Source organism: Neofelis nebulosa, chromosome 1 (genome assembly GCF_028018385.1).
Source record: "Neofelis nebulosa isolate mNeoNeb1 chromosome 1, mNeoNeb1.pri, whole genome shotgun sequence".
In the NCBI taxonomy this organism is placed as follows: Eukaryota; Metazoa; Chordata; class Mammalia; order Carnivora; family Felidae; genus Neofelis; species Neofelis nebulosa.
The window spans coordinates 29,586,094-29,729,034 of record NC_080782.1 but is presented as its reverse complement, the minus strand read 5'-3'; the positions used below and the strand labels follow the sequence as shown (position 1 = coordinate 29,729,034).

Genomic DNA, 142,941 nt, shown 5'->3' with positions numbered 1-142,941 from the left:
TCCCACCACTCATTGTTCCAGATCTGTAAGCAGAGTCAGACACCAGCATGTCCCCAGAAAGATAAGTACAATGTCTATCTTATGAAGCAAAGGTTTACACAACTGAGGAATTGCAAGATTTTGCTCATTTATATAGGCAAAAACCTAGGGAACAGGTGTGGGGATGCATTATGAGAATCTAGGCCAGAGAGGAAGAAACTTAATTTTAAATCTGGCTTAATTTGTTGGTGTGGGTGCATTTCCCAAAGATCCTGGACTCATTGTTCTAGTTGGTGCAACCGGTAATGGTTGTAACTCTTGGCCTGGCTGAATGACTGGAAATGGGACTCAAAGGTGGCCTACATGGAAGGAAATTCAGGCGTCAAAAATCCATGGTATAATGTAGGGGGAGGAATCCTGAGAGAAAGAACTATTGAAGTAGGTATTTCACATATGACGTATGACCCAGTAACTAACTAAAGAGGTCCAGAGGATGCTCTTTTCACCAATGCACTGAGAAACAAAATTGTGAGAAATATATCCTTGGCAAATATTGCAGTGTAATCCTCTCTAGGTCAGGGCAGGGGTAAAGGTGAGAGATGCTGCTTTTGAAATGGGAATTTTGATTGCAGTGGGCTTGTTGAGATCCTGGAGTGGCAGAAGACAAGTAGCAATAGTTAAATGAACGATTCAAGGTGGAAGCTGCTTCTGGTAAGAGAGCTGGAATAGTTAATTGGGTAGTTGATTGATCATGAGTAGTTAAGGATCATGATGTTTCCAGGAATGGAATAGATGACTGGTCTGTCAGGATCCCACTTGACATACCTAATCAAAAATACTCCCTTTGGGAAATAGGCCTGGCTTGTTTTTCATGGAATACCAAGTGACCATGTGACCTGAGCTGTCCATGGGCTTGGTGTTATCTGATTAATCAAGCTATAAGAATGGGTCTTCTCATTCTTCATTCATCAACACTTCATCATTAAGTGGTCTTGAAGGCACAGGTACATTGCCTGAACAAAGGGCTCACACTCCCAGGGTATCGCCTAGTGTTGCATTGTCCTCTCCCTTAATCATTACCTATAGATCCTTGGGTGTGGGCCCAATGAATGTGTTAACTGGGTAAAAAAAAAAAAAAAAAAAAAAAATCAAGCCTGGTTTATAGATGTGTTACACATGACACACTTGTATCAGCTGGAAGTCAGCTTCTGTAGCATGATAGCCCCACTCGGTGGTAATTTTGAAGGACAGTAGGGAAAGAACAATCTCTTAGTGGGAAGAACTTGTCAATATTACCTGAAAGTAAAGATGTTCAGAGGTCCAGGCTGAATCACTGGTGATGGTTAATGGGCACTGGAATAGCTAGATGGTTAGACATACAGAGGGAAAAACAAAGGGGGACTGATGTCAAGGACTGAGGAAGAGGTATGTGAATGGAACTGTTAGGATGGTCACACATATCTTCATGTTCAGGATAGGGTGTGTTTTGAGGATTAGTTGCTAAGAAATAATTTGGACACAGTGACCTATTTTGTGGATATCTGTAAGCCTCTTTCCACGATCTGACAGTGTTTCCTCATAATTAGATTCAGGTTATGCATTTTTTGGCAGGAATATCATGTAACTAATATCGGGTCCTCAGTGAAAATACCAGGAGGCACATGATATCAGTTCATACCATTAAACTGAAATTTGAGATTGCCAGTCACCATTTGGGCACCTCATGCAAATGAACCAACAGACAGAAGAGGGGTCATCATTAGGTCAGCTGGGTGATTGAGCCCCGTTGTCAAGAGGAAATAGGATTGCCATTATACAATGGGAGCAGGGAGAAGTATTTTTGGAATGGAGGGGATTCTCTGGGGCATTTCATAGTAGTGCTGTGCCCAGTGGTAAAAGTTATATTAAATTATATTTTTAATGTGTATCTTAAATATATACCTTTAATGGAAGACTACAGAATATAATCAGGATCCCCTAGTGTTCAGATTCACTAGGAATAAAGATCTGGGTGACTCCATCAGCTAAATAAGTTGGCCCAGCCGTGATGCTGACTGAGGACAAAAGTAACCTACAATGGGCTGTGGAGGACAAGAGTTGTAAATACCAACTATAGACTTGCACTTGAAACTGGAACTATCATAACCACCAACGATTTCTTCCTTGCTCTGACATATATATTTTATATAACTAACCATTTCTCTTCCTCCCTTATCCCTTTCATCACAACTTTACATATGGTCTACTGATAGTGGTTAATTTTATAAGTGAATTTATATATAATAAATACCCTGGTGGAATTGAAACTGAACTAGAGAAGGAATGAATATCACTCAAAGATAGATGCAGACTCATGGAACTTTGAGTTTCTTTTGAGGGGAGGTGAGTACATGTTTTTTTAAGTACAGGGACAGTTATGTTATTATTGTTTGGAAGTTTAAATATGGAGAGAATGTAAGTATGGATGGATGTTGACCAGCCGGAGGAACAGTCTGGCATTTATGGTGGATCGGTGCTCAATATCCGTTCAGGATTTGTTCTGTGAACTTTCATGATCTGCACAAGTTAGAAAGTAAAATACTTGTTGGCTCTCTTGCAGCTAACATTTTGGGTGTCATTTAGGCTGGGCCAATCAAACACACTTGGGTAAGATTTGGAAGGTGGAAGTGGAGTGGAGGCTATACTCTGCTGTTCTTGCTTTTTTCTGAAAAGCAGAGTCATGGGGCGGGGAGCGGGGGGGATTTATTTTTTTCTGTGGCAGCTTCAAGATAGGTACCAGTGTCTAGTAACCTAGCTGGTTTGAGTACTAAGAGGCAGAGCGTTGGCTCCTCCCTTATGCTGATATGTATGTAGGCATGATACAACTTTCTGATGTGGCAGCCTTCCCATTGTAGCAGCTTCCTGATCACAGCAGTGCAGCGTGGCTCTGGAGCCAGCTGCTTCCTGCAGCACAGGCAGAAACTCCTCTGGTGACTTGTTTCTGCATTGTGGCTTTTTGTTCCTGAAAGCTTGAGTTGGAGGCTCTATCTTCAGCTTTCCCAATGATTCAGTAAGCCTTTACAGTGGCCTGTAATAAGTATTTTTCCTACTTAGCACAGCTACGATGGATTCTGTTCTTTGCACGTACAATCTGATCTCTATATATACGGGTTTAGGAGACCACTATTCCTATGCCCATACTTTACATGAGGAGCAAGCAAAGTTCAGGTGTGGCTTCTCCACTACTGCTGGTTATGTTCCCTACTTATTCTGGAGAGAAGTCTGTCAAAAATGACATGTTAGCTTATATCTTTTATTGCTTTTTATCTGCTTTTGATTCTAATAAGAAGCAGTGTGGTCTGAAGAATATGAGACCAAAAACTGCAGAGACACAGAGGGGTTAATGAGAACATATGTCACACCCTTTATGACAATGGTTCTCAAACTCACCTGCACATTAGAATCATGTGGGGAGTTTAAAAAATTCCTGACCTGGGCTGTCCCCAGATCAATTAAATCAGAATTTCTGGTGTGAGTCCCAGGATTCAGTATTTTGAAAGCTCCCCAGATGATTCCAATTGGTGTTTTCAAGGTTGAAGAATCAGTTAAGTCTGGGAAGAAAGAGAGAGGTGAATTTTGGGGTTGTGTAGGAGTTGCAGCTGGGGAGAAATAAAATACTAGTAAAGTAGCAAATTTACCATCTCACAGTCAAAAATCCAAAATGGGTCTCACTGGGCTAAAATTAAGGTGACTGTAGGGCTGGGTTCCTTCCTGAAGACACTAAGGGAGACTCTGCTTTCTTGCTTTTTCCGGATTCTAGATACTGTCTGCATTCCTTGGTTCTTGCCCCCCTTCTATCTTCAAAGCATGCAAAGGCTGGTTGAATCTTTCTCATGATGCCATTTTCCTAGTTCTGACTGTCTCCCTCTTCCACTTTTACAGACCCTGTGATTCCATTGGGCTCACTACAATAATCTAGGGTCATCCTCCCCTCTCAAGGTCAGTTAATTAGCAACTTAATTCCAACTCCAACCTTAATTCCTCCTTACTGTGTAACCTAACATATTCACAGGTTCTGCAGGTTAGGATGTGGATGTCTTTGGGGGAGCCATTCTGCTTATCATAGGAAATAATGGACAAGGATGTTGGAGAATAGACACCCATGGGATTCCTTCCTCATACTTTTGAATCAGAAAAGGTAATTGGAGGGGCCAAGTCACTCAAAAACTATTACAATAAAATAAGACAAAAACAGAGAGGGAGGCAAACCTTAAGAGATCTTAAATAGGGAGAACAGGGGCGCCTGGGTAGCTCAGTTGGTTGAGTGTCTGACTTTGGTTTAGGTCATGCTCTCATGGTTTGTGAGTTTGAGCCCTGCATCAGGCTGCTATCAGCCTGTCAGTGCCGAGCCTCCCCACCCCCTTTGGATCCTCTGTTCCACTGTCTCTCTGTCTCTCCCCCATGTGTGCTCTCTCTCTCTCTCTCTCTCTCTCTCTCTCAAAAACTAAATAAAACATTTTTAAAAAGTTTAAAAACAGAGAACAAACTGAGGGTTGCTGGAGGGAAGGTGTGTGGGGTGTTGGGCTACATGGGTGATGGGCACTAGGAGGGCACTTGTTGCGATGAGCACTGGGTGTTATAGGTAAGTGATGAATCACTAAATTCTACTCCTGAAACCATTATTACACTATATGTTAACGAACTTGGATTTAAATAAAATTTAGAAAAAGAAAAGATAAAAAAAACACAAAACTTATTGCAACTCAGTATGGGAGCTATCCATCTTAAAAAAACCCATTACAATATTAATTTGGATGTGATGGGAAGCCTGGTACACTGTATATTCATACTTCTGGAAGAAGCAGGGCTAGCCAGAATGGATTGTTAAGAAATTAGATAATAATTTGGGATTGTTTAGTTTGTCACTTTTCACCTATGTGCAAAATTATATTTCAATGATTTGAAACTTTTGTGCAATCACCTGGATACCTGGCTATAGATAATAGGATAATACAAACATGCAAACCTTCCAGTTTACTGATCTGTGCCCTCTTGTAAGGAACCAGGAGGGGTCTGCCACAAACAGGTGGTCCTGCTAGCTAATTGTTTTTCTCTTTTTAAGAGCCATTTGACATTAACTATTCTAAAATGATAATTATTCTTTTGGCAGATGTCCTCCAAAATTTATTGCTCTGTATCTAGTAACGACTGCTGCAGGCTAATTCGTGTAGTTCCTCTAGGGGCACGTTGTGCAGCTAATTTATCCAGGCAGGTTCACTGGGAAGCTTTTGCGCATGACAGCATTTCTGAGATTTTTTTTTTTTTTTTGACCTTGCTGAATGATTGGTAACACCTGTTTTAACTAGAGTCCATGCCAAGAGCATCAGAGCCAAGATCCATGGTATAGAATGCCACAACCTTAGCATTTACTTGTTGCCATGCTAGAGTAGACCATGTCTCTTGAGAAAATTCCTGCCTTTGTGGCAGGTATTCAACAGATGCTTACTTTACCACTTATTCATCTGATCTTAAAAGCATCTGGAAGCACCCTTAACCAGCATGTCGGACTATCTACACACTGGGTCTTTGGAAACTAGTGATCTGTGTTTCCCTGGGGCCATACTAGATGGAGAGGTGGGTGGGGTTGGGTTGAAATAATGGAAATAAAGTTGGATATTTCTGGCCCACTGGCTGTCCCCAGTCCAGACTTGCAAGATCTTCAGCCTCGCCCTGCAATCCCATTTTTGATTCCAGTGGCTCCTGCTGTTTCCTCCTCTCAAGGCTTGAGGTTGGCCTCACGGGCCCTGGCTCCTGGGTTGCTTCTCTGGTTTCCTGGAAACTACTCTCTGTAGCTGAATTTGAGGCACACTCTAGCCTCTCTATTAGCTGCCTTGGGCTTTCCTTAGGCTTGATTTTCTATTTTTGTTTATTTTATCCCTGCTGTTGATTCCTTATTCTAATTTATATTATGTCATAATATTATTGTACAGGTTCTTGCTGAAAAGCTCTTCAAGTTTCCTGAGGACTAATACAGGACACAAATAAATATTCAGAACAGTGACACTGATGTCCCTCTCCCCATTGAGAGACTGGTGATGAACGTCATCTATGTATTTTATTCCTGTACATCAAAAGAGCCTTGGGGATGATGAAATATCACCCATTTCACTGTGTTGATCAAGGGAGGTCTTGGTTGCCTGGGTCAGGAGAGGGGAGCTTTACCTTATCAGGCACATTTTCTAAGTATTCCAGATAGGCAAATGGCCCATGAAATGATCACATACCAGGATTTAGTCTTAGGACTGAGTAGGTAGAAAAAAATCACCTGGGTCTTTCATTTTTGTTAAAAAAAAAAAAAAAAAAGGGAAGGAAACTAAATATAGCTAACTGAATTTCCAATCTGGCATAAATTTAAAATATACAATTTTAGCTCAATTGGCAGCATCTAACAATCAGATTTTAAAAAATGTCATTTTGGACTGTGTGTCTAGGGTAGAAGTTATCCTGGGGAAAACTCGCAAAACTTATCTGTCCAATTCTTGGTCTCTCTTTTTCTCTCCTCTTTCTCCCCCGCCCCACCTCTTACTGTGCATTTCTCCTCATTTTTCCTCCTCCCTTTGCCTAATACCGTATGGAGTTTCCACACGGGCCCCACTGCTGTGCTTAATAATAGCGGTAGCTGCTATTTATCAAGCCTTTACCACTTGGCAGGCGTCATGCGAAGCACCCTGGATACATTACCTCACTCGGTCCTCCCCACAGCCCTCCAGAAGGATGGGCATATTTGTGTAATGAGCCCAGTCAGACGTGCTGGTTAATAGCTGCATTATGCCCGTCGTCAGCACTCCAAATAACAGTTATTGGTATTCTTGACTTTTTCATGCTTGGCTTAAAATTTATTGGTAAATATGATGCTGGCTAGAGAAAGGAACTAGCAGGTGGACTGTGGGGAATTGGAGTTATGCTTTGTATATACTTTTAATCCTTTCCCTGAGCAGTAATCACTGGTGGTAAATGAAAGTCCTGGGAGCTGTTGTTTTATGATGAAATGGCATTGCTTCTTTCCCTGGAGTGGTTTTAACACTGGTAGGAATGTGTCAGAGCCCACAAGGTAGGAAAGTGTTAAGTTTTGTACAATTTTTTTTTTAATGTTTATTTTTGAGAGAGAGAGAGAGAGACAGGGCACAAGTTGGGGAGGGGCAGAGAGAGAGGGAGACACAGAATCCAAAGCAGGCTCCAGGTTCTGAGCTGGCAGCACAGAGCCCGATGCAGGGCTCGAACCCACAAACTGTGAGATCATGACTTGAGCCCAAGTCGGATGCTTAACTGACTGAGCCACCCAGGCACCCTGAAAGTGTTAAGTTTTAAATTAGACTTTCCTAGTAGGCTCAATAGTAACCAACATTTTCAGTACTTAACCCTAAGAGAAAATAAAAGTACCAAGTCTTTGTGCTAGGTATTTCATAGGCAAGGTGTTCCAAGCTGTCTCTGGAAGGTTGGAGGCAATGAATCAGGAAAGTGTGGCAGGTCCATGCTGTGGATCCCCAGGCTGGGGTGTTTGTTTGTTTTCCCTTTTCTTGGCGTGTACATCACCTTCTTACCTTCCTGACTGTCATAGCGAACCCACCTGTGTGCAGAGTTCTCCAGAGTTCTTCTGCTTCGCATGTAAAGACCTAAGGTTGCTTTCAAAGTCAGAATCTGGAGCTCTGGGGACTGGCAGATGTTCCCCAGCCAGGCAGCCGGGTTCTCACACAGGGGACAGAGCCAGCTTGTTGGGTGAGAGGGCACCGAGGGAGCACTGTCTTGCATCAGACACTGTAGGTCTTTCATCATGCTGTTCTGACAATGACAATGAGGCTGGAACAACCACAGCTGGAAACTGATGCAACAGGACGGAAGGGGCTGGTAGCATGGGGAGTTAGGTGGCCCTTGCAGGGGGGAAGGTGGGAAGGGAAATTGAAAACAATGTCTTGAGGCACTGAACTTAAATTACTGGCTGCATACGACCTGTGACCATCCCACATCTTTTAAGATGAGCTTAAAGGGGGTACAGTTAAGTCCCTCACAGGGCAAGTGATAGGGATGTTAGAGATTCATCAGAAAATCAGCCTTTCGGGGCGCCTGGGTGGCGCAGTCGGTTAAGCGTCCGACTTCAGCCAGGTCACGATCTCGCGGTCCGTGAGTTCGAGCCCCGCGTCAGGCTCTGGGCTGATGGCTCAGAGCCTGGAGCCTGTTTCCGATTCTGTGTCTCCCTCTCTCTCTGCCCCTCCCCCGTTCATGCTCTGTCTCTCTCTGTCCCAAAAAATAAAAAAAAAATAAAAAAAAAAATAAAAAAAAAATTAAAAAAAAAAAAGAAAATCAGCCTTTCTTCGTTTTGTTAACATGAATAAGTTCTGGGCAACAGTTGGGTTCTAGATATCGTCATTAATTTGTGAAAGGAAGCTTTAATGTTAACCGATCCACAACTTACTGGAGCGGTCTGAACAAAAGCCCCCAAAGATGATTGGTCCTAATACTTGGAACCTTTATTTTTGGAAGATTGTCTTCACAAGTGTGATTCAGTTAGGGATCTGGAGAAGGAAAGATAGTCTTGCATAATCATACTGTAATCCTTTCAAGAAGGACACAAGGGGAGGTTTGACATACACAGAAGAGGAGAAAGTGATGTAACTATGAAGGCAGAGATTGGAGGGATGTGGCCACAAGCCATGGATTGCTGGTGGCCACCAGAAGCTGGAAGAGGTGAGGAGCAGAGTCTACCCTTGAGCCTATGGAGGGAGCTCAGCCCTGTTGACACATTGATGTGACCCAGTGATGACAGTGGTTTCAGATCTCTTGCCTCCAGAACTGTGAGGGAATAAGTTTTGTTGTTTTAAGACACCAAGTTTGTGGTCATTTATTATAGCAGTCATAGGAACCTAATACACTTACCTACCTTGAACCTCGTGAGTTAGAGTCTTAAGTCATAAATATAGTTCTCTCTACTGAAAAATATGTCAGAACCTGCATGTGCTTGTAGAGAAGGAGATACGAGAAATTGGCAGCCATGGTTGCTTCTGAGAAGGAGAACCAAGAGAATAGAATCTAAAATAAGAGGCAGACTTACTGTTACATTTTATATATTCTGGTTCTGTTTGAGACTTTTTTCAAATGCATGTATTCCTTTTTTTAAAACATCAACTTTTTATAGACATATAGATCAATGGAACAGAACAGAGAGCCCAGAAATAAACCCATGGTCTTATGGTCAATTAATCTTCCACAAAGGAGGCAGGAATATGCAATGGGAAAAAGACAGTCTTTTCAACAAATGGTGTTGAGTCAACTGTACAGCTACATGCAAAATGATGAAACTGGACCACTTTCTTACATCACACACAAAAGTAAACTCAAGATGGATTAAGGACCCAAATGTGAGGCCGAAACCATAAAAATCCTAGAAGAGAGCCCAGGCAATAATTGCTCTAACATTGGCTACAGCAGCATTTTTCTAGATATGCTTCCTGAGATTAGGCAAACAAAAGCAAAACAAAAACAAAAACAAACAGCCAAAAACAAATAAATAACCCCCAAAACAAAACTATTGGGATGACTACATCAAAACAAAAAGCTTCTGCACAGCAAAGGAAACAATCAATAAAACTAAAAGATAACCTACTAAATATGTCTGTAAATGACATATCCAATAAAGGGTTAGTATCCAAAATACACAAATAACTTCTACAGCTCAACACCAGAAAAACAAATAATCCAACTAGAAAAACCAGGCAGAAGACATGAATAGGCACTTCTCTAAAGAAGAGATCCAGATGGCCAACAGATACGTGAAAAAATGCTCAACATCACTCATCAGGGAAATGCAAATCAAAACCACAATGAGATATCACCTCACACCTGTCAGAATGGCTAAAACCAAAAACACAAGAAACAACAAGGGTTGGTGAGGAAGTGGAGAAAAAGGAACCCTATTGCACTGTTGGTGGGAATGCAAACCAGTGCAGCCACTGTGTAAAACAGTATGGAGCTTCCTCAAAAAGTTAAAAATAGAATTACCGTATGATCTAGGAAACGGCACTACTCGGTATTTACCCAGAGAATATGAAAACAGTAATTCAAAAGGATATATGCACCCCTATATTTATTGCAGCATTATTTATGATAGCCAAATTATGGAAGCAGCCTGAGTGTCCATCAGTAGATGAATGGATAAAGATGTGGTATATATACACAATGAAATATTACTCAGCCATAAAAATGAATGAAATCTTGCCATTTGCAACAGCGTGGTTGGATCTAGGGAATATAATGGTAGGTGAAATAAGTCAGTCAGAGAAAGACAAACACCAATATGATTTCACTCACATGTGAAATTTAAGAAACAAAACAAACAACTGGAAAAAAAGAGACAAACCAAAACCCAGTCTCTTAGCCATAGAGAACAAACAGATGGTTACCAGGGGGGTGGTGGGTGGGGGACGGGCGTATAGGTGAAGGGGATGAAGAGTAAACTTATGACGAGCACTGAGTGATGTACAGAACTGTTGAATCACTATATTGTAAACCTGGAACTAATATAACACTGTATGTTAACTATACTGGAATTATAAATAAATAAATAACTGAATAAAATATTAGAAAAACCTTTTAAATTTAGGATAGTTTTAGATTTACAGAAAAGTTACAAATATGGCTCAGAGGTTCCATATACCTACATCCACATCCTCCTATTACTACCATCTTATATTTTTAAAAAAAATTTTTTTTCCAACGTTTTTTATTTATTTTTGGGACAGAGAGAGACAGAGCGTGAACGGGGGAGGGGCAGAGAGAGAGGGAGACACAGAATCGGAAACAGGCTCCAGGCTCCGAGCCATCAGCCCAGAGCCTGACGCGGGGCTCGAACTCACGGACCGCGAGATCGTGACCTGGCTGAAGTCGGACGCTCAACCGACTGCGCCACCCAGGCGCCCCACTAGCATCTTATATTATTAATATGGTACATTTTTCACAATTTGTCACAATGAACCAATATTGATACAGTATTTACATACTTTATTTGAATTTCCTTCATTTTTACCTAATGTACTTTTTCTGTTCCAAGATCCCATCTAAGGTTTCACATTACATTTAGTTGTCCTGCCTTCTTAGGCTCCTCTTTGCTGTGATAGTTTCTCAGACTTTCCTTGTTTTTGATGACCTTGACAGTTTCAGTAAGTACTAGTCAGTATAATATCTCTGAATTGGGATTTATGATGTTTTTCTCATGATTAGATTGTGGCATGTTTTCCTTTTTCAATTAAAAACTAGTTAATAGAAAAGGGAATATATTATTAGTACAATGAAAATACTTGTGTAGATTATTGTCAGTATTAAAAGAGTACATATGTGTATGCAGATACAAATATTGTTTGGGACATTATTTAGCATTTAGTCTATACTGCATGGGTATTATGTATTACCGGAACTGCTATTTTATGAGGTAAAACGTTAAAAGCATACACTCAAATAAGTGTTTGGAGAAAAAGATGTTATGTAGGATAATGTGGTAAAGTCAGAAAGGTCGATATTACAATCTCAGCCCTATCACTTGGGCATGATCTGGGGCAAATAAGCTCCATGATCTGGGGCAAATAAGCTCTCTGAGCTTCAGTTTCAAAATCTATAAAATGGGGATAATAATACGTGCTTAATAGGGTGGTGGTAAATGTTAAGAAAAAAAATGTGCAAAACTTGAATGCAGCTACATTAATTTTGTGTTGTTCTTAAGTTTAATATTGGAAGATAAACTAGATACAGCGGGTTGTGACTAATTTGCTGGTAAGACAAGTAAAGTACAAATAAAGCAGCCAAGTTATTGCTTTAAGTTGGCTGTATTTATAAACATCGCAGCCCTTCTAATTGTGATTCATCCATCAAATACCTGTTGTCTATCAGAGGTGAAATTCCGAGCAGCACAAAGTTACAAAAGACAGGGTGCTTGCTTACAGTATAACAGGGCCAGGAATGAAATGACCCATGAGTGTGGAAGAGGAGGGGGTATTTCTGGCAGATGGGGCAGCTTTGTCTTGAAATACAGATGGCTAGAATTTTTATACCTTATCTTCTCTTGATTATCAACATATTGGATGCATACCGCAGAAAATTTGAAAAAGTATAGACAAGTAGAAGGAAAATATTCAAACATGAATCTATTTTGGCATAGTTCTTTCTGGTGTGTTTAACCATGAATTTGTTAAAGAATTGCTGAGATCATATTATATATACAATTTAGTATCCAGTGTTTTCCCATTTACTGTATCATAAACATTCTTTTGTGACATTCAGATAGCTCCTCAAAGCATCATTTAAAATAGTTGCATAATATTTCTGTGTGCTAATAGCAAACAGGTTTGGCTCTTGTGAAAGAGACACAGAATAAGAGCGGGCTCACCAGGGTAGAAATCTGTCTTTGTGGTGGCCCTCCAAGCCAGTGGCTCCGAGGCTCAGCTCCTTTATTGTATAGCTCTGCCATCCCCTGGGGTGGCCCTCATCTGCATGATCCAAGCTGTCTCACCACCCCGTTTGTGTGAACACAAGAAGGAGGGGAAAGCACATAGGGAAGACACACCCCTAATCTTTAAGGACACAACCCAGAATGTAGGCCTATCACTCCTGCTCACATCCCATTGACGAGACTGGTCATTTGGCTCTAACTAGCTGCAAGGTAGGACGGGAAATGTATTTATTCTAGGTGATTCTCTGCCCTGCTAAAAACCAGTGTTTCTACTTCTTTAGGTTCTCCTTCTGTAGAAGGAAAAGACTGACACTGAGGGTCGACTAGCAGTTTCTGCCACCCTTCGTGTGGCCACATACTGCTTCTAGACACCACGTGCTGTTGCTAGAGGTTTTTGCATTTTCTTTTGCTTTAATGATAACTCCTTAACATTTTTGTGTTTACCAAGTGTCAAGTGTTTCACATATTAGTTCATTTAAGCCTCACAGGAATCTTATGGATAATACTATTATCCCTATCTTCAAATGTGGCAAGTGACGTTCAGGAGTTTGCACAAGGCTATATTACTGGTAAGTAGAGTGGCCAGCATTTGAACCTAGACTCCATGTTCTATAACCGCCACTCTATGCTTCTCATCTTTGACCATTTACTGATGATTTCCTTGAAAAAGATTTCTAGCAGAGGAATTACTGAGTCAATGGCTATGGGCGTTTTTGAGGCTTTTGATATATCTTTCCCAGTTACTTTAACTTTTTTAATGTTTATTTATTTTTGAGAGAGAGACAGACAGACAGTGAGTGGGGGAGGGGCAGCGAGAGAGGGAGACACAGAATCGGAAGCAGGCTCCAGGCTCTGAGCTGCCAGCACAGGGCCTGACGCGGGGCTCGAACACACGAACCGTGAGATCATGACCTGAGCCGAAGTCGGACACTAAGTGGCTGAGCCGCCCAGGCGCCCCAGAAGTGCATTCTTGAGTAGAGAAATGAGAGCCGATGGAAAACTGTACAATTCATTTCCAGGCAAGTCATTGCTCACGCTTGTTCTTATCATGCAAGTAAGTTATCATGCAATCAATCCATGGTCTACACGTGTAGACACCACCTGTGGTATGTAGGGTGGCAGCTCCATGAAACTAACGCTCTTGTCTATAGGATAAAATGGGGGAGATGTCTGAGTGACCTCTCACTGAATTGCCCTAAAGTCTCTTCAAAGGCATTGAGACACTAACTGGAAAAAAATTCTTTCTTTTTTCCTCCTCTTCATTTCTGTCAAATTTAATTTTTTTGTTTTCTTTTCCTGGAACTCTAGTAGCGATCAAGCATGTATTGCTGGGAGCCAAATTGGCCATTTTATCTTCGTCCGTTGCAGAGCTTTGATTTTTCTTTCTAGGGGTAATGCATTTCCACTTAGAGGACAGCTAAGTGAAAATGCACTCCGGAAACAAGATTTGTTCTGTCGGCGTCTTTCAATTTGTCAGAAGGACAAAAATCTCCCCAGCCTCAGTCTGTAATGATGCCCTCAGATTACTTAGCATCATCTTCCACCTGCTTTTCTTATCTGGATTATCTACCACTTGTGGCAGGGAAGAAGAAAATGAACACGTTTAGAATGTAACGTTCTGTATATCCATGTATTGCCAAAGCTAATTGTTTTCAACAAGGTGTCTTATAGCTGATTAAAATGATCAGGGCCTATCAGTATAAAATAAACAATAGTAGAGTTTTACAAGCCTTTTACATAACTCTTTCATGTGCTGACACTGATTTCTAAAACACAAGTCCTGAGTTAAGCCATGATTATCCTTCAGAATAGAAAGATGAATGGCCCATTCATTAAGGAAACTTTTTGAGGTTCCTCCATGCTCTATCCAGTTAGTGAGAGGCATTTTTCCTCCCCAAATCCTCATTTGCAGAGGAGGAAACTGAGGCCACTAATCGCTTAAGGATTTTTGCTTTTTCAATCCAACTGGGTATGAGCAATGTTGAATATTCAACACAACTTTTAAGTCTCCTAAATCCCAGCACCGTCTCCAAAGCACATAAGGCTTTCCTCTTCAGGCTGGCCATTTGCTCTGACACAGACCTGATGTCTACTGCTTGTATATTTGATGTTAACCATGGATAATGGAAAAGCAGAAAGAGGTTTTTATTGTCTTCACAGAGTAGGTCTAGTAAAAAAAGAAGGATACTATCTCATGCTTGCCCTGGCCATGCAAGTAACATTTTCTTTTCTCTGGGTTCCTCCTCCTCACCTCACCCTCCATCCCTATCCTGGGCAGACCCATGGTGACAATACTATTGCTGGGTAGTTCCAGTTCACTACCATCTGAGAGGTTTCCTGGAGGTCGAAATCTGTGTCTCCCTCTCTCTCTGCCCCTCCCCCCCCCCCAATCGTGCTCTTTCTCTCTCAAAAATGAATAAACATTAACAAAAAGGTGTTATGAAGCTCTCAAAAATTTTTTATGTTTATTTTTGAGAGAGAGAGAGAACAAGCAGGAGAGGGGCAGAGAGAGACACAGAATCTGAAGTGGGCTCCAGGCTCTGAGCTGTCAGCACAGAACCCCACGTGGGGCTTGAACCCATAAACTGTGAGATTATGACCTGAGCCGAAGTTGGATGCTTAACTGACTGAGACACCCAGGTGCCTCTAAGTTCTCAATTTTTAAAAAAGTCATTGAATTGTTTTTGTGTTGTATATGTTTGTTTATATTACATATATACATATATATGTATACATATAATATATGTATGCAAATACATACACATCGTATCAACTGTGCTACTGAAAGTCCCAGAAGGTAGTGCAAAATTAAGTGAATTTTGTTGTTTTTTTTTAATTTCATAAAGGAAAACAGATGGAACATGGTGCCAGGCTGAAAGGAGCTTACCATGACAGGTAACTGACAAGCAAGGGTGTTAGAGATAGAATATCAAAATTCCAGAAACATTGTGAATGGCTGATTCAGGGAAATTATACTCCATCTAGAGTAAAACTACCTCTTAGCTACGTTGGTTCTTGACCCAGGGAAGGTTCTTCTTAGGGGACATTTAGAAAAGTGTGAGGGTATTTTTGGTTGCCACAGCAACAGGAAAGGGAGGGTGGGAAATGGGGAAGGGTAGTAGAGAAGGTAGAGGGGTGGGGGAACAAGCAACATTTGGTGTCAGCAATCCGGGATGCTCCACGCCTATAGTTCTCAGGGCAGTCGTTGATGGCTTGTCTCACCGAAATAATAGTAACCTGTCTACGAGAGACATCAAAAGGGAAGAGGATAGTACTCAAACAGATGCTAACATTGGTCATTTGGAATTCATCAAGTTAAAGATGCTGCCATTGAATTGAGAACTTGCTTAGTGTTCGTTCTACACTCCCCTTGCCTTCAGACACTGGACAGGAAACACACTGAGAGTCTCCTGGGCTTTCTCTGTTTATCTCTCTCCTGTGGTTGCACTGTGATGAGTCACACAGGCTGGAACAGCCTCCCTTACCCCCTTAGCCATGATCACCACCACCATCATCAACCACCTGGAGAGGGAGTAGGTCCTGCAGACAGAGACCGCTCTGCCTTTGAGATCACAAGCTAGTTTTGGAGGCTGGAATTGTATGAAAGTCTGAAGGAGAAGTGTGTTCAAGACCAAAGGCTCTAGGGGCGCCTGGGTGGCTCAGCAGGTTGAGCATCCGACTTCGGCTCAGGTCATGATCTCGAGGTTCGTGAGTTTGGGCCCCCCATCGGGCTCTGTGCTGACAGCTCAGAGCCTGGAGCCTGCTTCTGATTCTGTGTCTGCCACTCTCTCTCTGCCCCTCCCCCACATGCACTCTGTCTCTCTCTGCCTCTCAAAAATGAATAAAACTAAAAAAAAAAAAAAAAAAGACCAAAGGCTCTAGAATCAAATCATCTTAGTTGGAATTCCAACTTTACCATTTATTAGTTTTGTGACCCCAGGCAAGTTATTTAACCTAGTTTTCTCCTCTGTAGAATGGGGATAATGATAATAATTATCTTCAGAGTTTTCATAAAGATTAAATGAGACAATGTATATAAAGAGCCCAGCACATAATAAGCATTCACTGAGTGTTTGCTCTTTTTATAAGGGAGGTGAAGAGCTAAATTTGGCTGAAGGGTTAAGAGTGCACCTGCCGGACCCACACTGTTGAATTAAAAATGTTAGTCCCACAGCTTGTGGCCTTGGGAAACCTACTTAAACTCACCGTACCTCATTTTCCTCATCAGTAAAATGGGGGATTATAATAGTCTCCACTTCAAAGGGCTGGAGTGACTTGATTTTAACCATGTAGATCTCTTAGAACAATGCCTGGCACATAGTAAGCTGTCCAAGAATCTTTGCTATAATTTTAATGGAGTAAGGCAGGCAAGCAATGATAGGAATGAAATAGGGATCTAGATTTTAAAGGACAATTAGTGAGTGCTTTATATAAAATGATGAAAGGGACAAGAGAAGCAATTTTGTTTGAATGCTTAATAAGTACTTATAACTTAACATCAAAGGAGTTGTTTTGAGCATTGAATAAAATAAGATACCCCCATGCCCGCTGTCAGTGGTTGTTTTCTTATCCCAGTTTTGCAGCCGAGTCTTACAGAGTTTTACCCAGTGTCTCATGATGAGCGATGGGCCCTTGGTTATATTTGCCTGTAAGCCCTGTTGTTTTCCTCCTCCTTTCTGTCTCCAGCCACAGAAGGGAGGTGATGCAGGGGGTGTGGGGACATGAGGCATTAATTCAGCTGCAGTTAGAATTGGTACCTGGTTCCCAGGTTAATGCTTTTCAAGTTCAAGATACTGCAGTGCCAGCCTCTTGATGACCACCAGATGTCAGTGCTAACAAGGAATTTCTCCCCTTCCTTCTGTTTCTAGAGCTAAGTGCCAGAGTAGACTTAAATCTTCATTTGGCAAGAAGCACCATCAGATATGTCTCTCTAAGAGAAATTTAACCCTGCCATGGAATCCACCTTCAAATTTATCCATGCGTAGAGTGATTTTGGAGGGCTGGGTCAGAGGCACATTTATTAGCAGAGCCCAGAACTGAATTTGGAAAATGGGTAGTGGTTGAACACTTGGATCTTGAAGACAGAAGTCCAAATCATCACTTCCTAAGGAAAAACTTGTATTTCAAAGATAAAAGTTCCTTGAGGGTGGTCAGTTGTGGAAACCAAAAGGCATTTAAAACCTTGAATTCGTGAGTTACTGATTGGCTATTATTCAGCAAAGTCTTTGAAATGTAGCTTTAAACTTTTAAATCATGGAGTGTAATTTATTCAGGATGCAGGCCTATACACATACATACATGATTAGAATAAAAATTTCCTGAACCAATCCAACATGTAGGACACTCTGATATGTTCTATTCTATTCTACTCTTTTATTAAAAAATACTAGTGGGAATGCAAGCTGGTGCAGCCACTCTGGAAAACAGTATGGAGGTTCCTCAAAAAACTAAAAATAGAACTACCCTACAACCCAGCAATTGCACTACTAGGCATTTATCCAAGGGATACAGGTGTGCTGTTTCGAAGGGACACATGCACCCCCATGTTTATAGCAGCATTATCTACAATAGCCAAGGTATGGAAAGAGCCCAAATGTCCATCAATGGATGAATGGATAAAGAAGATGTGGTATATATATATATATACAATGGAGTATTACTCGGCAATCAAAAAGAATGAAATCTTGCCATTTGCAACTGCGTGGATGGAACTGGAGGGTATTATGCTAAGTTAAATTAGTCAGTCAGAGAAAGACAAAAACCATATGACTTCACTCATATAAGGACTTTAAGAGACAAAACAGATGAACATAAGGGAAGGGACACAAAAATAATATAAAAACTGGGAGAGGGACAAAACAGAAGAGAGTCATAAATATGGAGAACAAACAGAGGGTTACAGGAGGGCTTGTGGGAGGGTGGATGGGCTAAATGGGTAAGGGGCACTAAGGAATCTACTCCTGAAATCATTGTTGCACTATATGCTAACTAACTTGGATGTAAATTTTAAAAATAAAAAATAAAATTGGGGTGCCTGGATAGCTTAGTCAGTTAAGCATCTGACTTCGGCTCAAGTCATGATCCCACAGTTTGTGGGTTCGAGCCCCACATCAGGCTCTGTGCTGAGAGCTCAGAGCCTGGAGCCTGCTTCAGATTCTGAGTCTCCCTCTCACTCTGCCCTTCCCCTGCTCGCTCTCTTTCTCTCTTTCTCACACACACACACACACACAAATAAACATTAAAAATAATAATAATAATAATAATAAATAAAATTAAAAAAAATGTACATTTTTTGCATTGTTATATTGGCTAGACATCCAAGACAATGTTGAATAAAAGAAGTGAAAATAGGAAAAAAAAATGCTAGTGGGGGTGGCTGGGTGGCTCAGTTGGATTCTTGATTTTGGCTCAGGTCATGATCTCATAATTTGCGGGTTCAAGCTCTGCATCTGGCTCTGTGCTGACAGTATGGGGCCTGCTTGAGATGGTCTCTCTCTGCCCTTCCTGCCCCCTCTTTTTTCTCTCTCTCTTTTTCTAAATAAATAAATAAACATTTAAAAAATGCTAGTTGGGACCCACAAAACTTATGACCCATAGTTTGAAAAACAGTGACCTAGGAGATTATCCCACAGTGTGTTTCAGATGAAGTCCTGGGTTTGCAATGCTTGACCAGAATTAATTTCCAGGATTAGAGTATTCTAACGGAGAAAGCCACTGCTTGACCTGGACTCCAACTACAACTATTTTTAAGTTACTTATTCTCTGAAGCTCACCTTTCTTGTATATAAAATGGATGTAATAATGCCACCTCACAGAACTGTTGTGAGCTGCCTGGCACATAGCAGGTTTGAACATATGCCTTCCCCTTCTGTACTGGAAGGGTTTTATCTTCTACCTGGTTAGAATCCCTTACTGTTAAAGTAAATGAGGGCATTCTGAAGCGGAAGGGGATTATTGCTAAGAGCACTGATTTAGGACTAGAGTAATCCTGCACGTGGAGTTCAGGCACAATTGCATTCAGAGGCAGAGTGCAGGAAACCTCTCGGAGGTTTGGGGAGAGGAAGACGTGTCCAGTTTACAGTGATGCTTTCACTGGAATTCCTCTCTCTGACCTTCTCCTAGTGCTTATTGCATGCATGTTATTACTCGTTTAATGATTTTCCCTGCTAGGAACTGTGCTTGGCTGGTAAACGGTAGGTGCCCAAAATATTGCTGAATTAATGCAAATTATGGGTCAGACTTCTCATCTGAAGAATTTAGCCAAGAGCCCCTGTGAGGTACTGAGGGAGGAGCTAGAAAGACTGAATTTTTAATTTTCAAGGTAATGAATAGTAATCACTAGGATGCTGTGATTTGCTTTATAATGGAGCTACTTAGACAGGTTTGTTTTCTGTTTTGTTGTTGTTGTTGTTGTTGTTGTTGTTGTTGTTGTTTCAGTCTGTGAGAGCCTCCTACTTCTGTTACCTGAGGAATAGACCCAGAACATCTGGCATAAGAATCCATACCACCATTGGCATTGCTTTCTTGTGATGTATTTCTATCTCTCCTCCCCCATTAGACTGTAAATTCCTTGAATCTGTTTTATGATGATGCCTATTGTTGTGTGATTACCTGTTCTATGTATGCATGATCATTTACCTTCAAAGCTACCATAGCAACGTAGATGTTGTTATATCTCCATTTTACAGATGACAGGACTGACACACAGAGAGGGTATAACACTTCCTCAAGGTCACACAGTTAGGAAATAGCAGAGCCAGGATTCAAACTCATCCCTGTAAGGCCAGAGCTGGGCACATACCCACAGCACTCATGGCACCTCCCTTCTTCATGGCCTCCACATGCTTGCACTCGATAAATACAAATTGATGGTTGGTTATTGGAATTTGTGATCTGATTCCTTACAGACAAGCAGGAGACTAACTTGTCCAGCTCCGGGTTGGAATAGAGCATTTCAGGATCCTGAGCCTGGTCTGTGGGGGCATTGCTTCGGAGCATAGAGCCTGAGGAATGGTGGTGTGAGAGATGATGCTTTAGGGGGACTAGAAATGGAAAACCAGGAAGCCTTTTGAGGCTAGGTGAGAGGACTAGGCAGAGGGAGAGAAGATGAGAGACAGAGGAAAAGAAAGACAGTGATTACATGCAGTCACGGTGATGAGGTTTTGGGGTGATGGGGTTCAGAGCCGACGGCCAAGATTCTTGAAGTCATCTTTGGTGCAAAAAGGTGATTTTATTAAAGCACAGGGACAGGACCCGTGGGCAGAAAGAGCTGCCCTGGGACCATGAGGAGAGACTGGTTACATACTTGAGAGTTGAGGGAGATAAATCCCAGGGGAAGTTTCCAAAGTGAGTTTCATATGCTAAAGAAGACTCACAGGATCCAGGAGGCCTGGCTATTGTCAAACTAAGGTTGTTTTTCCCTCTAGCAAAGCATTAACATTAAGACAGGAGGGAGTTCCTGGAGAAACATTTTACTCTGCCAGCCTCAAGTATTTGTCAGTGGGCTGTAGGTTATAAGGAAATTTAATTTCATTTGCCATTTTCTTCTTGCTTTTGTTCCTCATATCACAGTGGAGGGGAAGGTGATGTTGGGGCTCCAGGAAACTGAGTCTATAGGCTTCTGGAGATTAGGCTATTGATAAGATTGACCTTTTCCTTGTAATTTACTAAGATATTGTAAACTGATGGAGACTCACGTCCTGCATGACTATGATCCCTATCAGTTAACCATTTGTTTCCTTTCCTTTGTCTTTGGGCAGCCAGGGGTGCCTGAGGAATATCACACATACTCCATGGAGGTGGGGGGTGGTATGCTAGCTTGTACTTTGCCCTCAGCCTGCCTTATGCTCCCTCATCAAAGGGAGAGCAGAGGATTAAAGAGAAGTAAGACAGGGAGGTGGAGAAATCCTCTGAGCCTCAGGAACAGAGCCCCAGACTCACTCAAAGACACCTGTGGATTCCTGCCTCGATGGGAAGGAGCAGAGACCAATGCTTCTGGCTCTGAGAACAGACTTGTGTTACAACCCAATCCTCTTTGGCCTGACTCCATTCCAGCTATAGAGAGAGCATTTTCACAGACCCATGAAACTTTAGAGCTGGAAAAGACAGCAAAGACTTTGGAGATTATTTGCTGCCATCATGTGGCAAGATTCTCTCTCTCTCTCTCTCTCTCTCTCTCTCTCTCTCTCTCTCTCTCCAGATAAAGCCACCCTACACACACTGTATGAAACAAAAGTAATAATAACATCAGTACTAACAGTAGCCAAGGGTGAAAGTAAAAATACTTTACAGTTGCTAAAGCATGGATGCTGACTAATCAGAAGTAAAAACAGCAGTAAATAGCTGGAGTGGCTGTCCTGGTGCACTGATTTTCTGCTGTATTTCAGCCCCAGAAATTGCTACAGTGTAGTAAGCACACGTATGTGCTGGGCATCAGCTAGGTATTACCTAATTAAATACCCATAAAACTCCATGATGCCGATGATTCTGATGAGTGAGCATGGGGCAAGCTGAAGGCAAAATACAGGCTAACAGCAACCCGCCCCCTCCCCCCTCCCCACCAGGTGGGATATGTGTGATATTCCTTGGATGCTCCTGGCTGCCCAAGAACAGAGGAAAGGAAAGGAAGCAAATGGTTGGCTGATAGAGATCACAGTCATGCAGGACAGGAGTCTCCTTCAGTTTACAGATAACTTAGTAAACTGCAAGAAAAAGGCAATCTTATCCATAGCCTAATCTCCAGAAACCCATAGACTCTGTTTCCTGGAGCCCTAATATCACCCTCATCAAGATGTAAGGGGATTTAAGTGCTTGCCATGGTGATGTGGGAAACAAAGACAAATGAAAACTTAAATTCCCTTACTGCCCACAGCCCATTGACGAGTCCTTGAAAGAGACAGAGTGACTTCCCTCTAGGAGCTCAGCTGCCTTGATGATGACACTTTGCTAGGGGCAAAAGGGAAACTTGGCTTAACATTATCCCAACCTCCAGGATCCCGTAAATCTACTTTAACATATAAAAATTCCTTTGGAAACTTCCATTATCTCAACTTCCCCAAGATATATGCTGGCAATCATACTCCAAGCTTATGGCCCCCTGATATACATCTGAAGGGTCTCATGACTGAGGCTTTTCTAAGCGGTAATAAATGGTGTTTTCCTAATAGCAGCTAGCCCCTTGAGGTCCTGGAAACCTTGCTTCCAAAATTCCTTAGAGATTTACACTGTCCCTGATCCCCTCCCAACCTGAGGGTATATAATCAGTTACATGTCACAACCCCAGTGCAGCTCTTTCTGCCCATGGGTCCTGTCCCTGTGCTTTAATAAAAATCACCTTTTTGTACCAAAGGCGTCTTCAAGAATTCTTTCTTGGTGGTCAGTGCCAGACCCCACCAGCACCCCAAAACCCCACAATACTTCACTAGAGGAGGAGAAGTTAGGCTTAGAGAAGTGACATTACTGTCCCAAGGGCACATGACACTTAGGTGAAGGAGTCTGGTTTGAATTGGCAGGTCATGGTCAGGCTCAACCACTCTGGGGTGGGGTGGGGGCAGGGGTGGGGGGTGGGGGAGGTGGTTTACTGTCTTATAAGCACAGAGCTGGGACAAGGCAGGAACAAGGGGGCATCTGCTTGGAGTCTGAGAGTTTGAGATGAGTGGGTAAGGGAGCCTTTTTTATTCTTGGAATGACTCCTTGATTTTTTCCAACAAGGGCCTCTGAGAGATGGTATTGCTCTCTTGGTCTCTGATTTCCATTAGCGCAGGAAACACATAGTAAATGGTGACTTCTTTCCTATGTCAAGGTTTTCCTTGATTTTGGTTGGGGGGGGGGGGGGTGGTGGATTAGATTTGAAAAACATTTCCATTATTTATACTTCAAGTCTTCTTTCCACCTCAAGAGGGCTCTTGCCTGAGGGAAATGTCTGGACTTGATCCAGGCCAACCCTGCAGGGGCCAGAAGGCATAAGGTGAGTTCCTTTACAGTGGCAGAGTCCTACAACTCCTCAGCTTTTCTCCAAGTGTGGGTCCTTAGTCTTTCTCCCATGGGACCTCAGGGGGCCTCTAAAGTGCAGTGAAGAGGTCCAGGGTGACCTGGGAGTGTGACCTGTGTCTCTCATGAGAGAGACAAATGGAGGAAATGAGGAGAAAATGGAAGAAAAACCAAGGCCAGACATAAGGGCCCAAACTAGTTTTCATTTCATAAGTGAATAAATCTCAGAGGGATAAAGGCTTCTTCTTAAATAGAAGTAAAAAAAATCAGTCTTTGAAAAGGCAGTGGAAAAATCCATCAAATGATAAAGAACCCCAGTGAAGATTTCCCTGCCCCTGCCTCATTTTTATAATAATAATAATAATAATAATAATAATAATGATTTATTATTATTACATAATATTTTGATGGGAAAAATTGACATGATTTTCTCTTTTGCTTTTCTAAGTATATTTCTGTCACTCCAGCCAAGGGCCCTTGTCTGCCTTAAGAAATTAGGGAAGTTACTGCAGAAAGAAATTGATAGTATTCAGATTCTGATTTCCAAAATAGGGTCTTATTTCAAGGTAATAGACTTGAGAACAGGCACCATGAAGAGAGATTTTCTAAATTCCCTCATTTCCTTCCTCATCTTATTGAGACCAGCGAACAAGGCCAGCAAACAAGACCATAGCATTTTCATTTGGGAGGTTCATGCAGGAAGAGAAGTGGGTGGCAGAAAACCCATCCTTTCCATCCATGGTGTGGCTGGAAAAAGAAGGGAGGCCATGAGGGCAGGTGTTCCATAAGCTGATGAGAACACCATGGGCAGAGAGCTCTGAGCCCCTCCTTCATTGTGCTGGGCTGCTCTGCACCAACAGAAGGTGTGGGCTGCACCTAAGACCTCTCTCATTTCCTGTGTGGTGTGCATGTCAGGTTGAGAGCCATTAGGTCTGATGGGGACCCTACCTTAGTGGGAATTACAGAATTGGGTGAAGAATGTGAAGAGGGGAGAGAATGGGAGGTCTAGAGGACTGCCCTGAAAGATACCAAGCATTTAAATTGAAGGTAGCCGAGTTACCCAAAGGAGACTATTTAGATGGGCAAGCACTAGGATTGTTAATCTGAGAGGACAAAGAAGGATCTCCTGCCTCTGAAACTCCCAGAGGCATCCCACCCCGCCTAGAATAAAATTTACAGTCCTCACATGGGCTGCAAGACCCAACCAGAGGGCTTTTCCTCAATCCCTCTCTGGCCCCTCCCCTTTGTCCAGCCCTCCTGGCCTCCTGGCTGTTTCTGCCACACAGCTTTGGAGTACACATTGGAGGTCTTTGGAGATCCCCAGTCTTGCTCTCTCACTCCATTCACGTCTTTCCTAAAACAGAGGCTCCTCAGGAAGCCTTCCCTAACCATCCTATTTAAATAGTGGTCCGATCCCTCTCCAGGCTCTTCCCAGCTTTTTCATTCTTCATAACAGTGATTGCAACTTGACCCAATGTCTTTTTTTTTTTTTAAGTTTATTCATTTTGAGAGAGAGAGAGAGAGAGAGAGACAGAGTATGTGAGCTGGGGAGGGAGAGAGGGAGAGAGAGGGAGAGAGGGAGAGAGAGATTCCCAAGCAGGCTCAGCACTATCAGCATGGAGCCTAATGTGGGGCTCAAACTCATGAACCACGAGATCATGACCTGAGCTTAAACCAAGCATTTGGAAGCTTAACCAACTGAGTCACCAAGACGCTCCAACTTGACCCTATGTCTTCGTCAGCTTGGGCTACCATAACAAAATACTACAGACTGGGCGGTTTAAACAATAGAGATTTATTTTATCACAGTTCTGGAGCCTGGAAGTCCAAGCTCAGGGTGCCCACATGGTTGGCTCTTTTCCTGGCTTAGACATGGCAGCCTTCTCCCTGTGTCTCCATGGGGCCTTTTCTTGGTGTATGTGCATGGAGAGAAAGGGCCACCAATCCTATCGAATTAAGTCCCTACTCTTATGACCTCATTTAACCTTAATTACCTCCTAAGAGCCCCATCTCCAAATATGTCATATTGGAAGTTAGGGTTTCAACACATGAATTTTGGAGGGTACACTCTTTAGTCCATAGTGCATGTTTATTGGAATATAACTCTATGAATGGAGGGACTTTATTTGTACATCCATGTGACTACATTACCCATTACTATGGCTGGTGCTCTATAAATATATGTTAAATAGAGGAAAGAACTTCATTTTCTCTGTGTATTCTAGTGGTACTGTGAATACATGTATTCCCATTATAATAACACCCCAAACTAGCACCATTTATCAAGCATGTGTATATGTCAGTGACTTTACCTTTGTTTCTTATCTAGCCTTCAACAATCCTAGAAAATAGGATTGATTATTGGGCAAATTGAAGCGTGGAGAGGTTAAGTAACTCGCCCAAGGTCACACAGCTCGTAGGCCCAGCCAGGATTAGGACAGTCTGTCAACGCCAAAGTCTGTTTCTTTTTGGACTCTAGACCAGTGGTTCTCAAACTTTGGTGCACAGCAGAACGACCTGGAGGGCTTATTAAGACCGATGGCAGGGCTCGGTCTTAAACCCTCTGAGTTTCTGATTAGGTAGGCCTAGGGTGGGAATCTGAGAATGTGCATTTCTAGTAAGTTCCCAAGGGATGTTGATACTTCTGGTGTGGGGACCACACCTTGGGCATCACTGCTGTAGACATAGAATGCTTCAATTTCCTTTTTTGCTTCAGCTTTCTGAACTATTTTCTGTCTCTGTGGCCCTTGCTTTCGTCACTGAGTAACGAGTTTCAGGCAAGTGCTGTTTCCACGTAGCCTGGTCTGGAGTGGCCACGAGGAGCCCGGAGAGAGACCTTTGCCACGGGGTGGCAGCAGCACCGCAGGTACAACGTCTGTCCTTGCTGGGGCCAGCTCATTAGCACAGCATCCCCTGGGTTCCCACAGAGCCAGGGCCTGACCGCCTCTCTGGTTCCCCTTGGCAGGGAGGCGGAGGATGGAAGGGGGCCTAGCAGAAGGGGAGGTCACTGGCACACAGAGGGGCAGTTTTGTTCTCTGAGAGACTCAGGAGGAAGCTGGGTGGTCTCCTCAGAGTGTCAAATTGTGCCATGCACAAAACCGCCATGCAGTGCGGTGCTCCCGGGAGCCCAGCCTAACAAAAGCCCTCGGAGGAGACTGGCAGGGCTGCTGGTCCGCCCGGGCGCAGAGTCCCTGGCCCCTCCGTGAGGAGGCCCGTGGGTTTCTCATGATGCCGGTTTCCAGGGGCGACAGCCCCCCTCCCAGAAGATGTAGGTCTGCGGCCTCCTGGCCTCCTGGCCTCCGTCCTGCCCACAGATGGAGCTGGGAAACACTCCCCCCTTCTGCAGCGTCACCCCCACTCTCTTCCTCCTTCACTGAGCCGGTTTAGTTCTAAACATCTTAAGAATCTTTCTAAGTGCCAGAAATTGTGCTGGGGGTTTTCTATTATCATCTGTTTCATTTTCCTTACATCCTCATGAAGACAGTATTCTTATATTCATTGAGGATGAGGAAGCTGAAGGTCAATCTCTCGTGCGTCAAGTTTAGTTGACCCCAGAAGCCCACTGTGACACCTCTGCCAACGTGCAGAAACTTGATACCAACCTTGCTTTGAAGACTGCAGGTTTCATCCAGTCCCCCACATGTACAGATGAGGGCGCTGGACGATCAGGTCAAGGAACCACAGGTGGTTAAAAGCAAGTGAGAGACTAAACCTCCTTTTCCCCTAAGTCTGCTTTCCACTTGACCTGTCCAGTGAAGCTGTTCTAGAACTGCCATTACCACGAAGTCAATGGATTACGTTCCAGGGTTGACGAAGATGATCCTGGGACCCTGGGGAAACTGCTCGAGGATTCAGGTGTAACAAGTGTGGATTCAGCCCAGTGCTGTGGACAAGTTTAGGTTCAACCACCACTCTGAAGCTGAAGGCCTTTGGGTTTTAGGACACGCGCAGCTAGTTTTAGTCTATTTGTGTTAGTTTTCTAATTCCCACGTGGACTTTCTCCAGTTTGTTTTCTACCTCTTTGGCAAATAGCTCATCATCAACTTAAATGAAACAATGCTTCACAGAGGCCCTGTGGTGCCAAGGCAGTGGGATTTGGTGACAGAATCTTTAAGTGCTAATTTCTCCCCAGGGCAGACTCATCATCAGTTCCTTTAGTGGCTTAGCTGACTTCCTGGATGGTCTTTATTTTCTCCTGCAGTGTCTGTAAACTCCAGGCTGGCTGCCTTCAGGCCTTCTTAGGATCCCCTGAACCTGCAGAGTTGAAAAAGTCATCTGACACCATCTTCTCTGAGACTCACTGCTATCTTTAACATGTGCATATGCAATTATTGGGAAACAGTTTATGATTTTTAGGGGCATATTTTGTCCTTCTGCAGTATCAGTTGGGCCCTGCTTTTCATATGCTTCAGCCTGGGTTTAAAGAAGGGCTTTTGTAGGAATGGTGCCCATCCACGGATGGGGAAGTTCCCTGAAAAAACCTTTGAGAAATGCCTCATTCCCAAGTTTACAATGACTGCAAAGTGATGGCCTTTGAATAGCTCAATATGAAAAAAATATGGGCGCTTTCCTAAAAGGAGCACCCCAAATGAAAAAAATGTGTTCACCAGTGGAAAACAGTATGTGGATGCCAAATTTTTCAGCCCTGTAATGGATTACAGAAAATATTTTGTTTGGGGGGGGTGGGGCGGGCGGTGGTCAGGAGGAAGGATTGAGAAAAAGAAAGGAGAGAAAAAAGGAATGAGAAGAAAAGAAAAACAGATGTGAATCTTAAAATATTTCAAGCATGGATAGCTGAAATACTGTTTAATTTATTTAAGACTATTCTTGGGGCGCCTGGGTGGCGCAGTCGGTTAAGCGTCCGACTTCAGCCAGGTCACGATCTCGCGGTCCGGTCCGTGAGTTCGAGCACCGCGTCAGGCTCTGGGCTGATGGCTCGGAGCCTGGAGCCTGTTTCCGATTCTGTGTCTCCCTCTCTCTCTGCCCCTCCCCCGTTCATGCTGTCTCTCTCTGTCCCAAAAATAAAAATTAAAAAAAAAAAAAAAAAAAAAGACTATTCTGTGAAGTCTAAAAGGTGATTGATCAGGCTTTTAAAATGCAGCCACAAGATTTACAATCACGTAATGAGTGATAATGTATCCCAGGTCTGGACTGCCTTTTAAAGCGTGTTGTTTGTAGAGAGAAATTAAAGTTAGGATGATTATTTTTAGTAATCACACAAACTTTTATCTGTAGTATCACTTCATTGAGGCAAACGTAAACTGTCTTGAATTCTTCATTTCATTTGTATGTAGGGTTATTAGATTCACAAATAAAATTACAGGTTACCCCATGCAATATTTGTGATGTACCCACACTAAAACATTGTTATTTAATACTTATACTAAGACATTGTTACTTATCTGAAATTCAAATTTAACTGGGCTTTTATTTTATCCGACCACCCTACTTGTGTGTGCAGATTCAGTAAACGTGACTTTCCAAATTGAAGATTGAGACAAAGAGTTCTGTGGTCATGATGAGGAAAGATCAGCTGGAAAATGTTACCATCACGCTTTCCGAGTTCCTTTCTGTGCCTGGGAAGCATAAGTGACGGAAAAGGAAGATGAGAATTCAGAACAGGATGGCAAAAAGGCGTTGGGAGGGGAGAGAGGCAGGACACACGGAGACCAAAAGAATACCCAGAAAGGAAGGGGTTCCTGGGGGAGAGGCTATTGGAGAAGCAGAAAGACTAGAGCGAAAACAGAAATGGGGGCATTGAAAACTTTTAAACAGCTGGATGACTTTCTTATACTTATCCTCCCTCTGCTCTGTAGACCTTGGAATTCCTTAGGTGCTTATCCAAGCAAGTTCTAAGAGGAAGTTCAGTCCTTACCCCCCACCCCCCCGCCGTCCCGCAAAGAGCTCCGGGCTCCCCCTGTTGGCTGTCTTGGGTATCGCTCCCCCAGCCCCGGCCTCTTATAACCCAGAGATTTCTCATCTCCCACTTTCTCTCTTAACAAGCTCCCCAGCAGCTTCCTTCGCTCTTCCTGCCTTGCTCTTTTTCCGTCGGTTTATTTATTCATTCGGAGCCTGCTTTCGACGTGACACCTCCCAACTGTTCTGGCGCCCGGGAACAGGCCACACAGAGCTGGTCATTGTTGCCCCAGCTCGGGGGACCACCCGGGTGGGAGCTGAGGCTTCGAGCCCGCGGCGGAGGCCGGATGATTGACAGCAGCCTCGGGTCAAGTGCCCAGAGGCGGCCCGGAAAGAGGGCTCCCGGCCCCCACCCCCCCCTTCCTCCACACACACCCCCCCACCCTCCCCACCGCCCCTCAGGACGCTCCTCACTCGGCTCCCAAGGAAATGAACCCTTCCTCTAAGCTCCCTTCAGACCCACACAATTAGCAGCACGAAAATCCCTGTTTTCGACGTGGTGCCTATGAATAAAGACAACAAAAAAGGATTTTACTTGGAGAGTGAGACTTTTTTAACTTGGGAAAGGGAATCCTGCTTGGGGCAAGACAGTGGTGGTGAAAGGATAAATAGGAGAAAGGGAACACACAGACCCCCCCCCCCCCCCCCCCCGGCCCAGCTTCTCAAAGCATAGGATTTAAAAACTTTGTTAGAAATGTATTTACTTATCAGGAACATTTTTAAGAAGTTCACCTGAAAAATGTTCAGTTATATTGTGAACAGATCTGTGATGACCACGCCTAACGATCTATGTTTTCCTTCCCCATCATCTTCTGCATCCCCCCAAAACAGGCCATACAGTCACACCTTGACCGAGCTGCTATGTCTCCACAGACCTCCCACAGGAGGATGACCAGCTTCTCAGGCTTGCACTCTGGAAAGGGTGCAAAACCCAGCTTAGACTGCAGAAGTGAGAAAAAGCCTGGTGATTGCAGGAGGAAGCATTTCCTAGTATTGGATTGATCTTTTGTGGCACTTCCCTGAATGCTTCTGTGCCCAGAATGTCCTCACACATGTCCAGATATGGGTCCCCTCAAGGTGGCCAGCGCTGGTTTGGTTCCCTTGGGCTGTGAACCTCCCCAATTAGCTATTTGAATACCACAGATACCTTGAAATAAGTTAGGTTGTATTATTGATCAAACGCTGATTTGTAAATTTTTTGGTCAAAAGAGGCTTCAGAGAAACAGATGGAAATTAAAGTTTCTACCCCAGAAAAAAGAAAATGCACAAAGCCTTCCCTACAATTTCAAGCGCCATGCAAACCCACTGAGGTCTTCACATGGAAACCCATGACCTAAGGGTTTCCAGACCCTACTTAAGAGCCTCTCCTCTGACTGTTACCTACAGGTAGAGGGTCACATTTAAGAGTCTCCAGACACAACCTCAACCTGGGCATTCCATAATACTGTCTGCCAATTTTTTTTTTTTTTTTATTAAAAAGCCCGAGGGGGAAAAAGCAGTAGTCCACAAGTTGTTCTTTATGAAAAGAAGGGTTTACTAGCACGGGGGCTGCTTCTGAAACATCCCTTGAGATCTTATTCAGCTCTTTTCACAAATGGCAGCAGTAATCACATAGATAAATCTACCTAATTTGAAGGCCAGGCAGGAAATTACTTTTTGGGGAGAATCAACGGTGGCATTACACTTTTCTAATCCCCACGTGGAAATGATTCAATTTCTCTGAGAAATTTATGTGGACAAGTAAGGGCGGGCTGTTACTGCAAAGTGCTTCCCTCACCAAGCCTAGTTCTAGGACTTGGGCGGGAGAGCAGGCGTCCTTCCTCATTTTCTTGTGACTGGCTCCCCCAGCTGGTCCTCCCAAGCTTTTGCCTAGTAAAAATCTACAGAGATCTGGAGGGGATCCCTTCCCGGCATTGCCCTGAGACTACTTCAATACTTCCACGAATGGGAACTTTATGGGAATAACAACAACATACAAAATTATAATGTAAAACTATTTTTTTTTCTTTATTGAAAATACATCTACAAAGTAATGCTTCTCAGTCCACACGGGGTGCATGTTATATGCAGAGCCTGTGATGGGCTGGCGAGAGGATCATCCTAGAGGATTTACTTTCCATAAGAAATGGTTAGTATTAAAAAAAAAAAAGATCACATGGCATAACAGAATTAATTTGACATGATTAATTTTTGCTCTACTGGTGTCGTGAGACGACAGCCACATACATTAACTTTCAGAGTGTATCTCCCAAATAAGGCCTCGGCATTAAATGGTTATTCCACCACAGCCTAACGTTAACTTTTATACACACGTGATGCTCACAATCTCTAGAAAAAAATGTCTCTAACTGTATATCAGAGGGCGTATGTCTAGATATCCAGTCTGTTAGCATAATTAAACCCATTCTTCACCATTTTCGGTCAGAGACTCAAACACAGCTGGTATTGTCTGACAGTTCCCACTTCATGTCTTTGACTGAATGAATACTCCTTAGGGGGTAAAAAATTAATCTCCTCTAAACCTGGGAGCTGCCTCGCCTGAAACTAATGCCCCTGCTGTTTTTTTCTTGGAACCCCATTGACCGTGTCTTTATACTGATTCATCTCCTACCATTTCTCTCAGGGACACAAACAAAATAAAACCAAACCCCACTCCGGCCGAAGGGTTTGAATGACTTGGTAAGTGGAATTCTTACACAAAGAAATATCTTGTTGCTCTTATTCTAAGAACTTCTGATTATAGGCAAAAACTTTTTTCAAATAAGAGACCACCCACCCAGCTCACGGACCTCTATTAGAGAGAGAGCTCATTCATTTGACTTCTTTATATATAAGAAGTGACCTCATATTTTCATATGCGGACCTCCTTGGGGGATGATTTTGAACTGAAGAGACAAAGTGTTTCAGGTTAAAAAAAAAAAAAAAAAGAACCTCTCCTTTTAAATTCTTCCTTAAAGATCATCTATAAATCTTGGTGTCTCAAAATCCCCTGTGTAACGTCAACCATGCTCCGTTCTTTCCTACCTGGCTCTTTAGTGTTCCGTAGTAAGACTATGAGCATGCCTGCTAGTTGCTAGTCTTACATTTTACTTCCTAAAAGTCCATAGTCAGTTGAGGAGTGGTGGGAGACATCCTGCCCAGAGAAGTCCCTTCGGTTTGGGAAGAATAGGAAAGAAGGGCCTATTTCCCGTACTGGGAAGGACCGAGCAGAGTTTCGTGAATAATTCCGCTCCCGAAATGGCCTCCAGCCTGGTGACTTGCATGACTGATATTCGGCCACAGGACCTGGTTAAACCGCACAGCCATCCGTCCCCTACTTAGAAATGTTCATTCCTAGTAAACGTCCTTTCTGAAAGTCCCATGGTCCATGGAATCATACCTGCTTGGGACAGGATGTTCCAAGGGAAAATAGAGGGGAGGCTCTTCGTGATGTCACAGGATGTTTGGGCTAGAAGAGACCATAAAGGCATCTGGGGAACTCGTTTGATTTTACGGATGAGAACACTGAGGCCTAGAGAGGAGATGTAACGTGCCCATGGCCACATGGAAATTTCACTTTTATGTGCCTCCTCACAGGTGCATTAGGTGAGTATTCATATTGTCTTGCTATTAATAAAATCAAAACACAAATCGGCAGAGAAAGGGGAACAAACCCTTCTACTGTCCCATTTGATAACCGATTGTGGTTTATCAAGTTGTTTTGATACTAAAACTGAATTGTATTCTGAAGGATTTTTAAACTTTGCAGGTTGATTTAAAAGCATGTTTTAGCCTACTATTTGTTTGACTCTCTACCTTATAAAAGAACCACATTTACAGTTTTGTATGTGCCACATAAACTTGTAAGATCTGATCCGACTCGCAAAATCCTCCCTTGTTTTTGGATAAACACTTCCCAATCCTATCAGTGTATTACGCAGGACAAGGGAGGTAAGGGGCTTACTGGACAGAATGAGTTGTAACGAGATGGAAACATTTTACAATGGTTTGCAAACACCTGCTGCTCAAGAAAGCATTTTGTGTGTTAGTCTACATCTTGGTTTCACTGTCCATGGGTTTCTCACTTTCGCTTTCCTGGGCAATCAGCTGATAGGGTTTCTTCATTTCATTCTCTTCGATGACCGAGTTACCCATTTCTACGTCTCGGTTCTTCAGTTCGTGTCTTGACAAGTGCTCCACAATGCCGGCTCCAAGAGAATCTCCCAGCACGTTGGTGGTGGTGCGTAGGCGGTCCCTGGGGGTGTGGGTGTGGGGGAGGAAAAACGGGGCTCCTGTGAACATCATGTGATCTCAGCTCATATTGTGAACCGGCTGCTAAGTCTTTAGAGGCATCTTTTAAAAATTCTGCTTGGTGTATCCACCAATTGCAACATCACATAATACACATAATATTTATAATAGTAGTTACTAAAAGTTATAAGGATATATAGATTACCAATCTTCAGTTACTAGTTCCAGTCCTAACAGTGGGTAATGACCCTTCCCTTTCTCCTTTTATTTAAAATTTCTCGTTGCCTCTCTTTCCTACAATTCACCTTCCTTTATATCCGCAGTTCTCAAAGTGTGATCCAGAGACCCCTGGGGGTGCCTGTGGTCAAAACTATTTTATTTTATTTTTTAATGTTTATTTATTTTTGAGAGAGACAGAGAGAGAGGAGAGCACGAACAGGGAGGGGCAGAGAGAGAGAGGGGAACAGAGGATCCGAAAATAGGCTCTGCGCTGACAGCAGTGAGCCCGATTTGGGGCTCGAACTCACCCACCATGAAATCATGACCTGAGCCCACCCAGATGCTTAACCAACTGAGCCACCCAGGTGCCCCAAAACTATTTTCGTGATAATGCTAGATGTTATTTGCCCTTTTTTGTTCTCATTTTTTCATGAAAGCCTAGTGGGGTTTTGTAAAGACTACAACATAACACAAAAGATACCACAACAGATTCAATGCAGAAGCAGTTAGGAGACCCCAGCTGTCTTGCATTAACCCAGACACTAAGGAGATTTCCAAAAATAAAATAAAAGGGTATCATTCTTTTCCCAAAATTTTTAGTTTGGTAAATGACATTTTTTTGCAAAAATATTATTTATGTTAGGATGTAATGAATTTATTATTATAACCTTTAAATGAATTTAGCACTTAAAAATGTCTGTTTTCGGGGCGCCTGGGGGGCTCAGTCAGTTAAGCATCCAACTTCAGCCCAGGTCATGATCTCATGGTCTATGACTTCAAGCCCCGAGTCACGCTCTGTGCGGACAGCTCAGGGCCTGGAGGCTGCTTTGGATTCTATGTCTCCCTCTCTCTCCGCCCCTCCTCCGCTAGCACTCTGTCTCTCTCTCAAAAATAAAAGCATAAAAAAATTAAAAAACTGTCTGTTTTCCTAATATGATAAATATTGATAGAATCCATATAGATAAAAACTTTTGGGGTCCTCAGTAGTTTTTAAATATAAAGGGGTCCTGAGGCTAAAAGCTTTGAGAATCCCAGTTTTACACTATAAAAGTCCTCAAGGAGCTGAGTGCCAACCGTGGGCCCAACAGTGGGCTGAATGCCTTCTGTGCATCATTGCAGTTAATCCTTGAAACCCCAGGGGGTGGTGGAGGCATTATCATCTCCATTTTACAGAGGCGGAAACTGGGGTGGCTGGTGAGGTTGCCCAATGTCACACCGGGCTGGGATGCAAACACAGATCCAAGTGACTGTGGGACTCATGCTCTCAACTGCCTACCCTGCTCCCACCTATCGTGCCTTGAGCACACCCGTCAGCTCCTCGTGACCCTTCTAGTGAAGACAACATACAGTTGACTCCAGCATCTACTGTGTCCTTCTAGGCATTCGCTTTGGGCAGCCTGTGAAAAGATGTTTTTGCAACGGAAAGGGAATTTATGAGAGAAAAGAGGCAGATATGTCAGCTGGAAGGGTGAGGGGAACATGGGAGAGGGCTGGGCCCCCCAAATTAGGGTCTGAGAGGATGGGGGGGTGCCTTTTCCCCAGAGCCAAAAGTCATTTCTGCTTCACTAGTTCTCCCACTGCACGGCTGCCCCTCTCCCCGCTGGGTTTGGATGTGCACATCTGTGCTGCATTACGCCATTGGAATGGGAAGCACAAGGAAAAGGGCCTGAGCCAGTGTGTGGGGCCTGTAGTTCTGTTCTCACCACCACGGGGACGTGTTGTGCAATTCAGAAAATGCCTTGCTGATTTATGTCGGCTTTCAGACAGCCGGTTTCCCAATCGTCGGATGGCTTTATGGAGTGAGAAGTGTAGTTGCCAGATGTGCCCCCTGGGCTGATAAGGGAGCGAGAGTGCTTGGCGTCTGGGACTTGGCCTCCAGATAAGGGCAGGGACCAGGCGGTGAGGACAATTCAATTACACGCCAAGCTGCCCCTGCTCCTGGAGCCCTTTTGGTGGGAGTGCCCAGCTGCCAGGTTCCTTAGGAAGACAGAGGGAGTCCCTGCGACAGCAAGCCGGGAGGCAGTCGGAGCATACTCACAGAAACCAGTCCACGGCGATGATGAGCGTGATGTCGTCGGTGGGCAGGCCCACGGATGTCAGCACGATGACCATGGTGACCAGTCCCGCCTGAGGAATCCCAGCTGCCCCAATACTGGCGGCTGTGGCTGTGATGCTGTTAAAAGAATTCCCCAAACGTAAAACATTTGTACACATCTCCCCAAATGATAGGCCCCGGAAAAACCATGCACAGCGGCGATGTCTGACTTGCCAAGTTAACAGAAGAGGACGTGCTTTAGAAACCTTTAGATGAGAGTGTAAAAAACCCGCGGAGCTAACAATAATGTTAACCAGTATTTATGAAGAGGTTCTTTTTTTTTAAATTTTATTTTATTTTTAACGTTATTTATTTTTGAGAGAGAGAGAGACAGAGCATGAACGGGGAGGGTCAGAGAGAGAGGGAGTCACAGAATCTGAAGTAGGCTCCAGGCTCCGAGCGGTCAGCACAGAGCCCGACGCGGGGCTTGAACTCACAGACGGTGAGATCATGACCTGAGCCGAAGTCGGACGCTTAACCGACTGAGCCACCCAGGCGCCCCAACTACAGCCATTTTTAAATGAAGAAATTGGTAGCTATGTATTTTTGCACATACCTGAAAATATTTTCCAAGGTCTAAAAGACTGCATAGTTACAATAACAATTTATTTCCAATAATTCTGTCCAAGTAGAGGATTGTAAAGTTACTGAACTTGTAAGGTTAATGTGGTCAGAAAAACAAATCAAAGTTATTAATGCAAAAGCAAATGATTTATGAACAAAGTTCTATATGACTATAAATATTTTTTATGGAGGCAGTGTAGACCTGATTTGTAAGGCATACAACCTGTCTAGGACTCTGTTAAATACCTATTTGATTCAGGCTGATGTGACACTGTGGAAAATGTTTTATAAATAGTAAAGTATTACCTAGATATAAAGTGGAATTAATGAAGCAGTATGTCTGTGGAGGAGACTATATGGTTCCCTCATATTGTCCCTCTTCTGTGGTACTAGAATATTTAGTTGGTAAATGGCTGTTCAGAATGAAGACTACGTTTCCCAGCCTCCCTTGGAGCTTAAGTTCTGGCCAATGAAATATGTATGAAAGTGACCAAGTACCTTGCACGCTATGCCCTCCTCCTCTTCCCAGTGGCTAAGATTTGGAGGTGGTGATAAGCCATCCTGGACCACTTGGATGAGGGTGACACCCCAGAGACGATGGAAACGACACCCCAGTCCCTTACACTGTAAAACACTACCAGCCTTGAGGGTTTTGTGGAACAGAGCTGTTCCACATGAGGAAAAAATGCAGTTCTGTCTTGAAGTCACTCTTATTGTTATTATTATTTTTTTACTCTGCCACATGCAACTGAACCTTTGTTTATAACTCAGGGATTTTCAACCATTATACCAGAGTATGCCCAAGAATAGGTTATGGTGAGCTGAGATACTGACCTCCCAGTCCCAGTGTGGTCAGACTGTGCTCAGGCCTCCCAGAACCCCCAGGACACTCACTTCTGGCCATGATCGGCCTCATTTTTTAATCATCACGCATCCTACGACTATTATTATTTTCCATTAACTCAAAACATATATATGGAGTCTAACATAACTTATTTCCAAATAGACATATGTGTGCACACACACAAAAGGTGGGGGAATTGAGAGATTGAAAACAGACTAAAATGACATGAAAACCAAATGCAAGCCATAGATATGGATTATATTGTGGTCTAGGGGAAAAAGCTACACAAGATATTTTTGGGGCAACTGGGGAAATTTGGATACAGAGTGGGTATTCTGGAAGTATTTTAAAGATTCCTACTATTGTGGTTATGTAGAAAATGACTCTTATTCTCAGGAGATCTATGTTGGACTCTGTACATGTGAAATGTAATGAAGGCAGAGAAAGAGGCAAAAAATGGTAAAATGTGAATCGGTGGATTTGGGTAGATGTCTGTCATCATTTTATTTCAACTTTCCCATTTGTAAGATAGTTTTTATAATGAAAAGTGAAAAAAACTATTTTGATATCCAAGACAAATTGCTGATAATAATTCACACACGCACGCGCGTGCACACACACACACACACACACACTGAAGAGGAGGGTCTGATCTGATTGTGAGTCTCTCTTGCAGTGACTTATTGGTCTGTTGTGCATAACTGACTGTCAATGAGTAAAAATGGGGGATTACAATCACATATGCAAGTGGATATGCATGGGCTAGTGCCAGAAGAATATAAAAGAAATTAGCAAGCCACAGTGGTTGCCTCTGGAGAAGGAAACTAAAAAATTAGGGGAAGGTGTGGAAAGGAAAATTACCTTTCACCAGATACCTCAAATGTAATAGTTAAAAAATAGTCCACGGAAATAAAATTCTCAATCTATTTGTCCATGTGGCCTCTCCTCTATTTTATAGTGCCTAAAAATTAACCCAAGAGAAAATGTTAATCCAGTTTTTCAAGTGTATTTTTTTTAATACTGTCAGTAAAAGCTAACGCATTTTAATGCTATTTAAAACTGCAGTATAATCTGCATTTTTAAAAAAGAAATATCCATGCTATGTATTCTGTAGATTTTAAAAGAGTTAGATGTTTTATCGATGGTACATTGATAAATAAATCAATCCAGTGGCAAGCAGTATGCATGGTATGATTCCATTAATTACAAAAAAGTGTGTGTGTGTGTGTGTGTGTGTGTGGGTCTAGGCACTAGAAATGGTTTTTGTACCCCAAACATTAACAGTGGTCACCTATGGAAAGATGGGGGGGTGATAGTGGCAGGTAAGTTACACTTCTTACTATCTACATTTCTATATTATTAGAATTTCATTATTAATAAATGTGTACATCTGTAATTTAAAAAAACTAATAAAAATATCTAAATATCAAAAGTAAAGCTATTGCCACAAATCCCAACCTCCGGTTTATGTATGATCTGCTTTCCAACAAGTTTCTTTATCCAATCCCTGATCACCGTCTCATCATGTAGAGTCATAAGCAAATGTTGTGTAGAACTTTCCTCATACCTGATTGTAATAATCTGTCCAAAGTTCAGCTCAAAGTTGTTAACTTGAGCGATGAAAATGGCAGCCAAAGCCTCATAGAGTGCAGTTCCATCCATGTTAATGGTTGCCCCCACTGGGAGCACAAATCTGGTGACTCGTTTGTCCACACCATTGTTCTCTTCCAAGCACTTGAAGGTGATGGGTAGGGTAGCAGAACTGAGAATGGTAAAAAAAAAAAAAAAAAAAAAAGGTGTGTCAGCTGATCGTCCAGATGGTTTAGACCATGACCCTGTGTTTGGTACTTTGGACAGAGTTCCTTCCTCTCCCATGTCCTAATTTAAAGGGAACTAAGTCAGCACTTGTATAAATAGGGGATTAGGGTTAGCAACAGTGTGGGTCCCCTCACTGGGTTATTTGCAGCTCTCCTGCTCCTGGGTTCTTCTGTGAGGCATCACTTGTGATTATCCCCTATCCTCATGGCCTGTGCCGAGTGACTCTGCCATCTTTCCCTCAGGCAAAGGTCAACTGGAGGAGAGAGATGACAGTGGGCAGGAAGGGAATAGCTGATATGTTTGTCTCCCCAAAGGAGAGCCAACCATTCCCTCAATCCCAACTAGGTCTGATTAGCACCTGAGTGAAAACGCCAATTCATATGCCTGGAAGTGTAAAACCCAGAACCGCACCCCCTGCCCACCCCCCCACCCCCCCCCCCCCTGCCCTCCAGGGTTCTGGATTAAAGTTAAGTTTGAGCTACATTTCTTGATAGGAATAAGCCACACATATATCCATACATACCTGGACGAGGTTCCTAGAGCTGTGATGAGTGCCTGCAGCAACCCTCCAATAAAAACCCAAGGGTTTTTCCGAGTTACCAAGAAGTAGAGGAGGGGCAGGACAATGACTGCGTGAATGAGCAGGCCGACGATGACCGTCACCGTGTACATGGCAAGCTGCCCCCCAATCACTCCCATGTCTTCCATCTCAACAATTTTCCCTGCAATCAGGAAGAGGATGCCCAGAGGGGCGTACCTATGTAGAAGCAACATACGCACAGTCGGAAGCCTGATCTCCAATGAGCTATTCCAAAGAAACTACCACATGACAAGAAAACGTGAGGGTTATTTCCACGCTTTTTGTGCCCAGGAGACTATTAGAACTTGCAGAAACTGTGAACTTCTTTTCTTTAAAATTTATTTATTTATTTTTGAGAGAGAGAGAGAGAGAGAAAGGGGGGGAGACATGGCATGAGTGGGGGAGAGGCAGAGAGAGAGACAGGGAGACATAGAATCAAAAGCAGGCTCCAGGCTCTGAGCTGTCAGCACGGAGCTGGATGTGGGGCTCCAACTCACGGACCGGGAGATCAGGACCTGAGCTGAAATTGGATGCTCAAATGACTGAGCCACCCAGGCGCCCCTTTTCTTTTCTTTTTTAAATATAAATTTAAATATAAATAGCGCATAATCAGGCTTTCCTTTCAGAATTTCGCTAGGCCACAATTTTTTTTTTCTCCTTAGCCTATGATAAAAGACAGGTACAGAGGTTTTGTGGGGTTTTTATTGTTTTTTGTTTTTTGGTTTTTTTCTCCCCTCTTTTTCTAGATCATTCTCCTTTCACCTCATCTAAGTCACTTTTGTGGTCCTCAGATGCCACCCAACTCCCCCTGCCTTTTGTTCTCTTTCTAAGAGAACACCTCACCCTGCACAGCCAGAATCCACTGAACCAATATCCAGACTTTGGGAGGGTTTCCCACATCAGAGCCTGCGTTCCAACTTAAAGCAAGACACACAATGACATTTCAGTGTTTTAGATTTGCAGTCATCTCTCTTAATCGAAGTCCGTTTTTATTACTGTTTCCCCATATTACATACCACTTACACTATCACTCAGTATTAGTCTTCAAATCAGCTTTTAAATAAATTTACTGAGTAAATTTCATGTTATAGTGGCAATGGAAAACTAGTACCATTTCCCACAGATCGAAGGCAACCATATAATCAATCCAAAGCTATTCAAATTAACAATGTGCATGCAGGTACCGCCACGATCAGGTTACAGATGTTCTAGTTAAGTAGTTGTCACCCACCCGCTGCTACTGACATTTGTGATCTTCCCCTGTAGCCTGGCAAGAATGAACAAACGAGACACAAAACAACTTGTATGTATAGCAACCCCTATTGCATCAAGATCCCTCTGCCCTGCTTTCAACTCCCTTTGATGTATGCAGTGAACTCCGCCCAAACTCACGTTACCAAAAACAGAGGGGCCAATCACCCTGAAGGAGAAGGGTCTGCTGGGAACTGTGGAGGTCTTATTTCAAGTTGAAAAATACAATGCTTCTTTTAAACGTCCTTTAAAAACACAGGCCAGGAAATTATAAGAGTACCTGTTTTCAGAAATGTAATAACTCAAGGCTGAATGTGCAGGCAAATGTACAGCTAGAAAAGCTACATGTGAGGTTCATTCAGCAGCCTTGAATGGGCTTCTTTCATAAAAGAGGTGAAAGGTGGAGGCATTTTCATAATATGAAGATAAATGTCCACTTTCAGCTCTGCCAGGATTTCAAAGGAGGGGCCCCAGGATTTCAATCAAGGGCTCCTGTGGAGACCACATTCTGATCAGTCTTCGTGCCCAAGTTCACATCCACCTCGTACAAGCTCCTGAAAAATGGATTTCTCTGGGCTTTGGAGGCAATAAAGACAAAGGATATTTTTAATCATGTTGGGGAGGGCTTTTCTTAGAAATGGATACCTCCATCCCTCCAGTGCCAAGAAGGAGTCTGGATTAAAAATAAAAGCCAAAGGGAAAGTAACCCCTACATGAGGCCTAAACCAATCAAATGGTTCTCTCCCAGCTGGCGAGAATTTACTTTCCAAGGTCAATGTTCCTTTGCAGATTTAGTGTTTTCATTTGTACCCTACTCTCAACTTTATTTGAAGGAAGTTTTGTTATAAACTGTGGATTGGCATTCTATAATGCTTCCCATGAGTCCTTCAGGCGGTCCACCAAATTGCCATTTGATGTCTCTTTCTTAGGGCTGAAACGGAGGAGAGGCAATCTCACTTTTCTGAAGGTCAAGGGGCCTCTGTGTTTGCTTTTCCCTCCACTGGGAATGCTCTTCCCCTGGCACTTTGAATGGCTAGCTTCTCCTAGTCAGTCAGATCTTAGCAACAAAGTCACCTCCTCAGAGGCCTTTGTGCACCATCTAAACCATCCAAGGCAAATTTTATGCTTCTTCCCCAGTTGCCTTTTATCATATCAGATCACACAAAAGAAAATCTGCTGTTTTATTTATTTTTTCACAGTATTTGTTACTAAAGCACATGGTGGATTTGTGTGTTTATTTTCTATGTCCCTTAAAAGAATACAAGCTCTAGGACATCCTCGTCTGTTTTCTTCATTGCTATGTCCAGAGTACCTGGCATTATATGCTTGGCATATAGTAGACACTTAATGAACATATATTGAATAGATATAGACTAAATAGATATAAAATGAAGGAATGAGGAATGGGATCCCATCAGCACCGGACTGAAGAAGTAGACACCTTTCAAAAACAAGGAAGCAAACTTATTAAGAGAGGCTTGCAGACAGGTTCAAGGCCACTACAGGCCCAGAAAATCATTGATTTTCTTGTGTTTACCCACGTGGAATTGTTGCAATTGGCTATCCTGCCTGGTGGCATCTTCCTCAGTACAGAACACATGTTGATGGTAATAAGCATCTGGATACAGCATATGTAGCCAATGGAAATACGTACCACATTATCACTGCTACCAATCTCATGATGGCTTCGTTAAGAGAATCAAAGAACTCTCTCAGGGCTTGCCCCTGCTCTTTCATGTTTCCAATCACAAATCCAAAGCACATGGAGAAGACAACTAGTCCAAGGGCATTGACCCCATTCACAGACCCTGGAACTGGGACCAGCTCCTCTGTGATCCTTGTAAGAGTCTCCATGGCCTCCGACACATTGTTTATCACGGCGCTCACGAGTGTTTCATTGGACTGGATGGGCACTTTAAAGCTTCTCTTCTCATAGTTGGTTTTAAACTTTAAAAGAAAAGGCACAACAGGGATTAAAGGCGATTTTTGTTTTCTGTTTTTAACTTTTCTGTTGTCCAAATTTTCTATAATCATATACAATACCTTGCATTCAGAGAATAGTGTTATAGAAGGTATCTATCATCTATCCATCTAATCTGTGACGAACCCCTACCAGTTCCTCAGCACAGACAGACACACACGCACTCAAATATAAAGCATATCTTAACAGGAAGGAGGTATCTGGCTGAAGACGTTGAAGTAGGGGTTTTTTTTTTTTTGAAACCCTAATAAAATGACTATAATGGGCTTTTAAGAACTATAAATCCAAACATTCACAATAGTCCCTTTACTGTCTATAGGATCATGCTATGAGATCATGGACAAATCACTGAACATCCTTCAGCTCATGTTCTGCAGCTGTGAAACAGAAAGAACTGTGGTGGTTCTACCTCACAGGGTTGTTGTGATGATCAAATTAAGCAGAATATATGAGAACATCTTGTAAATTTTAAAGTACTACACTACTATTGGCTAATGGTGCTCAATAACAAAACCCTTTAGGGACTAGACTTAGCTGGGGATTTCATTGAATAGTAAAATTTTTAAATCCCATATGCACCCCAATGTTTATAGCAGCATTATTTACAATAGCCAAATTATAAAAGCAGTCCATATGACTGTTTACTGATGAACGGATAAAGAAGATGCGGGGTACATATATACAATGGAATATTACTCAACCATAAAAAGAATGAAATCTTGCTATTTGCAACAACATGGATGGAGCTAGAGGGTATAATGCTAGGTGACATAAGTCAGTCAGAGAAAGACAAATACCATATGATTTTATTCATATGTGGAATTTAAGAAACAAAATAAATGAACAAAGGGAAAAGAGAGAGAGAGAAACCAAGAGACAGACTCTTAACTATGGAGAACAAACTGATGGTTACCAGAGGGGAGGTAGGTGGGAGGATGGATTAAATAGGTGATGGGAATTAAAGAGAGAATTTATCATGATGAGCATTGAATAATGTATAGAATTGTTGAATCACTATATTGTATACCTGAAACTAATAAACACTGTATGTTAACTAAACTGGAATTAATTTAAAAACTTAACAAAATTTAAAACAATTTAAAAATTCCCCAACAAAGGTCTTCTAGGCACTTTTGATAATATTATTCTTAAGAATAGATGTTTCATTAATAGCTGAGGATGACACCCTAACTCTCAGGTCAACAAAGGAATTTCTCTTCGTATTCAAGATATGGTGTTTTCCCAATAGCTTCTGCATAGATGCCCCAGACAGAAGATGTGAGCATATGATTGTGACCATATAAAACAATTAAGCCCATCCATCTATGATTTTAATGAGAGCAGAATTCCTGGCCTTTGTGTTGATGGTAGTCAAGGATCAGGGAGAGTAATAATGTATGGATGTTGACTGTTTCTCACAGCTGTACATGAAGCGCTGGGCCATTTCTCTACCAAGAGTGAATGGGACACTTTTTTGTCCAATAGGAAACCACTATTCTCAAACAAGGACAGCCAGCTGTCAATACTGTGGACACATCTCTGAACAACCAGTGATACTGCTTGTAATTCTAAGTAACAAAGAAACTGGCCCTTTTTGGTGTCCTATTCCCGTCAACTCTCAAATCTCTATTTCATCAGGATGCTTATGCATTTTATGGATTGTCTAGGGTAGATTTCCAATCCTGGTTAGCCTTTCCTAAGCCTCCAACTCTTTCCCCTTAGACACAGTTTGTAGCCTACAGAAATAGCAACCTCGTTTGCATTCTGGCCTAAGACAAATAGATCTGGGAAGATACTTTTGCTTCCTTTTCAAAATCCTGTAAATGCAATCCCAAACCAAATACAATAAATCTGCTTAAGTCTGCACTTTCCTGGTGCTGCTAGAAATCAGCATTTTTGATGTTGTCCAGTGCCAGCTGACTAACTGGAATAGTCAGCCCCATGGTGCTGGGGTTGGCTTGTTGGATTGAAAGGGGTTTATTATTTATGGTTATTGTTGGTTTTGAATACAGAAAGTTCGATTTGGGCTTCTTAAACTTTTTTTTTAAAGAAAGGATTCTGTTTGAATGTTGCAGCGTGTGCACACATTACCTATTAAAAATAGTCAACAAAAATTTTAAAAAGTGGGGGGACAAAGGGTGACTTGTATGTGTAAAATTTAGTCCTCCATGAGGCTGGGGTTTTATTTTGTTTGTTTTACAGATAGGGTTAGGGAATTACAACTAGGGTCAAGTAACACCATCTGGAGAAATGTTTTGGAACTATTATTTAACCCAGAATGTCTAAGTGTTTTCCTTTTAATGTTTTGGGCCACAAAGCTTTTTTTATTCAGGTGAAGTTAGAATGAACTTTAATCCCTAGCAGCAAAGTATATTTGTATCCACAACACAGACAGCCAAGAACTGTTTGGATATGGGCGAAAAGGAAAAGGAACTGGACCTCACTATAGCCTCCAGGGAGGTGTCTCAAACCTTTCCAGGAAGCAGAATGTAGGAGCAGAAAGAGGATAGAATTTGGAGTCAGCACAGTAGGTTTGGATTCTGGATCTACCATTTATTACTTGTAAGATCTTGTGCCTATTAGACAATCCTGAATTATCATAGACGAGTTTCCTCATCAATGAAATGAAGACAATGATACCCATCATATTCATGTGAGGACTGAATATAACATTAGTGCTTGGCACATAGAATCCATAAGGCTCTTAGGAGACTTTAAAAAAAACAACCCATTCACTTTTTACATTAAACCCAGAAACTTGAATAATCTCTCTAATGTTTAAAGCAAATTGTAAATGTATCTTCTACTAGAATTTGTTTGCTTGGTGGGCTTTTGTGTGTGGAATGTGGGGACAAGAAGAGGGAGGGAGTCTCCTGATTGGCCTTTTTAACAATTAACAGAGACTCGATGAGCTATTCCTATGCGACACATTTAGTACCTGGTAACTAATAAGCCTTTAGTACAGGGTAAGACCTCCCCACACCCTACAAATCCCCCAGAAAACCCTAGTGCTTTCCATCTGGTTGGCAAAAGAGTGTTTCTTACTGCAGAGAAATGGAAAAAAAATAAAACAAAATGGTTAAGGAGGTCCCACTCTGTTTGGTATGCCAAAGAGGAATTTCAAAAGCGAATTAGTGGCTATAGAGTGTTTACCTGTTTAAAGCAGGCTTCCACCAGATTTGGAGGGAACATATTCCTGCAAAGAAAATAATGGTCACTTGAAAAAGTTCTCAAATAATAAGTTTGTTTCTTAAACACTTTTTCATTGTGTCTAAGGTAAAGATTGTATTGAACTAAGTAGCATATGGGAAAAAAAGAAAGGTGTTGGTGGATTTTATGTCTTGTAATGGGACATATGGTCATCCTTAAGTGGGGCCCATGTAGTTCATATTTTCCAGGGAAATCTCAAATTCAACTCCTCTGTCCTTTTGTCAGACAATGGGATTTTTCACTTCATCATTGTATCTTCAAATCCCGCTCCCAGGAAGAACCAAAGTGAGAATGGAAACAGCTTTGGCTACACATGTTCTGGTAAACTGAGGTATTATTGAATAGTGGCCATTTTGGTTTTGTGCCATGTGTCCAGGGACTGAATGTTCTGAATCATATGCCATGGCCAGACTGTGGAATTTTGTTCTCTACAGAGTCCTCCCAAAGGCCCTCTGGGGGATGGGATATTTACTTTGAATTACTGGAGCTTCTGAGGCTCCTTGGTAACCAACAGGGAGACGGCCCACAAAACTTAAACTTGTGGTACATGTGGCAAAGTTTGTCACTTTCTCAGAGCAGTGTTTGAGTTCACGGTAGAGTTCAAGGGACAACAATCTAGCTGGAGAGTCTCTAACCAGCTGTGTGACCTTGGCCAAGTCACTGCACCTATTCAGGTTTTAGTTGATTTATCTGTTGAAGAGGAGACTGGATTAAACTGTAATTAGGACTCCAAGGTTGAAGACTGTGGGAGGAGACATGGCCCAGGCAGTTGCAGAGCCCGAGATCCCAGCAGTTGTGTGCTATCAAAGTCATATTTTAAGGTTAAAAACTCTAGTCCCTTTCTTCTTACTGCCTAGACCATCCTATTTGCTTTTCCTTCCTATCTATGCTCTGTGAGTCTGTTTTTATAAATCTTGATAGAAATGTGGGTTCGGGAGATTTCAGGAAAAATGCTCAAGCCAAGTGACTGGGTGGGGATAGGTTAGTCATACACAGGCCTACCAGTGGGGCGGGCAAGGAGAGGCAGAAACACACAGCATTCAGATGGATCAACCAGAATTGGGATGACAAGATCCCAATTCTTTAAACAAGGAGTAGAAATTATACAGAAAGAGAATATAATAAAATACTCCTAACCTACCTAATGGTAAAGTTCGTGAAAAAATGGTGAAAAGCCTTAATTAATTTTCTGAACTAAATAAAATCATAGCTATCAGGTAACAACTTGGTATAAAATAATGTTATATAGGGTGGCTTCTTACCTTCAGATAATTGTGATTAACTCCTAAAAAGGGCTTTTAAGAAGAGGATCTATAGGGCTGGGTTGTTCTCTCAAACAGATGGTACAAAGTCATTCATGGTAGAAATTCAGAAGTGCTGCTGAAGACAGCCTTTGTTGCTCAAATCTCTGCTAAATCTACCTGCCACAGAGCCATCCCTTGAGATGGCATGTGAAATCAAGTGCCTAGGAAGACTTTCTTTCAGATGATCAACGGGCGACCCTTTGGGGTAGGCATCTAGGATTGGCAAACCAGTCGCTTTGTAAGAAAGTTGTATAGTAGGGAGGAAAGGGCCAGGTTTGGGGAGGATAGGTTGGGAAGGCTACATGGTGGAGGAATGCCAAGCAGGTGGGAAATATAGAGGCCTGTGCTGGGGTATCTTCCATTTGTCTTTCTAGACCCACACTCCATCCTGCTCTGTACTCTGGGAGTCTGGCCCCTTGGGTTGTAGCACGTGGGCTCTCTTGCCTTCCGGCTTCCTTTTGGGTTTGTACAGTGGGATGTGCCAACAGATGACAGGGTAGTGGACATGGAAGTGGATATGCACATTCTTCAGCTCTCTCTTTGACAGGTTGGGCAGCAGTGCTCTCCCTCTAAATTAGAGCTATTATTCTTGTCACAGAGCCTTTTCCCAAGACCACAGCTCTTCCTGAATTCCTCTCTTTGCCCCTCAGAGCTGGGGTGGCAACAAAACACCTTCCTATTGCCTTCAGTCCCCTGGTGCCTTACCACCCCTTGTAGGCTCCCTTAACCCTGTCTGTACCTTTGCAAAGCCCTCTCAGGGATCCTTTTGAATATGCAATATGCTTCCAGCCAGGATCTGACTGATGCAAGCGAAGGTGTGTAGAGAGAACAAACAGGAAGGTGTCAGGATCAAACCTTGGTTTACTTCACAGTTCTGTGTGAGATGACTCTGCCATCAAGTCCCTTTCAAGAATCAGATAAGACTCATTTGCAATCGGTGTATGGTTTGTATACAAAACAATGCCAAAGAAGCCACCCTTTAATCTTTTCTTGCTGCTCTGCCAAATCCTTTCTTCATAAATGGTATAAAAGGAAAACCTTAGAACAAGTATGACCAGATGATCTTTAAAGTCCCTTCTGGACAGAAATTGTTGTGTATAATGGATGATGATACAGATGACAAATTCTAAATTAGAAGAGTCCAATCCACAGGCTATACTTGAACACAAGCTAACCTTAAACAGCAAAACTGGAAAAAAGTAGGGTAAGGCTTATTAATATTCCAAGGTAAGCAGCACAGCTGAAAGGAGAAACGAGTGATCAGAGAACAGAGTGATCAGTGATCAGTGAATCCTCAAAACAGGGCACTCAAAATCTATATCCTCTCTCTGTTCTTCTCACCTCTTTCCCACTAGATCAGAAAATAAAAATTTACTTTAATTTCTATTAGAAAGAAGTAAAGATGTGACCTTCATTGCAAAGCCCAGCAAGGCTGGTTCAGTTAGACACCTGTTTTGTGGTTTGATTAGCTCCCCCAAATGAGGGGTTGGGTGGTCAAAACATACCCAAAGGATGGGCTTGCAAGGACGTACCTGATCAGGTCCAGGAAGGCGTCTGCAGCTGTCACTTGTACAATTTTGCCTTCTCTGTGCATATTTTCCTTTGTGCCTTTCCCGGGGTGGATGATGATGACAATGATTATGCCAATCACCACGGCAATGATGGTCGTAGTCATGTAATAGACTACAGCTCGCATTCCCATCTTCCCTGACGCCTTACTATCTAGGGCCGCCATTCCTGGTGAAGGCAAACAGAAGGAGATTTTCAGGAAGTCAGTCCAAGGAATTCTCCAGTGGAGGGTAACGGGAACGGTATTTCCTTCTACAACCCCCTACCCTCATTCCACCCGGCAATGGGATTTTACATAAGTTATGAGAACTTGGCATCATTTTTAGTCAAGGCATCATAAAAGGTGAAAAAAAAAAAGCGCCATAGAATAGCTAGTCATCAGCTGTGTCAGCAAACACCTGATCACCCTTTTTTTGCCTCAAGAGTTGATTTCACATGGCTCTCTAATAATATGAAAGGGACATTAAATTGTCTCCTACGTTATTACTGGATGGGGAGGCTATGAGTGTACATAGCGAGTAGCGTGTGTGTATCTGTAGATGAAGAGTTACTTAGAACAATTTTCTGGCAGGATAACTTGAGCATATTTCAACTCACTGTGGTGTCTCGCAAGGATTAACTGGCACTAAATATTCTTCCAAGAATTATTATTTTATATAAGTACTTGGGAGCTCTTTTTTGATGTCTTTATGCAAAATTGAAGCCATTATTCTGATCACCTACTAACTTAGCTTCAACTTGCATTTAAATTAGACATTATGTTATAAAGCCAAAGTTCTCAAACAGTTTCTCTGTGGTTTCATTTCATTTCATCTCATCAAAATTACAAAAAAAAAATTTTTTTTTTATTTTGGTAGGGTTCTTCTCATGTTTCCACCTCATCCCCTGGGCATGGAGTACCTCATCTCATGTTAAACATCTTCACCCCTTTGTTTTCAGGACATTCTTCAAAGTCTACCTCAGGCGAGGTGTTATCCTAGGTAAAAAAGGAGGCGTGACTTTCAAGATTTCCCTTACTACTCTAGCAAATGGAACACATCTTAATGCCTGTTGGATGGAAAAAAATTGGAAATGATACAAACCCCTCAGAAGATTAGATTATAATAATATGAGCTCTTCTGTTTCATTAGTTATTTCCCCACTTTTCTTCTTTCTTTCCCCTCCTGAATCGCACTAAAACTCTAAAATCCAATTATAGTACAATCCAATTATAATGAATTGGGCCTATTTTCTTTACTATTTAAAATTGTGTTTTTATAAATTGTACTAAAAGGTTATACTGTATCCCAATGATCAGTTTCAGATTCTAATAGTGGTTCAATCTTTAGGTAGTGACCCTGTTCATACCAACATATTTAGAGTAAGGTAAAGTATTGGAAAAAATAGTATCCACAGTTGCCAGATAACTGGCTGGGTTTGCCCAAAAAAACATGATAGAATGGTAATGAGCTGATGTGGGAATTGAGGCCAGAGCTTTCAATTTATAATTTCATTTGTATTTGAACCCTGTCGTTCATAATAAACACTTATTATCATGCTTATGATACGTTCTTATTTTTAACAACAACCTGTAACACAGATTTAAAAACACTTAAGTGACTGTCTCAGGTCTTAGTTAACAACAAATAAAATGGAGTGGGAACTTGAACTTTGCTTTTATGTAAATAATCTTCCTGTACTTTCTGCTCTGAGAAAACCACTTGCAGCTCCCACGAACAGCAAGGCCAACTTTGGCTTTAATGCATGATTTTAACTTCTCCTCCCCACGCATTTCAAGACACCCAGGGCTGAGTATCCATTTATTGAGATGATGCCACTTCAACACTTTCGCCAACCTTCAAAATGGGCCAATCTGTTCTCAAAGTGTCCCGTCCCACCATTTTCATCCTCAGGTCTGAATCACATCTCAAATATTTTGGCTTCCTGTGCCTGAAATAATTTCTCTCAGAAGGGGCCTGCTCTCTTGCCCATTATAGCCTGAGCTTGTCACCACTGAAGCCTGAAATTCTTCTGCAGCAAGTGGTGTGGGCACAATAGGCCGGATATCTCTGCTAGGGGGTACCAGGCAGCAGTGTTTTCTTCCTCTGAGATGCTTTCTTTCCCTCTTGCCTTCTATTCTGTAGTGCTGTTCCGTTCTCACGCCAACGCTTCTCTGACGTTCCTGCCCACTATTCCCGACCTATAGCTATTCAGAGAGAGCGCTAAGTGGTCAAGGCAGAGCACTGGAAACCAAAGTGGCAAACAAAGGAGGGGGCTTAAATCTCCCTCCCTCCCACCATGGGGTAGGGGTTGAAGTTATCCCGGAATCCACAGCTACAAGGCTATCAACTCAAAGAAATGAGTATTATTTATAGGATTTTTTTTTAATTTAAAAATGAAAACCAATGTAAAAGTATTTTCTCCATACTTTTAAATTCTGAAATAGCTGAAAACAACCACCAAGGCATTTTTTTAGCAGTGAGCCCAGAAGGAGAATTCACAGTCAAATGAGAGGCCTCACCCACCTCTGTATATTGGCCCTTTTCCTTTGAAAGAGGATAAAGCAGCAGCTGCTATTATTTCAGCCAAGGAAAGAGGGTTGTGTATGTGTTGGGGTGAGGGGAGTGTCTTCATTAGCCGATTCTCCAGGTAGGTCCTTTCCGAAAAGGGGGCTTGGCCTTCCCACCTCTGCCCCTGGTCCTCCATCTCCTCCTTACCACCCACCAGCCCTGACCATTCCCCTTCCCCTGAGACAGGCTTGTAAAACTAAAGGGGACTGGGGACAAGGCCACACACCGTCAGGAGGGCAAAAGCAGGACGGATGTGGACAGTGTGCCACATGCAGGGAATAGCCCCGATACTGGTGGAACCAGGAAAATGGAGGACGAGCTCTGGAAGACAAAACCCAATATGGGCAGTGTCACTCTTTCTCTCCCTTACCCAAACTCTGTGACCATCTCTGTTCCCCAGCCTCCTGAAATCTGAGACAAAGCTCTACATCAGAGACTATACACACATGTCAGATCATCTGGGGGCAAGGGTAAAGTACTAAATCACTTTGTAGAAAAGGAAACTCTGGCAGGAAGTGCCCTACATGTTTGGAAAGGGAAAGTTTTAACTGAACCTTGTCACTTCAAAATATGTGGAAGTAAAAGGCACCAGGGCAAGGGAGACAGGAGGTCACTCGGGTATGTAGGTACTGATGGGACTGTGTTACAACAACTATGCGTTTGTCTAAACATACATTTGAGAAACACATTCCTGAGCAAGTAGTAAAGATACTGATCTCAACTGGTCTCTTTTTCTTCATTAGAGCTGGGTTTAGCAAAATCAGACCCATTCAAGACATCTTTACATCTTTATTATGAATGGCAATTCTGCCATCAGAATTGAGACCTTCTTGAAACCCAAGAAATACTATATCGTACAATTGCTACAAGCACCATGACTGGTGTTCTTATGATAAAGACGTGTTTGTTATGTTTATATGCTTTATATATTTTGAATTAACTTTGGTGCTAATTCACTAACTTACTCACAAAACCCCACCCCCAATCAATGGCAGATATTCATCTAATTTCATATCAACTCTATGTTGTAGATGTTGTTGATATCATTCTGAAGGTAAAGATACAGGAGGTCAGAGAAGTTAAGTAACTTGTCCAGTGTTGCATAGCTAGTAAATGGCAGTAGCAGAATTCGAACCCACACTCCCAAGGGATCACTCTTTCCACTATACCTCTCTTCTTATGGACAAGCTAGGAGTCACCCACATTTCGTTTGCTTGTTATCCATGCTAGCTTTCTCTAACTCTCTTGCATCTGGGTTCAATGTTGAGATGAGCCAACTGGCTGGAGGAAAATTCTGTGGAGGTAGGTAACTGTGGAGACACTCTGGCACGTTACTCGGCATTCCCTACCTTAAGAGGAAGTGGGTGACACTGGTCACGGAAGGACTAGCTAGAGAATTAATCAATTAGTACACATTTCTCACCATTCCTAGAAAAGCAGCCAAGAGCATGTTCTAATGGAATGTAAAGGGTCATGGATACTTGCTGGCTGTGGGTATGTGAATCTTATTTTCCTTTCTAAAAACCAACCCATCAAGAATCAGCCATCAAGATAGCAATCCATTGACCATTTCTGCCTATTACATGTTCACCAATGAGGTAAGCATCTAAAAGGGATCAAACGAGGGGCTCCTGGGTGGCTCAGTCAGTTGGGGGTCCTACTCTTGATTTCGGCTCTGGTTGTGATATCACGGTTCAGTTCGTGAGTTTGAGCCCCGCACTGCACTCTGCACTGATGGCTCAGGGCCTGTTTGGGATTCTCTCTCACCTCTCTCTCTGCCCCTCCTCCTGCTTGAGCTCTCTCTCAAAATAAATAAATGAACACTTAAAAAAATAAAAGAGATCAAATAAGATGTTTTTTAGAATGTAGAAGATTAAGACTTTGCTTCAGATACCTGAGTATTTTAGGCAGCAGTCACTTTGAACAGAGAGGAAGGAAGAAAAGAGTTTCTTAATGCAAATAGGTAAATACGCATTTACCTCTTTGTTTATAAAGACAGTCTTTGGTAATCAGTTAACATTAACATGCACCAAATTCATGGTTTTGGGGGATCGAGGGGGGAGGGAGTGTTTCATAAATATGTATGTGGAACTCTATACGTCTATGTTGTAAATTAGATTTCTTTTGGTATATTATTTGGTATGACTTCTTGGATGAATGAAGTATGTATAAAGCCAAGTATAAAGGATAACATATAAATAATGTCAATTCTCAAGGCTCTATTATTTGCATGGATTTTATTCTCCCATCTGCTAAAAATCTGTGTCTTATCCATTCATGTGTCTTTTTATACTGCCCCCAATAACTCCTGTCTCTGCTTTTAAAAACTGAAATTTAAGGAAGAAGACTTCTGTGATGAATTGTCTTACTACTCATTCTCATGGTGTTTCATTGTTCTTCCAGGGCTGCTGGATCAGGCCCAGAAAGAACGGAAGAGGCTGGGGGATGGTAAGTGCTGATTCAGGAATATTGTCTGTTTCAGTTTTTATTTTATTTTAGATGCACTCCTTCTCCACAGTGGGCTTCTCAAATACTCATCTAATGAAAGCCGCCTGTTCTCCATCCTCCAAGAATTTCAAAATGGGCACACTTACAACAAGGAAACCAAGGATGAGCTCCAGCATGTACCATAGTCATTAGACTAAAGGTGATGAATTGTTAATAAGAAAGTTAAATTCTAAGAGCACAATATACTTCATATTTATAGATTGAAAAATGATCTCTTGTGTCATAAAGCAGCCACCCACTGCTGGAGCAGGGGCACACTGGAACCCTCTGAAAGGAGAGTGAGCAAAAGGGTCCAAAAGCTCAGAGGAAAGGCAGGGAGGAGGTTGGCAGGGGCGGGGAGTAAGGATAAAGTAAATCATTTTAAATCTAAAACTATGTTAAATTTTTCTTCCCTAAAGTATTTCCTTCTGGCCCCTTTACAGACTAGTTTGTTGAAAAAAAAAAAGTAAAGTTCTACGATTCTATAGGTTCTGGGACAAAAGAATCTTTAAAGAATCTTTAAAAAGTAAAAAGTTAAAGGTAAAGTTCTACGATTCTACAGGTTCTGGGACAAAGAATCTTTAAAAGAATCTTTAAAAAGTTTTTTTTTTTTCCAATAAAAGCTTAGAAAAGGTTGGTAATGATTGTATCACAATTTTTGAATCACAACCAGTAAGTAAACAATAGTTCAAACTGCTTAAGGCCAACTTCAGGTATTTTGGAAACATATTCTTTTTTAAAAAAAAATTATAGTTCAGTGATTAAGAGTTTAGGCTTTCACGTGAGAAGACCTGGATTTCACTTCTGGCTCTGGTAGCATATGACCTCTGTAAGCCTCTGTAAGCCTCAGTTTCCTCAACTGTAGTATGGGAATAACGAAAGCTCCCTTACTGGGTTTTCATTGGCATTAAAGGGACTTCCATATTGAAAGCACTTAGCATAGTGCCTGGCACATAGTAAGGACTCAACAAATGTTAGCTGCTATTATTAATTAAGCTTATAAGTAATAAGCAATCTATTCCCTAAGTATTATTTGCCCTCTCTAAGTCTCTATTTCATCTAGACAAGAAGCTAATAATATTTGTAAAATTTGCAAGCTTAGGGAAAACTTATATAAAGAATCCAGACAAAGCAGCTTCTTGATAAGTGCTAGTTATGATCATTATGTGTCTTTCTCTACAAGAATTTTAGTACCAAGAAGGCAGAACCATCTGTTTTATTCACTGATGTAGCCTCAGTGCCTAGAACAGTGCCTGCACCGGAAGGTATCCCATAAATACTCGAATAATCATTCTTATCACCGTTATTGTTGTTATGCAGGGTAGCGGCCACACACATTTTTTTTTTTTTTTAACATTTAGGTTAGGTTACTGTGACTTACAAGTACTGAAGTTGCTTTTTGTTTAAAATACTCTGTAATTCTGATTCATCAATTTTAGTTTCTCTTCCCCCAACTAATCCAAAATAGTGAGGTTCATTCTATCTTGAAGAGGGAGAGACAGATCTGGTGGGGAAAGAGTGGCTGAGTGTTACCTGGGAGCTTCATTTCCAGAACTGGGGGGTCATTCACAGCAAGGTGTCCCTGGGATAGTCAGGAAGGTGGAAGGCTGGCACACCTCTACTATTCACTACCAGGAGCACCCTTCCTCTTTCCCTTCCTCTCCCACTCCTATATAATTTTCCATCTTTTACTAACATGATGCAGTCTTGCAGATGAGCCTAGATAAGTAACTGCTGAAGTCTTATCTGTCCACATGTTAACAGAACAACGAGTGAATAAGTGAAAACATAAACATAGAAAAGGGAACGGAAGAGAGAGATGGGGTCTGACAAGTGCTAATGATGCAGGTCATGAAATCAATTCAGTGGGTTATGACTAGTATTTTTTTCCAATAGTGAAAGAGGACAGAATAGAAAATATTAAAGGTGTCGCCTGTGATAAAGTTAAGTATTATTTTGTGGATCTTTTTTCAGCTGTGTGTGTGTGTGTGTGTGTGGCCAGGTCCCAATATAAAATTCATTTGTATCTTTTCTTCCTGTTTTTTTGAAGGGGGCACCCAAATAGGAATAGATTTGTATTTTATTTGTAGGTTCTAGTAAAAAAAAAAAAAAAAAAAAAGTAGCTTCCAAACATTGGTAGATGCCCCCATTCAGTTAATAGTAGACGTTTAAAAAAGGAGTCAGGACTCCATCATTGTCATCTTCACTTCCTATGACCTTGGGCTGCCCACAGCACCCAAAAATGTATGTCATCTTGCTAGTGGAGACGAAGGAGACAAGGGTGCTGATCTCTAACATACGGTCAGTTGAAATGAACAGAAATTCTGCAGATGTTGTTAAGAAGGGGACATTTTTGAGAAGAGATTTAGCTTCATGCAACTTTGAGCAAAGAGGCATTTACTTTCATCGGTGATTCTTAGTGAAGAAGAGTCAAACCACCTCTATAAGCAGCTGAGAACAATTTTGTGAAATTCACAGTCAAGTAAATCACAAGTATCTTCCCAGGGGTTTCCACCTTGGCCAAAGTTTCCTTCCCATGTAGCTGTTCATAATATCACAAAACTTCATATTTCATTCACCTATAATACCACTTCATTTTATGAGGTTATATTGCATGAGAATGACAAGGAAGCTTCTTTACAAATTTATTGCTTGTGATGGCATATAATTTGTCAGGCAAATTGATTTTTAATTCGACCCTTAAAACTGTCAACAAAAGTCTTTCTTCGAGTTCTACAGTTTACTAGTAAAATGAAGCGTGGAAAGGCAAAAGGGAAATGTTCTATTCTGAAAGATGGGTAAAGAGTAAACTCAAAGGAACAGACAATATTATTTAGTGGAAGAAAAAGTCACACAAATCACCTTTTATCCCCAGTCTTCTAGGACAAAGCAGCCATCCCTTTCCTCTGGCTATAGTCATCCTCTGAAAATGAACTTTCAAACGGGGAAGCAGTGAGGGGAAACTGAGACCCAGCTTTCACTGCTGCTACCTCCAATATCAAAGGCCTTCCAGTGGCCTCCTTGACCTCTGGTTGGGAATACTTCTCCTGGAGTATTCCTCTGAGTGGTCAAGGTTGCTCTTCTCTACACTAGTCTTAACCATCCATCAGACTCTCATTATAGCCTAGCACAGCCCTGTGATCATTCCAGTGACACGGTCTGCCGGGGAACCTGCCATGGGGACTTCCTCTCTCTCTCAGCAAGGTTTCAAGAAAACCTCTGAAGAGCCAGCTCTGAGATTCACTTCTCACAGGCCCACAAGCTGCCGGCACAAGACCCACTGAAAGGTGATTTAGATACCCATTTACCCTTCACATTAGCCCATCCTTTGCTCACGATATTGGAATGTGCTGCACAATATGCTTTTCTGAAGAGGAACCAGGGAGTAATTCATCTTCTTTATGTGTGCTAAGCAGAGCAAGAGGGAGAGGCGAGCAGGACCCATGATGAGCTGGGGAGTAGTGATTAGTAACAGCTGACAGCCTCAGACCAAGACCCTTTCTTTGGTTACCTCATTGTAACATCCGAGCACAAAGGAATGATTGTCTTCTCGCCAAGATTTAGAAACCCAGGACCACAGAAAATAGCAGCTAAAAGAAAAAGCGTGGGTTGGGCCATGGAGACAAGGGGCTGATCAGACCAACTCCTGGCTATACCTGTGAAGCTTGGCTTTGAAAAGAAACCTCTATCATGTACCAAGATGTGCCAACATGCAGTCAGCCATCAACAGCACCCACCAGGGCCACCTATGTGACCAGGGAAAGTAGGTGACTTCCCTCACAGTAGAAAGAGTGTGTGGAGAGCAGCAAATTACTTCAGCTTAATGACAGGAAGTTCTTTGAGGGCCAGAGCTCCAGCCCCTTCTGCCTTTTCCCCAAAAGAATCATGATTTACAACCAATCACTAGATGAGTAGCTTGCAATTTCCAAAGCAGCCTCTTTACTTTGAATTACTGGCTGTGGAAAAGACCTTTATGTCCTGTGTCCCATGCGACTTTCTTCGGAAGATGATGGTCAAGACAGCATGTTTCCCTGCTGGCAGAATGCTGAGTGGGACTAAATTCCACAACTGGGCCAGACTCGTTCAAAGTTAATCAAAAGGCATCTCAAGCTGACTGCAGAACATGTCAGACTCAAGGGGTTCCCTTTCTTCCCACGGAAGGCCTGTCCCTCACAGAAGAAAAGGAATTGAAAGCCGCATGGAAATTGAAAGCAACATATGGACATTAAAAACCAGTTCGACCTGGCCCAGCTTCCCAGAACAGTTGAGGCAGGAGTGTGTCTCCACCCGCTGAAATGAGGTTGGGAAGCAGCAGAGATTCCTGGGGCCAAAGGAGCCATACCCACGGTTGCAACTCGACATCCATCCCATTCCTTGCCATCAAAAGATTCTGGAATCATCACCACTCTGAGAACTTGGAAATGGACCGAGGTTAAGTTTGTTTATTGAAACTGAAATGAACATATTCTAAAAAGATACATTTCTTATATATAAAAAAAGAAATAATTAAGAATAAAATGTGTTCACTTTAGCTATTCTCAAAATTAAATCTAGGATGTAGGACCTTATATACTATATACAAGAATAAATTTTCAAAAATTTCAGTCCATGTTCTGGCCAGTTAAAAGAATGTGACAGTTAAGTCTTTGGGGACAGAGCTGGGGTTGAACGGAGAAGGAAGAGAAAATTATGGAGACAAGGGGTTGAGAGAATGACAGAAGGAGAGAAGAGAGAAAGACGAGAAGGGAGACCACCAAGCAGAGAAGCATGGGATGGAGAAAAAGTTCAGTAGGTGCTTTATCTCAGTCAGCATATTTCTTGGGCAGTGGCCAACACATCCCTTTTCATTTCTGATTAATTTTCTCAGCATTTAAAACTTCATCAGTTGTTCTTATCTAATCTATAAAGGAATAGTCGCACCCAAGGAGGGGGAGATTATGCTCCTGGCTACCTGACCTAAACAATAAAGCAGTATCACTTCACCCAGTGAAAAAGACTGTGGCAAACTCTAGAATGGGTTGGCTTCCCTTACATCTGCCTTAAGTATAGTAAGAGAACAGTCTCTCCTTGAAACAGGAAAAGCTGCATTTTTGCCCCCAGGGCCAAGGGCGACAATGGAACTGAATTATTCCTGATATATTCCACCAGCAGTGGTGCAAGACTTTTGCAGCTTTTCCCTTCTACAAAAGGGAGTTGTTTCTGCATATTCTACCTTAGTTTTGCAACCTTTGTACATAGTTTCTGTGTGCTTCTCAGTTTCATATTTTGATGTTTTTTAAAGAGGTATTTAGAAATTCCCACATGTTCTCCAAAGAAAATTAGGGGCAGCCCCTTCCATCTAACTCCACTTATCCTGAATAGTCTTCAGGGATATCCAGGAGGGTGCAGAGACAGGGAGTGGAGATGGTGTGTGGTTGATTTGACACTGATGTTGCATGGATTGGATTGTAAAAATTATTCTTTAACTTGGAAAATGAGGATAGGGTGGGTAACAATGCCGTTGCCAGTGTTTGGAAAAAACAACTACTGGATGGGTCATTGAGTAAAATCTGGTAACATTAGATGGCAAAAAACAAAAACAAACGAACAAAAAACACAGAGAGAGGGGAGAGTGAACTGGCAACATTGTTAAAAAGGGGGATGAGATAAAATATTTATAAATAAGGTAAGCGAAAGCAAAGTGAAAAACTGAATTCAATATGGGAAGTCTGGGTGGCTCAATTGGTTAAGCACCCAACTCCTGATTTTGGCTCAGGTCATGATCTCACAGTTTGTGATTTCAAGCCCCATGTTGGGCTCTGCTTGGACAGTGTGGAGACTGTTTGCGATTCTCTCTCTTTCTCTCTCTCTCTCCCACTGCCTCTCTCCCACCCTCCCTCTCAAAATAAATAAATAAACTTAAAAAAAAAAAGCTGAATTCAAATGAATGATTTCAAATGAATGATTCAAATAGCTACCATGGCCCCATCGCAAATAATGGAAAGAGGTAGCAATGCAGTGAAGTTATAGTAAGGATAGTAAGGATATAGTAAGGATAACTTGATCTCACCACCAGGACCATGGTGATCATGCCTGAAAGACCAAGACCTGAGCTGAGGTCAAGAGTTGGATGCTTAACTGACTGAGCCACCCATGCACCCCATCTTGCTTCTTTTAAAAGTGGCTATAGTCATTGCTTCTACAATTAAAAAAAAATTTCACTTATTCATGCATTTATTCAACTTTTATGAAGGACCTTCTCAATACTCTGGCCAAAGACATGATTGATAGGTTCCTCATGCATTTTAGTGGACGTAAAATTTTAAAATATATTTTTGTGAAACAGCCCTGAACAAGTAAAATGCATAAATTATCCAGCAGAATGATTTGGAATGGAATTGGGAGGAAAACGGGGAAATCTGTTGGTACGTATTAGAAGAAAATGGTTGTAATAAACTCCGGAGTTTGTTTGCTTTGAATCCTGGCTCCATCACTTGTGACTGGTCAAGATATGTAACCTATCAGTGTCTTAGTAAATGAAGGATAATAATGGTATTTACTTCCCAGGGTCATTCCAAGGAATAAATGAGTTTGATGTACGATGCCTTAGAAAGATATCTGACACATATAAGTTAGCCACGATGATGACGACGCATATGTTTTTGTTTTATAAAAATATTTTTAACTCTGAAGGGTTCCTTGGAACATGACTATAAAATGTGAGAACTCCATCAGTAAAATCAGACCCCATCCTGCTAGGCACCTGCTAAGTGCTTTATCTCATTAAATCCTCCCAAGCCCACAAGGTTAATAATGGTCATAATAATGGTCAACCCCATTTACAGATTAGGACACAGGGAGGTTAAATCTCTTGCTCAGGATCACACAGTTAGTAAAAGTGGCATTGCTGGCATGTGAACTCAAGTTTCCTTGCCTCCAGAACTCCCTGTTTAATCCCTACATTGACAGCCCTGGAGATTCTTTGTGAGATAAAGTCTTTGCACTGGACTTGTATCAATTGTTGACTTGCATTTGATTCACCTAAATGGGGAACTCTGGCAAAAATCTGTTAAATTCATATTTGAATGGATGCTCTACATCACAACAAAAAAGGATCATGCACATGTTGAAAAGTCAAGCAATGGTGATGAATGGCTACTGTCCAAGCACTGAGCAGCCTTCACTAAAATTAGTCTGAGATCTCACTGAACTGGGGAGTCCTAACATGCAGGCTTTATTCAGAAGTTGATATACCATTGTACATTTTAAATCAAAGGAGAAAGGAGGAACACTCAACCATGGATAATTTCACACTGCAAAGGCCTTAGGAAATTCCTAGAACTCTCATGTCTCTTGGTGAAGCTGCACCGTCCCCCCCCATCCCCCCGCCCATTCCCTTTAGAGTATCAGTTATGGAACTTTCTCTGAGTCTATCCATGATGTCACTCACCATCTCCTTGGCTAGCTCTTCTCTATTGGGTAGGTTTGAATTTTAAAAAATGGTGGTTAGGAAGAAGCAAAATCTGGTTCCTTATAACCCTTTTCTCTTGAGATAAATTTTCCTTCTGGAGGAATACAGAGCAAGTCTGGTTCACATTTATCAGAGGGACATTGGGTTTTTTTCTCCAGACTAAATACTCATCATTTCTCCAACGGATCCTCATGTACCATTATTTCCAGATGATTGCCAACCTGTAATCCCTCTCACTGCTTACCAGTCAATGCCCTCATGCTCTGGTCCAAACCTTCTTGGCCCAGCTTTGTTGCCTGCCCAGGCCTACCCCATTCTTCCAGGCAACTTAGAATTCTCAGTGTTCCTTAGCTGAGCCTTGAGTTTCATAGTTGATTTTGTTTTACAGTCATGCATGGGGCCTTGAACTCATGACACTGAGATCAAGACCTGAACTGAGATCAAGAGTTGGACCAACTGAGCCACCCAGGCACCCCTACACTCTCCATTTAAATGTTCAACTCCTTGAGGCTAGAGACTGGCAATGTCTCTTCATATCTTTATTCCCCACATTGGTTAGCACAGTGCCTGCCCAAAACAGGAGCCCAATAAATGTGTCTTGGAATGGATTCAGCACCTTCTTAATAGCTACTTTGCTTTGTCAAAGTCACTCCTGAATGTGCTCAGAATTAACAAATTACTCCTGATGCAGTGTGACCAGCGCAGAGTACAGTGAACTATTAATAATTATAACTGAGTAAACACGACTATATTCATTCTTTTTTCGCCACCACATCCTACTGTTGGTTCATATTAAGCTTTTAGTCACATGAACTGGTGCCAAGCTCAGTCTCTCCCCATCCTGTAATTGCACAATTGCCTTTTGAATCTGAAAGCAGAAATATACATTTATCCCCTGCTCAACTTCATTTTGTTGGTTTCCATCCAGCCCTGCAGCCAACTGAAGTCATTTTGAATCATGATCTTAGGCATGTGTGGTAGAAGCCATTCTTCTGGGGCTTATGTCATCTGAAAACCCAGTGTAGGTGCCTTCTAGGTCTTTAAGTTGTTGATAAAAATGTGAACAGGAGAGGGCTTTTAAAAAGTACAACACTGCACTTCACTAGGTTTTTCCAGCTTGATATGGGGTCCTAAACACTCTTTAGGTGTAAATGTTCAGCCAGTTTCAAACTGATTTCACTGTCTTATTAGGTCCTATTTTATTGTCAAAAGTAGTACTAGAGATTCAAAAAATTTGAGAACAACCCAAACAAATTGTGACAGGAATTCCACACTAAACGTTATTATAGGAAGGGAGTAATTCCACAATATATTCCTTGTAGAACATGCAACTATTACAAACTGTTTTCTGGGAATCCAGTAAACCTGACTTCGTAGCTTTAGGAAATAACTCTCTTTTCCTGAAAGGGTCGTGGTATCAATCTAGAAAGGTATACACTGATAAATATCTTTCTCTACTAAATGAGAATGTAATATTATTTGGGGAGAGATAAAACACACCAAGAATTAATACAAACATGCGTTGTTCATATGAGAAAGATATAATAATTATTTTAAGCTTCAGGAAAGTTTTTTGGATAGTTCATCGGGAAAAAAATTCTGGATGTGCTCTACTGACCATCGAAAGGTTCCTTATCTGAGTGCCTTTAATTCATCTTTGCTTTTACTTCTTCCATGATAACATATCAGCTTGTGATTTTCCAGGTTATCATCTTTCAATTATGAATATACACAATGGCCCACATTTATTGCTATATGCCCTGTGGCTACCAGAGTCGAGACTCGATAGATATTTGGTGAATGAATGATGAATGACATAGTCTGCAAATTCAGTAGGTGAGAATAAGCAACTGTACTCCATCCACAAATCAAGAAGTTATTTATGTAACATCTACAAAACGGGAGCTCATCACTGCAATGGGTCCTGGGATGCAGATGTATAAACAGTAGTTCCTAAGCCCAAGGAGATCTTCTATTGAGTAAACAAGTCATATTCTCACCAAATAATCAAATGTTCAACGATATATGACATAAAGAATTAAATGCACAAGAATGGGAAAATTGTGGAAAATGTTCAGTTCATGTAAAGACTTTATCGTAAGCAGTAAAATCAAGGCAACAGAAACACTTTAGCATTATAAATTGATCCAGTACAAATGTAGAGGCCACCCTGCAATAGGGGCCACAAGGCACTACAGAGAGGGGGCTTTCGTGACAAATGGATCTGAGTTTGAACACAGGTTCAGCTACTTGCTAGCAGGGGAACCTTGGGAAGTTTCCTCGTCCATACAATGGAGATAGTAGTAACGACCTTGCAGAAGGGATAACAAATATGTGTGTTCAATGCCTGCTGTGTCTTTCATAATCAATAACTGCTAGTCATTATTATGGCAGGCATAATAAAAATTGTCACTGATGAATCAAAGAATAAATCTGCAATGCAGACAATCATTTTATCACTTTAAGGTGAGAGTAAACACAATTTGAAAGATGATGCCAATGTTCTCAGATATTTTCAGCTTAGCGTGTAAACCACACATTATTTAGCTAATTATTGAGGAGTTACCAAGTGCCCGGCTCTGTCCCAGGCTAAGTAAACCATGTAGCATTGCCTCTAATTTACACACATCTTAATGCTATGGAAACTTGATTGTAGAGAATGTAATCCCACAGGGGATCTGCAAACAACCTTGGAAACCAAGTCTGTTATCAAAAAGCCAAAATTAAATGCCTAAAACTGGGGCTTAAGTCATAGCTGAGGACCTCCAGGTTTGGTGAGTGAGGCCAAGAAACCAAGATTTATACATGTGAGGTACAAAATGCCATTACTGGTTAGTGGTGAGGCCAGCGCAGAATGACAGTTTCACCAGGCCTTCTGTTAATGCGACACGGCTTAAAGCTCTGCCATATAGCACACCAACATGAAACTCCGTTTATAACACGTCACATTTTCCCCATCTTGGAAGGTCATGACCTTTCTTGGCAAGTGGGTTTTTTATTTTAACATAGAAAATAGAGGGATTTCAATTGCTTACTCAGGCTCACCCACAGGCAGTTTTCTCATTCAGAAACGCAGAGAAGCGTTTCTGAGGGCATGATGTAGGAAGCAGCCAGTCAGCTGAAAAGAGGTGAGGTCACATGTGACAGGAGCTCCGAAACTGGTTACCGTTTAGTGACAAAGCCAAGGTGTCGTGGATGAGGATGTCTCAGATGACCTGGGCCAACACTGAGGAAATGATGCTCTCTGGGCAGACCCTATAAGCACAAGCAAGGAAGGGCTTTGCACCTGACACTCCCCACCAAGGAAGCCAAAAGGGCCTTCGAAGTTAATGTTGATAGTAGCGAAGCCGAATCTGAGGGGTGGCGCTCACTAACGTGAGCCTAGTGCCTACAATTCACGTAAAGCATGCTCACAGCCACCATCTGAGCCGAGCTCTCCTGGGGTCCCCTGGGGTGGCACAGATAGCAAATATTTCTATTACTATCACTACTACGATTTCCACTCCACAGACGAGCCTTGAGTGCCAAAGCAACTTCCCCACAGTGAGTTAGTACCGTGACTGGTATAGAAACGAGTCGGGTAGCCCCAAGGTTTGTGTTCTTCAGAACCACACAGGGATCACCACAAATACATAAAGGCAGAGCGAGGCTCCTCTTCTCTGATCAGACGCTCTGCCCTACTCAGCTGGCCCCTCTTCAACTTCTCAGTGTAAACATTTCGTCCTTGCAGAGGAGGAGATCCAGGGCCCGGGGTCTGCGTTTAACAGCTCTGCGACTGCCTTCGCTGGCACCCAGCACGGCTGACCGAGGGAGCTCAACACTGAATGAATCAACAACCTCAATTCGACAATAGCGGCTGTGCATGACTCGGGAGCACAAATGCCATGCGGACGAGGGAGGGAATGAAGCATGAAAACATATGGCAGAGGCTGTCAGCACTATTTAATGTGTACGCAGTGAAAGCACAGAGCTGTACAAGGCTTGACAAGGGAAATAAAAGACACGGTGCAGTCTGTGCCCCTGTGTATCGATGCTCTTACAGAGGCCACAGCACACGTAAATGCCTCATGAATACTTATGGAGTAACTCTCCAATGTGTAGAGGTGTAAAATGTTTCAAGTAGGGAGATAAACTCTGCAAAGACATGAGGCTGCAAAGACATGAGGTGCATGGGAGAACCATCCACGGGGAGTTGGGGAGTAGGTATAGAAGAAACACAAACACAACCCGTCCCCTACCCCTGAGTGTTTTGAGGCATGAGAACATTTTCACCGGCTTTTCCAGCTCATTGTGGATTTTCTATACGCACAAACAATTTTCTGTGTGCTCCCTAGCAGCCCCTGCAGGGCCGTAAGAACCCCCTCAGAGCCGGAGGCTGACATCAAAGCAGATTAAAAAGAAAATAATGAACATTTTCCTTTCTCTTAGCTAACCATGCTTGGCCAACTTGAGATAAATTTATTGAACACTTAGTAAATGCCAGGCACAGAACTACAGAGGGAAATACAACCTCGTGCTTGCTCTCAATGCTCACGGGGCAGGCAGGGCAGTGTTGGGTGAGCCTCAGACCGGGGGCTGGGAAAGAAGGGATGGGTGTGAGGCACAAGAAGAGAGGGACCCTGGAGAAAAAGGATTTGGGAAATAGTAATAACCTATAAGCCAGAGTTCTGGCAACACTTAACTTTGCTGTCGGGGACAACTTGAAAAGCACATTTAGGGAGAAGGAGCAATTTTACTGCCAAATCAAATCTGCCTGTGCATGTTTACCGGTTCGGACTCTGAGAGCCAAGGATTTAGTAGTGATGTTGTCAGAACCAATGAATGGGTTAGGAGAACTCGCGAGGGGTAAATGTGGAGTCAGAGGTTAGGTATTTATGTGAACACTGGAACACATCGAAGGCATAAAGGCTGTTGAAATTCTAATTATGAGACATGAAATAACCCGAATTTTGAAAACGAGTACCCCTCACAAGGCTGCCAAACACCTAGCATCTGTTCAAATCTATTATGAGCCATTCCCCTCAGGGAGGGAACGTGAAAGAATTGCAAGAAGCTGCCAAGAAGTGTGCTTGCAAGGGATGCCACGTTCGTGCCGTAAATTTATGTGTGACCTTCTTCACTAAGTAACACCACTGCTGACCACAGACATGCCGCAGAATGGACGACGCACTCGCTCACAAAGCACATGTGAGGTCAATGCTTCTAAGAGGTGGTAAAACAATTTGAGAAGTACATCTTACAAAAGGTACTAAATGCACTAAAAAGCCAACAAGGACATCAGTCTGACTTGTCTCATTTGGTTTATGGAGCTGAACCTTTGCTCAATTTTCAGTACCCCCTCCCTATCCATTTCAAAGCCTGCAACTTACAGTAGCTTTGTCAGTTTCCCTAATCCAGCTTTTAGAGGTTTTAACTTCGTTCGCTGGTTCCTAAGAATCGTTTTTGGTGACATTTTCTTCCACTGTGCATCTACTCGTAGAGTCACTATGGGAGGAGAATTAAAAAACCATGTGACGCAAAAAAAAACCCCCAAAAAAACCAAAAAAAAAACCCATGTGATGCAGCAGTGTTAGTAACACACAGCTATATTGGGTTACTTTCTTTTTACTGAACGTTTTAGGCCCAGTTTTACTCCCTGGGTAACTCTGGGAATTCTCCGGAGGCGTGCAGAAGACGTGAATCTAGCTCTTTGTGTCTGTAACTGTACACCTGTTATTGATGCAGAGGATGAAAAGAAAACACCAAACACACATTGTTCTATTTTTAAGCTGTTGTACTCAGTTCCAGGGGAGGAAAGTGCCCTTTCTCCCCTTGAAAGTTACCAAGAGCCAACTATCCTGCTGTAGTGTAAACTCTATTTATTTCCCAACTTCCAAGATAGAGGAGAGAGAGGGAATATGCAGCGTGTGTGTGTGTGTGTGTGTGTGTATGCGCATGCATACCAGTGGGGGCTGGAGGTGCCAGAATAAATCTTTCCTCACATCCGGAAATGCCTATCAGGGGAGCGAACTAGCTGGCAACCAGAAAAGTCTCATGTAATGTTCACTGTCTCAGCCGGCACACGCTCTCGTGTCCTAGGGCAGAACCGCATGCCATGGCGTTAGCAGGCTCTCCACCAAATGTTAACTGAAAGATAGAATCAGTGAATCTTTCCAGGAATAGCATGGCAAAGAACTCTGCCTTTTTAGAAAGAAAGAAAGAAAGAAAGAAAGAAAGAAAGAAAGAGAAAGAAAGAGAGAAAGAAAGAAAGAAAGAAAGAGAAAGAAAGAAAGGAAGAGAGAAAGAGAAAGAGAGGAAGAAAGAAAGAAAGAAAGGAAAGAAGAAAGAAAGGAGAAAGAGAGGAAGAAAGAAAGAAAGAAAGAAAGAAAAGAAGAAAGAAAGAAAGAAAGAAAGAAAGAAAGAAAGAAAGAAAGAGAAAGAAAGAAAGAAAGAAAGAAAGAAAGAAAGAAAGAAAGAAAGAAAGAAAAGAAAGCCAATTTCATAAATTGGCAGTTGGGTGGTGCAATATTTCTCTGTCAAGAGTCCAAATGTTGGCTTTTCTGTTCTGACACTACTCAAGAAAGCAGCGTAATGAGTTTCCGGAACAGCTAGGTCTCCTGGGAATTTTGACCCTTCTTCCCTTCTAAGTTGACATCTCCAAAAAACATACAATGCATAACCCTTTTTTTTCACATGAAAATGGAGACTTTCATGACACTTTCTAACACAACTGAAAAAACTCTGGGATCTCCGAAAATGATTGTTGCTAGCCTCCCGGGGGATGAGGACCAAACAAAATGATTCCTTGCTTCCATAAAACTTACAGCTGGCTGGAGGAAGTGGGGAATGACAGTGGGGCCAGCTGGTCACACTGCAAGGGTAGGAAAGGTTTCTGGAGGAAGTGACATCCCAGGTAAGTCCTGAAGGTAAGGAGGGCTTTCAGGTGAAGAGGCTGGAGAAGATTTTACACAGGAGGTGAGAAATGAGATGGAAAGGGATAGGCAGAAGCCATAGAAGACATATGCACAACTGACCTTTATTCCAAAAGCAATGTGAGGGGTAAGCTCAGAGTTACTCAACTCTTTAGTTAGACTCTATAGTCTTCATGCAAAAAAGCAGGCAGGGGGACAGAGCAGGGGAATTGATACTGTAGATTAGGACTGAGCCGGTTTTGTCCGGGCTAGGGCAGGGGCGGAGGCCAGAGGCAGAAGTCAGAGTTAAGGAGGTAGAATCCACAAGCCTGGGGATGGGGAGGAACCAGAGGAGGAGACTAAGTTTCTGCCGTAGCTTCTGGTTTCTACATTTCACTTTGATAAAACAACAACAACAAAACCCCTTTATAATAGTTTTCCTTCTCTTTCTTTCTAAATTGAAAATTGCTGAATTCCCCCTCCAATATTTACATTCTTCCCCCAGGAATAAATTTATTCTACATGAACTCACCATCTTCATAATAATGAACCAGCCATTTTAAAATCTTAGTAACTTGGAAGGGACCTGTGGGTCCTTTCTAGGCAGAGAGGAGAGCTTAGAATTATGAAGTCTTTACTGGGCCTTTAAGTTTATTTTGTATACAATTCTAGTTATGCACATACCTGGTAACTCATTCTGTAGCCTATGCCCATTTTTTTTTTTTTAAGTTTTATTTATTTAGTTTTGAGAGAGAGAGAGGAGAGAGAGCACATGCACACGTTTGTGTGCAGGCGGGGGAGGGGCAGAGGGAGGCAGAGAGAGAGAGATCCCAAGCAGTCTCTGCGCAGTCAGCACAGAGCCCCATGAGGGGCTTGAACTCACAAACTGTGAGGTCATGACCTGAGCCACCCAGGTGGCTGAGCCCCATCTCATGCCCACTTTGAAACAAATGAAAGAATCGCATTCTCAAAGGGTAGCCCTGCCTAACTCAATATTCTCTGGCCAACTGAGTTCTACCAGCTCCTAAGAGCTATGGTCACTAAGGCTCTTCAAGGTCTCTATTGTGTTATAGACTTCTAGTGCTTGTACCTGTTTGTGAATCTCTTGACCTAAAATCATGGTCTGAGAGACAGAGAAAGAAGTCAAAAACACTAGACAGATATGATCAGCAAAATTCAGATGTGGAAAGCTAATGTTACATGACAAACCATCTAGTCTCTTCAACAAACAAATTGCAAAAGAAAAGAGTGGGAGAGAGTGAGAGAGAGTGGTGAAGAGAGAGAGAGAGAGAAACTATAGATCAAGAGATTTAAAAGATACAAAACAGGGGAGCCTGGGTGGCTCAGTCGGCTAAATGTCCAACTTCAGCTTAGGTCATGATCTCCGGGCTCCCGGGTTCGAGCCCTGCATCAGGCTCTCTACTGTCAGCACAGAGCCCACTTTGGATCCTCTGTCTCCCTCTTTCTGTCCCTACCCCACTCGTGTGCATGTGCATGCACACGCGTGCGCTCTCTCTCTCTCTCTCTCTCTCTCAAAAACAAATAAACATAAAAAACAAATCTAAAGGATACAAAACATTTCCAACATAAGACGTGGCTTGATTCAAATTAATAAACTGGAAAAAGAAAGGGAGAAAAGAAATGGGGCTATTTGAAAATGGACTAGATAATATTATTAAGAGATTATTGTTAATTTCTAAACAAATGATAATGGGCATTACTATGTTTTGGGCAAAGAACTCTCTTTTTTAGACATAAGTGATTCTACCGGAAACTACTTTCCCTCACACTATAGAAAGTCCCTATCCTGTATCAAGGAGAAAAGCCTTTTGTTCTCATCCCAGAGCTAGAGGTCAAGGTAGAAAAAGTGAACCAGTTCATTTAACATTTAATCTTATTTCCCCACCTGTCTCTGCACTAAGACTTGCATGCCCCATATAAAAACAGTGAGGTAGGCTGACATTCCTAGACTTGACTTTCAGTTTACCCAGTAGTTTATTCCTGAAAAGAAACTGAAAGTGAAATCAATAACCCTAAAGGCTTTGAAGTAAATTTTAAATGCACTACAGTAATCCATGATGGAGCATTTTATAATTCATTAGTTTTGAAAAATGCACAGTTATTCTCAATTGGGAAGGCACATCTTTCTCAAGGGTTGGGAAGAGGAGAAAATGAGTATCAGGGTATCAGAAAAATCTTTAGGGCCCTTTTAAACTACACAAGTTTACATAGCTCCTTCTGCTCCCCCCACACCAAAAACAGACACAACAAAACAAACAAATATATTAGCTACTATTAATCACTAAGAAGAGCGAGTTTTATCCCTCAAGTAGGTTGGAACTGGACAGATTTTGAGAACCATTCATCTGGACTTTCCTTTAGGATATTTTTTCCAAGTGAACTCTACCTTGATCTTTCAACAGTCGGAAATTGTTTTAGAACAAATCTACTGGAATGAAGTTCCTGAAGGAGATAGGAGGAATATGTGTGTGTGTGTGTGTGTATGTATATATCTATCTATCTATCTATATATATATATATTTTTTTTTTAACAAATAATGAACTACAGATAGGCTAGAGCCCTGTTCTTTGTGACACTTTTCAGTCTCGATCTTAGGAATCAACAGAAGATAGGATTGTTTTTTTCTTCGAGAATCCTTAAAATAGGAATTTAAGCCAATTGTCCATTTTTCCTGATAGAGATAAAAAATACAGAGACTCTTTTACCCATGAGCTCATCAGATAAGTTCATTCAGCTAGGATTGACTTGGTGACTTTTATAATTAAACACACATAAAGACTATAATAACTGAACTGTACAATTAGGGCTGTTCATTATATGTATGTAAAAGTGTATATTTGCGGTGTTTCTTTTGAATGGTTTTTTGTTTTCATATTTTTTCCTTCTGTTGAAATCTTAGTAACCCTTGAACCACAGGTCATTTATGCAGCTGGAGTCATGAGAGATCAAATCCTGCACTTTCGACATTGAGTCTTTCGACAATGTATGTGGTTGAAAGGAAGAAGAGAGAGAATACTCGTCTGTAAAGACCAGTAACACAGTGGGCCTGCTCATGCTTAAAGAAGTTCTTTTCAAGCCCCCTTCCTGATGAGGTCGCACTTTTTGAATGTGGATTTCAGCTATCTGTACACGTGGGACGCTGGTATCAGTAGCTCAGTGTCACAAGAAGGCCAAAGGGTTTATCCTCCAAGAATGCCATGATTGTGAACAAAGCCCATAGAAACCATGAATACCTTCTCAGGGGAACCAAACACTGTAAAAGCCAAACACTCAGATTGCACAGAGGGGGAGACAGTATGAGATACAGTACAGAATACATTGGGAAGTTGTTCTAAGATCTGATTAATTATGGGGAGCAAAAATGGTAGATTTTGCAGGCTCAAATTAATTTAAGAACTGTGTTCCAAATTATATTAGTCATCAGTAAAAATCTCTTATTGACACAAAACTCAAAATTCCTTGAAAAGTTTCTAAATTAAATTTTTGAAACTTAAATTTGTTGCTCAGAGTGGCTAGTCTCGTCTGTATATAAAATGATCAAATATACAGATCTTTTAAAATTTCAACATGGAGACAGTGCATTAATTTTTAGAAACTTAATAATGGAAAGGTATTTAGAGGAATAAAATACTATTTCCTACATATCTATGTGTTTGATCCTCAAAATAAAAAAGGATAAATACAAACCAAATGGTAAGTTTGAAGTTGATTAATGCCTTAATTGAAAGAAAATTCTAAGCGATCACACAGAAATGCAGAATATCATACATTAATCCTAATTTTATAACGCTATAGGAAATAATAGACAATTCAAATAGCAGGATTCTAAATGCTCACCATAAACCCATAGCTCTCAGAGCCTATTTTAGCCTTCTCCACATAAAGGTTGGCATGAATTAAAAGCAAGAAACAAAAAAAGCCATGAAGTTACTGTGATACATTGTGATAAAAGAAACCACTCTCTTGTACCACATAATAATGGTTATGACTGCTGCCTTTTCTCAAAAACTGATTTCAGTTGTAAAAATAAAATAAAATGGATAATTGGAGTCTGGATGTTTGTTAAGAAAATAGCCTTTCGGTCAAAATTTGACCACAATCTGCCTTTTTCTGGTGCTGACCAAAAATCTCTTTCCATGAAAGAAGCACTGATTTTACCTTAATTTTTATTTATTCTTCAGTGTAAGTAGACCAAATGGGTAGATTGGCAGGAATACTCTACCAAAGTAAAATTGATTAAATTTGCTTTGATGGATTTGATCTCTGTTCCTCTCTCTCTCATCTCTCTCTCTCTCTCTTTGCTGAGCAAAGTTTGGAATTCTGAATGCCAAAGAAAATGTTTACTTAATAAAAGATACGTTTGAATTTGAGTGTATCTTGGTTGAATGTCAAAAATGAAAACATTTATTTGGAAGGATTGAGTATGCTTTGCTCCAGAGAAATTCATGGCAGCTAATTTTGCCTTTTGTGCATTAAAATTTAATTAAATTATTTCATTCAAGTCCCCTTAAAAAGTTGTATTATGATTGGCATGCGGCTGAAAATGGAAATTGGTTAACAGTGAGTGTTTGCTGAGTACTCACAGGATTCATAAAATATTTTAAGAGGAAAACGATCAAATTAGATTCTTACTTGAAACTACCACGGAAGAACTACATTTTTCCAATAGGCTAATTAAAGAAAACAAATGAAAGTTAAACCTTAGCCATGCAGAATCATGCAGCTTTCTTTGCATCTCTTGTGTGAGTATGATGTGGGCAGAGTCTAATTCCATCACAATTCTTGACAAATACGTATTTTATAACATGATGTCATCTGGGATGTATAGTTTATCAGAATAGATGCGTTTTGGGCTGTGGACAGAGATGATTTCAGTGAGAAACACCCCATGGGACCAGTTCTATCCCTAAGTCTTTTATCCCAATAGCACAATGAACACGGGGTGATCTGTGGTTCTTTAAAATTTTTGCCTTTGCCTCTGCTTCCCTCGCAGACACTATTTGTACTCCCCCTTGCAGGAATTACTTGTACCTGCAGAGTTTCAAGAGATCTTTTTTTCCCTCAAAAATTCCTTTTTTGAGCAGTATTCATGAGTAAAGTGAGTAATTTCTATTTCTTGAAATAAAAAATATTGAAGTAGAAAGTTTTCAAAGACTTAGGAACCACTCGGTGGAATTTTCTCCTTAAAGAGACCACAAATATGATGCCACAAATTGTTTTCCTTCTAATGTCCAATTCCCCTTTCCCAGTAAGCAGGTTAGATTGTCATTGTCAACGTGGACAACTGCTCCACAGCACTGTGGGGAGGAGTGGGGCTGGGGACACCTACAGAGGAAGCTGACTATGCAGCTTAATCAAAGTGGAGGCACACTGTCTGCCTTCATGAAGCTTGCGTTTGGAGAGGCCACTCTGGCTCTGAGCCACCAAAAGCAAATCACAGGGCAGGAGAATAAAGCCAACACACATACCAGAGTGTGGTTTTGTCCAACCACAGGGGGCAGACATTACTGAACAATGTCTAACATTTAGATTTCCAAAAAGCTTGGGATATTTTGTTTATTTTTCGAGGGTTTTAATCTTATGCCCCTTGTGTGGATTTCAACACAGAAAGGATAATCTGAAACAGCAAAATAAACAGAGGAAACCAATTGTTAGTGAAAAAAACCCAGCCCTTGTTATCAAGGATAGTTCATGTAATACTCTATCGGTGTTCTTTACAATTCCAGAGTTCCTTTGGTCAGACCAAAAATCCACCCTGTGTCCAGCAGCAGCACCCATGTTGCCCTTCTTGCTGGTAACTTCAAAAGACCCAACCATCTTTCATTTTCCTTGAATAATATCGTTTTATTCTTTTGTAAAAAGTGTTCAGTGGCTTAAATTTAACTTATACCAAAGAGTCTTCAGGGGGTTTCTTTAATGAAACACAAAGGAATGACTTACAACTAACTTATACATTATGTCTACATCTGTAAAAGGATGTCAACATCAACACAAGAAGTTGCTTGGGCTGTAACCCTATTCAGGCATAAAAGTTAGCAATAATCAGGATCATGACAAATCAGCTCATCAAGCAAAAGTAAAACTCACTGCTGGGAATTCAAGAAATTAGGTGGAAGCCGAATGAAACAATCCTCCAAGTGACTGAGAATGGCCAGTTGCAAACTTCATTCTGGCTCTTCCAGGTCAAGAGGCAGGAGAAGTAATTCTTCAAAGATGCAGAGTTAAGATTTGGATTTGAGATCTCACTAGCGCTTGACAAAGGGGGGTGCCCCCAAAACACAATTACTGGGACTCTTGTTGCATCCCCCAAGTGCAGACACCTCAATAGAGCAAACATTTACTTTCTGAATGGAAAACAATTCATCTGGAATTATAGCTCACAGTCAAAAGAATGATAAGAAATATGTAACTCAATAGTATTGTAAAAGATCTGAACAGAATTCTCACCACCGGGGCAGGAGGCCATTCTGTAAATCAAGATGTACCAGGCCACTGACACTAGGGGGTTGTGTCAGCACCTCCGTCTTGGCGTCCGCACTCCTTGAGTGGGTGGGGAGAAGGGTGTGGGGGGGTTGGGGCTCGACTCTGTCATCCAGAGGTTCTCTTGCTTCAGTCTGTGTCTTCCTCAACCTCACCCCCAACCACGCCTTCAGCACAACCACTGGGGCGGCTGAGGAATGTGTTGATTTAGAGAGATTATCTGATCACTGCCTTGGAGAACTTACATTCTGCTCACCCGAGTATCTATACTCCATATCTCCAAAAGTGAAAATTAGGCATGGGGAGAAAGTTCTCTGACCCAAGCAGTCTGTTGAAAGCTTTGTGTTAAAACTCTAGCCGTGGTAGGTTAGAACAAGGAGCAAACAACCGTTTAGAGTGCGTCTTCCAAAAGAATTGACATTACGAGGTTACACCTGATTTGAGAAAAAATTTAAATTGTGTTAAAAATCATATAGAATTTACCATCTTAACTCTTTGAAAATGTATAGTTCAGTCGTGTTAAGTATATTCACATTGTTGTGTCATCTGACATTTTAAAAATTAACTTTATTTTTATTCACTATAACTCAAGAAATTAACACATTATATTTTAATGTAGCCAAAAGTTATAACTGATTAGTCTACATAAATTTTAAGGGACTTCAATAATATTTTAACATAGCCAAAGACTTAATATTTGAATTTTTCTCTTTTTGAAATGAAAATGCATAATTATAATGCCCAGACTACATATCTTAGGACTTCAAAAGTTTTAGCTAAAATATGAATCTTTACAGGTAAAAGCAAAAAACAACAACAAAAAAACCCAAAAACCAAAAAAACCCAAAAAAACCACCCCCTCAACCCAAGGAATAGCAAATGCTGACAAGAATGTGGAGTAATTAGAACTCTCATATACTGTTGGCGGGGATGTGAAATAGTGCAGCTAATACAGAACACAGTCTGACAGTTTTTCAAAAGATCAAGCAGAGTTACCATATGATTGAGCAATTCTGCTTCAAGGTATATACCCAAGAGAAATAAAAACATATGCCCATAAATGTCGTTAGCAACATTATTCATTATAGCAAAAAAAAAAAAAAAAAAAGTGAACTCAAATGTCCACCAACTAATAAATGGATAAAGACACTGTGATATGTCCATATAATGGGATATTATGTGGCCATAAAAGGGAATGAAATACTAATACACGTGACAACATGGACGAACTTTGAAGATATACTAAGTGAAAGAAGCCAGTCACAGAGGACCATATACTGTAAAATTCCATGTAGACGAAATGTCTTGAATACACAGATCTGTAGAGAAAGAAAATAGATTGGTGTTTCCTAGGGCTGGGGAAATGGGATAATTAGGGGATGATGGCTAAGGAGTGTGGGGTTTCTTTTTGGGGTGATGGAATGTTCTAAAATGGATTATGGTGATAGATGCACAACTCTGAATACACTAAAAGCCATTGAATTACACACACAAAGTGCATGCATATGAACTGCATCTCAATAAAACTATTAAAAAAAATTAGTGCCATCTTAAAAGGGGCGCTAGGCTGGTTCAGTCAGAAGAGCACACGACTCCTGATCTTGGAGTCATGAGTTCAAGCCCCATGTTGGGTGTAGAGATTACTTAAAAATAAAATCTTAAAAAAAACAAACAAACAGTAAGTGCCACTTTGAAATAAGATAAGCATAAATCTACCAATACCAATAAGTAATTTTAGGGGCTTCATAGAAATAAAAGAACCCCCTTCATAAAATGGCTTCTATCATTTTATGTATATAAGTATGCATGTATGTATGTAATCTCTACACCCAACATGAGGCTCAGACTCACGACCCCCACATCAAGAGTTACATGCTCCTCCAACTTAGCCAGCCAGATGCCCCTAGCTTCTCTCATTCTAAGGAACAAGGAGAAGGTTAGTGGTGGGTGGTAATGTTTTGCAGCAAGAGTCTCTAGCAGTTGAAAGTCTGATAACACATTGTGATGTAACTGTCTTTCACATAAGCAAAGTGTGCTTTACGTGTATATGCAGCACTTCTCAGGCACCTAACCTCACTTGGTAGTTGTTAAATTACTGTTCAGATGTTTATTTGATAGGAAATTATATAGAGACTTCAAGCCATGTTCCCATTGTATACCTGTGTTGTAAGCTAAACCCGAATGTTTTCTCCTAAAATCAAATGCTGCTGGGTGCTCAATTCAAAGGGAAAAGCAATGAACAGATTAAAGTCCACAGGTTGAATTCTCTCAGTTTTAAGATTTTCCACCAAAAAGTTTTCTTAAGCCTTTCTTAACTTCTACTGATCTGAATGCTAGCAGATAAAAGGGCTTGAAAACCATAAACTATTATATCTATATGGTATTAGAGGATTTAAAATTGCCAATCATGCTTAGGTTTAATAGCTTATACTGTACATGGAAATATGCTGTTAGTTTTTATTTTTTATTAAAAATTTTTTTTAAGTTTATTTATTTATTTTGAGAGTGACAGAGACAGCACAAGTGGGAGAGGGGCAGAGAGAGAGGGAAAGAGACAATCCCAAGCAGGCTCTGCACTGCCAGCACAGAGACCAACGTGGGGCTCAAACCATGAGTTCATGACCTGAGCTGAAACCAAGAGTCAGACCCTTAACCAACTGAGCCACCCAGGCGCCCCATACAGTTTTGCCCTTATACTGCATAAGAGTCACACTATCTCATAGTAAATGTGTTCCTATATCATATAGAATTTAATATGTAAACATTTTTCATGTACCCATAAAAGCGTTATGAATTTTCGTTTTGTTATTTCTAAATGTGATTAAGAACTACTACATTGCCTGGCTCTAAAACTATGTTCAGAGTCCATGGCAAAAAGGAATGCTTGCAGATATGTCATTAAGCATATGTCTCAAGAGAAGACTCCTGAAGTTGATTCTAAAACAAACAAAAAAACATGGCAAGAGTCCAGGATGGAAGCTACTAATGTTTCCATTTTTTCTTAAATATTTAGTGTGTACGCTGATATTAAGGATTTTTTTCTTGTTATGTATCCCTATATTATAATTTGGGAAACTTTTGTGACATACTTTTAGGTAAATGGCTTTAAAATAATGAAACTTCACCTCTTAGCACAAACACCTTTAAGAACACTGCATTCACATTACAGCTTACTTACAAATAATCTAGTAGAAAAACAAATTCTGGAAAAGTTGTAAATTAAAAGAGTTACCAACAGTTGAGGCACTGTAAGACTACAGTACTTTTTTGAGTTAGAAGGACTTTGGGAAAAAGAACAAACATACAAAGCTATGTGTGCACGTACACATATTGTGTTCATATTGTGCTCTAAGGAAAAATTGTGCCCCCAAATTTCATAGCATAAGCATCTACTGCATCATCCCCTACTAAAGACGTGTCACTCTCTGGCTGCAGAAGCGTTTTGGTAATTCATGTAAAACACCGGTAGAGAAGTCTGTACCACGAATGGAAGGAAAGTAAAGAGCTTGGTTGGCAAAACTGTCTTCAAGTGATTGACAGCTCTTGGGGTATATGTGTATATGTTGAGGGATGGCATAGGACACTAAAGAAACATAAAATATGTATCATCTTAAAATATTATACCTGTCTTATGTCTTCTTTGCTTTCAGAAATGTAATGAAATTTCTGGCATGTGCTTCAAAATAATCCAGTAGTGGACAGAGTGTAGATCGGGGAGGGGATCCAGGGATATTACAGATGAAACAAGATTGTGTGTGTATATATACAGATATTTTTTCTGGAAAGTACTGACAAGTTTTGGTAATATGGATACTGTCTTAGCAGGCTGGATCTAGGAGACCTATCTTGCTCTTCCTATAGAATTCTTCCTAAGACATTAGCCAACAGCTCCTTCTGATTTGTTTACTCATCTCTAGAATCAAAGAACTCAGACACTGGCCACCTTTCCTGCAGTACCCTGTGAAAGGAAACCCTCTTAGTAATTTAGAGGAATTTTCTTTCCTCTGAAGAAAACTTGGGTAGAAGAAACTCAAGCAATTGTTTAAATACATACATACGTACATACATACAAACATACATACATACATACATACATACATACATACACAGATGGCAAAACCTCTTTCCCCACATGAGGAAGTCCTGGAAACAAACATTTGAAAACAGTGTTACACAGATATTGTAGATATTGATGGGTTAGTAAGACAAGTGTGATCATGGTTGTGTGCTGCCTTGCAACCTGGGGATCTGAGACTATCGCAAACATTTTCTCCATGAGGCAGCTAAAAAGTTTTAAAAAGGTTTTAAAACGTAAAAACCTAGATTCCAGCCAGAAACAAAACTGGCTAGATAATTCCGGCAGATCAATCCTCCAGCAGAGACTAATCCCATCACAAAACCTTCTTTCTGCTTATCAGGAGATGCTCTCTAAACACTGAACAGAGAGATGACAGGATACTTAGCGTGCCCTGGAGACATACAATCCATGACATTGTCACAGAAAGTCTTGTCTGGCTGTAGAAATTCTGTGTGTGTGTGTGTGTGTGTGTGTGTGTGTGTCTGTTGATAGACATTCCAGCATCTTTTTACTTGGCTTTCTGGGACACAGACAAGTCTTTCATAATGGAACACAGGTACCCAAACATTTTCAGGGTATGCGGTTCTCCTAGCAGAAGTCTATTCAAATGAGAATCAATAGACTGAGTGTCTTTGTGTTTGGGAGTACTTTCATGTTTTGCTCTGTATATTTCTATATTGTTTTGCTCATACAAATGGTAAGCATTCATTTTATTTAAATGAGTTTAACTAAAATCATATGGAATAAATAATGAACCTATGCCTTTGGGAGCATGCATTAGTAGGGGTGAGGGAAAAACCAGAAAGAGCTTCCTGGAAGATGGGGTATCTGAACTAATAAGGTATAGCCTCAGTGGTCATACCTGCAAAGAACGATTCTAGAAAAACTGTAAAGCGGTGGTCCTCAACCTTGGGTGCCCAGTAAAATCACCTGGAGCACTATAGAGAAACATCAATTCTCAAGCCCCATTTCAGACCAATTAATTGAAGAATCTGGGGGGAGGGTAGGGGTGGGTGATGGCCAGGGGACTACATCCCGTGTAGTGTAATTAACCTGGATGGGACAGTACAGACTCTCAGAATGTGAACTGCAGAAGTGAGAGGCGCATAAGATGGCATGTCGCTGTGGACACACCCCTGCCCCCAGCCCCCACCCATGACTTCCAGTCCTTGACCATAAATCTCCAGTCAGCATTTATCTGGTAACTTACCCTCTTGGAAGCCATTACTGATTGCATGAACAGAAGAAAAACATCTATTCCCAACGCCTCCCACAGATCTATAGTTCTACAGTGGTTTGAGGAAATCATTAGATTGGTAATATAAGGGGGAAAAATCTTATTTTTCTTAGAGAATGGTTCAATTTTAAAGGAAACTTTTAAAATTTCCTTCTTTTTAATTTTTCTTAAAAGAGACTTTCAAAAATTTCCTACAACACAGAACTCATCAAAACCACAGGTTAAGTTGAAAATGCTGCAATTTATAGATAAGAGCTCCCACCTCATGCAGACCCAAGCCTTCTGGAAAGTTGCATCTGACACAGAGCCTTGAGCCTGTGGCCTCTGATCTTTCAGCGCAAGAACTGTTCCATTTTTACCACAAACATATTTTCACAGGCATTCATTTCTGAGGGGTTAGGTGATCACAGGCTGAACTCTTCTGGGCCAATGGTTTGATACAACAGCTGAACAAAACCCAGCCAGTATGATCAGAGGGTTAGGTCCATGTCCCTGTCCCTACCCAGTCATATGACATGTGGAGCACTGAGTTCAAGTCTGGAAGTGGGTGGGGTCCAAGGGAGGGCAACCAGAGTGGTGAAGAATTGGGACACTTGGCCTGTGTTTAGGGGTCTTTTGACTGGAAGAACTCTCATCCTTCATTTTTCCATGTGGCACAATTAGGACTAGTGGGCAGACCTCACAGGAGACAGATTTTAGCTCAACAGTTTGGACCATCTGAGAGTGGAATGTTCAGGTGGCAGCTGACAGCCACCTTCTGGAGGTGTGGAGGGGGGATTCCCGCCCTGGGTGCCAGGCTGTATGGTGTCCCCTCTGCCTGCCTTCCAGCTAGGACAGCTCCAGGTCTCCTGGCTCGCCTCCTGTAAACTGAATGGCTCCCCTCTGAAAGGGAAAGTTTTTCTGGTCAAAACCCTGTCAGGAGACTCTTCTCTCAGACTTGCCATCTGTGAGGCCACATTCCCAGGGGGTGATTTTTACTGGGAAACCCACAGGGCCCCACCCCTGGCTCTTACTGCATTTAATGGTGCAAGAGTCAGGTGTGAGGAAAACAATGAGGAGCAACAATTAACAAATGCTCCTTCTCTCCGGCTGACAGAGTTGTTTCCTGCCAGGGAGCACTGGTTTCCTGCTAGGGAGCACTCGTTTCTGGAACACCGGAGACTCTGGAACAGGGATGCTCCCATTGCTCCCTGCATACTTTGGGCTCATCCTGCCTGGGTCACCACTGCCTCCTCATATTGCAGTCACAAGTCTATCTCCCAACCAGACTTTGAACTTCTTGAAGTCAGGGGCCTTGTCGTCTTCATTTTGGTATCTTTAGGTCCTAGAAAAGTGGCTGGCACATAAAAAGCCTCTACAAATGCTTACTGGGTGAAGCTGTCTGTAATAGAAAGGTAGACTTTTTCTGAGGTAGCCAGACTTAAATGATTTGGTCTACATCTCAACAAAACCCCAAATCCACTAACATTTTTTAAAATAAGTTTTTAAAAATAATTACTCAGGGGCGCCTGGGTGGCGCAGTCGGTTAAGCGTCCGACTTCAGCCAGGTCACGATCTCGCGGTCCGTGAGTTCGAGCCCCGCGTCAGGCTCTGGGCTGATGGCTCGGAGCCTGGAGCCTGTTTCCGATTCTGTGTCTCCCTCTCTCTCTGCCCCTCCCCCGTTCATGCTCTGTCTCTCTCTGTCCCAAAAATAAATAAAAAACGTTGAAAAAAAAATTAAAAAAAAAATAAAAATAATTACTCAGATTTCCTTTCAATATGGTGCCAAAAAAAAAAAAAAAAAAAAAAAAAAAAAGGCCAGGTGATCTCTACCCCATGGATGGGTCTTCCCGTTTTACTCTACCACTTTCTTTTCTAGATGGACATTACTTGCCTACTGTCCAATGTTTCTAAGCAGCTCTAGACAGAAAATAAAGCAGGACCAGCCTATTGGCTTCAGATGAGCTGGGCTGAAGCTTCTTTCTGGCTGGCTTGTTTCAAGGCCACCACAAAGACTTTTCACGTGTTGAGACAGAGACTCAGTTTGTCTAAAGGTCTAGTTTGCAGGAAAAGCTCTGCTTACTGCGTGTGGAATTCGCTGCCCTGTGGATTCCAGAGTGCCACACACTGGGCCCCAGTGTCTCAGGAAAGACTGGGATGGAGAGTCGTATAACCAATGAAAATATTTAGAATTATGCAGCTGTGATAAGGTAATCACATCCCATGCTGCAGGGCAGAAAGTAATCCCCTCCAGCGGTGAGGAAGGAATTCTCTCTGGCTCCCATGTTGTTACTCGATTAACCTCATGGTTTCTTCCATTTACCTTTATTTATTTATTTATTTTTAATATTTTTTTAATGTTTATTTTTGGGAGAGAGAGACAGAGTGTGAGTGGGGGAGGATCAGAGAGAGAGGGAGACACAGAATCCGAAGCAGGCTCTAGGCTCTGAGCTGTCAGCACAGAGCCTGATGCAGGGTTTGAACTCAAAAGAGGTGACATCATAACCTGAGCCTGAAGTCAGACGCCTAACTGACTGAGCCACCCACGTGCCCCTCTTCAATTTACCTTTAATAGGAAAGTGGTGGCTGGAAGGATCACAGATGAGGCATGTGCAATCTGGAGGCTTAGTTACCTGCCTCTGACTGAAACTGTCTCTTCTTGCCCTAGAATTTTGATTTATACAAAGCAGACCACCAGGACAGCTCTCACTGATGCTATTACTGCCAAAAGCTTCCACTAATTGAGCACATGCTATGTGCCAGGCGTAAATGCTCACAACATAGGTACCCATGACATAGGTACTGTTATCACCTTCATTTTACAGAGAATGAAAGGGAGGCTCCAAGAACCTCCTCCCCACCCAAGACAGACACTTTTGTTTCTTCTACAAAATGTACGTGTGGGGAAAAAGGGAGACATCTACAGTCCCTTTTCTCATACATTAATGCCTGGGGTATTTCAAACAGGCGTCATCTATACCCAGAGCCATGACAATCAATAGTTCAAAATGTTGAATTTTTCTTTAAAAAAAAAATTTTTTTTTTAACGTTTATTTATTTTTGAGACAGAGAGAGACAGAGCATGAACAGGGGAGGGGCAGAGAGGGAGGGAGACACAATCTGAAACAGGCTCCAGGCTCTGAGCTGTCAGCACAGAGCCCGACGTGGGGCTCGAACTCACGGACCGCAAGATCATGACCTGGGCCGAAGTCGGCCGCTTAACCGACTGAGCCACCCAGGCGCCCCAAAATGTTGAATTTTTCTTAAGTCATTTTGGCTTTCATTTTTGCAAGCCCTTGACAAACGCTTCATATGCCCAAGTAACTGATTAGGCATTGTCTAGCTCAGTTTTTGCCCTCTCATGTTCAAAGAAATGATAAAACTTTAGGTTATTCTTATTGTACCTGCCATTTGTCTGAAACCGAAAGGATATACTTTGAGGTACATTTATCGTTCTTTTATTCTCTCAGGCAAAAGAGTCCTTTGCTGGTGATGGCAGCTTCTTAACTATAGTTAAGTCCCATGTTCCACCAAGTACATTGGTCAACAGATTTGGAAGGATGCTGCCTAAGGAATATGTGACAGAGTTATGTCACAGAGCTTATCACACAGATGAGGAATTACAGGCAGGCAGGTGATGTTTTGTTTTTCTGGATTTAAAACTATTTGTTTGGGGGGGGGTGACTGGGTAGCTCAGCTGGTTGAATGTCCAATTCTTAACTCTTGATTTGAGGTCAGGTCATGATTCCAGGGTCGTGCGATTGAGTCTGCGTCAGGCTCCATGTTGAGCATGGAGTCTGCTTAGGATTCTCATTCTCCCTCTCTCTGTCTCCCTCTGCCCCTCTCCCTGCTTGCACTCTCTCTCTTTCTCAAAAAAAAAAAAAAAAAAAAAAGTTTGATTTTGCATACAAAAAGAATTGTTAGTTTTCCAAGGACGAATGGGTTCCAAAGATCTTTTGTCCTTGGGAAAGTTAAAAGAAATTTTTTTTACACGTATTTATTTTTGAGAGACAGAGCATAAGTCGGGAGGGGGCAGAGAAAGAAGGAGACACAGAATCCAAAGCAGGCTTCCGGCTCTGAGCTGTCAGCACAGAGCCCGACACGGGGCTCAAACTCACAAACTGTGAGATCATGACCTGAGCCGAAGTCGGATGCTTACCCAACTGAGCCACCCAGGAACCCCTTGTCCTTGGGAATGTCTAGGCAGAAGGCAGACAATAAATTGGAGGAGATACTGTGAGGCTAGACGGACCGAAGCAGTGTTTTCCAAAGTGGGATAAATACAGTGGTATTTATTTGTTCTGGTGGGATAGAAACCCCTCCTTAATTAATATTAAATCACATAGTGAGAAAGTCATTCTTTCAATTCTCTCTTAGTCTTTGTGTTACAGGAAAGACAAGTCTTATTGTGGTGCTAAAATGCATTTAACACCTCATTAACACCCGCCCCCCCCCCAAACACACACCTTTTTAAACAATGAGAGCACAGATCTCAGGCTCCCAAGACCTTTGGCAGGCACAGAAGCAATCCAGAACTTTATTACATTGTAATTTATTATCTCCTTCACTAGACTAGTAACAGGTTTCCACTTTCTGTAATGATTAGAAACATTGGAAGAAAAGTACGCATGTGGATTTCAAGAACATTCTAAGTAAATGAGAATAGGAGTGGTCCCCATGTAACTTTGAGATGGAGATGCCATGACTTGAAATATCAGATTTGGAATCATGTTCCTAAAATCAGTCAAATGTCTTTCTCGTTGCCCTGGCTGCCCTCCCTTGTTATTCCACTTCCAGAATTGCACCCAGTGCTCCAGGTGTCACGTGACTAAGTACGGACAGTGACCTGGAGCCAACCCTTTGCTAATACGGGCTGGGTTTGGGTCAGGCGTTGTATCAGCTGCAGCAAACTGGTGGCTCAGAGTGCAGCCTGTGGCCACCTAACAAGAGTTCACCTAACAGAGGACCAGCCTTACCCCCTTACAGCTGGAATTAGGATTTGCTTACGTATATTGTGTGATTTAAGAGATGCAGGGAAGCTCTCCCTCTCCACCCAACATATATCCTCTTGGGGACGATATCTTTGTATTCATGTATCTCTTGTGCCTAGCTCAGTGTCTGACATAGCAAGAACTCAAAAAATAGCTATTAATGGACGAATGAGTGAGAAAAAATAAACTTCACCTGTTTTATAATCTCAAATCCAGGGTGTCCTACCCCAGGCCCCAGACCCTGCTGCTACTGTTGTTGACATTCCCCTACCACTCCCCTTTACTTACACTCTTACCCAACTCACAGAGATCGTTGGTCAAGTGGTGCTCCCGGCTTCCAGAAAACTGGAGACACAAAAGATTCCCTCCGAGGTAAGTGATTGAGGAGGAAAAGAAGAGATGAGAAAAGAAGAAAGCACGAGGTGTCTGATAGTTATGTCTACAAAGTACAACCTGAAATGGAGTTTAATTATTATCTAGTGAATTTAATCAGGCTAATAAGGCAGCCAAACCAACTCATATTTCTGGCATGAAATATCTAGTTTGGCTGCCTCTGCTGACCAAATCAATAGAAATTGGTGCCAACCCCCCCATTTTATTGTGTGGTGTGTTGGCACAGACTTACTCTTCCTCTTCAAAAACACAGGTACTTGAGTACAAATCTAGCCATTAGGCTCGCTCCCAGCTTCTCTCTGGCAGCTTCTGGAATTGCTAATACACACCAAGGATATTTGGAACGATTGGAATTTCGAATTTGGGAAAGGAGAGCATGGCTTATGGGAGCTTTAGAGCCACAATTCACAAACACAAATGTTTCAAATACGAAAACCTAACTTAGATTTTGGAATTTAATTTTTTTTGATGTTTATTTATTTCTGAGGGGGAGAGAGAGAGAGAGAGGGAGGGGCAGAGAGAGAGAGGGAGACACAGAATCTGAAGCAGGCTGTCAGCACAGAGCCCAATGTGGGGTTCAAACTTACAAGCTGTGAGATCATGACCTGAGCTGAAGTCAGACACTTAACTGACTGAGCCATCCAGCCACCCCTAGATTTCTGAGTTTAAATGTGACTTTAGCACAATAAAATGCACAGAGTCTTCTAAAACAGAATACCTAATCCAACACATGTAGTAAGGGCTTCATGCATTTCTATCTCTGTCTGTCAAGACCCTGGGACTTGTTGACTTAAAAACATTAAGTCTGTCAAACATTTTTCCATTGGGAAATACTTTCTGTGGGAGCATCACCCCCGAGTTCTTATTCTGGTGTTCCTATCAGGTGCAGGAAAGATCAGCACAACTGTGACACAGAAGATGGAGAGGACAGGTTTTCCAATAGCTATTTGTTTAAGCGTCAATAAATGTGATGTTTCGTGACAGCACACTGACTCGAGCTCTGGTGTGAACTGTCAACACTTGAATAAGGCCATAAGGGAAACCCAGTGAGAGCTCTATGGGTGCCCCAGCTCAGCAGTGCATTTCTTACAATGAATGACACCGACATTCACACCTGAGTTCTTATATTGTTAGCCCAAGAGTTGGACTTGGCCTGCAGAGGAGCTTTGTTTGGCTTGCAGTGTTTTGTTCTGTGAATTGTATCAACATTGAAAAATTAGGAGGTTCTTAAATTTTTTTAGATTTCTGGACCCTCTTAAAAAAATCAGAAGATTTGGCCCTTGTTGACACAGAGCAACAATCAGCTGAAGCGGATACTTTTCAGGTCACCACAGTCTCCTTGCCTCCCATTGTCTATCCGATTGTGCAGCTGGATCACTTTCCACTCGTCATCACACTTGTCCCTGTTACTTCCCTGTCACACACACAAGATATTTCTATCATAGAAAGAAAATAAAAAGTACCCTGAAAGGGCAGCTTCATATATAATCATCACCTGCTTGGCCACAGGAGGCATTTGAATATGCTTTCCATTCTAAAATAATGGACCTGACTCTGTTTCCTCCCTAGACAACACATTCTCCAGGAGCTTCTCCCAACACACACAGGGGTCCTCCAGGGATGTATGTAGTTTGTAGAGGCTCCTCTTCCTCCTCATTCCCAATGGGTCATACCCCCTGCCCCCTTTTTGGTTTGGAATCACCGTATTTAAAACCCTAAAGGAAAGTCTTATTGAATCAATGGTTCACTGTAATTGATCATAAGTATCCAAAATATTATGTAGCTTGGAAATTAATCTTTGAGATTAATACCTTACAAAGATCTTTGGCAAACTAAATTATATCCCCCCACCCTTTTTTTCTCTTTTTTGAGAGAGAGAGAGAGAGAGAGAGAGAGAGAGAGAGAGAGTGCACACATTGGGGAGAAGGACGAGGTAGTGGGGAGGGCGGGGAGAGAATCTCAAGCAGTCTCCACACTCACCGTGGCTTGATCCCAAGACCCTGGGATGACGACCTGAACCGAAATCAAAACTCGGATGCGCAAACAACTGAGCCACCCAGTGCCCATATATCCTTTGCCTTAACATAGTCCTGGAAAAGGGCTGAGACTCTCTTACTGGTCCCAAGCGGCAGCATCCCCAATGTACAAGTAGGTTACATTTTAAAAGTTTATTTTATATTGGTTGCTTGCAGCTTATAATTCCTTTCAATATTATAAATGTTGCTAGTTTTTCCAAGGTTTTCCCACAAATTTCTTTTTAACCATGCAAAGAGACTGCATCATGGTTTTTTTTCCTGCACAATTATTCAGTGACAGCTTGTATTCCTTCAACGAAGCTGACATACTAAGTATTAGAAATATCAGGAAATTCCACTTGGAGGTAATTGTCGAGCAAGATCGCTATTAAGGGGAAATAATATTTTCTCTAATTGGGCCAAATGAGGGCTTTCCTCTTGGAAGGGTAACATGTGGGTTTTCAGCACAGATATCAGAAAGCAGAAACCTCTAAATACTGGTCCCAATATTTAGATACTGGGACTTAGATACTATACTGAAAGACAGTATAAAGGAATCCAGAACCCCTCAAGTTTGCATCCAGGAAGACTGTAGGGACTCAAGTCAGACACTGGCCAGTAGGGATGATGAAGAGGGACACTTGCCCACTGAATAAAATGGCACATGTGAGTTCTGTCCTCTAAGAGCTACTGCAAGAACTTGCTTCGCAGAAAAATGTCAACACGTGGATAATAAAATGAGAATGTAAGGTTCTGTCAGCATGAATCTAGCTTTGATGATAAGAATTGGGACTGCTAGGATTACCCCCTGGTCAGCAATGGACCAGGTTGTTTCAGAAACAAGCATCCCAATCATCCTGCCTACATGATTGCTTTATGGGCAGTTCACCCTCCAATGGGAGCCTCCTGTACATGCAATCACTTGTTTAAAGACCTGAACAAGTGGAAGCCAGTAGAGATCCACAAGGCATTGGGGGAAGAGCTGATATAGTTCCTGTCCAAGTTAGGCCAGCCCTCGCAGGCATGCAGCAGTCAGAATCTTGCCCTATGACTTTTGAGTTGTGCTATGAAATTCTTACTACACAGAGATCTTGAGAAGAGATTATAAATATCCTTGAGGACTCCCTGGGAGGGGAAAGATGCTTGGAGCCAGCTCACATAGAGGTGGAGAGATGTACCCATGGAGGGACAGTGAGCCACGGGTGGAGAAGAGAACAGGGTCAGTAATACCTGAGTTCTGGGCTTTAGCTACAAACCTAGAAACCATCCTGCTGGGACGGTGTCTATGGACATTCTTTCTTCATGTCAGAGGTGTGCTGTGGGGAAAGAGAAGAGTGGGCAGGAAGGAATGTATAGTAACCTTTTTTTTTTTTTTTCTTTTTGGCTCCATTTGTATTCGCCAGTCATGTGTACAAATGAGTCTTGAAGCATTTCCCATGGAGGAGTCGATTGTTATCTTACTGTCACAGAAAATAGATCCTACCCTGCAAAGCTTCCACTCCTCGAGAATCCAAGTGTCAGCTGACAAAAATATCCAGATGGGGAAATCCCCTGCCCCCTCCCCATTCTCCCACCAGCCTCATAGGTAACGGGGGTGGGGGACAACTGGAGAAGGAAATGAAATCATGCGGGTTCACCAGGAAAAGATAAAGTGTTGGTGGCAGCAGAATTGGTGAGTGCGTTGTGGGTATTACCTCTTGATGAGGCTTCCAAGAAGGCTCCCGCTCAAGTCCTGGTGGCTCTGAGAACAAGCATTCTTGCATCAATAGCTAATAGGCTGTCCAACCAGATGTTATCTGGGTGGGATAAGAGGGTGAGAAAACAGACCTGTTGTACGCTGTTGTCAACTATATCGCTGTGGTCAGAGAAGGCTGGTTGTGTAGGGTTTAGCAGGGTGCCTCTTTTGTAGTGAGGCAGACTAGATTACATGGTTGTTTAAATCCGTTTCCTCTTGTGATTGGTAAAATACGAGAGTTATAATCATTCATGCATTACTAAAGCCTCCTTTCCATCATTTTTGAAGGGACTTTTTTTTTTCTAGAACAGAGCATGCATCCAGCAGAAACCTAAAGCATTTGCTTTTCTAAGCGATCTTTTGCAATAAGCACACTTAAAAAACAAACAAACAGACAAACAAATGAACAAAAAAAACAACACTGCATATGGTACCTGTGACAAGACTGGAGATTATAAGTGGTAACACCAGCATCTGTAACATCCTCATCAGAAGTTCCCCAGGGAAAGAGAAGTACTTGACTTCTCGGTAGCTCATTTTGTATGGTCGGAGGGTAAATCCCAGGATTGTACCTGAAGGGGGAAAGAAAAGATGGAGAAAACTTGAGCCCTTTTAAAAACTGAAGTAACAGTCCTAGGAGAATGAAGAAGTATTTGGCTGGTGGTCACTCCTGTCTGACGAGAGTACATTTATTTAAGCAGCAAATATTGGTGCTGCTTTAGGAGCAAGGGGTGTGCCTGTCTCTTCCGTCTGCCAGGGTCTGGCTGAATCCAGGGCTTCGAATAGGACTTAAAGAAAAAACGTCTCTGGCTTTAGCAAATGAAAAATGTCTTTGTCTAACTTAAATGCAGTAGAACCAAGTTTGACGTGGCTCGGTACAGAGTTACAAAGATAGGGGCATAACTGGGAGACAAATCATGTATCCATGAACAAGGCAATGTAGAAAAAAACCCTCTTACTATAATGAATTTCCTTGGTAACAACGGATATTAGGACGGCTAGCACAAACACTTATTAAAGGGCAGTATGATTTTATTTTTTTCCAATTAAAAAAATTCCTCTTGCTCACATTGTTAATCCATTTCCATCACCTCCCTGTCTGTACACCATGCTTTCTGTCTACATGGTCTCGATATTGCCTTGGCAACTGTATTGTACAGACTTGTTACTTGCCGGCAAGAGAAGACTCCAAAATGAGCAGAGAACTTTTTCCAAAAATTTTCCCTGAACACTAACAGGGGGGGCGGGGGGGGGGAATAAGAGAAAGAGAAAGCAATTTTCCCCTTCATTTTCCTTCTGCTCCTGGGACTTTAAAATATATTTTAAAAATAACTTTATATGTAAATTGAATTACACACAGTAGCTTTCGAAGTGTTTGGAAATCAACAGACCTACTGAATCAATGTACTCCCCCCCCGCCTCTCCCGAATTTACCTTCCTTGTCCAGGAAAATTTATTTATTCCATTATTGTAAATATTTTCTAAATTTTTGCCCTGCTGTTACTAAAACATGTACCTTATAGAGAAATACTGAGTTATCTAGAAGCTGGAGGTCGGTGTAGGGGGAGAGAACACTGGGTGAACCTACGTTTTTCCAAAGGAAGCAAGCAGTCCTTTAAGGAAACAGGCTCATCCTAACTTCTTATGAAATGGGCTCCTTCTCTTAGGAAATGAGACACAAAGTTCATTTCAAGTATTACAGCAACCCTAATTTCATTTCTTGGGTCTCAGCAACTGTGAAGTATCCATTCTTTGATTATATACTGTGATACTGCAATTAAGAGTCTGAATCTACGTGACTAGAAAATCTGGCTGATCCAGTTTTCAGGGCCTTTAGGAAAATAGTTATTGCTTTTCTCCCAATGTAACAGTAATATGTTCAAGACAGAAAAAGGTGATTTGGAAGATACGCAAAAGAAAAGGCAGAAGCCTGCCTCTATTGATTCTCTCACTTAAATAGCAAATAGCTAATGCTTACCGAGCTCTTACCACATGCCAGCCATTGTCAGTGCTTTACTTGCGTTATTATATTTAATCCTCACAAAAACCCCTGGAGGTAGGTACTATTTTACCACCAGTGTACTGATGGGGAAATCTAATTATGGTGAACTTCAAACTTGCTGGACTCCAATAGCCACTCAGTATCAAAGTCAAAAAGTTACTCAAGTGACAAAGCTGGGATTTAAACCCAGGCATTCGGACTCAGAGCTCACATTTGTGACCTTCACACGTACTTCCTAGTCTCCAATAGAGCAAAGACAAGCGCTGTTGGTGCTTCTGTGAGTTTCTTTCCAGAATGTTCTCACACAGAGTTAAATATATGGAAATCACACAGAATATACTTTTCCATATGTAGTTATCATAAGCATCACTTTTAGGGTTCATGATACCAGATCTAATGATTGTACCATAATTTACTTAATACTTCCTTTGTTGTTGAACAGTTAGGTTGGTTAGCATTTTTTTGCTTTTATGAAGAGCACTATGATAAATATATGAAGGCTGTTTTATAACTAGAAATATTTTTTAGTGCAGTTTAGAGAAAGGAAACCAGTGCATTAAAGAATCTCACTACCTTGATTCATGTTATCAAATTGTTTTTCTAGTGGGTTGGCCCAACAGTTTAATGTTCCGTTAGTGGATGAGAAGGCTTTAATATTATCTATATGGGGAGAATTATCATAACAACTATTAAAACAAATAACATTTGTGAGTGTGATGAGTATATAGTATGTATTTTTTATTTCCTTTCAATTTACTTAATATCTAATGATGTTGACCATTTCTCCTAATTGTATTTTCTCCAAGCATTTAAAAATTCTAGTAGTTTAAGAATTTATGTGTGCATGTGTGTGTGTTGTGTGTGTGTGTATGTATCTGATATAAATTCTTTACATAATAAAGATTAATTATCCTTTGCCTATGTGTAACATATTTGCTATAACTATTTTTCTAATACTCTAAAATATACAGGTATTTTGCATTTTTATAAAATTTGGTCCACATACCTTTTTTATTAGGTCATTTTTTCGAGAGTTATAAACTTTAATTTCCCTCCTCCCAAATTTGATAAATATTTAATTCCTTTTTCCTTCTTTGACTGGTCGCTTGCTTTGTTTGAAAATATTGAACCTTTAATCTTCCTGGAACTTGGTTTGAGGTAAGGCATTTAGTTCCAATTTTTAGTGTGCATTATTCAACACAGTATCCTCACCAGCACATAGGAATTATAAAAGGCTCTGGTAATATCTGGTGCTTTCCTGCTTGTTCATATAAAGGCCAAATCACACTGAAATAAGTGCTTCATCTTATAATAAGTAAATAAATAAATATTTATAAATCTTACTTTACTTCCAATCAAATGTAATTTCACTGGAATTGATTGTTTTCTGATCTTTTTTTAAAACACATTTAAACATTTGTCATTCAATTATAACATAAAATGGGTGCAATAAACACAAGATACTCATTTTGGTCACCTGGAATTTGACCATATCAAGCTATTAGGAATTTTAGACATCTCCCAAATGACAAGACCAGACTTGGTTTTACAAGTTTCACTTCTAAGTTGGCTGTTTGTTATTAGAAATGCATTAACTCGGGGCGCCTGGGTGGCTCAGTCGGTTAAGCGTCCGACTTCAGCTCAGGTCACGATCTCACGGTCCGTGAGTTCCAGCCCCGCGTCAGGCTCTGGGCTGATGGCTCAGAGCCTGGAGCCTGTTTCCAAGTCTGTGTCTCCCTCTCTCTCTGCCCCTCCCCCATTCATGCTCTGTCTCTCCCTGTCTCAAAAATAAATAAACGTTAAAAAAAAAATTAAAAAAAAAAAAAAGAAATGCATTAACTCAAAAACAACAATATTTCCATAGATGGGTAGGATCCTGGCTAGTCCGAAAGTTATTTATTAATTAAATTATTAAGTTGTTTAAGAAATTTACATTATTTATCATTTAGGAAAAAACCGGTAGAGCAGCTGCTCTATCAACGATACAGGTAGACACAAGCCAGTGTAGATGAAGGAAGGGATTAATTCTTTCTAAACCTATGTGCATTAGACCCCATTTCCCAAAGTCTAACTCTTGCCAACCTGACTATATTCTCTCTTACAGCCACACCAGCTGTATCCAGACACTCTCTCCTTGGGAGTTCCATGTACCTCCTCCCCTTTTCCCCCATCAAATCCCACATTTACTCAGTGCCACCAATTTTCATCTAGGTGCTAGGAGGGAAAGTAAGCCAGCTCAGTGAGTGAGTCCTGGGCAGCGGGCGAATGACATCTCTTAACTCCAGTCTACCAGGGAGATACATGCCTAACAGAGCAGCAGAAAAACAGCCAGGAGGCAAAGTCTCAAAAGGCTTTTCTAGTCAATAAGCTGATCTTGCTTGGAAGTGTAGTTCTGACATCAGCTCCTCTAGAATGTCTCAGTTTCTTTGCATTCTCTAATACGGAACCCACATTTTCTAAAAGTTCTTCTTTATAGGGGGAAAGCACGCAGGAGTCACCATTTATATGTTGAAAAGGGATAGTTTCAGGTCAAAAGCTTTGAAGAGAAGGGTTGTTTAGAGGGATAGCACACTGCAAATACTCTTTGAGTCAGTGATGCCCCTGACTATGTTTTGGTATGTTTACTATCTCAGGGTTTACCAAGTGAGCCATTTCTACTCCTAGGAAAGAAGAGGTTATGTTGGGAGGGGCAATACTGATTGAACCCTTAATGGGCTCAATCAAGGTGGCATGATCCTCATCACAACTTTATGAGGGTAGATATGATCGTGTCTATTTTCAAAAATGAATACACTGATGCTCAAAGCTAGTGAACTTGCTCAAGTCTACAGAGTTAGTAAGTGATTGATTTGGGAATTCTAAAGAAAACCCACTTCTCTTTCTACTACACTTTAATGCCTCTCAAACACAGATATACCCTTGTAGGTATACAAGGACCTGTATACCTGAGGACAGACCCTGGCTCCCGGGTCTTCAGCAGCTCTAATCCCTAAACTCTAGAAGCACTTGAGTAATAATCTCGGATCTGCTAGAAATGTCCCAGAAGCACCCAGTACATGCTGGAACCCTTCACAGGTCCCTTTACAATATGGTTACCATAGTGCTAAGTCACTGTTTAAAGTGGTGACACTGAATCCCTTTCTTTGGAATGATTTAACTAAACTTATATAAAACTTTTAATTAAAATAGCTTGCTTCTTTTGCCCCACCGCACACATTTTAATCCTTGGAAACCATCAGTAACAAAGCTGGAGAGGACATTAAATGAAAACATGCTTCAGGGTCCCACGCTTAATGACGACAGCCAGCAGTCATTGGGTACATGCAAGATGCCAAGCCCTCCAAGCACACTGCCTCACAGGACCATGGAAGCCAGGACTAGTAGAGCCTACACTTCACTTCTCATGAAGAACTGGAGTCATCGAGAGGGTAGGTAAACTGCCGAAACCTCACAGCTAGTAGAGGTTGGGGCCACGGTCAATGCAGGGAGCAGTCAAGCCGCTTCCCCAATGTCAGGGGGATGGCTGAGGTGGACTTCATACCCACGCTGTTCAGCTCCAAGCCCAGACTCTTACTTACTATGCTGTACTCATGGCCTCTCAACAGTCATGGTACTAATTCAAAGAGCCTAAGTTAGTACACAATATTTTGCCTATCTTTTCATTCCATTTTGAGTTAGTTTAACTGAGATAGAGCCTAAGTTGGGCAAAGGTTTTGTTGATTTTGCTTAATGAAGTCAACATCTAGCTTTTTGCAGTTCATTTGTTGAATAAATAAACAGAAGACATTTTTCTTCAGCTTTTGCTCTGCTGGGCAATATTAGAGGTGAGGCCAGTGTGATAAGGTCAGCCAGCTCTCAGTGTCAAGTACAGAGGAAATGCTCTGAACGTGAAGATGCTTTTTTGGGTAAGCAGTTCAGGTTTCTGATTACACAGCCCAGCAATGATAAAAAGCCTTCCCTGAACCATCCTCACATCCTGAAGAACAGACTTCTCAGAGCCCTCTACTCTCTGCCCTTCTGACCAATTAGAGGTAGCAAGGGGGGGTGGTTTTCTTCACTTGGGTAAAGCCGCTCACTGCCTTTACAGAGCTGTGGACTCTATCTTACTTGAAGCCCATTGATTGATGTTCCCAGAGCTAATCAAAACCTTTATGGCCTCCAGACCTTTAATGCAAAAGAATAGATTCTTTATTATTGATTACTCTGCAAAAATAACCATAAAAATCAGAATAACTTCCCAAGGGTTTGTTACAGCTGAAGCAAACTTTGCAATCTGCATCTTGGTGACATTAAAGAAAACACAGATGTCACAATTCAATTCAGATTGCTCATTCTCAGTCAAGAGTCTTCTAGCATTCCTGTTTTGGTATTTTACAAGATTTCTGGAATCTAGGGAATATCTTAACTGGAATGTTTAAGGTGATCAAAATTAACAGTGCTGGTTGAATGCTATAAACCAAGATGCATTTTTATTTAAATACTTTCTTCTAACACAGAAAGCTCAAGAAGTGACTTCTTCAGGGGTTCACTGTTTCCCCTAGAGAGCCTATACAACAAACACTCCTTTGGAAGATTAAATACCACTTCACTTTTCTAAAGACACAAGGTCCACACTAGAGCCTCAGAAAGAACACCACCACAGGCTTCCTTTTGAAGGCCAAACACGCACAGCACGTTAAAAGCTAAAGACCTATTTTAAAGAATTGGGTCCATATTTAATCTGATAAAATTAAAGAAAATATTAAGCCAGAAAATATTTAAGAGTAGAAAAACGTGGCACAAGTTGAAGTAAAATTCGGAGCAATTCACCCAATTTACCTTTTGGTAAATGTTGCAGTTTGAAATAGTAAAATTTTACTCGAGTTTCTACCCTGTTTCCAAACTGTCATGAACAGATTGGCAGACCACAGCTTTCTAGAATTACTACTCACAATACTAAATTCTTCAGAAGAAGATATGATGCCCCCAAAGAGCTCAGATAACAAAAGGGTATCTAAAAGTAACAGTGGCACTGATTTTAGAGGAAGACTTTATATTCTGAGGCCACCATATGAATACCACCAAATGCCCACCCAGGATGAGCTAACTAGCTCTTCTAACATTGACACTGCAAACCAGTCAGAGGACATTCAAACCCCCATCCAGAATAAGCATGGCCTGCAGATCTTTAGCCAGAACGAGAACATTTGCCTCCTTGTTGTCACTCCACCACCTCGGTCATGATCCCACTTTCTGGCCCTGGTGCTGGCTCTTCTTTCTGCCTGGAATGCTCTTCTCAGAGATTCCCAGGTTTGCTTCCAGACTTAGTGCAAATGTCATCTTCTTATTGGAACCGACCCTGAATTTCTCCCTCAGCCGCCTTAATTTGTTTCAGTAGTTCTTATTACCTTCCAAAACACAGTATAATTTTCTAACTTATTATGCTTGTTGTTCATTGTTGTCTCTGCCTCCTAGAATATAAGTTCGGAGAGATCAAGATTGGTTTTCCTGCTGTATGTTTGTTCACTGATATATATCAAGCCCCTGAAAACAGTTCCTGGCACACAGTAGGTGCTCAGTATATTGATGAACGAATAAACAAAGAGCATGAGTTAATTCTCTTTCAGATGACCAGTGCCCAGCAGCGCTGGGCCTGGCTCGCGTTGAACCGTGTTGAACACATTTCTGAATGGAGGAATCGCTTCACTCTGTGCTTTGCAGCAAATGCCATTCCCCACTGCATTCTGTGAGCAGAGAAGCCTACCCTCAGGAACATCCTCTCCTCCAAACTGTGATTACTCTGTCGTGACCTGTGGAACTGGATCTCAACGGAGCTACGATTTCTCATATGGCTTAAGTTTTTTTTGTTTTTTTGTTTTTTTGTTTTTTAACGTTTATTTATTTTTTGAGACAGAGAGAGACAGAGCATGAATGGGGAGGGTCAGAGAGAGAGGGAGACACAGAATCTGAAACAGGCTCCAGGCTCTGAGCTGTCAGCACAGAGCCCGATGCGGGGCTCGAACTCATGGACCGCAAGATCATGACCTGAGCTGAAGTCGGACGCCCAACCGACTGAGCCACCCAGGCGCCCCTATGGCTTAGGTTTTTAGATTCACAAACTAGGAGCCATAGCTCCTGATTCCTGTTTCTCTCACAAGGCTTGTTTTTTTGAATATAAAAGACAGTGGGTGTGAGGCGGTAGAAAGTTCATGGACTGAGAATCTGGGATGAGGTTCTGGGCCTGACGCTGCCAGCAAATTATGTCAGTCGGTACTTTATTTTTTTTATTTTTAAAAAAAAATTTTTTTTTTCAACGTTTTTTATTTATTTTTGGGACAGAGAGAGACAGAGCATGAACGGGGGAGGGGCAGAGAGAGAGGGAGACGCAGAATCGGAAACAGGCTCCAGGCTCCGAGCCATCAGCCCAGAGCCTGACGCGGGGCTCGAACTCACGGACCGCGAGATCGTGACCTGGCTGAAGTCGGACGCTTAACCGACTGCGCCACCCAGGCACCCCTCAGTCGGTACTTTAAAGATTTAATCTTCATATCAAAGCTACAGGATTTAATAGCACCATCTTACAGATGTGGAGACTGAACCCGAGAAAGAGTAAGCCACTTGTTCCAGGTGACATGACCAGTAACTGATGTTGGCAGAATGGGGTTTGAAACTTAGGCCTGCCTATTTCCACAGCCCACATCTTCAAATCATATAATCTCTTTGGACCTCTTTTTTTTTTTTTTTTTTTTTTTTTTTTTGGTCACAAAACGGGAGGGATAGGTCAGAAAAGGCAATAGCTAAAATCCTCTTGGGGTGTCTGGTTGGCCCAGTCAGCTGAGCATCTGACTTCGGCTCAGGTCATGATCTCGCAGTCTGTAAGTTCAAGCCCCATGTCGGGCTCTGTGCTGACAGCTCAGAGCCTGGAGCCTGTTTCGGATTCTGTGTCTCCCTCTCTCTCTGCCCCTCCCCCACTCGTGCTCTGTCTCTCTCTCTCTCTCTCTGTCAAAAACAAACATTAAAAAAATAATAAAAAAATAAAAAAATAAAATTCTCGTGACCTTTAATATTCTCGCCTAAAGGTTCTGATTTTACAAGAACCATGTAAACCAAAAGCATTATAAATCTTAACTGCTTTACTATGAATTCATCTCGTTTCTTCTAACGAATTCTAATGTCCTGGATAATGCATATGACAGCATTTTTTAATACATCAAAAAATGCTTTGTCAACTTGGCCATTACAGTTATTGCGGCAGGTAGACAATAAATAATTCTTAAAGATCAAATAAAAGTTTCTATTTTAGAACTTGGCTAGCGTGTAGCCCAAGCCGGAGAAGTTGTGAGTCCGTCTCGTGCAAACCTGCCGAAGCTGGTGGACATAAAGTCCCATTAGTTTATTTTTAACAAGAAGGGCAAGGGCATAATGGTGAATTTACCTGCCCAAGAGGTCTGCTGGTCTTGGTCTTCCGTTTCACCCCAAACTTCCAGGCATTTCCTGGTGAGAAGCTACTGGGTTTGAGGCAACCTTTCGACCCTCCCCCACCCCTCTGTTTCCACATCCTTCAGAGAGTTGGTCCCCTGGCTTGGTTCAGTCTTTTGTCCTTTGGTATTTCCTGTTGCTGGAGGTGGAAATACCTGCTCCAGCCTTGTTCTGCCAGTGGAGCCCAGACGAACCAGCTCTGGGTAACTAACGCAGACCCAAGTCCACACGGCATACAACTCTGGCAGACAACCGTATCAGAAGAACCTCAGGAGCTCTGAAAAGCCTGGTGCTTTCTTCCTAAAAGCGCAGTGACATAGGCTATGCGAAATGCTAACTAAACTTACAAATAATCCTACAGATCTTTTAAATGTCCACCTCATGCTCGCTGAAAAAATATCCCACTAAAATCATTAACACCCGTTGCTTTCCTTTCCGGTAAAAAATAAAATAGTTATGAGTAAATGAAACCATGAATGCAATTTGAATTCTGGGCATATACCCCACAGATACACTATACCTGGGGGAAATCACTTTTGTACAGGATTATTCTTTATACCATTTAACAAATATCTAAAAGTTGGAAACAATCTAAGTGGCCATCAATTAGGAATTGGCTTCAATAAATGAGGGTACATGCATAGAGTGCACCCCCAAGAGAGAATGAGGAGGTTCTTTTTGTGCTAATAAGGAATGATGTCCAAGGCATATTGTAAAGTCAAAAAAGTAAGGTATAAAGCAGGCTATATAATCTATGCCAGCATTTGTATACAAAAGCCAAAAAAAAAAAAACAAAACGGGATATGTATTTATTTTTATACTCATAATTCTAAAGGCGCACAAGAAACTGATAGCAAGGTATTTATATCCTTTTGTAATTTTTTATTTTGGGCAATGTAAGTGTATTTCATAAGTAAAATAACAAAATACATAAGCAAAAAATTTGGCTCACATTTTTTATCTTTAAATCTGACTGAATTCAGGGCACCTGGCTGGCTCAGTTGGAAGGGCATGCGACTCTTGAACTTGCAATCATGAGTTCAAGTCCCATGTTGGGCGTACAGATTGCTTAAATAAATAAAAATAAGACTTGAAAAAAAAATTTTTTTTTTTAATTTATTTTTGGGACAGAGAGAGACAGAGCATGAACGGGGGAGGGGCAGAGAGAGAGGGAGACGCAGAATCGGAAACAGGCTCCAGGCTCCGAGCCATCAGCCCAGAGCCTGACGCGGGGCTCGAACTCACGGACCGCGAGATCGTGACCTGGCTGAAGTCGGACGCTTAACCGACTGCGCCACCCAGGCGCCCCTGAAAAAAATTTTTTGACTGAATTCTAAACCACATCATTTCTGCTGGATGCCTGGATGTTTCTAAAAATTCACTTTGGGTCTGGGTTGGTTTCTCCTCAACCTTGCTCTAATTTGCTCTAACAGTGAGTGTACTTCATCTGGGCCATGGAGAGGAAAGTCGCTAGTTGCGTTCAGATTTCTAGTGAGTGGATCACTTTCTGACCCAACAGTTCTTTTTTTCCTGGAGACAAGGAAGTGAATCTGAAAAAACTTTGAACTCCACCATTATAGGATCATGTTTGCTTCAACGCATTAGCCCTTGGAGTTACAAGTACACCAAAGCGGCAAAGTCACGTTGGAAACTACCAGACAAAGGTAACATCCATCATACTGTGTAAAGCTCTTTCACATCATACTCTTTCATCATCCAACATACTGTGTGAAGCATCGCAGTGTCAGAATTTACAAAGTTCACTGAATCTTGGCTTTTTTATATGACTATGTCATTTGCCTTAAAAAAGCAAATTCGAGGAGACAAAAGTAAATAAATAAACAAAAAGATAACTTTGGTCATAGGCAGTCTGTTAAAAGACTCACAGTTTTCTTTTTGATGCCTTTACCTTCACATTCATCAACAAGCTGAAGGTGCCAGCAAGCACACGTATATCCCTGGGGTTTTGCCTTACTTGCTTTAAAGATGAAATTTCAAGGGATGCAATGTGTCTAAAGGCAGGGGCCTTCTTTTCAGTATGTGAAGGGCAGCAATTGTCCATTTCTACTCTCATTAGGGACAAATGAGCTTCATCTTACAAGATTCTGAATAGAAAATCTTTCGCTAATAGCCCATTGTTTTCTCTCTGGGAAGCAGAAGCAGTTTATGGCCTGGAATCATTGTTGGAGAACTGGAGAAGTCTCTTTGGGTACAAGAAGAATGGAGTTGTCCCTTCTGGAGACAGAAACTCAGTCTTGAAATTCAAAACTTAAGTGTGCCTTTTAACTAGCTGCTCCTTAATTTACCTTTGAATCTTTGATATGATACACAGAGTGAAAAAGGAGTGCCTTTTCCCCCGCTTGTCTTAATTCAAAGGGAATATCTTCCTTTATCTAGTCTTGGGGGGTTTGTTCTTCTCTTTTTGTTTTCAAAACCACTCCAGGACCTCTCTTGATTGGGCTTAGTGATGGAAATATTCTTGGGTTAGGGAGTAAGCTCTGGGCAACATTGACAGCACTGAAGCTTGACCTAAAACGCTTAATTTTTATACTTGGTGAGCACAATGGCTAAACTCTGTGCCCTGAAGTGCTCTGTGCGTTTCCTCATCTCGTAGCAATGATACAGCTCACCTAGCTGCCAGACCAAATAGTTGATGAATGATAGCACCCCAGTGTTCCATAAATAAATATCAAGTACTCTAACACCTGGAATGTACAACTTGGAAAAGACTGCTTTCATTCCAGTTGCCTTTTCCAGATACCGCAGGCTCTTCATAGCTCTGCTGTCTCTGTAGCAAGGACGGGGACTCACAGCTCTCCTCCTCTGATTTATGAGAGACGGTCAGAAGAGTGCTGGGCAGAGGTGGCTTCTGCAGCGACATGCCTCATTTGTGTGCTCCGACACGGGTTTATCACACCCAGAGTTCAGGAACTCCAGGGTCCTCAAGAATTTAGCTGCTTGTTGATGGGAAAGACTGACTGGCGAGGATGGGTTGGGAGGTCAACAGTAGAGGAAAAAGGTCTCTGCCATTGTACGGCGTCAAGGAGTAGAAAGGCAACACTGATGTATCTTATTCCCTTCATTCTGCTTTAGAGAAGGGCAAATCAGATGTTCAGTGATAGGACTGTGGAGCTGGAAGCAGACATTAGTCCAAATGTAATTTGCTGATGAAGAAATATGAGGCCCAGCGATTTGTCCTAAATCCCAAAGTGAGTGAGTGGATGGCAGAGCTGGCTCTGTCACCAGGACTTTGAGGCTCTCAGTGCCTTCTCAGCTGCATCACAGACCTGTGCAGACACTACTCAGAAGGAGGATGGACTGGCCCTGGATTGCGGTGCTAGAGAGAGAGAACCCAGGAAGCACTTTGTAAACCGTAACACTGCCGCGGTGGAAGGTGTTATTACTGCAGGTAATTGTTCCGAGCACCCCTGCTTATTTGATCACCTACTTGAAAGAGAAACAAATTTGAAATTGCCTGCTCAGTTTCCTCATTATCTGAATGAACAGGAAGAAGACAGCAAAATAAAAATCCAGAGACAATCTTAGAACAAATCAACCCCACTGCCCCATACTTCAGAAGAATGTTGACCAACTCTGTTAGAAACCAGCAACACTCCTCCCAGGTTTCCAGAAGACTTCATCTGGCCTGCCCAACTCTGGTAGGGGTGGCAGTTAAGGAGTGGCAGACACCAAAATGCTGGAAAAAAGGAGAAACCAGGGAGGTGCCTGACTCTCAGATTGGTCCCGAGTGGCATGAACAAAGTGCGCTACCGAGAAGGTTCAAACATTGACTGAAAACATTTTCTCAGCAAGTTTACTTTCCTGAGAAAGACATCTACTGCCAGGCACTCCCTCCATCGAGCAGTCGGTATTATGATAAGGGCTGTGCCAGGGGATTACTTTCCGCTTCAGCTCGGAGGCCAGGTGGGTAAGGGACAGATAATGACAGTATTACTTTCTCTGAGGCTTTCAGCTCTGCCTCTCAAAGCCCTTTACAACTGCTAAATCTCTTCCTACAACTCTGCTTGGCTCTCTTCTCTAGCCAAGGAACTAGAAGCCGCTTCTCCTACCCGTAAACCAGGTGACCATCTTCTCTTCTCCCCTTCCTAGTCCCTGTCCCCCCACCCCCACCCCCATCGCTGGGTCCCAGTCCTGTAGCAGAAAGCGTCAGCGAATCGGTGTGCATTTCCACTTGGTGCCTGAGCAAAGGCACAAGCAAAAGATGAGGGGTTTACGGTTTGTGTGGATACTCTACCTGCCAAGCCCTTAGGGAAATTATTAAAAGTTACATGGTTGTAAGCGGCAGAATTGGAACATAAATCCTGGCAGAGAGGAGTTACAATTATTCTATTTTATACATGAAGGAACGGAGGCTCAGTTCCAGAACTGGGACATAAATAAACCTCAAAGTGTCTGACTCCAGAGTCCATAGCTCTGATCCACTCCCCTATAGTGTGCCAGACTTAAACCCCAGGATAGGAGGCAGCTCCCTGGAATGCTTTTTGAGAATGAAACTGAGGGCTGGGATCCAAGTGAGCTGTAAGCACATGTCAGGTAGTTGTTATAGCTGCCCCTGACAATTTTTCTGTTTCTGCTCCCTGGGGGAGAAGACAAAACAGAGGAACATCACTAGTCCCTACACCCTATCCTTGTGTCCTTTCTCCAGAGCATGGCATTGTGAATCCACTGCTTCTGAGCTCCTTAGGCCTGACACTTCCCTCCCAGCCCTCTGTCCCCAGGGGCCTCTGAGAGGAGCTCAGCACCTGGGGAGCGCCTGCCTCAGGAGCCACCCTTTCTAGAAGCTTCCTGAAGCTCCCTCTCTCTCTTCTCACTTCCAGGAAGTGTGGAAGGAACCATAAATCCCAGCCCGGGAATCATTCACCATTCTTTGGGTTCCTGTTGTTCAACTGTGTGGAGACTCCTTTCTTTTGGTGAGCTGAGAGGCTGCCCGCACGGGTGCATGGGTGCCGCTCTACACCCGCACCACCCACTCAAGCCCTTGGCTCGTTTGGTCCCATCACTGATCACTTGAGTGCAGCAGCGGATGGCTAACCACATCGGTAAACCTGTCTGACTGAACTGGCTGACTCGGCCAGATACTGCGTACGTGGGGAAGGTACAAAATACCTGGCCTTGCTGGGAGGTTACTGCTTTACTCATAAAGAAGAGTTAACTGTGTTCTGAGAATGGTCTCACTTACAGAGTAGCTGATGCAGGAGGATAACCCGATTCATGGATCATTATCCATTTAACCTTCAAAGACAGAACTGTCCTTGTTCAGTCTCGACATCAAAAGAATACCTTCAAAATCTCTATGTACCCTGAGCCTCTTGCACTGTATTCCCGTTGTAACGTTTACATTCCCAAATCAACATGTCCAAAAAACTGAAATCATCCCTCCCACTCCCCCAGTCTTCCTGTATTCTACCTTTACTGGGAGCACCAGCACCCTCGGTCACCCGAGTCAGCAACTGGACCAACCCAACAGGCTGCAGTCCGGCTCTTCTGTCAATGCTCACGTGCCATCAATCAATCGTCAAGATGCAGGGTGCCCCTGGGACTGAGGTCTCAATTCCATGTGTCCTTTCCATCGCTTCTGTTGTGGGGTCAGTGCACACCCTCAGCTAACTGATGTCATAAAACAAGAATGGACATGCCCCAAGGGCAGGGACCAGCACTCAGAAGAGTGTGGTGGGTAAGAGTATAAACTTCCAGCCAGAACAGTGGATTTGCATCCCAGTTGGTGAGCTGTTTCCTTATCTGTGAAATAAGAATAAGAATACCTCCCTGCCTTATTTGTTCTGAGAATTAAATAAAGCCAATGTATTAACAGCACGTACAACAGTGCTTGGCACAGTGTTAGTGTTTGCAATGTATATTATATGTGTAACGATATATGAGGAAACCGAGGCACAGAGCAGTTAAACGCCTTCTCTAGGATCATACAGCTATTAAATAATACAGTTCACATATAAATCCAGTCGATGCTTCATCAAAAGCCGTATTCTTTTTTCCCACATGGTACATCTAGGTTGTTAACAAGAAAAGTACAACCTCTAAAGTATCAACACAAAGATCATATATTATATACAACAGTATGGATAATAGGATTTCACTTAAAAAATGTTGACATAATTAAAAACCTCACCAAAACAAAAAACTCCTTATTACTACCTCTGAAATTTGTCTATTCCTTTGTCATCCCATTTTTATCTCTTCTACTAAACTACCCGAGGGCTAAGATTCTCTATTGCATAGCACAGACCAGATACCCAACATTTAGTATGTGTTAAATTGCTGAATAGCACTGAATCTTTCTTTAAAAAAAAAAAATTATTCAGCAGATAATAGATAATAGTAGATAATATACGAATGTGGTGAAAAGCCTTCAAACCATACAAAAACTTAGAGGAAAGTAATATTCCTTCCATCCCATTACCGGACACCCAGCTCTCATCCCAGAAGCAGCCACAATGACCAGTTTCTTGTATATCCTTCAGAGATAGTATCGAATTGCGCTGAATTGTAGTGCCATTTACATTCATTGCCAAAGATTATAAGGTAATGATGAGAAATGCTTTATACACATGTAGCCAGTATGTTTTCTTTTCTGAAAAGTCACCAATTTTTCTCAAACCCATATAAAGGACAACCCAAACATAAAAGGTGCGTGTGTGCGTGTGTGCATGTGTGTGTGTGCATGTGTGTGTGTGTGTGTGTGTGTGTGTGTGTGCAGAGAAAGATGCTAGTTGCTGTTTGTGAACTCCCTCAGGTAAAACCACCATCCAGTTCTATGCAATTCTATTTAGTTTCCTTCCCTTCGTAGCTGAGGTTATGACCCATTTCTTCAAAAATTTTTAGCCTGAGATTTCATTTTTATTGTGCTTTTTGCTCCCTGGATGTGGAAAGATGGGCATTCTATGACTTAAACATGACAAAGGACTTTCCCTTTCTTTCAGCGAGATGTCTGAGGTCACTCTCATACCATTTACCACAGTTTGAAATGAGAAAGTGCTTCCTGGAGGAAGAAAGATAGTAACCACTCTTCTCAGTGTGGTTTTTGTTAGACAGATGTCTGCAACAGCCCTGGGAGACACTTTATCTAATGCTTTAGTAATGAACCCCCTTAAAGAGACTTAACACTTGGTGTTGCCTTCTCTCAGGTTGCTAATTTGCTTTCATTACGTGGCTTTGACATAGCATGGCACATTCGGACTGTGACACGACTTAGAAATGGCATTGGGAATGTCACTTCTTAGAACTGACATCAAACTGCACACATGGTTCTAGGCCTGTGCTTGTAGAGGAATTAATACTGAAATATTTATAATTCTCTACTTTAATCTGACTATATGGATTCACATGTCTCCACTCCTCCTCTGTAATACTTTTCTAGTTTCCACTTCAACATACTAAATGCACATTTATTTTTTTCCAAAAAGACAAAAGAAAACAGATGGAATAAAAAATTTACCCAATATATAGGGCTTTTTTTTTTGTATTAAAAATTATTAAAACCTAAGAATTTGGTTCTTCTCATCTCTTCTTTGGGGAAAAGAACTTTTCTTCTTCCTTGAGAGCATCTTTCCATTTTTTGTCCAATGCTGCAGCAAATGAATTAGAGAGCTGAAGTCCAGACATGATCTTATTATTCTTTTAGGGCTGATGTAGACATGGTACCCAGTGACAAGCTAAATGGAGCCTTTGTTTTCATTGGGCCCTCAATGGAAGACACACCAAGAGATAACTGAAGGGTTCTTCCTAAGAGATAACTGAAGGGTTCTTCTTCCTAAGTCTGTTTGCTACCAAGTGGTCTATTGGCCATTCCAAGTCTTTGGTGTAGACTCAGTGGTCTCTCTGACTGTCAATGAGCTCTTTTTATTTGTTTCTTTGTTAGTGCCTTCTTCTTATTACTTCTACCTCTTCAGTTTCCATTAGTAAAGCCAACCATGAGGACATCCTGCCAAGTTATCTACCCCAGCTCAGCCAACTCACTGCAACTCTCACAAATCTTAGGAAAGTCCTCGCTGGGCTAGGAAATGATCCCAGAACTCATAGAGAAAATGGACCATTAAGTCCTGGCATTATCTTCCTTCTATTAGAGATATGTCTTTGTAATCACTTAGGAACTTGCTTCTCCATCAATCTGCTTTCCATGTGCAGGTTTTATTACTTTCCATTCCTTTATTCTTTAACTGAAACATTTCTGTTCTAGAAATTGAACTCTTCTTGTGTTTGGAACACCATGTTGAATAAATGTTTCTGCATCTTTTCCAAACATACTCCAGTATCACTGAGCTCTATTATTATGTGTACAGGATTGTAGAATAAATGAGTATTTGCTAAATGCATGACAGGGATGTGGCTTAATCATCTGTAGGAGAATTATAAGTTTTCTGTGGGTCTGACTGGGTAAATCATATAGTAAAATGACAATGCTATGTGAATGCATGTAGCACTGCTTGCTAATTGGCCTCTACCAAGACATAGCAGCATTTCTCTTCCTGGAATCTCTCACAAGATGCCAACTAGTTTGCAGAGCACAAAGGCAGGATGGCAAAGTGGTTAAGAGAATGGCCCCAGGCCTAGATAGCTTGAGTCTGACTTTGAGCTCTAGCGTTTACTATCTGCATGACTTTGGGCAAGTTGTTTGATCTCTCCATGCTCAGTATTCTCATCTCTAAAATAAGGATCATACTAATCATTCCTGCCCATTCACTCATAGGCTTGTTTGAGGATGAAGTAAGCTAATCTAGGCAAAACACTACTTAAGCAGCTGTAACAGTACTCCATCAGTGTTCACTATTATTATTATTTGGCAGCTATTGTTTGGCTTGGCAACGACTGTAATTCAAAGCAAAAAATGAATTGAGCTTGCCGAGTGTTACATCAACTTCCAAGACAACGACAAAGCACTGAAATACTTCCTTCAGGAATGTATTTAAACCTGGGAACCTACTAAAGAAAGCCATTATGTCCCTGAGTCAATCAGGACATTTTCTCTTTGAACATCTCTAAAATGAATTGAACGGTCATTGATGACCAACAATTACTAAAAGGGGCAAAAACATATTGAGATGGAATATATTGAAAGTCTTGCGACAAACTATTCTGTCGTATTCCTATTTGCAATTTAAGAATCCTATCTTTTTGAATACGGTTATATTTACATGCCACAAAATTGTCTTAGTTTTTATTGTCATTACCTCTTTATATTTGATAGAGACCTTGGCAAACTCCAAGACAGAGATTAAAATTGTACACTAATGCCCCCTCCCCCTTTTGGGTCGGATTAGTAGAAATTTAATTTTTTATAACATGGCATTAGCTTGCACGTTTACCAGCCTAAAGATTTCTGTATTTGTTCAGTCAAAATTTCCCAGTAAGTAGTTTTTTCAGCTATCTGCGACCCATAAATAATAAACAATAATTTCAGATTCCAATAAATCAAACAAAACAATGTTTTATTAGTACAGGTTGCTGTTAACAATGCTAAGTTTGTAAGAGGCTGCAACGTTGCAGAGAAGGGATAGTTATTTATGGCAAGAAATGAATGAAAAAGATCTGTGGTAACATTTGTCTCAATTTACCTTTTCCAGTCACTGGATGGGAGATGCAAACACGTAAAAGTCTCTACCTCTAGGCATGATACCCAGTTTCAAGTCAGCACCCATTAGAATGGTTAGAATATAATTACTATTAGGAACCTGTATCTCATGTACTAATTGCATAAATTAGCTTTAAGTGAAAGCGACATTGTATGATTACATTTGGGCCAAATCTAGCATATGTTTGCTTGTTTTTATTGTTATTTAACTGCTCAGGCCTAATGATTAAATTGTCACTCTTTTATGCTTCCATGAGATGGGAAAGCATTTGATTTGTTTCTCTTCTCCACACAATCGATTGATTTGCATAATGCCAAATGATGCTTCTTTCAGATTCTGGTGTGTTTACCATATATTGCTTCAAACATGCCAACAGACTGTCATTTAGTGGGAGAAAAAAGCCTAGACTATTATTTTGAATACCTACGATCAGTCCATCTGATAATACGCCCAGGGAGCCAGATGCCCCAGAGAAACAAGATCCTTTTTTTTTTTTTTTTTCCGGTTGTTATCAAGTGACTTACCCACAATGACTGCAGTGACAGTGAGCAGTACAAAAGCATTCCGAAAAAGGTAACTTTTAACATCCTCCTTTGTGATGCTCTGCACTTTCCTCTTGGCCAAGAGTGTGCGCTTACGAACTCCTCGCTGGAATCTCTCCATCCTGCCCCCCATCCTGGGCTCTTCTCCGTTGGTTTTAGTCATATTTTACTTCTGTAGGAATGTCTTTTCTTTGCACTTCAACGTCTCGGAATCACCCCCGGAAAGCCAGACCTCTTTGGTGTTAGAGAACACAACTAGAACAAGGAGAGGAGAGACAAGAGTTACAGCCTGCAGGGGTGAGAAATCAGGGCTGCCCCACAGCAGGGCAAGCTGTTGGCACGCTGCATAATCTCAGTAGGAATCAAGAGCTAGAGAGTCGCAATGCCAGGTTTCAAGGCTGGGTGGGAGGTGCATATTTTACAGGACCACGTGTGGGAAATGTGCATCAGTTCAGAATCTACCAGCAGAAATGTGTGTTCTATTTTTAAAAATTTGCCCTTCCTATTCCAATGAGGCTGTAAAAGGGTTCATCGGAGCCGAGTGTGACTAAGCAGCCCCCACCCCCTCAGTCTCCCCCAGAACCAGCCAAGTGCTTTTTGCACAATGTTCACCCTCAATAAATGTCTAATTGAATTGAACGCACAGGAAGCGCTCAATAATTACTTGCTGGCTTATGTTGTGTACCCGGTGAAGGCGTAACCAGGTCAATAAAATGAATTAAGATATTGATATTTCATCCTCAGGGCTTTCTGTTTTAAATGATAAAGATTTTCTTCATTAAGGAAAAAAAAACCACGATAATATCAGCTAATAAATATGATCATGAAAAGAACGCAATGAAAAGAACATATGCACAGGACTTGGGAAATATATTTGACTATTTTGCAGGGTAACTTTTTAATCTTTTCTCTGAAACAAGCCAAGTTCTCTGAGCCTATCTATGCATTATCTGTAATCGTAATTCATTTATTTCCATTTTTATCACAAGTATAAGTACAAAGTAGCATTTGTCTTTGTGGCAATCATATCGGAGTCTCCTGAGGAAACCATCACCGACTTCTGGGTATTTCAAAATTTTAGAATTTCTAGAACAGATGAGGCGAATCCAATTTTCATTCCAAACATTACAGCGTGTGGTTTCTAGTTTCTTTAAAGCGCTCCTAGGTTATTCAAATATCTAAGTCAATCTCTCCCGGGTGGAAATCGGTTCTTTTGAAAAAAATCAAAGGATTCCTCCGGTTGTATAAGGTTTGTAATCCACAATCTTTCCCGAGATCAATCCAAGTAAAAATCAGTGGTGCCTGTGGACGTGTGTATATGGCAACGCCAACAGCCAGCGTGTGCGTCCGCGGGGGAGGTAACTGGAAAGCAAAAGACTCCTCCGGAGCTTTTGGCAAATCCAAGTGTGGAAAAAGAGACTCGTCTTAACAGTTTTGACTTTTAAATAAAATTGCAGCTTGGGGACAGTGATAATAAGACCTACGGCTTGTTGAAGACGTCACGGCAGATTAGAAGTTTAGGGAGAAGTGAGGAAGGGGACAGACGAGAGACCAGTTTTTTTTTTTTTTTTTTTTTTTTTTTTAAACTAGCCTCTGGTTCCCTTTCCAGTCACTTTTAAACAGACCAGCTCAGCCTTGATTCTTTTCTAGCTCCCGAACCACAATCTACCCCCAGTCCACCCTGAATGACTCAACTCCGAGTTAAGAGCGGACACGGCATAAGCGGACACCATGCGCTCATTACATTAAATTACTAACGTGGACTTTATCTACCAAAATGGCTAGCTTTTCACTCTCGCTGCTCCTCTGCTCGCGAAACAAAATCCATCGGCGGAGACGTGCATGGAGAGGGGAAGCCCGGCGGCAAGACAGGACGTCAGACTTACCTTTTCGGATTTTGTAACGGGTGGAAGGTACCCCAGGCAATGACAAGGTGAATTCCGCAGCAGGTACGGAAGAGTAACGAACGCCACGAGCCCGGCATGCATGCGCTCTGAAACTGCAAGTTACTATCGGGGCAACTTAAGAAAAGGGGAGGAGTCTGCGCCCGGGACAGGGGGAGTGGGGAAAAATGAAAACACCACAGGGAAGGAGGGCGCAAACCCGAGGTTTCTGGAATACTGATTAATCTTGGCTCACCAGAAGCATGCTTGCTGGCTCTGTTTTGCTCCTTAGACCACTTTCACGCTTTGTCAGTTCACTTTCATTAGGAATGCAGAACCGGGACCAGGAAGAATTGCAAAATAAAGCTCACACACACTCAGAAAGCTGGAAGTCTTGATTAGAACGTTTCAAAGAAGACTCTTCTAAGACGAAATTTAATTATCTCGCATTATTACAGGTTTCCTCCCCCTGAAGGAAACACGAGAGTGCTCTTTTGCCTGGTTGTACACTGTTATGAAAGAGTCCCTCTTTTCAGAATTGGGGGAAATAACTGACATTTCTTGGGAAGACCCAGAACGCAACAAGTATGGAGGGGAAAAAGTGCTTGCTACTATTCTCTAAACTTGCCTAAAGTTACTCAAAACACAAGATGAGACATGCCTCTATGTTAGCAGTTTAAATTCTGTTATAACAAATCTAATTTAGCTCCAACTTTGCATTGCAAAGACTGAAAAAGCAACGCGCACAGAGACCAGGATATTTGCTGAACTATAAAGTAAAAAGCATTTTAGGACCAAGAGTGTAAATGCACACTTGAAGGTTTGTGATTTCAAAAGATAAGTTCCTGTGCAGATTGATGCTTCAATTTTAAAGGAAGCTAAACATCCTCCTTGTCCACCCCCCACCCCCCCCACTGCCCCCACTCCCCTCACACCCGTCCCCTCAAGTGCCATTATTTTTAGGAATTAGAAAATTCTCATTGCAGTTTTAGTTCACTTTTCTTAGAAAGAAAAATATATTGTGAAAATAGATCTAAACAAGGAAAAAGCTCGACTCAGCTCCAAAACTTAGAAGTTGTTTAGCATGAAGAAAAAAAGTTTAATAGAGACAAAAATGCATACCAAAAATTGCAGCCAGAGTTCTGTATTCCTGCTCATTAAATCGCATATTCTCCATGCAAGATCTGCTTAGTTCTCGTGTCTGTTATCCAACAGGAAGGTATGTTTTTCCCTCATTGGCAAATCCAGGAGATTTGCTAAAGATACGTCTCCTGCCAACATCAACTGTTTCTTTTAAGCCCTTTCGAACAGCTACTGGTTGGAAAGCAATGGTGAATCATGCAAATGATTTAAAATTACAAATGAGCAGCAATCATAACAACTTTTAAACGTGGCATAATTTTAAGAGTTTATGGAAAATATATACTCTTGACAGTCCCAGCCCACAGCCATCTTTCTCTTCCTCTGATCTCCTAGGTCACTTAGCATCTGTACCACATTGTTTAACACTTAATTACACTCTGTTTTCTGCTAATCCTTTCTTTTTAAAATCATGTTAAGCTTTGGCTTCTCAACTGAATTATAAGTTCTTTGAGGGCAAGAACCAGTCCTATGCTTGATACATAGTAAACATGAAATAGCTCTTATAAATGCAGAACGTAACATAAAAGTATGAAACAAAATGCTTTTCAACCTTCTGTGTTAAAACAAAAGTATTTGTTTTTATGCTGGCTCTTCCGAACTAGGTGCGTGGAACAGATATCATTTCTTAACACCATGACCACATTTGGAAGCATGTATTTACTACCTTAAGTCCTATCTGAGCCATGGGTTTAAGACTAATTTGTCCATATTTCTTGCGGAAGTGACTTGTCTTTTAAGGGAACTTAAAAGAGAAATCTTTAAATGATTTTAAATGGTGTTTCAAGCCAAGTGGCATTTCCATTTTTTAATTCTGTTTTTTCAATAGGCAAGTAAAAGGACTAGAAAAACCACACTTAGGTTAGCATAGAGATAAGAAGGCCCTACTGCCCTTTCTTTTTTTCTTTTTTTTTTTTTTCTTCTTCTTCTTTTTTTTTTCCTAAGGCTTGGTTATAAACCATTTCATTATTTTAGTTTGTACAGACATGATGGGAGTCTGGTATACCCCTGAGAAGGAAGTAATTCACCACTGAAAGTTTTGTTGGCTGTAATAAAACCTAATGAGAAAATGAGATGCAAAGAGTCTCAGTTCAGAGTTCATCTGAATTACAAGGTTTTAAGTCTGGGGGAAATATTGAGAATTGCTTCTTTTAAGTCCCACTTTCTCTTTGGGAAATCTGCAGCAATAATGCCCTTGGGGCAACTTGGGTCTCCTCAGCACATATTTCTGCCTTTTCCCATATTTCATAAATAAGACCCTTAAGTGTTAAAACATCTTCTTCCTTCATAGAAATATGCAATAAGTGAAAGATCAAGAAGTTATGAATAAACCTCTATAAGCCAGATTTCATTTAAAGCTACTCTGGGTAGGAGACACAGAACCAGGGAATCATATTAATTTTGGTATTCCAGAGTGAAAAACAAACAAACAAACAAACAAACCACATGTAGCAACACCACTCCTTTTGAAAAATCTTCCAGGAATCCTCTTTGAACATACTATTAACAAAGTATGCTATACGTATTATTATTATTTTTTTTTTGAGAAAAATGTCACCGTAACGACCAGCAAATCTAACTTATTCTTAAATGGACTGTTTCCATTCATTAGTTTGATGTATGAAGGATCATGACTAACAAGTAAGTGCTGTAACATAGTACAGAACGGTTAAATTTCAGCACTCAAGGAAAGGATATTCTGGAATTTGGAAAAGGAAATGGATTAGAAAATCTTTTAACCTTTATCAAATGTTTTCCACTTTTATTTATTTATTTTATTTTTTTTAACGTTTATTTATTATTGAAAGACAGAGAGAGACAGAGCTTAAGCAGGGGAGGGGCAGAGAGAGAGGGAGACACAGAATCTGAAGCAGACTCCAGTCTCTGAACTGTCAACCCCAGCTGACGTGGGGCTCGAACCCACAAACCGCGAGATCACGACCTGAGCCGAAGTCGGCCGCTTAACCAACCGACCCACCCAGGCGCCCCTCCACTTTTATTTTTAATTTCATGTTTCATAAGAGATTTTATCATCCTTTATTCAAATAGCTTATGTTTTAAGGATCCTCATAAGGAGTGTCAGTTCTCTTACAATTTGGAAATTATAGAATGTTAAGACAATGAATGGGACCTGATTTAACCCTGGTAGAAATACCAGAGATATAGTAACAGTAGAGGTAGAACTGGTATTTGGTCTTTTGTTTTGTCTTGAATTTTTTTCTTTCTTAGGTTTGAATGTAAAAAGCAAAACAACAAAAAAACTGGTGTGAATTGTGGTTACTTGGATATTATTTTTAAAGAAAAGTTTTAAAGTTTATTTTATTTATTTTTGAGAGAGACAGAGACAGAGGAAGAACATGGGAGGGACAGAGAGAGAATGGGAGAGAAAGAGAATCCCGAGCAGGCTATGTGCTGTCAGCATGGAGCCTGATGTGGGGCTTGAACCCACAAACTGTGACATCATGACCTGAGCCAAAATCAAGAGTCAGATGATTAACTGACTGAGCCACCCAGGCACCCCTGACTGGATTTATTTTAAACCCAGATGAAGCCTGAAAAACCCAACTCTAGGGGTGGCTTATAATTAACCTTTATCATATTCATTCATTCATTCATTCATTCAGCAAATCTTGAGCAAGTATTGTGCTCCAAACACCAGTCTCTTTCCTCAAGGAGTCCACCAACACACATGTCTGCAATCCTTATGCAGTGGGCAAGGGGAGAACCCCACAGGCAGCTTTGGGAATTCTGTGCTGGGACCTGTTTCTACCAGGTTCTCCCAAAGAGACTGAGAGCTTCTTGAAGGAGCTGTGCCTGGCTAGTGGTCTGGACATTGTATGTCCAGAAGATCCAAGATGTCAAATTAAAGAACTTGAACTCTATTCCTAGGCAAGAGGGAGGCACAGGATTTAAGCACAAGAGTGATTTTAAATTTTGAGTTGATCCAAATCCTTTAAGTGAAAAAGACTTGAGTTAGGAAGTGGAGGAAAGGTGGAGCATTTACAAACTGGGATAATTCACACCCACATCAAAAAAAAAATTAGATTCCATTGAAAAATACAGACCATCTCATGATACCAAGGCCCTTCAAGGGAAGGCTGGCATTGAGCGAGACCTCCTGCATCAGATGAGGTATGTACTCCCCCTTCACTGGCCTGCCCACTTCACTTGTTTTAGTTATCTTTAATGTATTCTGATGTTTTGACCTTTGGTGGGGTTTGAGCAAGGGCAGAGGTCTGGAGAACCCCAACGTAAAAGGAAGGAAGAACACGAGGAACCCTCTAAATAGACCCACAAACAGTGAGAAGTTATGCCAACCATTTGATCATAAGTCAGCCAAGAGTTGGATATAATGGTGGTTGAAAGAAATCGAACACATTTTCTTTGTACTAAAACTCAAGACGATCTGCTTTTAGTGAAGATTTCAAAAGTGTTATTGCTATTAATTGTGACATATTGTGAAATGGCATTTTCCCCAGTTGCTCACCATGAGCCAAATCTCTGAAGGACCAGAATCTTGGTTTAGTGGAGAAAGATCATGTAGGTTAATTGGAATTAAAGCCTTCAGCCAAGTGCTAGCAACAATAACAGTCAACATTTTTATGGTGCTTTATGGTTTTATAAGTGCTGTTTCATACATCATCTAATTTAATCTTTGTGACAATGCTTTGAGGTACATTCTATTATTACTAGTCTTGTATATCCAGATATTGGCGTGGAGTTTCATACGGATTATGCAGTTTGCTTAGGGTTACAGTCAGCGAGTGACAAGAGTTTGTAACAATTTTCTGAGAACTTTAGTTTCTTGGGGTGCCTAGCTGGCTCAGTGGGTAGAGCATGCGACTCTTGATCTTGGGGTTGTGAGTTTAAGCTCCATGATAGGTAAGGAGCCTATTTTTTAAAAAATAGATAAAGTATTAAAAAAAATCTTTAGTTTCTCATCTTTTTCTAAAAGAAGTTCCTGGTAGCTTTTATTAAAGACAGAAAAGAAAGTAAAGAACATTAAAAGGAAGGCCTACCCTCTCTTCCTCCTCCAATCTCTGACAGATTGATTGCCCCTCCTATCTGTTCCTAGGGCTCCCTGGGCTTAACTCTCCAGAGTGATCACCACTCTCTTCTGCGACAGACTGTGGGCTCTTTGAGTGCAGAGCCTGTGTTTATAACCACTGCATACTCAGTAACCAGCACAGAAGGTGCTCAGTGAAGAGTTGCTGCATGAAAAAAGGGACACAGCAAGCCGCAGATAAGAGATTTCATCAATTCACTCCAATCCTAAGACTTGGAGAAAGGACATCAGTAAACGTTAAACTTTAAAAAGTGGGGGAACAAAGCCAATGAATTCCCTTTTAAATCATTACCAGATTCAAGTAGAACTGCTCTAATTGAATGGGTAGGAGGTGGGTGTCATGGTCTATCTTTGTGTCCCTCTTTTCTCCTACCTAAGGTAGGCCCCTGAGGCACCTCAGCAAACCATGGATTCCATCCATCATCCTTGAAAACAAGGATGCATGAGGAAGTCAGGTTGGTTTGCGCCATTGTTCTTTAGGGCCAGGTTCAGGATTAGAACTTGGTCCCCCATTCGTGTTCCCATTGTGTCTTCAATCACTAAGCCACATGTTACTCCCCTCGCAATTTTGAATGTCATCTGTAAGATGAGGTTGGACTACATTATTTTTCTCAAGTTGCTTTCCCTATTAAGATTCTGTGATTCTAAATCATGTCATGCCAATAATGGGCTTGCCTTATCCACTTCTGCCTATTTAAAGACACAGATTTTTATATGCACTCAATGATTAATGGCTTCTCATTAGATTTCTCTGCCACAAATTAAACACAAACACATAAACAGTCGCCAAAGGAAGCTTATTGAAGGGCATGGGTTTTATGAAGCACAGTGATGACATGAATCTTTTATAACTGTTTGCTGGTATAGAATCATAATTACAGCAATCAAGACAGATACACATCTTTTGTAAGGGAAAAAAAAAGTAATTATAATTTAAAAGCACACAGCTCAAAGTTGCCATCACAAAAACGACTATTATAGCAACTATTTCACATTTGGACATTTTTTTGGCAGGAGGTCTGGGCATTGTTTATTGTGAGTCAGAAACAGGCACTGAGAAAATATGCAAATTTTTTAAGCAAGAGAAAATGCAGCTTTGAGTTGAGAAAACAGGGTGAATGGTGGAAACTGTCTGGGCCTTGAACACAAATCAACCTTAGCTGCTGAAATCATTTTTGGTCATTGGATGCTGTTCTAGCAATCTGGGGTAAGGTCAGAATAAAGTTATTTTATGCTTTAAAACATACATTCAAGATTGGTGCTGTGCGCCTGAGTGAATATCTGTCTTCTGCTAATGCTGTGTTTATGGATTGATTCTGAGTAGAAAGACTAGGGAGGAAAGCCACCAGAATGCTCATGGATCCCATTTTTCTCGGCTGGGCAGGGAACTGCTGTCACCTGGTGACTTCTATTCACCTGTGGGTCACAGAAGAGGCAAAGGCAAGCCTCCTTCCTTGCCCAGCTGCTTCCCCTCACAAGATCACAGCTGCTGAAGTGAAATGAACTCAGGGTGACCAGTTCATTCCTGTCAACAGGCCTCAGTTGTGAAAAGGTGTTTCTATGAGAACGGCATAAATCCACTAAGTTCTTCCAAAAAAGAAGGAAAAAAAAAACCCCAAACAACCAAAACTCTTAACATCAACAGGTGAAACTAGGGGAGATAATATGGCATTGGTGAAAAATACACTAAAACTGGGGTTGGGCTGTGAAACCTTGGGCAAATATTGTAGTCCTCCCCTCCACATGAAAGGCAAGAGGAGAGCTGGGTTTCAAACTTTTTTTTAACCCTTTGTTCAAGTAAAATCTCAACCATGAAACCAACAGCAATGTGGCACATCAAGAATAAGCCTAATGTGGGGTTGCCAGAGCTACTAGATTGGCCCTTCCTCTTGCTTTCCCTCCCGTTTCCTTGTGCCTGCTGCCAGCATCTGGACCCTGAGTTGGTTCCCAGGGCAAGATATGTAAACAACTGAATCAGGTGTTACTCAAATTCTAAGAATAACACTCTGATAAGCAGGCCTAAACTCTGAGGAAAAGACCAAAGGCATAAAGTAAACTCTAAGAACCCAAGTTTTAGTAATGCCTCAGTTAATAAATTTTATAGAGGCTGACTTGATCTAGTAAATTCCACCATAGGTAAGATGTGTAGGTGTATGTGTTTCAGGTCTCAGGCTTAGGGCTAGGGGTTTTGGTGGTGATGAGATTGACCTGACTGAGGGACTGGTCACATTTTTTATGGCCTTGTGACCTAGCTAAGCCCCAGGACAGATGTGAGAAATAAAGCACAGCAAAATGAATGGTTTGCCCAAATCAACCAGGTGAATGTCAAAGTCAAGACCAGAACCAGTGTTCACTCTTAGCTCTAAGCATTTCCAGAAAAGCATATTGTTCTGTTATACCAATTACATTCAGTGAAAACCTTGTGTGATATGACTCACTAGTAAGACCAATGTTTTAAAATCCAGTGTTATAAATCTGAGTTTTCCAGTATGGTAGCCACCAGAGACATATAGCTATTGAGCACTTGAATGAGGCTAGTGCAAACTGAGATGTGCTGCAAGGGTAAAGTACACATTGAGCTTTGAAAACTTGATCCAAAAAACGTTAAAGGTTCTCATTAATAAATATTTGTATTGATTTATGCTGTAATAATATTTTAGGTATTGGGTTAAATAAAATATATTAAAATATATTAAAATCAATTTATCTGTTCTTTTTGCTTTTTTTAATGTGACTAGTAGAACATTTTAAATTACATATGGGACTCACATTGTATTTCTACTGGACAGCACTGTTATAAAATGATTATTCTTTATAGAGGAGTCCTTGCTGTTTATGGAGGAGTCCTTGGAATTGGCAGGGCTGGCTGGCAAAATCTCCTCTCTAGCCTATTTCCTCCCAATTTATTTAAATAGATTAACAGGGGCGCCTGGGTGGCTCAGTCAGTTGGGTGTCCTACTTCAGCTCAGGTCATGATCTCACAGTTCGTGAGTTTGAGCCTTGCATCGGGCTCTGTGCTGACAGCTCAGAGCCTGGAGCCTGCTTCAGATTCTGTGTCTCTCTCTCTCTCTGCCCCTCTCCTGTCGTGCTCTGTCTCTCTCAAAAATAAATAAACATTAAAAAAAAATTAAATAGATTAACATAAGATGAGAATATTGGTTTCTGCACAAAGGTTTAATGCTAGTGGTAATACTACTACTAATAAAAACAGCTACCATTAGTTGAGTCTTTTCTATGTGCTGGGCACTGTGCCACGTACTTTACATTTGCCTCATTTGCTTGTCACAACAACTCTATTGTTACTAAGTGTTATTATTCCCACTTTAAAAATGAAGGAATCGAGGTTCAGAGAGAATTAGCAACCAGCCAAGGTCACAAGCTGGTTAAGTGGTTGGACTGGGATTCCACCCCAGGCCACTTGCATTCAAAGTTTAGGCACTTAAAGGCCACACAATTCTTGTTGCTGGAACTTACACTCCCAATGAAAATACTGCCCTCAGAATTCTACAAATTCCCACCATGTTTAAAGGCGCTGGAGGGAAAGTGGAATATACAGAAAGGGGCAAAATGGCTGCAGTCCTCAAGGAGGTTACAACACAGTGGAGAAAATAAATGCACAATGAAATAGATGACAAAATAAAACCTGAAAAGATTAAAAATAAATTTCTGTAGACATGAGAGAGATTAATTCCAGTTGTGGGGAAATAGAGTTTCATGGAAGAGACAGTACTTTACACGGAACTCTAAAGATGAGGAAGTTTTTTTCCACAGTTAAGAATATCTTAGGAGAGTCATTCTAGATGGAGGAATGGAGGTGTCTAGGTGAAAGACATGGAGTGGTGTGGGGGGCATGAGCAAGGACCTTAGATGGGTGTTCCATGCATGGCTAACGGATGGAGAAAAGACCAAAGAGATACGGTATACCATGTTTTGGACAAGCAGAAAAGTGGGAAGAAAGTAGAAACAACGTGTATACCTTGTGTTCTTGACGATGCACTCAGAGCATGTCTTAGGTTGAGAAAGTCTTTAGGTGCAATGTTCAATATCAAAGGTAACTTTGTACTAATGCACTTTGCAGAATGCTAGTCTTTTTTTTTTTCTTTCTAGAATCTGGCATAACAAGCAGTAACACCACCAACAACAAAATCAGTCCCTGAAACCTTCCAAGAACTACCCAATCTTCATGAGCCAAAAAGAATATACCCAACCATAACAAGACCCTGTGGGAGTTACTCCCTGGTGGCCAACACTCTTCCATATTCCAGGATCTCCATCACCAGAAACAATGGCTTCTCACCCTCCACCCTCACCCCAATCCACATTCTTGTTGAAATCTTGGTTTTCTTCTATTCCATTAGAGGAAGGTCTGTCTCAGTGACAATAGATTCACCAAGAAATAGTAGTTGCTAACATTTACAAGGCAGACAGAAAAGATTAGAGGGGTTCCTGGGTGGTTCAAGCATCTGACTCTTGGTTTTGGCTCAGGTCAAGATCTCATGGTTTGTGAGTTCGAGCCCTGAGTCAGGCTCTGCACTGACAGCATGGAGCCTGCTTGGGATTCTCTCTCTTTCTGCCCCTCCCCCACTCACGCACATGTGCACATGCGTGCTCTCTCAAAAATAAATAAGCTTCAAAAAAAAAAGATTAGAAAAAAAGCAGCTTTCACCAGATGTAGAGAAAATGAATGATTTTATTAGGTAATCTGTTGGAATCCCTTTTAAGGTGTCTGCTATGTTTTTCCCATGTGATGTTTAAGACAGAACTCACTCCTCATGGCCTTGACATGGCATTAGGTGGAGTCCTCCCTCCTCTAGTGCTGCTTATACTTGCATCTTTCCTCCACCAAATCCAACAGGACTCAGAATTTTAGTTCCATTTTCAAATTCTTCCAGGACATTGGAGCCATGAAGCCTCTTGTTCTAGAACAGTTTAGTGATTAAAATGTGGTCCCAGTCTAAGCCTAGTCTCATGGGTTAAAGTGTGTGGAGATGGGATTAAGGAAAGGAGGCGTGTTTACCCTAGGTTGACTACCCTTTGTACTTTTCACTATAATCTCATCACTATAGTCCAGCACTAGCAAATCTTATTCCTCCTGGGACTGGCCCTATTCCAGGAGGCAATCCTGTCAATCCTGGAGCTACCCCTCTGGCATTCCTTTTATCTACCAGGAATATCTGGTTTTCCCAACTTCTTCTTTTTTTAAAGAAGGTATGCCTGGTAATTAGAATTTTAACATAGCAATTTCATCATCAGATCTTTGAAGAATGCTTTTTTTTTTTTTTTTGAGAGAGAGAGAGAGAATGAGTGGGAGGGGCAGAGAGGGAGGGGGACAGAGGATCTGAAGCAGGCTCCAGGTTCCAGGCTCCATACTGAGAGCTGAGAGCCTGATGCAGGGCTCAAATTCACACACTGTGAGATCACGACCTGAGCTGAAGTCGGAGGCTTAACCAACTGAGCCACCCAGGTGTCCCGCCCAATTCAGTGCTACCTTGCTGACCTTTTAGAGCTGTTTTCTTGGGTCTTCTTGATGAGATTTCAGGCTTTGAGATATTGGGCTTTATGGAAGAAGATCCTTCCTATAGACATGTCTTGAGTTGATGAGAGCTGCCTGGAGGTTTAAAAATGCACATTGACTGCATGATGTGATTTGTGTGATTAGGGTGAGAAAGAGGAAAAGAACAAATGAGAGAATGGACAAGGGCACAGATAATCTTCAAAAGGAATGAGACAGGCTATGGCCAAAGCTGGGATTTTGATTCTCATTATAAAGGGAGTGTAGACTAGAGGAAGTCTCTCTTCTGATCTTTCTCTTGATGTTGACTTAACATTTTCAGATTCCTCAGCTCCACCAGCATGGGCCCTACAGATTTTTCCCTTATTCTAGTGCCCCTTCAGTCTTTATACTTAAAAAGTGTTTACTTATTTGTTTTGAGAGAGAAAGAGAGCAGGGGGAGGGACAGAGAGAGAAAAGAGAGAGAGAGAATTCTAAGCAGATTCTGCACTGAGGGCTTAACCAACTGAGCCACCAAGGCGCCCTTGACACATTTAAGTAAATGTTGACACATATAAGTAAATATTTTCCTTTTAAAATTTTTGAAGACTTGAGTCTTCAAAAATATCTTCTCTTTACAAAAGAGTAAATAAAATATATAAAGTTGTTAGTGTTGCCTTTCTACACTGCTTCACACTCTCAATTTTCACTCCCATTTGTTCACTCTTCATGCAACAAATATTGAGTCCCTGCTCTGTGCCCAGCCCTGTAAAGTCATGAAAAAAAAGAAGGTTTTCACTCTCATGGAGCTTTACATTCCGGTTGGGAGGAGACAGACCCTATACAAATAAATGCTCACTGCTTCTGGAAAGGGCTTTGGACCTCACTCTGAGTGGATAGGAAGGCATTTTAGGGCTTAGCTCCATGCAGAAGAGTGATGGCCTTTTAAAAGGCTAACACTGGTTGCTGCATGGAGAATGGTTAGCTGTATGGAGACTAGTTAGAAAGCTACTGGAATAGTCCAGTGAGAAATGATGGTGGCTTAGATTAAGGTCACTAACAGAGACGTGGTGAGAAGTGGCCCTTTTGGGGTTGTATTTTGAAAGAAAAACTGTCAGGATTTAATGATAATTTGGACAAAGGTATGAAAGAAAGAGAGTAGTGAAGGATGGAGCTAAGGTTTTAGGATTGAACAACCAGGTAAATCAAGTTTAATTGAAATGGAGTGGAGAGCCTAAGGTTCAGGTTAGGTGTAAGTGAATGAAGAGTCCTATTTTGGATCCTCTCAGATCTCAAGATGGAGATGTCTAGGTGGCAATGGCATCCAAGAGAGCGAAAGCTAGAATTCCACATTTGGAACTTGTCAGACACATGGAATTAAGAGCTGCAGTGCGGCATAAGCATGCCCAGGGACTGCGTGAGAGTACGTGAAGACAAGAAGATTCATAACTGAAATGGAATGGAATAACTAAAATTATTTTTTTTTTTCAACGTTTTTTATTTATTTTTTTGGGACAGAGAGAGACAGAGCATGAACGGGGGAGGGGCAGAGAGAGAGGGAGACACAGAATCGGAAACAGGCTCCAGGCTCCGAGCCATCAGAGCCCCAGAGCCTGACGCGGGGCTCGAACTCACGGACCGTGAGATCGTGACCTGGCTGAAGTCGGACGCTTAACCGACTGCGCCATCCAGGCGCCCCGGAATAACTAAAATTAAATAGTTGAGGTTATTTTATTTAACATTATACATGCTAGTACACCAAACACTATTACAAAGGCTAGAGTTATGGGGCGCCTGGGTGGCGCAGTCGGTTAAGCGTCCGACTTCAGCCAGGTCACGATCTCGCGGTCTGTGAGTTCGAGCCCCGCGTCAGGCTCTGGGCTGATGGCTCGGAGCCTGGAGCCTGTTTCCGATTCTGTGTCTCCCTCTCTCTCTGCCTCTCCCCCGTTCATGCTCTGTCTCTCTCTGTCCCAAAAATAAATAAAAAACGTTGAAAAAAAAAATTAAAAAAAAAAAAAAGGCTAGAGTTATATCTAAATGAATCTCTATTATGCTCCCTCATATAGTTAGCCAAATTTGTATAAGCATTTATTGGCTCAAAAAGGATGACACCAAGGTTTTTGGCCTGAGAAATTGGACGACTGTAGTTGTAACGTACTGATTGGGGGGAATGATCCAGAACAGATTTGTGTGGGGTGTGGTCAGGGCAAGATATCAAAACTTCAGATAATCAAATGGAGATGTTGAATGGGCTATTAGATAAAAAAGAAGGAATTCAGGGGAAAGGCCTGGTTTGAGATTAAATTTGGTGTTATCAACATCTAGATAGGGTCTGAAGCTATTTCAGCAGTAAAGGAATGGATGTTGTCTACAAGGGGGTGAGTGTAGCTAGAGAAAAGAGAATCAAGGACTGTTCCTGTGGGCTCTCCAATGTCTAGAAATGGAAAATATATGGAGGAATTGGAAGACAGACAGTAAGGTAAGGGAGGAGAAAGCAGAAGTATTATCTAATATACCAAATTACCTTAAATATTACAAGTACTTAACCCATCACATAGTCACAGGTTCTTTTAAAATTAACACAAGTATAGAGTCCCATGGGTTCGATTTCCATTGTCTCTGAATTTAATTCTAAATTTCTCCAGGACTATAGACACTTGCCTTTGGAAATAATTATGTCATGCAAATAATTTTAAGGTTGCTTTCCCAAAGGACTATTTTGGAATTATGCTTGCTGTTACACGTTTCCAGCTAATTAGTGTTGCCCACCGACCAGAGATTTTGGCAGGGTATGATGTAGAAGCTGCAGACATCTATGCTCCTCACTTCAAAATTGTGTAGTTATTAGACCTGATGCTACATCTTTTTTACTGTTAGTAATGAAGCACAAATACATGCAATTGTATTTCAATATAATTGGTTCCCTTTGTAATTTTTTTGGTTTTTATTTTATGTACTTACGTTTTTTTATTTTATTTTGAGGAGGGACTTTATGAGACCGCCAAAGGGGACAATGGTGCAGAAAAGTGGAGTCTCTCTGGTGTCTGGATCTGTGTGGTGCATTCCTTGCATGTACTTCCCACTTCTCAGCACCACAGAACTCTTAAAGATGGTGTGATCATATGCTACTGGTTATCTTGGGGATTTGACCAATGACAGTATCTGAAAGGGTGGGCCTACGCCGGCCGACTCCATCTTGTTCTGTGTCCTTCACCTAGACCACGCCTCCTCCCCTTGAGTAACCTCCCCGCTCACCCGTTCAAACTTCCTGATCAAAACACGCCCAGCGACCTGTGTAACAGGACTCCAACCCTTCCCCAGCCAATCGGCTGAGGCCACAGCCATTACCTCACCAACTGCCCCTAGACCCCTATAAAACCTTTGTGCTTTTGAAACTCGCTCTCTTTCCCTAGTATCTCACCGCTGCGTTGGTGCAGGTAGGGGACTGAGCTCGAGCTAGCTTGAATAAAGGCTCTTTTGCTTTTGCATTGGACTTGGCTCCCTAGTGGTCTTTGGGGATCACAAATTCTGGGCATAACATATCTTCGTTCACAGTGTCTTTTCTCATCTGAGATTTTATTTTTATTTATTTTTCATTTTTGTGTCATATATATGGAGAGAATGCATGTGGGGGGGGTGGAGGGAGGGGCAGAGGGAGAAGGAGAGAGACAAAATCTTAAGCGGGCTCCACACTGAGCATGGAGCCCGATGGGGGGCTCGATCTCACAATTGTGAGATCATGACCTGAACTGAAATCAAGAGTCCTTCACTTTAGGTAGTGAAGTCTGCTACTGTTACTTCTGTCTCCATGGCTTTTGAGGTTTTTCTAGGTTTTGAGTATTTCTTGGAGACACTTTCCCCACTCCAAAGTTATAAAAGTATTGTACTCTCCAAAATTTTCTTAAAAGATTATTTATTTTGAAAGAGACTGAGAGAGCAAGCAAAGGATAGAGAGAGAGGGAGAGAGAATCCCAAGCAAGCTCAGCACTGTCAATGCAGAGCCCAACGTGGGCTCGAACCTGACCTGAGATCAATAGTCCAATGCTCGCTCAACTGACTGAGCCACCCAGGCACCCCTTCTTCCAACATTTTTATAGGGTTTTGTTTTGTTTTTCATCTAGCACTTCAATCCAATTGGAATTCGTTTTTATGTCTGTTGCGATGTGTGAAACTGAATAAAGGGAAACCTCACTGAAAATGGAGTAGGGAGGTTGGAGGAGGGAACTCTCATGCCCTGCAACTTGTTGCCAATTGCAGACCCCAACAGGAAGAGGCCTACTTTCCTGCTCCAGCAGGAGGGAGAAAAACTTTCTCCTTGCCTGGTAACAAGTTCGGCCAATAAGAAAATACTACAACTTAGCCAACGAGAAACTGTCACCACCTGGACTATCTCTTTTTTCCCAATGGACTTTCATACAAAGCAGCCTCTCCCAATGTCCTCCTTTTCTCTCTAACATAACTTTCTTCTCTTTTGACCTCTAGACTCACATATGGTTTGCCATGGCCTATAAGTCTTGTATTGCAATTCCTCTGCTATGCCCAAATAAATCCATTTTGCTGGTAAAAATAACGGGCTGTTTTACTTTTAAGGTTGACAGATACAAGGATCTAACTTTTTCAAAAAAAATTTTGACGTTTTTATTCATTTTTGAAAGACATCGTGATTGGGGGTAGGGCAGAGAGACAGAGGGAGACAGAATCTGAAGCAGGTTCAAAGCTCTGAGCTGTCAGCACAGAGCTTGATGCAGGGCTTGGTGCAAAGCTCAAACTCACAAACCACAAGATCAATGACCTGAGCCAAAGTCAGGACGCTTAACTGACTGAGCCACCCAGGAGCCCCTAAAGGATCTAACTTTTTAATTTGTTCTCCTACAATGATAGCTAAATGTTTCAAAACCATTTATTGAATAGTCAATCTCTTTCTCATTTACCATTTTTTAGAAGCTTTACTGAGGTATAATTGATATACAATAAACTTATTAAAAATATACAATTGGATACATTTTGACATATGTGTATACCCATGAAACCATCACCACAATCAAGATAGTGAACTACTCTTATTTCTTAATATCTTCAATTTTATTTATTTATCTTTTGAATAGTTAGCACATTCACATAGTTGAAAATTTAAAGACATAAAATGTTTTATTATAAAGTTTCATTACTCATACCTAATTCCAGCCTTAAGTGCTCATTTCCTTCTCTAGAGGCAATCAGTGTCTTTAGTTTCTTTTGTATCCTTATAGAGATGTTTATTTATACCTATATTTATTATTTTTTTAATTTAACTTATTTTTTAAGTAAACTCTACCCCCAATGTGGAGCTTGAACTCACAAGTCTGAGATCAAGAGTCCGCATGTTCTACCAACCGAGCCAGCCAGGAGCTCCGTCTGGTATGTTTATTATTAAATAGCGATTATAACTTAGTAAAGTTGCTGAAAATATGGTAAGTGAGGAAAAGATTTACTATTCAAAAATAGAAGTATTTTTGCATATATAAGCAAATGTATGTATTATACACACACACACAAAATAGTATATAATACACATTGTTTTTCATATTCCTATTTTTGCCTTACTAATATATTTTGGACATAATTCCATACCTATATGTATGTATTTATTTTATATATCTATTAACGTTTATTTATTTATTTTGAGAGACAGAGTAAGAGAAGGGGCACGTGCTCACATGTGGGAGGAGCAAAGATAGGGGGAGAGAGAGAATCCCAAGCAGCCTCCATGCTGTCAGTTCAGTGCCCGAGGTGGGGCTTGAACTCATTAACCATGAGATCGTGACCTGAGCTGAAATCAAGAGTCAGACACATCAAGGACTGAGCCACCCAGGTGCCCTCTATACCTATATTAAAAAAAAAAAAAAATTCTTCATTCTCTTTTGCTTCTTAGAATTCTATTGTATGGATATACTCAACAAATATTTATTGAAAACATGAAGTACTTTTCTAAGCTCTGATATATAGTGAAAAAACAAAAATTCTTTCCCTCACAGAGGTTATATTCTAATGAGATCTATCATAATTTATACGAGTTTCTTGATAATGGACATTTAGATGGTTTTCAATCTTTTGCCACTATAAACAGTGCTGCAGTGAATACTGTATATGTGTCATCTTACGCATGTGCAATCATTTGGTAGAATACAATTCTAGAAGAGGAATTGCTGGATAAGAGCATATGTACATTGGTAATTGATATGATCACATTATTCTTAGTAGAAGATTATCAATTTATACTCCCACCAATAATGTATTGATTGTGCTGGTTCCTCCATGTATTGTTCTATGTGGATTTTTATTTTCGGCAATTTAATAGGTAAAATAATGACAAGTCATTGTAGAGTTATTTACATGTTTCTTCTGATTAATGATACTGGGCATTTTCTCATATCTTTAAGAGCCATTTCTACTTTTCCTCTTCATCTATTGAGTTGTTAGTTTTTTCTCGCTGATTTATAGAGTGCATATATTAGGATATTTTGGTTTTTCTTCTGCGATTTAACTGTCTAAAATTTTGACCAGTTTGTCATTTATCTTTTGATTAAGGCTATTATGGGTTTTGTTGTACATAAATTCTGATATTTATAAAATTGAAATGATCAATATTTCCTTTTATAATGTAGGGGAGGTTTTTATGGTACTTAAAACAGTTTTCCCGGGGCGCCTGGGTGGCTCAGTCGGTTGAGCGTCTCACTTCCGCTTGGGTCATGATCTCGAGGTCTGTGAGTTCGAGCCCGCCGTTGGGCCCTGTGCTGACAGCTTGGAGCCTGGAGCCTGCGTTGGATTCTGTGTCTCCCCCTCTCTCTGCCCCTCCCCCGCTCATGCTCTGTCTCTCTCTCTCTCTCTCTCTCTCTCTCTCTCTGTCAAAAATAAATAAACATAAAAAAAAATTTTAAAGTTTTCCCCACTGCAGGATTATAAAAAACTGCAATGATTTCTTCTTGGATATTTATGATTTCATTCTTTGAATTTAAATATTTAATCTACCTGAAATTATCTTGCAATAAAGTAGGGATTCAACCTAATTTTTTTTTCCATTTGGCTGCCCAAACACTATTTATTAAATAATCTTTCTTTTCTCCATTGATTTAAAATGCTGTCTTTATAACTATTAAATTTTCACATATATTTTTTGCCTTTTTACTCTGCTCCATTGATATGTCTGCATATCCAATGTGTCAATACCACAGTTTTAACTACTGTAGCTTTATAACATAAAGACCTTTTTTTCCCACTGCTCTTGTTTTTCATGATTGTCTCAGCTATTGCATGCCTGTTTCCATATATTCTTTAAAATTAGCTTACACATTCCAATATCTAATTATTTTGTGGGGATTTCTGAGGAAACCAACATATAGCATTTCCCCCCCTCTGTCCATGTTTTGAACAAATTGGGAAAAAATGTAAAGAGTTAGGCGTATGGGAAATAAAAGTATAACTTTTATTAGAGACCAAGGCTGAGATGGATAGCTAAGAATACTTCCAAATAGGCTTGTGAACTGAAACTTAGAATTAGACAGATATGCCCCCCTCGAATCAGAGGTAACCTCTTAAGGTGGGAGCTGTCCCGGTAAGACTTTGGAACCAATGCTCCTATAGTCTGTTCACTTCCAAAAAAAAAAAAAAAAAAAAAAGGAAGGAAAGAAGCAGCCAAGAAGGTCGATTTTATTCTTCTTAAACTTGTCAGAGGACAAGAAGGAGGAGTGACTAAGGGGTTGGAGCAAGACCTTAAAAGTTACCCCTCCATAGAAAAGGAAACTGAAGATTTCCTTTCTAACAATTTGATGCTGGTATGAGCAAATTATTATCCCACTTTTTAAGATGAAAGGCATAATAAGATGTTAAGAAGTCACACAGACATCTTTATCTTCTACCTCAGTTCATTCCATAGGCAAAGCCCTTCTTGCCTTCGACAAATCCCCTACACTAATTATTTTGGAATATTCTCTCACCCCAACATAAATATGAGAGAAATTATAAAGATAAATTTCTCCATTGCTTTGGGTGTATTTTCCTTCATTGAAATGATTTAGAAATAATCTTTAATATAATCTCATGAATAATCCTTAATTCAAACTTCAATTGCTTCCAGTAGCAATTTCAACACTAAATTCAGCTTTTTCCAGTGGTACTTGTTTCAAGATAGCATCTTTCTTGGCAGCTATCTCACAGTTTGGGCTCCGTCTGACTCACCTCAAATTAACTAACTGCAAAGTGATGCCAACCTGCATGCATAGTTCCCTCTCCATCGTGCTTTTCTTTTTAAAATTTTTTTGGGATAGTTAATTTTATTTGTTCAAGGGCTCATATTGCAACCACTAAACCAAGCATGGCTTCAATTCAGATTCACATATTTAGGAGGATAAAAGCAAACTGTGATTCATGTATATGGATGAAAAACTAAAGGCTCATGGTTAATCACATTGTAGTTTTAAATGTCTATGGGTTAGAAGCCAGAAGTCACAGGTCTTTTAGGTCTTTCTGGATGTCTCACAAAGTATTTGCACTTTTCTTGAGCTGAGCAACTTCATCATTTGTCAGCTTCTGGTTGATAACACTGGTTAATCCCCGAGAGTTCAGGCTGCATGGAAGGCTCAGGAAGACTTTCTTCTCAGTGCCATCCATTCCCTTCATCATGGCTGACACTGGATGAATCCTGGATAGATTTTTCAACATGGATTCAGTGAGATCAGCCACACTTAATCCAATAGCCCAGCTGGTATATTCTTTTATCTTGACGACTTTGTAGGCACCATCTTAAGCACTTCCTTCCCCAATTTTCACTGTCATTGTCTGTTCCCATGTCTGGATTCAGTTCCTGGAGAGAAGTGCCTGCCCCATTCACGCCACTCTGCACAGCCACACTTGAGTCGCCATGTTCTCCCAAAATCCATCCATGGAGCTGCTGGGATGAATGCCAAGTTTTTCAGCCATAAGGTAGAGAAATCTAGCAGAATCCAGATTACATCCTTTCCAATCACATGGTGGTTGGGTAGTCCACTTAGCTTCCAGGTAACATATGTAAGAATATCTACTGGGTTGGAGACCACAGCTCTGATACAATCAGGCCTGCACTTGACTATCTGAGAAATAATGAATTTGAAGACGTTAACATTCCTCTGTACCAGGTTGAGCCGGCTCTCTCCCTCCTGCTGGTGGTCTCCTGCAGTTACCACCACAATCTTAGAATTGGTGGTCATGGAGTAATCTTTATCTGCCACAATTTTAGGTGTCTGAAGAAATAAGCTCCCATGTTGCAGATCCATCCTTTCTCCTTTGAGTTTATTTTCCAAAACATCCACAAGGGCAAGTTCATCAGCCAGAGACTTTCCCAGAATGCTGATGGCACATGCTATACCAACTTGTCCCACACCCACTATAGTGATCTTATTGTTTGGGACAGTTGCCTCTTCTGTGACTGGTGCAATCAGTTTTTTCTTAAGAGTTGCCATTGTGCCCAGAGAGAAACGGCTGTAAGAGTCGCGTGAAGAAGACAATGTCAGCTGTGTTGTGACTCTCCATAGGGTGTTTTTCTTATCCTTGATGGTGTCTATGGGATTATTGCTGTGGACCCTAAAACTGGGAGAGGAAGACTGGCACCTCTTCTGGTTTGCTGAACTTGAAGTTGGAATTATCCAGGGCCATTCATCTACCCTACACCTGTTCTACAACCCCATGAGATCTGGCTGCACTAAAACTGACCTGCCTTTTGGATGGAACATGTCTCTTCAAGGATCACTGAGCTCCTCCTAATCCACATGTTCTTCTAGGTGGTAGATCCCCCTTAGCCCTCCAACTCTTGTGCCCCACCCCAAGACACATGGTTCCGTGGAATTCCAGAGCAGGGGCTTTCTTCCCAAACATATGTTCTGAAACAAAATACTGCTTACTTTTAAATCGCTATGTTAATATGGTAGGTGCCCATAGGAAGAGAAAGAATCATCTTAAATGTACGTCATTACTGGAATCAGAAGAGTGAATTTATTTTTGAATGTGCTGCTGAAAAAGAATTCAGCTTTACTGCATAACCTCCTAAAGAACTAATGCAAGTCATGATTACAAAAAGCTTTCATGGCCTTTGTGTGTGTGTGTGTGTGTGTGTGTGTGTGTGGTTTTCTTTCCTTGCCTTTCTTCTCTTTTCTTTTCTTTCTTTCTTTCTTTCTTTCTTTCTTTCTTTCTTTCTTTCTTTTCTTTCTTTCATTTTAAAACTCATTCTCTATCTTTGTGCTACTGAGTTCAAGCACACTCCACTTAAGAGCTTGTTAATGTTCATCACAGTATCTGTGTTGAAGTTTGGGAGGTCCATGGAACTTAATTAGAAAGAAAGTTGGCTCTAATTTTGTCTTTTAGTACCATACCCCCACTTGAAAAAATAAAGACTGGCTATTTGAAGACCCTTAAAAAACTATTCTTTAGTTTCTTCTTGATTTGTGTTTACGGCTCAAAGTTTTCCCAGGGGAGGGTGGGAGGCAACCATAGGACAGTTCAGACGTTCTGTTCTTCTCCTTTTCTATCGAAGGGCTCCAGATAACAGCCCCAAAGAAGGGAACACATCCAGGCCTCACAGCAGGATGTCAGTACTTTATAATAACCTCTCCCACAGCCTGAAGCTCCCAGCACTATTCACTTTGTACTAGTACCCTTGACCCAGCACAAAGGAAGACTTTGAAAGTCGCTGCACCCCACATCCCTGCTGAGAACCCAGGACGCAGGATGCTACACAGCAGTCTTCAAAAAGCCCCCTAATTTTATTTCCATCTCTGATTTCTGGGCCAGAGTCTTCTGCTTGAACAAGGGGGAGAACAGCTGTGTAAATAAATACAGATAACTGCAATGAGCTGAATGCTTTCCCCCAACTGCCTGCTAAGCTCATATAGGCTCTCAGCTGATTGTGTAGATGGATAAAGACATGGACCAAATGTGCTGCAATATATGATATTCTTCAGGGAGGAAAGTGGTATTAAGCACCCAGAAGTGTTCTGTATAAAATAGGACTGCTGGGTAACCAGAAACAGTTAACTGAATCCTATTACACTAGTTAGGAACCTTCAAAAAGCCTGTTTTCCTAACACCTATCAATCATCCATCCAGCAAACATTTATCGAGTATCTACTACATACAAAGCATGTTTCCAAGTGTTTATGGGGTCACTTGGAAAACCTCAGGGAGGTCTGTCTGTGCCTTTAGGCATGTGGATCAGAGCAAAGGGATAAGTAGTGATTGAAAGTACAGTTTCTGAAGTCAACTGTCTTCAGAATGAAGTCAACATTCCCTACTAGCTGTGTGGCCTTGGGCAAGTTGCAAACCCTTTCTGAACTTCAGTTTCCTCACCTCTAACATTTGTTTCCTCATGTGCTGCACAGAGTCTGCCACATAACAAACTAAAGATCAGCTGCCTTATAGGGCATCGATTAAGCCGATGCAGAAAACAAACCCCACCCCAAGTTCAGTAGCATAGCATGGTAGAGGTTTATTTCTCTGTCCAGAGCTGGGAGGTGCAGGGCTATAAGGGTATCTCTATCACTTTTGACATGTAGCTTCATCTCCAAGACCAAGATGGTTGCTCTGGCTCTTACCACATCCCTGCCAGCAAGAGAAGGAGAAGGTCAGAGGAGAGTATGCTTATTGCTTTTAAAGGTATAACCCAGAAGTGGCACACACTATTTCTTGTTACATTCCATTTGCCAGAACTTAGTCATGTGATTGTGTCAAGCTGCATTAGAAGGGTGGGAACTGTAGTGTCTAGTTGGCCATGTGTTTAGCTAAAACTCATAACTTCTGTTGTGTGAGATGGTGGGCCACAAACCATCCCAGCCACAGCTATCATGACCTACTCACAGGGCTCATGACAGTCACTGCTGGAGGAGCCTTGGAAGATCATGGGAGGTAGACTCCTGGACACAGGGGTAAGAAGAAGAAGAAGAAGAAGAAGGAAAAAAAACCATTCCAATGGAGGGATAGAGAGCTCAGAGACATCAAAGAGGGGATTTGTTTACAGTATATTGAGAAGTCTGGATTATCTGGGGTGTAGTGTGCAATAACAGAGCTGTGTGGGAAGCAAAGCCAGAGCATAGGTTAGCAGTAGCTCATGAAGGGCCTGAGACATTTGTACTGTATTTTCCCAGTCAGGGAAGAGATAGTACAGATTTCCTTAGTAAGGGAGGGAAAATTAGGCAATGTACTTTAAGAACGTATGTGACAACAATGAATAGGCAGGAGGTGAATGACCAATTGGAGAAGTCATTTAAATAAACCAGGGATAAGATTTTGAGGGCCTGAACCGGGCTAAAGTGGTGGTGAGATTGCTAAAAGAGTCAGATGGGAGGCACCTTTGGAAATAGAATTGACAGGATATGGGAACCCACTGAATATGGGTGTGAAGAAAATGGGTCAAGAATGACCCCAAGTTCTCAGCCTTTGTTTTTGTCAGGACAGTGATGCCATTAAAAAGGACAGGGAAGGGGTGCCTTGGTGGCTCAGTCAATTGAGTGTCTGACTCTGGATTTCAGCTTAGGTCATGATCTCACGGTTCATGAGTTTGAGCCCCACATCTGGCTTTGCGCTGACTGTGCAGAGCCTGCTTGGGATTCTCTTTCTCCCCCTCTCTGTCCCTCCCCTCCTAAAAATAAATAAATAAACATTAAAAAAAAAAAAAAAGGACAGGAAAGCCAGGAAGAGGGGAGAGAAAAGCTAGGACGGGGTAATGTCTTATGAGCCAGTGAAGGAGAGAGAACATGGTACCCATATATTTAAATTTATTTTTTATTTTTTTGGATAATTCTTTAATGTCTGCTCACCTCCACTAGACTGTAAACTCATCTATAGCTGCATAAAAAACCATCTCAAACTTTGTGGCATGAAACAAGCAAAAAAGGTCATTTATTACTATCTTTCATGGGTCTGAGGGTTGACTAGACTTAGCTAGGTGATTATCACTCAGCATCTCTCATTCAGTTAAAGCCAGACAAGGGGAGGAGGTGGAATCATCTCAAACACTCACATGTTTGGTAGTAGATAGTGGCTATCAGCTGAGACTTCAGCTGGGACTATTGGCTTGGGTTTCTTCACAGCACAGTGAATGGGGTCTAAGAACACATGTCCTAGAGAAAGCCAAGGAGAAGCTGTATTACTGTTTATCACTGAGTCACTCAGAACATTTCTACTGTATTCAGTTCATTAGAAGTGAGTTACTAAGGGGGCACCTGGGTGGCTCAGTCGATTGGGCGGCTGACTTCGGCTTAGGTCACGATCTCGCAGTCCATGATTTCGAGCCCCACATCAGGCTCTGTGCTAACACCTCAGAGCCTAGAGCCTGCTTTGGATTCTGTGTCTCCCTCTCTCTCTGCCCCTCCCTCACTTGTGCTCTGTCTCGCTCTCTCAAAAATAAATAAATGTTAAAAAAATTTTTTTAAAAAGAAGTGAGTTACTAAGGCTAATCATATTTCAGGGCTTGATGGGAGGAATGTGCAAAAATTTGTGGACATGTTTTAAGCTACCACATTCTGTGAGGACAGGGCCTTAATCCTGCCATTTTTTAAACCACTGTATTACTCATGCTTAGGAAAAAGTAGTGTGTGGTGTGGTCAATGAAAGTTTGTTGAACAAGTGAATGAAGAGAAAAATCAACATGTTTCAGTACCACAGATTATTCATGATAAAGACTAGGGAATATTGACTTTTATTGTTTGTTACTAGCTGGCCGCCTGTATGGCCACCATGTCTATGTGGGCAACTCAATTTTCAGCAGCCGTTACTAACACTACTGGGGGAGTGAGAACATTACAATCCCCTTCTTATAGGGCTATTGGCTCCTGAGTATGGCACAAGTGGATCTGAGAGCTGTTAAAAGATAAACTGAGGCATATTAATAATTTTAAGAGTTTATCTTAAAACTCTGCAAAAATCTGCTTGAACGGGCAACACCCAATCTGGCAGATAGAAAGGAGTTCCAAGGAGCTGTACAGAATGAAAGACTTTTAAGGGCAGAAGGGAGCAGGAAGAAAGAAGTTATATGAAGCACAAAAGCGGGTTGTTTATTGCAAAGTGACTTTCCTTTAGGGTTCAGCAGGGTGCCTTCAGGCAGATTACCTACCTGGTGGCTGATCAGGTGATTCCTGACTGAGTTAAGATTCTACTTCTCAGAGAGCTCAAACTGTAATTCTCAGTTTGGTGACATGGGGCTTAGTGTAAGCTCCTCCAGTCTGGTTTCTAAGTCAGACCCGGTCTCACCCTAAACCCGCTCTGGTTCCTAAGTTGGACCCCGCTTGACCCAGACCAGTTTCTAAGTCGGATCCAGTCTGACTCCGGCCAGTTTCCCACCTAGCCCACCTCCAGAGGTAGTGAGGAAGCAGCCAACCCAAGGGGCTCCACCGGTACCTAGGTTTGGTTGCTCTGCTGCTCCAGGGGACCATTAGGGTCTCCTCGGTTCCCTCTTCTGATACCAAAACTGTTAGAAGATAAACTGAGGCATATTAAAAATTTTAAGAGGTTGAGCAAAAATTGATTTGAATTGGGCAGCATCCAATCCAGCAGATAGAAAGGAACTTCGAGGAGCAGTACAAAATGAAAAACTCTTATAGGCAGAAGGGAGCAGGAACAAGGGAGTTACTGGAGGCAAAAAGCGGGTTGGTTATTGCAAAGTTACTCTCCTTTAGGGAACAGCAGGGTTCTGTCAGGCAGATTACCTAACTGGCGCTGATCAGGTGATTCCTGATTGAGTTAAATTGCATTCTGGGAGAGCCCAAGCTGTAATCAAGTTAAGTCTCAGTTTGGTGACATGGGGCTTAGCATAAGCTATTCCACTTTGGGCCTATTGTCTTGTTTTTAACAGAGACAATACCTGAACCAAATGCCTACGTCCTGCAAGGAACTATTTTCTGCTTTTACCCAAACATAAAAGGTGAGTGTAGCAGGTTTTTGTTTTTTTTTTTTTCCTGATGCATAACAAATTACCACAAATTTCGTGGCTTAAAACAACACTCATTTGTTAGCTCATAGTTCTATAGGCAAGAAGTCTTGGGTGCTCTGCTTAGGGTCTTGTAAATCTCAAATCAAGGTGTTGGTCAGACTTCATTCTCATCTAGAGCTTAGGGTCCTCCTTCAAACTCATGTGGTCGTGGAAAAATCCAGTTCCTTGTGGTTGTAATATTGTAGTCTGTTTCCTTGCTGGCCGTCAGCTAAGGGTCACTCTCAGAGACGAGACTGCATTTCTTGCCATGTAACCCCCTCCATCTTCAAAGCCAGTAATGGAGAATTTCTCTCTCATTGAATCCCTCTCTTAGGCTTCAAATCTCTCTCACATTCTGTCTCTGATCTCTAGATCCAGACTTAAAGGGCTAGTGTAATTAGGTCAGGCTCACCTGGATAATCTCCCATTTTAAGGTCAATTGATTTGGGGACTTCATTACATCTGAAATTAATATTCGAATAACTAGGAGTTCACAGTATTAGTGTCTGAATAACTGGGAGGTATGTGTACAGCAGGGGCTAGTAATCTTGGAGGCTATTTTAGAAGTCTGCTAACACAATAGGAAATTCCCCAAATATAGGAAGGTATACAGACAGTTCCAGTATTGGAAATAAAAAATGATGCAAATGTTTACCACAGGAAGAAAGAGGACAAATGAAGATATAGGAAAACTGAAAGGTAAGCATCTGAGATTGAAGTTATGAATTCTACTGAGGAGCTACAAATGGACAAAGGAGTGAGGAGCAGTGTTGAAAGCCTGGCTGAAGTTGGCTGGGTGCAGAAAACGGCAATCGAGGCCCTTGATGTTCTTAATTAGTTTCTTAAGCAATCAGCTGCAGCAATGAGTATAAAAAGATGAAGCTGGAGAAATTGAATGGCGATGTTTGCATCGCGTGAGGATTGGCAAGGCGAACGGCATTGATCATGGAAATGAAGGATCATGGTAGGAGCACTGTTCCAGGAAAAGAAGCTGGAGGTCTGAATTCTCCTTATCTGTAAGGTGTGGGTTGTGCAGTGGATAACGTCCAACCGTCAGTACTGTAGCATCTGGATTCTATGTTGTGGCCACAGGGTCCTGCTGAGTGAGAGAGAAGACAAGGAAATAATGCTAGTACAGATGAAGAATAGAGATTAGAAATCATGATGAGGACGAAGATTAGGTGCGTTCGGATTTGATGCAATCAGAGAGTGTAAGAGGGTGAGGTAAAAAGTTGATTTTATGCTACTTCCCGTGTAATTTAAAATTTTTATGGCGATATACTTCCTTCCCCCCATTTCTTTCTTTGGTCTATTATTGTAATAGGTTTTACTTCTCAGTAAGGTATAATCCTCACAGTACTTTTTTGTTTGTGTGTTTGTATTAAAGGTCAATAAGCATTTAAACACTTTAACAAATGAAAAATGAGTGTCTTTTATAGTTATCTGTATATTTACATTTATGTTAATAGTCATTATTTTATGTGGGTTTAAATTTTGATATGATATTATTGTCTTTCACCTTGAAGCACTTTTAAACATAGCTTATGGCAATGAATTCTCTCAGTTTTTGTTGTCTGAAAGTATCTTTATTTCAACCTCATTTTTGAAGGATTTTTTAAAAATGTTTTTTAAATATTTCTTTTAATGTTTATTTTTGAGGGAGAGAGAGACAGACTATGAGTGGGGGAGGGGCAGAGAGAGAGGGAGACCCAGAATGTGAAGCAGACTCCAGGCTCTGAGCTGTCAGCACAGAGCCTGACGTAGGGCTCAAGCTCCCAAACTGCGAGATCATGACCTGAGCTGAAGTCGGACACTTAACCAACTGAGCCACCCAGGCGCCCCTGAAGGATTTTTTTAAAAAATACAGAATTCTAGACTGGTTCCCCCATCCCACCCGCCACCCTCTTTAAACCTTCAAAAATGTTGGTCCATTTTGTTCTGTGAAATAAGAGATAAGTGATAATTTTTGATGAGAAATAAGTGATAATTTTTATTTCCTTGTGTATAATGGGCATTTCCTCTTCTGCTGCTTTTATAATCTTTCTCTCCATTGATTTTTAGCAGTTTTATTATGATGTGCCTTGGCATGGTTTTCTATTTGTTTATTCTTTTGGGACGTGTTGGGTGTCTGGGATGTGTGAGGTTATATTTTTCATCAAAATTGGTAACATTTTGATCATTATTTCTTTAAATATTTCTTCTATATTATCTCCAGGACTCAAGTTACACATATATTAGACTACTATTGATATTGTGCCACATATCCCTGATGCTCTAATAATATTTTTAAGCCCCTCTTGTGTTTTAGTTTGGGTAGTTTCTATTGCTCTGTTTTCAAGTTTACTGGTCTTTTCTTCTGTAGTGTTCATCAGTTACTGATCTCATCCAGTAAGTTTTTCATTTTGGATATTGTATTTTTCATCTGTAGAAGTTCTATTTGTTTCTTTTTTATATCTTCCATTTCTCTAATCATTATGTCCATGCTTTTCTCTAAATCCTTGAGCATATTTGTGATATTTTAAGCAGTTGTTTTAAATCCATCACCCATGAATTCCATAATTTCTGTCATTTTGGGGGGTATATTTCTATGGGTAATTTTTCTCCTAATTATGGGTCACATTTCCTTGTTTCTTGAAATATTTAGTGGTTTTTTTTTTTTTAGTTTATTTAATTTGAGAGAGAGAGAGAGAGAGAGAGAGAGAGAGATCACATGTGTGTGCACACAAGCAGTGGAAGGACAGAGAGAGAGGGAGAGAGCGAGAATCCCAAACAGGCTCCATGCTGTGCTGTCTGCTGTCAGTGTGGAGCCCTGTGTGGGACACAAACCCATGAATGGTGAGATCATGACTTGAGCTGAAACCAGCAGTCAGATGATTAACCTACTGAGCCACCCAGGCACCCCTAGTGTTTTTGATTGGATGCTGGACAGTGTATTTAAGTGTCTGGATCTTTTTATCTTTCTTTACTGGAAGAGTGGATAGATTTGTTCTGTCATGCAGTTAACTTACAGAGTAGCTTCATCATTCTGAGGTAGTTTTTAAGCTTTTGTTAGGGACAAGTATAGAGTAACTTTTTTTTTTTCTTCTAGGATTAGTTTGGCCCTAATTCTATGCCCTGCCCTTTATTGGGTCTTCAGTGGGGAAAAACAAAGAAACAAACAAACAAACAAACAAAAACAAACTCAGGTATTCAGTGAAGTTTCTGTTTTTCTTTGATTGGTCTCATGTAGTATTACCCTGTGCATGCACAAGGTTGGTATTCAGCCAAATACTCAGAGACCCCTACACAGATTTCTAAAGCTATATCTCTGCACAGTTCTGTCTTCATTGCCCTGCAAATTTCAGCCACCTTATCTTATGTGAACTTCATTGAAGATCTCGTCCACTCAGTGAGACCACTGTGCTCTGCTTGCTTTCTGCTTTCATGGCCTGGAGTCTGGTAAATGCCTTCAGAGAAAAATATTATAGGGGTCATTATCAGAATAATTTCATTTGTTTCCCTTCTCTGGGGAGTTACAGTTTTCTTGTTTATTATTATTTTTTAATGATTATTTATTTTTTGAGAACGAGACAGAGCATGAGCAGGGGAGGGGCAGAGAGAGAGAGGGAGACACAGATTCCAAAGCAGGCTCCAGTCTCTGAGCTGTCAGCACAGAGCCCTATTCAGGGCTCAAACTTACGAACCATGAGATCATGACCAGAGCTGAAGTCAGATGCTCAACTGACTGAGCCACCCAGGCATCCCTGTATGTATACATTTAATATAGGTTCAACATCTTTGGTCTTATACCTTTTAAGGTTAGCTACTGTGAGATCATGACCTGAGCTGAAGTTGGATGCTCAACCGAGTGAGCCACCCAGGTGCCCCAAGAGTTACAGTTTTCTGATGCTAGTTGTCCACAGTCTAAAAACAATTGTTTCATGCCTATTTCTCAGAGAAGAAAATGAGCAAGGGATTCTTGTGTCTACCTCTGACCTTGCTGGCCTCTTCCATAATACCCCTTGTGCAATCATGTGAAAATCTGAGTACAGGGGCTGGATGAGTTCACGGAGTTAAGAGATCTGAAATGTGTGCTGGGTTCCTACTCTTAGATTAAAAATGCGGCTTAGAATAAGGAGACTTCAGCATTTCTCGTTCAGAGCGCTTCTGGGGAAATTCTTTATGAACTCGCTAAGGTAGGTGTTCGGGAGGTTGGTAACATGAGGCAAGCAGCTCCTGTCTCCCTCCTCTAGGTCCTTCCTAAGTTGGAAAACTCTACCTGATAAAGGCAAGACCTGAGCTAGAGCTTGGGGAACAGGCTTGGAGGAGGTGGGAGCAGGGTGCAGGCACCAAGGTGGCTCAGCCTCTCTAGCTTTTGCTTTTTCTAAGGTATCCCCTCTTTTCCTTTTCTTCCCCCCTACCCCCACCAAATTCTGGTGTTGTGGTTGCTATTTTCTGAAGAGCACTACTTTAAAATAACTTTTATTGTGTCATAAAATAAACAAGAGAAATATTTATTCATTGTTGAACACCTAAAAATTACTGAGCATCCTTAGGAAAGTGTCTTAGATGGTGTTTCCTTTTAATGAAATAGGTAGTTGGAATAGCTGGAATAATATAATTCATGAAGTTGTGTATCCAATTTTTAAAGCCTAGTATTATGAACATTTTTCTAAAAATTTTAGCTCTGCTTTTACTTGTTGTGTTAGCTTGGATAGTTACTTAGTCTCGGTAAACCTCAGTATCCTCATCTGTAAAATGGAGATAATAGTACCTCCTTCACAAGATTGCTGTCAGGACTAAATAAGATAGTATACATCCCACTCTTAGCTAGTGCCTGACATATGGTAAGCACTCATTAACTGTTAGCTAATACTTTTTCATGTCATGAATGAATTCATTATATCATCAAAGTATGACTTTTCAACGAGTGTGTGTTATGTCATTGTATAACTGTATTGTGACTTATTCAACTGTTGCCCGATTTTGGACATTCGTACTCGGTAAGATTTTTGCGTTATAAGTAATTTTGTGATGAAAGTCCCTTGAATATAAACCTGTCTCCCTTTCATGTGAAGGTAAATCCCTGGAAGTGGAAGGAATAGATGGGGAAAAGGAACGGAACATCAGTGGAGGTAGAGTTTCCTTCATCGATCTCAGCTCAGACTCCTCACATAAGGCCTCTGAGAAAGGAGAGCAGCTTGGGGCTGGCTTCTAGAGGAGCCTGGGCTAAAGGAGAGAGGAAGACCCTTTGGGACATTTCTGCCTTCCCTCCTTTTTGTTTCAAATTCTCCAGAGGGTCGGGACTCACTGAACTGGGAAGACCTGAGGTCTATGTCCACAGCTCACTGGCCAAGTATGTGACGTTGGGAAAGTCACTCAATTTCCCTGGGCTTCCTCTTGGATAAAATGAGGAGTTGTACTCCACTTCTAAAGTTCCTTTAAATGCTAGCATCCTTCAATCTAAGACTCTGACAACCTCATATCTAATATCAACAGACTCCACTTCTTACTTCAAGCGGAGAATTTAGTTCGTGCAATCTTTGGTTAATTCATGTTTTCCAGAAGCATTTATCTCACATCTACCATTCATCCATCACAGAGGTGAATGGACTCCAATCTTCGAGGAATTCCCAGTCTAGTAGGGAAATAGGACAATTATATTGACACACTGCGATAAGTTCTATAATAGAGACTATTATTGAATCCCGTGGAAGGACAGAAGGAGGAGATATCTGTTATGTTTTTAATGGTGCTGAGTGTGTGGGTCAGATTAGGAGTGGATCACCCAGGAAAACAGGCAACCTGTCTCCAATCTCTTTTATGTATGAGCCTGATTCTGAGTATCAGTGAAAGCTCTCTTGATAGGAGATTATTATCTTAAAACATCTCCATAAAGCGAATATTGCCAAGAAATTCCAAGATGAGAGAAGGGAAGTTGACTACAAAAATGAACAAGACATTGTCTTTACCTCCTAAATAGGGATGGGAAAAAGCGGCTATGGAAGTGGTCAGTATGGAAAGTTAAGTATGGAAATAATAATAATAAGTTATGGACAGAGCAATTTTATTCCTGAGAGATCTGGGGTGTTCTTTCTGGCTTGTTGAAAACAATGTTGGCTTTGGAGTTAGAGTGGACAGGTAGCTTCAGGATCTAGGATAGGTTGCCTGATAGCTGTATCGGTAAACAGACCCAGGAACACTTACCTGGAGATAATGCCCCTAGAGCTGGGGTATGTATCAGGCACTGAAGAAGATGCTCCTTTCTCCCTTCCTCTGGTCACCAATCTTTTAGTCTTTGTTTACATATCTTAAAGGTGTGAATAGTATTTTCCCCTGAAGGAATATTGATGAAGTAGTGAGTATGAGGGCATTTGGCACATGTTAGAGCATTACTGTGGTTCTGGAAGGAGGATATGAACTAGAGTCTTGAAGAACGGACTTATCCAGTAGACTTTTTAAGGAAGATTTTGGCAT

At 41.5% G+C, this 142,941-nt stretch overlaps 2 protein-coding genes and 1 pseudogene across 2 annotated transcripts in view; 1 reads left to right on the top strand and 2 right to left on the bottom strand.

Annotated features, from left to right (window-relative positions):
• Nucleotides 1-31,336: 31,336 nt before the first annotated feature.
• On the bottom strand, nucleotides 31,337-110,983 carry SLC1A3 (solute carrier family 1 member 3). The gene is made up of 10 exons (XM_058717588.1): nucleotides 110,824-110,983; nucleotides 108,920-109,192; nucleotides 89,762-89,899; nucleotides 48,985-49,189; nucleotides 46,092-46,134; nucleotides 42,612-42,904; nucleotides 39,650-39,883; nucleotides 38,876-39,070; nucleotides 35,844-35,978; nucleotides 31,337-33,590 (listed from the first exon to the last, which is right to left on the bottom strand). The coding sequence occupies exons 2-10, from the start codon at nucleotides 109,098-109,100 to the stop codon at nucleotides 33,386-33,388; spliced, it is 1,629 nt and encodes a 542-aa protein (XP_058573571.1). The 5' UTR covers nucleotides 109,101-109,192; nucleotides 110,824-110,983; the 3' UTR covers nucleotides 31,337-33,385.
• Nucleotides 110,984-129,903: 18,920 nt separating this feature from the next.
• Nucleotides 129,904-130,990, bottom strand: LOC131504831 (L-lactate dehydrogenase B chain-like; annotated as a pseudogene).
• A 9,565-nt stretch (nucleotides 130,991-140,555) lies between these two features.
• RANBP3L (RAN binding protein 3 like) overlaps nucleotides 140,556-142,941 on the top strand; it is a 286,469-nt gene continuing 284,083 nt past the window's right edge. The window contains exon 1 of the mRNA XM_058717609.1: nucleotides 140,556-140,660. The gene's annotated coding sequence lies outside the window, so the exon portion shown is untranslated. The remainder of the gene's footprint in view (nucleotides 140,661-142,941) is intronic.

What these genes read in the sequence shown, in the direction of transcription:
- SLC1A3 (XM_058717588.1), bottom strand. Translation starts at nt 109,100, where the DNA reads ATGACTAAAACCAACGGAGAAGAGCCCAGGATGGGGGGCAGGATGGAG. An exon ending in TTGGTAGCAGTGATAATGTG is followed by an intron (nt 39,884 to 42,611) that starts GTACGTATTTCC and finishes GCTTCTACATAG; the next exon opens with GTACGCCCCTCTGGGCATCC. An exon ending in GCTCTAGGAACCTCGTCCAG is followed by an intron (nt 39,071 to 39,649) that starts GTATGTATGGAT and finishes TACCATTCTCAG; the next exon opens with TTCTGCTACCCTACCCATCA.